The sequence below is a fragment of the Rousettus aegyptiacus genome, unplaced genomic scaffold, assembly GCF_014176215.1.
Source record: "Rousettus aegyptiacus isolate mRouAeg1 unplaced genomic scaffold, mRouAeg1.p scaffold_m13_p_1, whole genome shotgun sequence".
NCBI classification, from domain to species: Eukaryota; Metazoa; Chordata; class Mammalia; order Chiroptera; family Pteropodidae; genus Rousettus; species Rousettus aegyptiacus.
In genome coordinates, this window is record NW_023416284.1 from 127,669,381 (window position 1) to 127,813,559 (window position 144,179).

General features: G+C 36.9%; 1 protein-coding gene and 1 long non-coding RNA gene across 2 annotated transcripts; one reads left to right on the forward strand and one right to left on the reverse strand.

Annotated features, from left to right (window-relative positions):
- Positions 1-13,391: 13,391 nt before the first annotated feature.
- TBX18 (T-box transcription factor 18) lies at positions 13,392-42,068 on the reverse strand. Its single transcript, XM_016158110.2, has 8 exons — positions 40,943-42,068; positions 39,589-39,793; positions 37,345-37,446; positions 34,217-34,388; positions 27,155-27,322; positions 23,756-23,820; positions 17,911-18,005; positions 13,392-16,360 (listed from the first exon to the last, which is right to left on the reverse strand). The coding sequence occupies exons 1-8, from the start codon at positions 41,238-41,240 to the stop codon at positions 15,636-15,638; spliced, it is 1,830 nt and encodes a 609-aa protein (XP_016013596.1). The 5' UTR covers positions 41,241-42,068; the 3' UTR covers positions 13,392-15,635.
- A 9,667-nt stretch (positions 42,069-51,735) lies between these two features.
- On the forward strand, positions 51,736-112,845 carry LOC107517409. Its single transcript, XR_001598502.2, has 3 exons — positions 51,736-52,034; positions 90,847-90,927; positions 112,551-112,845. It is a non-coding gene; the product is annotated as an uncharacterized LOC107517409 (long non-coding RNA).
- The last annotated feature ends 31,334 nt before the right edge of the window (positions 112,846-144,179 follow it).

Here is a 144,179-nt window from a genome sequence, read left to right on the forward strand (position 1 = left end):
ACTGTGTGACCTTAGGCACATTATTTAATCTCTCTTTGATACTCAGCGTCCACATCTATAAGATGAGAGTGCTACTAATAGTGATAATAGTAACCTATTGCAGAGCTCTGTTGTTAGGAGCAAATAGGTTAATACATATGATGCATTTAAAATTTTACTTGGCACGTGGAAAGTATTATGTAAATATCTGATCCTTTAAACACACACGTGCATGCACACACTACTTGCTCCGCCCCCCCCACACACACACATAAATGAAAGGCATGATTTTAGAACTGAAGCTGTCAAATGTGAAAACTCCTCTCTCATTTCTGCACCCTTTTCTTTTGAGCCTTTGCTTAGCCAAACTCTGTCCCATGCTTCCTGATTCTCTTGTTTTTCCAGCGTTTTTTGTGTATCTTTTAATCGATGTGAGCTTCCTTTCCCAACTTTTTATGCATTACAAAGTTTGGAAGCTTTCCACTCTCAAAACACATGCAAGAGAAGAACCTAAGGGGCATGTCGTACATGTAAATTAGAACAAGAAAAGGAAGCAGGGAGCCTGGAGAGAAGCACTAGGTAGGGGAAGGTGCTGGGTCCAAGAAACCTCGAGTTTAAGACTCTGACTTACCAATGCCTCCTAATAGTTTACAAGCCTTGATAAAGTAGGCTGTGGACAAATAAGAACGAGTCCTGGCTTGGACATTCAGGAGCTGTGTGACTTTGGTAAATTATTTAATCTTGCTGAGTCTTAATTTCTTCATCTATAAAATGGGGATAATAATATTACCTCCATCCTAGCACAGTTACGTGAATTGTATTATATAAAGAAGGTATCAAGTTTAATAGAGTATCTGAAAAATAATAAGTACATAATAAAGAGCAGTTGTGATTATTACATTCATTGTTCCATTTCCAAGCAGAACCCTCATCCCTAAAGTGTTCTCTCTCCCTCCCTATCTCTTCCTCCCTCCCTCTTTATCTCTCTCTCTCTTTCTCTCTCTCCGCCCTACCCCCATAGTCCCCCAAACCCACAGTAGCCCAGGTGTGAGAGCCCTTAGTCAACTCAACTCACAACCTCAGATCAATTTTAGGGAAAAGTTTTGGGAAAGGAATGTACTGCACAGGGAAGAAGGAAGAGATTGGGAAACCTCCCAGCTCTCTGCCTTTCTTCATCTCAATCCACAGATGCTTAACAGTGCCTGAAAAAGTGGACTCCTCATTGCTTGATAGAAAGGAAGTAAGCTAAGTAGAAACCCCATGCTATTTGCTCAGAGAAAAAGAGACTCACCTATAATAGAAGCAATATGAAGACCAAATTTCAAAGGATTTAGGGAAAAAAGTATTGTTTTTCAAAAGGTCAATGGCCACAGTTCTTTGTGACTGGAAAAAACCCAAAAACAAAAAAACAAAAAACAAAAAACAAAAACAAACAAACAAAAAAATCAAGATAAACCAACAGAGCAGGAGAAATTAAAGAATATCTTTAACAGGCTTAATATTTCATAAAGATTAAAGTCCTTCATAATCTTCATGAGCCATCACATTTGTTCATCTCTAAAAGTGACATTCATCCCAAAACAGTTCAGGCTCATATGCCTGAAGAACTTCAGAATAATCTGAATGTGGAAGCCCATAAATGAGTCACTTTGGGAAGAGTACATTTTTCTTTTCTTCTTATAAATTCAATAACATCAGAAAGAAAGCATAGTCCCTAGAAATCACAGTGATAATCCTCCTTATCCAATGTACTTTCGCTTCAGAAGGAAAAATGGTGTCAGAGCCCAGAAGGTTTTTCTTGAAGTTTATGATGGGTCAGCTAAACAAACAAGAAGTCCAGCTTCCTCTTTGATAGCTCCCTTTTCCCCCTTATCCAATGCCAACTCAAGTTTACTTTTTATTGGATTTCCATTCTCTCAACATTCTTTGTGGAGTCTCAGTTCCCGTAAGTGCTACAGCTGATGGTAGTTTAGTACTTTGAAAGTCACTAATTAACTCGCCGTATCACGCAGGCAGGCACATTTCCATCAAAAGTTGCTATCTTGTCCTCCAGCCTAAAAACCTTGGCGTGGTTCCCTCTTGGAAAGCCTGGATTGTATCTAAAATCATGTGGCAGAGGTAGAAGCCAAAGATGGGCCATCCTGGGATGACTCAGACTGGGAACAACATTCTACTGTCGGAGCGATAGAGGACCAGCCATACAGAACAGCTCTGCTAGCCGGCCCATATGTTTCCACATTTCTCGAAGCAATTTCACTTGTTTCTATACCACATGGCCCCACCCTGACCCCTTTGCTTCTATTATAGTGACCAAGAAATCCAAAAGCCAATTTCAACTGTCTTCTTTCCAAAATACATACAACTCTAGCATGTCAGGTATACCTAATGTTTATCACAAACCAATAACCATTTTCATGGAGCATGAAAGAAATTCCTTTTTGGAATAGTAGCCCGTGGCTACTGAGCCTTTTAAATGTGGCTAATATAACTGCAGAACTGGATTTTTAATTTTACCCAATCTTAATTAAAGTTTAAATTTCAAAACAAGCAATGTAAAATATATTTTCATTAAATACCACTTTACTATTTTGGAAGGGGTGCATTGAATTTTGAAAAATCTGGCATCCAAATCAAGATGTGCTATTAGTGTAAAATAGACATTAGAGTTCAAATATTTAGTCCTCCCAAATCCATAAAACCTCTCGCTAATAATTTTTATATTAATTACATGTTGAAATGATAATATTTAAGACATATTGGGTTTAAATAGAATATTTTATCAAAATCAATTCCACCTGTTTCTTTTTTGAATGTGACCACTAGAAAATTAACACTACATATGTGGCTCCTTTCGTATTTCTATTGGGTAGCAATACTCTGGAAAATAATTATAGAGAGAGTAGAAAGAGCAGTTTCTACATTGAAATGGAGAGGGAGAAGGATTGAGGGAGGAGAATGAGAAAATACTAGTTTAGCCCATCTCACTATATGAAAGAAAACAAGTTCATCTGAGACTCAGTTACTGACTCATAATTGCTTGTAGGGTTTATTTTCCATTCCATGTTCCTAATCAAAACCTTGCACTGGCCACTTCTGGGTGATGACATTGCTCTGTGTGACAGCTGACTTACTCAATGCCTGGACATGACACGCCCCCTCTTCTTATCAAAGTGCTTAAAATGGTGTAAAAAACACGCAGCTTACAGTAATGGCATTAAATGATCCCCTACATGGTATCTGTGTGGCGCTTAAATTAGATGGAAGGATTACAGGCAAAGTTTGTGTCATAACGATTCTTTAAAGTGAAACCATAGATCAAAGTTCATCACTACCAAATATACAACTTGAGAACAAACTCAAGTGCTGCTATTAATCATGGTTTCTGGGGATTTGATGACACAGATTAAACTGCTGTAAAGAATACTGCTGTGCATCACATTCTTGCAACTGTCATCAACGCTTCTGCCGTGTTCACTGAGCAGGAAAAAAAGCTGTTCAGCATTTGCTGTAGGTGCCTCTCTCGCTGAGCATAGTCAAAAATCTGGGCAACAGGTTTATGTTCATGCAGCCTCTCAAAGGTACCTGCAAATCCTCAGCTTTCTTAGAAAGAAAGAAAAGTCATGGAGAGATTGAGAAGCAAAGTGGAGGTAGAGCATGAAGGGACAAGTAAATTGAGAACAGTTATCACATTTAATTAAATTTCTATTTAACTTTCAATCAGATATGACTTTCTATGAATATCGTATAAAATATTTTAATTAATTTATAATATACCGTGTTGCAAAGATTTGAGGCTCTGTGATTTTTTTGTTACATTTTTAACATCTTCTAAACAGAAATACATCTTAAAGTTGATGACATCTTACACTTGCTGCAGGCCAGGCGTTGCTGCATGCATGCTGTGTGACAATTCAGTCGTGTTGGTTCTATTTTAATCACTTTCTTTGAGTTTTTAGCACTGTTAGTACAATAGGGGCTGAGTTTAACCACAAAATAAGATATATTTAAGGAGATTACATCAGCATACAGCATGGAAACAAAAGGCTATTGTGCACATATATAGGCTTAGAGAGAAAGATGGAGCATAAATCCAACATTATTAAAGTCATCATTTTGATTTTAATTTGCATTTCCCTAATAACTGGTGATGTCGAACATCTTTTCATACAGCTATGGGCCACATGTATCTTTTCTGGAGAAATGTCTAGTCATGATCTTTGTCCATTTTTTAATAGGGTTGTTTTTTATGTGTTGTTTCTGCTGAGTTGTGTGAATTCATTATATATTCTAGATATTAATCATCATCAGATAAATAATTTGCAAATATTTTCTCCCAGTCTATGTGTTGCCTTTTCACTCTGTCCATACTGTCTTTTGATGCAGAGCAGTTTTTAATTTTGATGAAGTCCATTTTATTTTTTCTTTTGTTGCCTACCATTAGTTTTATAACACAGCAATTATTGTAAAAGCAATTCTGGGATCAGAGGGACTTGAGTTCAAATCCCAATTTTGCTCCTTTGCAACTGGGTGGTCCTGGGTAGGTCAGTCCTTCTGTTTCAGTTTGCTTATTTATAAAATTGTACTAAATAACACTTGTTTGTATTTTGGAAATTAAAACATATAAAGGACCTTTGAGATCACAATTCATGTTAAAAGAATACTAGGCAATGACATCAATAATGATTAGGTTTAAATTTCAAGCTGGTAGGATTTTCCTCAAGCCAATACAGCTACAAGATTAGCGAACTTTGGCATCGGGTAAACTTTTCCTCCAAAAAATAAGTTTATATCATTCTTCTCCTCTTGATCTTTACTATCTCTACCCCCTTTTTATATACCTTTTTTAAGAGGTATAGAAAAAACAATTCTCCCAAATGAGGACCTGACTATTAGAAATAATTTCCCATAGCATTTTAACACTTCATACACATATTTCCAAGAGAATTATAAAAGGGAAAGTTGGAAGTTTCATTTTTCCTCTTTCTAATCTCTAACAGTAAACTCTGTTGGATCAATTAAACAAGAAGACCATTAGAAAAATGAGCTCTAATGCCATGCTGGCCTACATATGCAAACTAAAACTTATGCCTGTAAATGTTTCAAGGTCACAAAATCAAAACGCTAGGGACAACCAATCACAAACAGCCCGCTAGGCTTTAAGCTATAGCCAGTCAGTAATTTCCTTACTTTGCTTCTGCTTTTTCTCTGGAAAAGCCTGTCCCCAGTCTCTTGTTCATGGAGTGCTCCTAACCACTACCAGTTTGGCACTACTTGACTAAAATAGATTTTGCTGAAATAAACAAAATATTTGATATGCCTCAGTTCATCTTGTAACAACTCAATATCACCCAGACTTTCCTACCTGCTTCACCACATCTCTGAATCCCTCAGTTACCCACTCATGAAAGTAAGTTGTTCAAGAAGCAAGTGACAAGAGGGGAAGTTGTGTTGAAGGTCACATTTTGGTGACTGGTCCTGTCAAACAATTGCTTTCCCTGACAGAGCTTTGTGTTTTAGTTGTACAAAATCAACAAGAAAAACCTTCTTCCTCCTTTTCTCTTCTTTCCCTTCTCTTCTCTCTCCCTCCCCTCCCAGTCAGGATTTCCACTCCCGTAATTACTGTTGTGTTTCCTTCCTTTCATGCTATTGGACACCATTTAGGCCTCAGAAAACTTAGGCTGAGCCCCAACTTGTCCTCCGATGTCTGGATGATTGTGCATAAGTCCTTAACTTTCATGAGGACAAAAGCATCTCACAGGATTGTGGTAAAGACAATGAAACAATGCATCTAAATATGCAGTGTGTACCATAAAATGCTGCACAAACTCTAGCTGTTACACACACACACAGACACACACACACACACACACACACACACACCTCATATGAGGAAAATTCTACATTAATTTTTCTCCATCTTTCACCAATAAGGATTATGTAAGCTTATTCTAGTTTGACAAAGAAAGAAGAAGAAGTGACACCAGACAACCTTTTATCCTACAGTAAGTACTCTTCATGGAGAGAGTGGGGAGTGAGGTGAGGAGAAGGGGGACAGGCTGTCAGAGTCACCTCAGCAAGGAAGGTAGCCACTGATACTGTAAACAGTCTTCTTTGCTTCAGAATTAATAACTATTCTTCCCACAACAAACTTCGACAAAGGGAATTACAATGCATAAACTCTCTCCCCCAAAAAACTCTCTTGATAAAAAAGAAACGACCTGAGGCACAGGTCATTGCTAGATGATTGTGTGACAAGATTAATTGTGTAGGGGAGAGAAGAATTGAATAGGTGTTCAGTTAACTTACGTGTCACAAATGAGTTACCTGGGAGAGTCACACAGCATTAGTCAGTTTTCAGGATCATAGAGTTACCACCCACTCATAACAACCCTCCAGAAGCATCATTCACACCATGGGTGAACTATGTATTGAAAAAGCTATTCTCTCCTATGTCTATAATTCTTGATTCTCTAAGGTCACAGATTACTTTCTGCGTTGCAGAGTTTTTTAGATCTTCACTCTTCAACACAGTACAAGTGGCTTTTAAATTTAAACTAGAAATAATTAATATTAAATAAAATAAAAAATTCAGTACCTCAATCACACTAGCCTCATTCAAAGCGCTCAATAGCTACATGTGGCTACTGTATTAGTGTGACAGAGAATATGTACATTGTTGAAGAAAGTTTTATTAGACTATTGGAGAATTCTGTTCTAGAATACTCATCCTCAACTTTCACCAGCCGTCCCTGGCTTTTATCAAATAGAGGCTCGTCTCCGCAGCTTTTCTTGATCCCTTTTTTCTCCCCATATAACCTTAGCCACATTCTCCAATTTCTCACAGTTCTTGGTACTACCTCTATTTTAAAATTTACAATAGTATCGTGACTATGTGTTTGGACATGTGACTCTCTGATGAGGCCCTGAGCATCCCTCGCCCCCAAAGAAAAACTTTTTCTTGATCATCACCACATCTCCATCAACATGCGCCATATGGCAAGTGCTCAACAAATGCTAAACTCAGGGATGTATGTAAATAAGCTAATGCATGTGTTAGGAGCTCAGGGTATTATTTACACACTTCTCCTTGGGGTTCTGACAGATGCATCACACACACATGGAAAACAGAAAAAAATACAGAAACAAAATACCATTTTACCAGTCTGAGCAGATATCTGGTACCCCCAAAGCAGAGCTATGGTAAAAGATAAACTCTATGAACTCAGCGGGCCTCCTACTTTATATATACTCTCTTCCCCCAGTCTATGTCTATTTCACTCCCAACCTCTTAGGTGGACCTTACTCCAGAATCTGAAGAAAAACCAAGCCGAAGTACTCTCCTGTATTCCAGATAAAAAGGGAATGAAGAGAAGCAAGTAGGAGCATATGTGCCCCGATATACAGTGCCTCACTCCAAAGATGGCACCAGCTACTGGGATAACAGCCATCCCTATGGTTTCTTCTCATAGCAGAGATTTTTTTCTAAAGTGCCTTGGGTCTCCACCAAGGGAGAAAACATTTTTTTTTCTAATGGAGTACCCCTAATTCAGGGGAGTTGGAGAGGTCTCTAGGTCCTCTCATATAAGTTTTTCTTATAAAATAATGTTTTCTAGATGAAATATTAATTACAATATCAATTCTCTTACAGATATGTACAATTAATAACCTAGAAGTAATTATGTTAATAACCTAATACAGCAATCCTTTTAGAGCCATAACTCCTGGGATACAATATACCTATCTCTTATGAGGCCTGAGCTTCTCCATCACCCTATCTCACTGAACTCAACACCTGTGGCTACCTGTATTTTTTAGGATGTAGGAAGTCTCATGTTCTTCCTGTTATTTCTAGATTAGACTCTAGAGGGTTCCTGCAATAGAAATAGTCAGTTTCTGAAACTACCGCTTAGCCTGCAGAACCTCTCTAGACTGAATGATCTCCAAGTTGCATGTAATACATTCTTCCCTTAGGAGTATTTCCCTTTGAATTCTCGTGATAATAGCTTTTGAAGATATTTGTGATAAAATACCTAGGTTTAGGAAAAAAACATCTCATTCAGATACCTATTACAAATTTCTGTTTCTAAGACTCAACTCAAGAGGGAGAAGGGAGAAAGAGAGAGAGAGAGAGAGAGAGAGAGAGAGAGAGAGAGAGAGAGAGAGAATTTTCTTTCTTGTCTTTTTGTGAGGAAGCTACGGTCCTTTGTGTCTCTACTGATAATGGCAAATTAGCAACTACCCAAGCAAAATCTTCAAGTGTCAATCTAGATCTAAAAAATTCATTCATTTTTTTTAAATTTATTTATTCACAAATTTATTCATGTATCCACTCCTCCTTCATTACTTCTTATCTTTACCATAAGCCATGACAACTAGTTGTAGCTACCTCCCTTGTGAATCTCCTATTGTAGCTGGGCTGGTCGACCTACATGAAAAACATAATATTGAGGTATATTCTTTAAGAGAAGTATGCACACATTGCTGTGACAACACTTTAGAAGAGTTTATTTCCCTTAGGGATAAGAAGATGGAAGGAATGAAAATTGGGAAAGGCTTCAATGAGGAAAAATTTGAGGAAGTCCTTGAAAAACTGAGAATGTGAGTTTGACAGACATTAAAGACTGAGAGGAAAGCAGAAGACAAGAAGACAAGGATGCTTAAAAATGTTTGATGTAATTGGTGAAGACTGTCACTGAATTTGTTGAACATCTTTCTGAAGCTTGTAGATGGATCAAAATTTCTACCTCTGCAAGTCATTTGCTTCTCCACACGCAAAACTCCCCTACTTGATCTCTCTCAGGATCTTCTCACTCTAAATCTTTATATTTCTGACACTCCATCTTCCAGTATCCTCAATGCAAAACTGAGTAGACAGAAGACACTTAAACATATATAATTTCTAGTTCTTCTCTTCTCTACACACCAAGGTCATCAAATTCAGAAAAACAAAATGAGCAGAAGCTACAAGGGGCTGCCTTGATGTTCATTCATTCTGAGCCAAGCTTCCCTGAGGCAAGGGACTACTGGAATTTTGTAACATGCTTTGAGAGAAGTGCCTGTCTTTATTGTTGCTAAGTGAGAGCTGCTATTTTGTTTGAAAAACATATGGTTCGACTAATTTTTCCTTGAAATGCATTTAGGCAAATTAAGAAAAGGGAATCTGCAAATCTCTGCAATCCATTTCACCAAATACCTTTTAAGAAAAATGTGCATGAGTTTTCCAAAACCCTAAACAAGCAAGGTTTTCCCTTCCTGCTATTAATAGAGAAATATCTTATTACAGTTCTGTAAACAGAGCCAAATTGAAAAAATTGCATTTAAATGATGTTAAGGTTTCCAAAGAAAACCACAAAACAAACTCAGAGCTAAGGCGATAATGCATCTCTGTTGTACCTTGGCACAGGAGCAAGCATTTTGCAGTGACCATCTGGGATGTGTAACATCATAATAAGGGCAAAGGCACCAACTCACAGAGAAGCCAAGAGGTAACACTTTTTTTCCTGCCAACTGTGATATATTACAGTATGAAGGTTTTTTCCAGGAAACCAGCATTTCAACTTTTACAAGGCATTTGAAGACACCAAAAGTTTTTTCACTACTATACCCCAAATGTCCAAAATAATGTCAAGCAAATAATAGATGTTCAATAAATATTTATTGATTAAATACATATTGAAAGTGCCAACTTTTTTCTACAGTAATAAACATTTCATGCTTTGGGATCCTTTTACCTTCCTTTTAATACACTGAAAAATACACAATTATTGACCCAAGAACATGATTTCAGGTGTGTTGGGAGGAGGCCTAATTCATCAAGTACTATTAAACTTATACAACCTAAAATCTCTTTTAAAATGCACTTCTGTTACTACTATTTCTAAGAAAAATGTGAACAGGCAAATTCACAAAGTCCATCAAAATGTCTTGGCTCTTGTGTCAAAAGCACAAGCAGTAAAAGAAATAAATTGGATCTCTTCAAAATTATAAACGTTTGCTTTTAGTTTTATATTCCACATATGAGTGAAATCATATGGCTCTCAACTTTTTCTGACTGGTTTCACAACAAACAAGACAAACAAACAAAACTCAAAGACACAGACAATGGTTTAGTGGTTACCAGAGGGAAAGGGGGTAGGAGGTAGATAAGGGTAAAAGGAGTCAAATATGTGATGACAGATGATTTAACTTTGGGTGGTAAACATATAATGCAATATACAGGTAATGTAATATTGAATTATATGCTTAAAACCCATATAATTTTATTAACCAATGTCATCCCAGTAAATTTAATTTTTAAAAGGATTTTAAAAACAAACAACTACAAAAAGAAAATTGTGATGCAAAGGTCATTGCCAATAAATTAAAAGACAGCCTACCAAATGGGAGAAGATATTTGAAAATCATTTATCTGATGAGACTTGCATCTAGAGTACATAAAGAACTCATATACCTCAATAATTAAAAAACAACCCACTTAAAAATGGGTGAAGGAAAAAAATGATTGAAGGATCTGAATAAATATTTCTTTAAAGGAGATAAACAAATGACCAAAGGAAAAGATGCTCCACGTCATCAGGAAATTAATATCATCATGGAAATGTAAATCAAAACCACAATGAAATAGCACTTCACACCCACTGAGATGGCTATAATCAAATAGACTAATCATATAACAGCTGTTAGTAAGGATATGGAAAAATGAGAACCCTCACACATGGCTGGTAAGGATGTAGAATGGTGCAACCACTTTAGAAAATAGTCTGGAATTTCCACATAAATTTTACAACAGGACCCAGAAATTTCATTCCTAGGCATACCCGAGAGAAATGAAAACATATGTCCACACAAAAACTTATACACCAATGTTTTTAGCAGCATTATTTATAACAGCCAAAAAATGGAAACAACTCAAATGTCCATTAACTGATGGATAAATAAAATGTTTTATATATCTGCAATGGAATATTGTTCAGCACTAAAACAATTAAATACTGATACATGCTACAATGTAAATGAACCTTAAATACATTACGCAAAGTGAAAGAAGTCATTCACAAAGAACCGCATATTGTATGATTCCATTTACATGAGATGTCCAGAACAGGCAAATCTATAGACAGAAAGTAAATTAGTGATTGTCTATGACTTTGGAGTAAAAAAGGGGTAGAGGGAAAATGTGGGGTGACTTAATGGGCATGGAATTTTTTGCAAGGTGATTAAATGTTTTAGAATTGATTATGGTAGTGGTTGTACAACTTTGAATATACGAAAAACCATTGAGCTATTCACTACTTAATAGGTGAATTATATGATTTCTGAACTATATATCAATAAAGCTGTTATTCAGAAAAATTTCTTGACCTTATTATTAAGTTATTCTATCGACTCGATTAATAGAATTTAAAACATAGACATAGGATGTGTATGTTGATTCAGCTTTGTATGAACTCAATGAATTGCATAGTAATCAACTGTTTCATATTATTGCAATCTAAGTCTCACCACAAATAAAACCCTTCAAAATGACAAATTCAAGTATTTTCTTGGTGAAGATTTAAATGTATTTCGAATGGACTTGGAAAAATCTCTAGATAATTTATCAGATGCCATACTTATTCCAAAGTAAAATAATTTTATGCCATGCAATTAAGAGCATCATGAAAAGGAAATTTTATTAACAATTTTTTCACTATAAAGTAGCAAATACATTATTAAGTTCAGCTTCCTATAAATACGAAAGTACTAAAGTATGTCCTACATATTATAACTAAATAAAGCACACTTCCATTTAAAATATAAATTCTAAGTAGTCCAATAAATTTAAAATAATATTGGTGGTGTTATATTTTTGTCAAGATACATATATATTTTCCAAAAGATATATTTTTATAAAACTATTTTCCTACTCTTAAACTGAATATTATTTTTACATTAAGGTCATGTGAATTTGAAATTGAAAGGAATAGTAGATTCTCATCCCAGCCACTCCTTTCATGCATTTAAAAAAAAAAAAAATCCTGAGGCCTGAAATGGCTAAGTTTTGGTCCAAAATCATGATTGGGAAATCCATAGATTGAAACCAATTTCTTTAATTCCCAAGGAAATGATGTTCTCACCATACAAAATTCTTCCCCCAAAAGAAATTTTATTATTTGAAAACCTAACAGCATGTAGAAGAATACTAAGTTTATATGTCTTTTGGATGTTTGCATACTTGAATATATACTATTTGTTCATTTCCACCACTAATAATGTTTTCGAGCTTTGATCTCCTAGAAGGCTACAGCCATGTATGTCTATTTAACTGTTCACATATTCAACCTCAGTCTCAACTTATCAGAGAACCTCTTGTAAATGATGATCAATGAGATTGAAACACAATGAGGTAATAATTTAATACAATTATTTAATTTCCAATGGAAGGCTTAAGAAAATCTCCATGTAGGTGTCAGTATATTCCCCATGAAGAAATGTAGCATGGTTACACTTAGAAATGAGGGATTCTTTATAAACCTGTCTAATTAGAGACAGTATTGGTGAAGCATCAACCAACTCTACCATGACTCCTGAAAGCTCATGAAATGGTTATTTTTAATGGCTTTACACTAGGTTTGGTTAGAGATTCCTCTTCTTGCACCTTCTTCCCCAACCCCATCCAAATCTTCCCAGAATTGCCCTATTCCAAAAATTACTCTCTTCTCCTAATAAGAACTTCAGCTATTTCCAAAGCTTCTCCTTATCTAATTCATACTAAGGTGTGAGTTGCTGAAAGGTTTAAATCTGACAAGTGACATCTTAAGAGGAATTCACATTTTACCCTCAAAATTTCACTAATCAATGTAAAGGGTGAGTGTGATCCTTTACTATATCAGCAACACTGGGAGCCACCGAAGTCTCCTGACCCCCTACATTCCAGAAATAGGAGTCAACAACTGGGTGCCCTGCTTGTGAAGAGCTGCTGACCTCTGGGAGGGAGCTTGTATAGAAGCAAGTGTTAATTTTCAAAATGTGACTGGTTGTGATAGCAGCAGCCTCACCTCATCACAATGTCCCTTGGAATGTTTTCTCGTCAAGGGGTCTAGCAGTGATCTGTCATCACTGGTCAGTAGTACAAGCAGCTCATTCTTGTATCCTTGCCCTTCTCCCCTGGACCTGAAACAAAACATACCATTCTACCCTCCCTTTCTCACAGCTGAAGTTTCATGTGTTGAACATTTGTCAGGGCTTCACCTTCAATGACATGGTCAAGGCACCAAGAAATTATACTTAATACATGAAAAATGAATACCAGGCCCATTTCTCCATGCTTTGTAATCAAAAGCTACAAAATTTATGTTTAGGGTATTCATCTGTGTACTTATTCTTGGAACAACATTTATAGACACTTTAAATAATTACCCTCCAAAGTCATAAAAGGGTTTAGTAACACACTTTAATATATAATTTCTTAAGTACTTTTTTAATAAAATACAGATATGTAATTATAATTATCAATGCATGTATGTCATTTAATATAATGATAAAAGCCTAGTCTTCGAAGTGACATGGTGATTAATATTTACAGTATAACCTAAAGGAAACAGCATTTGTACAATATTGCTAAATTAAAAAAAAAAAGGTTAATAAAAAAATTCAACTATTATTGTAGTGTCATCTCAAAGCACCAATAGCAAAAAGGAAAATACTGTTCTTAATACGTACAGGTATAGATCTTTACTTCCATGTTTCCTGAAGACTGAAAACTCCTTGGCTGCCCTTGAATTATACCAAGCAATAAGGCTGGGATGTACTCATGAGAACTTTCCCCAGATCTTTGTCCAGCTATTAATACCATACACAAATACCTTATACAGATCTACCTATTGGAAATATTTCATGTCCCTTCATAGTAATCTTAAATTTAAAAATCAAAGCAAATTTGATAAACCGTGAGAATGCTTGAAGAAACTTACCAACATCTATAAACGGAATCACCTTCTGTGCAAATACTGTTCAAATAGTAAACCCCCAAATAGCTTAAGAGCCTGCTGTTTTAAAGTAAAGAAGCAAATTGGGAACCACACTCTTTCCCCATCTAAAGTATTATGAGTTAAAGCAACTCTGTTTAGCACTGAAAGGCAATCATGCTGCTTTAGCTAGGCAAATATATAATGTAATGAGTCAATGGACAAACACATTGTTTTAGTTTTTCAACAGGCATATGGTAATGTTCCTCACCATGCATTCTTAGCCTTTCTTATTCATCTCATAATGTGTTTTTAAATCTTAAACCACATATTCATTATTTTAGGGATTTTTTAAAAACTTAATGCTGTTTTTATTTTTCCAGTTTCGAGGTTAAAAATGCTGTTGAGGTTAAAAGTTTTATAGCTCCTTTATCATAATTAGTATCTTCCTCCTTAGTCCTTGAGGGCCCTTATAGTAACAGGCTTTGGCCTTTGCACTACAACCCCTGAAAGACAGATTGCTGGAGATAACCCCCTGAAATTCCTTACAGTGTTATTTAACACCTAAAGGCCCAGACTCTTATCTGTTTGGGGAAAGACTCAGACAGAGGGACAAGGTTAAGGAGAGCAGAGGTTTCAATTTGTAGGCGTTAGGAGACATAAATAAGTAGCATAAATACCTTCTTCCTTACTTATAAACCATGAGTCAGGAATCTCAAAGCAAGATGGAAAAAATAGCCTGAATGAAAGAGCACACTATAAAAACCTAAGGGATAACCTAAGGAACAATATTATTCCTCTTGATTTAGAAAGAGATATTTCTCTTGGAATCAAAGAATTTGAGGTGGATTTATTTTCTTTTTGCCATTCCACTCATATCATGTTTTCTTTCCCTAGTGAAAATTAGAATTTAAAAATGTTTATGGAACATTCCTTAATGGTCTATGTAATGAACTAAATAAAATGAGCAAAACATCCAAAATACTAGAAATTTATTCTCTGCAGATGAATAAATACTTTTTATATGCCCAATGAAAAGTAAAAAAAAAAAATAAAAAATAAAAAAATAATTATTATGGGTTATAGATTTTTGCAAAAGCAAGGTCATCTAATATCTGTGATAAAGAAAAGCAAAGAGGAACACAAAAATTAATCCTTCATGATTATAATACCTCAAAACTAATACTAAGACTTCAACTGGCTTATGTGTTTTAGGTTCTCACACTGTGCTCAAGAACAACAGAAATCATAAGACTTTGTACTGGTTACTGCTGGTTATCCACACTCAAGTATGAAACTGTATAGAGCATTTTTCTGATAAATCGTTATAAGACTTAGTCTACTTAGTATCATTGCCAAGTTTGCTCTTTGGTTTTTAAAAGAGTCCGAGAACTTTGGTTAAACACACTACATTTATGCCAATACTCTGTGCAACTGGATGAACCAGGGGAAAAAGCAGAGGGAGGATTTGGCTTTTAGGCTTCAAAACTCCACATGCTATATACAGTATACATATATAGAATACATAATTACAATCTCACCATGAGAAAGTCAAAAAACTCAATGAGCCTTAGTTTTCTATTATATGTACATTTTACAAGCTACTGATAGTTTCTTTTCATACTGCTTTCAAAAAAAGAAAAAGAAAAAGAGAACAAAGAAAGAAAATACATTAGATCGATTCAAATGTAGGTTAACTTAAAGACTTCATCAAACCATATGTGCAGACACTTGAGATGATGACAGAGTTAAGCTTCCTAGGGTCCTGGAGTCAAAGAAACTCTGCTGACCCCCACTGCTAAGCAGGTGCACTCCTTCCACAGGGGGCAACATCTGCCGATCGGTCATGGTCCCACTCGGTGAGGACCCCAAGAAACTTCCTTGGGAAGAAACAATTTTCTCAGGACTGGCAGCCAGTTTGGGGGATGTGGAGAAGTTATATCCATACAAGGCACAGGGGCTGTGTAACCTGAAAGTGTTATAGGAACCCTGATGGGTCTGGTTAGCAGCAAAGGCATTGCTGGAGGGTGAAGGCATGATGTACTGGAGCTGCGGGGACATCCCCGAGATCTGCATGGACAGGCTGGTCTGCGGGCAGCTGAAGGTGTCCCCATCAGCACCACCCATGGACATGTTCACGGAGGCAGTGCTACTCACGCCCACATAGGAGGGAGTCCTGGGCGGGGCAAAGGTCTCGCTGGTCTGGTTGGTGAGCCTGTTGTAGGTCTCCGCCAAGGATGTGCTGTATCGGTTGAGGGTGAGGCCCGACCGGGCGCAGGCAGAGTAGTCAGCCGGGGCCAGACTACACAGCTGGCTGGTGTTGGGCCCCAGGTGAAAGGCAGGAGAGGAGCAAGGGGAGCCAGACAAAAGATGAGGGTGGGTGGCAGGAACGCCATTCCCAGAACCTTGGAGTAAGGTGGAGGAACTTGTATTTCCTACAAAAGAAGGCGAAATGTAAAGAGCAATGACTCCACAACCATCTTTTCCATTCGGTTTTGTAAACAGGAGCCGGACACTCCTTGTTGTTACAAGGGGTGCTACAAAGATGAAAAGGAGATGGTGTCAGCTCTAAAAGAATTACTTAAATGAATTCAGATAGAATATTTTAAACACAGATTCTCTCAATATTTTCAAAGCAAATTCTCCCTCCCAGAGAATCGTGTATTTTTTAAATTGCAGATATATTAGGACATTAACCACACAGAATGTTCACATTTTCTTTCTCAATTAGCTTTCTCAAAGTTTTCTCATGTACTATAATAAATATAATAAATACTGACTTTCCTAGTAACTTTATAAAATAAAAATTTCATCTTACTCTGTATCTAGTTTGCCTATTTCCTTCTGCTTTTACCTTTTGTTTCAGCAGAGTTTGCTCTGGATCAGTATATTTACTGGCAAGAAAAAAGAAGGAACTCCAAGGAAAGAGCCGAACTGGTCAAAAGCATATCCTACCTTCAACATGCCTGCAGTTGCCCACTGAAAGCTTGTGTATTTCAGTTGCTATATTACACAGGGCGTGGCTATTGCGATAGACAATAGTCTAGAACTTTAGAAATTCAATTTCCAACCAGAAAACAGGTTGGTGTACTAACAGAAGAGCAGAGCTCTAGGCAACAAATAGTCCTGTGAAACAGGGAAGATGGTTAACCCTGCGTCCAACCAATGACTGTGATGGTGGCTGACTCCCCTCTCTGGATTTGCTAACGGATTAATGTTTGCAAACTTGACAGAACTTAGGGGGAGAGGAGAATTCCAATGGGCTGGATAGGTTGTAAAACCTTCATTGCTCTAGCGACAGTGTTGTATATAGCTTCCCAGAATAATCTAAAAGCCCAATCTCGCCAATGATAATTATCTAAAACCCAGCACACTAAATTCTCACTGGGGAGCTGGGCAGGATCAGCTGCAAACAGTCTGAGTGCAGGAGTGGGCTGAGTCCTACCTACATCAAGCAGAGAAGGAAGTGTCATCCCTTTCCGTGCAGCTCCCTCTGACAAAACACCAGCCCTGGGCTTCGGGCAGATACTCAGAGGTGAGCCCGGGGAAGTCTGCCTAAGTGGGCCTGACCCTCTCATCAAAAATACAACAGGAGAATCCTGACTAGAGGCAAGTTTGCTGAAAGAAGAGAAGAAAGAAGCTGGCAAGAAAAGGTGAACTGCAACAGGCATTGGCAGTTTCTCTTAAAGTGTAGCTAGCACCAGAACCCACTAGTCCACCTCTAATTTAATAAGAGATTTAAGGGTGAGGTAATGGCCATGAAATATATAAACAGTCTAAAACATTGAAGACTTCATCTAAGACCACAACAGCTATTTTTTCTGGCCCATCCCCATATCACATAGAAAAATGAGGGGTCTCGTAATCAGAGGATACTGGTGACGAGGTCGCCGCTGTAGAGGTAAATAATGACTTGCGCACTTTTCAGTACCTGAGCTTGTAGGCTGGAACTGGCTGTTTACATGACCTGGAGACTGTGATTTACCTTGTTTGGGAATTCCAGGAATATCTTCAAAGGTGAGAGTCCGTAGTGAAGGTCTCCAGAATGCATACGATTCCACAAGCGCTTCCAGACCCATTCTAAATGGAAGGATCGGGATGAGGGGGTGGATAAAAGAAGCCTGGTTAGGAGCACTGGGGCTTTCCTGAGTAATAAGTGGCTCAGAAAAACACCTGTAATGTTGACAGTGTCCCCCCTGCCCCAACATTGGCAGGTTAGGAACTTGGCACTGGCAGAAAGAAATGCTTCAGAGATGAGCTATCATTCTGTCACCAGGAGCACAAGAGGATGAAAAACACCCAAGAAGTCCTCTTAACATTCTCAGGAAATTAAGCCAATCTTGGAGGATAAAAAACTGCCCCTTCGGGCTAAGACACTTAGATGAAGAGCTGGCCATCTCAGTTGACATGAGTCCAAGACTCTGCTGTGATCCGAGACCCACTCTCTCTACACGTTATGTTCCTTCTCCCTCTGGTAAGGAAGCCTCTGTCACAAAAGCGTGCCCTGTAAAGCCAGCTCTTTTCTAAGAAGCATTTCTGTCCATCATTTGGTGCCTTGGCAGCCAGCTGAGAAGAGGATTCATCCAAAGAAAACTGATTTCTCTCTTGGGGGCACAATCTCCAGGGTGGCCAAGGTGGGCTCTCCCTCCAGCAACAGGGGGTCTGAGGGCTGGCACTGTGTGCAGGAAGACCGCAGGAAGGCACACTCACCGGGTGGAAGGTGTACGGAGCTGGCATTACCATCAAACATTATTTTCAAGTCCCTAAATACACTTAATGGATATGTATTTAAAGAGACAAGATAAACTGGTTATGGACTATTTTCATGAAATATGCATATTTTAAAACAAGGGCTACTCCTCTAAATACATACATAAATAAATGTATCTCCTACCATAAGTGATTCTGAGTTTTCCACTCCTTACATCAGATAACTAAGTTTTCTAGGTTCTGGAAACGAGGCCCGCCACACAACTAGCCCATTCATAAGTTCTCATCACCCTTCCTTTCAACCACCTCAGCCCTAAACAATTTGTTAACCTAGATAACATTGTGTTTCTCATGAAACATATAGCTAGCTCCATTATAGGAGATGGCTGCTTCCTGAGTGACAAACAATACTCAGACATCTCTTGTGATTGTTAGATATAGTTTTATTTAATACAGATAATCCGTATTTAACGCAGACATTGAAGATAGTTTACACTCAATGTGCTACCTCTGGATTCCCTGCATCCCTAAGTCATGAACTACGAACTAAGACTGAAGGACATCCCCTGAGTCACACCACCTACACAACATGATGAAAGCTCTCTAGATACCAGTGGTAAGTGATGTGTGCATCAAACCATCTCACACCACCTGTCGTTCTGTTCTAAGGTTTTACACACTGAGTATCCTTCTTCAGTGTTCAGAATACAGACTCCGTTAATCCGTCAATTTCTATCATGACTCCATAAGGAGCATGACAACCCCATCCTAGTGATAAGAGACAGCTGTGTGTGTGCAGATGGGTAGTGTGGGACATGCACAGGCTTGTATACATGAACCATCCTCATGTGTCCGCACATGGACCTGGCTCATTTCTGAAGTCACAGGTTCAGAGAAGTGCCGCCCTGGGAGCACGTCAAAGAGCCGTCACCAGCCCCACACAGATGTTTCTGAGGCTGCCAAAGGGGAGAGCAGGGCACAAAGTGGACCTGTATGTGCTTTACCTGGGCTGCACTGAGAGTGAAGGGCAGAACCTGGCTTCAGGTGGAATCAGCGTGCCACAGAAGGAGGACTTTTTAGTGGTAAGGACACAGATTGAGGGTCAGGAGAACTGAATTGTGAGCACAACTCACCAAAACCCACTTTGTGACCTTAAGTAAATGCTTTAACCAACTTGGACTTCAGTTTCCCGCAAAGTGAGAATTAGAATACAAAAGCTCTATCTAAATCCTCCCCTAGCTCTAAAGTTGTTTGCCGTTAAGTGATTTTTCCCAAACCAGACATCATATCTGTGGCTGACCACAAGCCAAATTCAAGATCACTCTACTCAGTAATATTTTATGCACATTAAAGTATTAATTGAGGAGGAGTCTGACCGCCCAGTCAGTCCCCAAACCCCATGTAGCCTGCAGATTGCATTTAATATTCAACTAATGAATGCTAGGTGCTGTTTAGCTGATTACTCTGTATTTAGCTTGTACTAATACTAAATTTGTATGACTTTCTAGAAACAAGCTTTTTTAAATGCTAAAGAATGTCAGGACACAGTTTTCTATAAAACTGCTTATTATCACACAGATAAGTTTTAGTAATATTAGTTTTAAATATTAAAGATATTTAAAGTGGTCAGGAGTAGTCGCAAGGGAAATTTACTGAGAGATAATTAATGAGCAGCCGCTGGACTTAGAAATTTATTAACTAAAGAGATGAGCATTATTTCATTACTTGCTTTAGCAGTGTAAACTTTATTATGCTTCGACTACAAATAAAGAGACTAAATTCTTGGGGAGAAGTTACTGATCATCCCAAACACAGAACATTAAGCTTTAAAGAGATGCTCTGAAGGTCATATAGCTACAAGTGATCTGATTTGGAGCTATTGATATTTTTCTTGAGGCTGCTGTTTCACACTGCAAGTTCCAAAAAGGATTTCAGATATTTTGCAGGAAACAGTTATAAAATATTTATTAGCTGAATCTGGACTTTTTTTTAAAGCCTTCATTTTCTCCAGTAATGGAGACTTTTCCCGTCTAGTTAAAAAAAAAAAAAAAAAAAAAAAAAAGATAAAAGGCACCTCCTGCAGGAGTGTAGCCAAGGCGATAATTTATACAAGATGCCTTTGAACAATTTCCACATTTTATCACCACCCTAATTTATGCTATCAAATGGCCAAGTTTATTTAGTAAAATGGTTATGTTTTTCCTGAAGTATTTAAAGAGAAGAAATTTTTGTACCTTCCTGAGTAAAAAATTTTATAGGGTCAAACCTAAGGCCTAACTGAAGAATGAAACTATTCTCAGCACATAAATTCTCTTTCACGTAGCAAATGTCTTGCAGGAGAGCTTTTAAGGGCTGAAGCTACTGATTTCTATAAAATAGGCAATAGAACCATAAATAGCCAGGAAGGGATAATTTTTAATTAAAGCAAATTGTTTTATAAAAGTTTAAAAAAATCACAAGTCCATGTTTATTTCTTGTCCTGCCTAATTTGTTTATTTCATGTGTGGGAAAAAATAAAAACAGAATTTGTATTAAAAAGCAATAACAACAGCACAACAGAACCAGAGGTATTAAAGAAGTATATTAAACTTTTGCTCATGGGCTTTTCTCCTCAACTAATATATCAAAAATATCACCTCTCCCCCCAAGCTCTTAACACCAATGCACCATTCCAAGTCTTTCATATGAATTAGGCACCCCCTTTTTAAATGTAAAACAATACATAAATTAGAAATCTTTCATCTTAAAGTTGATCAGTCTCTCTTCACCAGATAAGTGTCTTTCGCATTTATCAATGAAAAATGTTAATATCAGATATTTTTAAGTGGGGATTATTAATTTACAGATCTTTGGGATTCCAAAATGAGCACTGAAAAGCTTATGTATGAGAAGCAAAAGAAATAATTGCATTGAGAAGACAAATAAAACTATTCATTTCACTAACAAGAAAGTTACATATAGGCTCAACATGTTTTTCCTATACACAGATATTTAAATATTTAAAGCAAAATTAAAATTTTAAGTTTTAGAAAAATTTAAAAAGTGGTAAAACATAATTCATTATTTTCTATATAGTCATTAGAAACTCTAAAAATTCTAGAGTCAGAAAAGAAATAGAAGTAAGTACCAGGCAAAAGGAAGGAAAATATTCATATCAAACCCAGCATTTAGACCTTATGAGACTTAGTAGTTTACTTTCACCACAGCTATTGATTTTTTTCACTAACCAAATTTAAAAAACCAAATGCCTTTTCATTGTGCTGATATATCTTGAATTCTCCCTGAAAACTTGTCATATGCATCTTATCATCTCACTTCTACTTGTAGGTTTATTCTCTATTATTATCTATCCAAAACATGCCTTTAAAATTATTTTTAATTTTAAATTTATTGCTTCAGAAATGAACTGACAGTGTACAAGCAGTATGATACCCCAGTGTCAACAGCAGTGATGTCTTTGCCAGGGCAATCCTAAGGGAGAGTTTGGACATAGTTCCCAGCTGTATACTCGCCAAGCCTCAAGTGCTGCCTTCCTGGAGTTTCGGCAAGTTTTAATAAATGTAGTCTCGGCTTAAAAAAAAATGACAAACTGAAATTAACGAAAGACTCTTACATGGATAAATACTATTCCACTATAATCAAAACCACAAGAAGCTTCCAAATATTTGTCTAGGTAGAAAAGGAGAAGTCTTCCCAGAGGCTCATTCTGTAGCCTGTGACCATCGCAGTTACTAAATTATTTGACTTTCTGAAACTCTTTCGAAAAGCAAAGTTAACCAGGAGCTAATGTAACATAACAAAAGCCAAGCAAGGTTTTTTCTCCACATTGAAACAGACGTCTAAAAAGACAGAGTAATTTCAATGCAACAGACAATGTAAAGTAGGAATGTATGTAAATCTTTCCACGGAGTGAAGAATTTCAGAGGGAAGTCTCGTTTTTAGTCTTATCAACCTACTTACACCAAGTTAAAGCTTACTCGCAAAGTTTTTTAGTTGCATTTTAGTCCTCACATTGAATGGTGTTTAAACAACACCATTGCATAGGAAAATGAAATCAAGTCTCTGCAAGCACTTGAGTGTATTCTAAGGAAAGGTTTCCATCTACCCCTACCTTGCTCAATTAATTAGCTGAAAAAAACTAAAAATCTCGACTACTACCTGATTGTTTTCTTTCTACAATTTTAAATGAAATTGTCCCTAAAATAAAATAATTGGGGATATTTACTTCATGTAGACGCAGTCTATCAATACTAAATTTTCAAGGAGTATTAAAATAATTTCTGGAGTAAAGTAATAAAAAATTCTCAAATGCTTCTTTTTAAAAACAAAATGCTTTCAAAAACATTTAAGTCAAAGCCTTACCCTGAAACGGCATCTGGAGAACGTTAGTCTGTTATTACTCTCTACTACTATCAACAGTTATTTTAGAAAATGTTGCACCGAACTGTATTGGAATAGAATCATATCAATAAATTCAAAAACTCTTGGCACACAGACTAGGGTGATCTGCTTTTTGATAAAAGTAATAAAGTGGAATTCATTATTGTAGCTCTCCCACTTAGTACAAACACCATAAAACACGACACAGAAAAAATAAACAAGTGTGTGGCTGTCAGCAGAGCCAAGACAAATTTGGAAACTAAAGAACATCAGCTCTCTTGGCAATGGGGAGTAGTTTCACATTCTAGTTAGAAATCTGAGGGAACGAGAGACCCCGTCATATCCGAAGACAGAATCAGTAGATAGTTGGACACATCAAATTCTAAACCCAGAGCAGATGCAGAGAGGATACTGACTTAGGATATTGAAACCCCTGGGCCTGTAAAGGCAGGCTTCCTCAAGGTTCCTTCAGAGGTGGCATGCACTGTACACCCTAAGAACGTCCATTCACCCCAGCATCACTCATCAGAGTTCACCTTAAGAATAAGCAGGCCACAAGGTTACATCCAAAGATAAATTACAACCCAGGTTTGATGTTATTAACAAATTTAAATCTTCGTCAGAGATTATTTCAAAACCATGTCAGGAAATTTAACTGTTTATTTTGTAATAAAAAACTCACAATAAAAAAATCAAATATGTTATCACAGCCAGAATGTTCTTCATTAAGACTTACTTACCTGTTACGCCCAGAGTCTCGGAAGCCTTTGGCAAATGGGTTCCTATCTATTTTCAGGCGAGTAATCTGCAGAGTAGAAAAAGAAAATCACATCAAATCTTATTATAAATGCCAAGTAAGGTTATTAAAAACGGAAATGATGCAAAAACTATAAGTAATTCCAAAATTAAGTTTCAGAGGGTTCTATTGTGTTCCTCTCTCATTTCCCAGGTTATTTTATTATTTTAGCAACAAAGCTAGAAGAAAAATACAAAAATCATCTAGGCATTCACCTGCTATGAAAAAGATATTCCCCCACAGCTACTCAAGCTCTGTAAATAAATAAAGTGCCTTTTGCTTTTAATATCCCTAAAGAGATTCTGAATGGTCTGTTGATAACTTGCCCCTTGTTTGACAATCTCTCTGAACTCAGTATCTTCCCTTTAACTCAGTGACATGGTTTAATCCTGTTTCTCTTTTAATAGTTGTGATGGGAAATAGCTAAAGTGCCATTTCTATTTAACAGCTATTTACATCTTTGAATGTTGTTAAGCTCCGACCTGTTCTTTTCTTTTTCAGAATTAGATAACATACACTCCTTTAAATGTTCTGCCTTTATATTTTTCTTTGTTTCTGAACTATCTTTATGGCTCTCATCTGAAAAATTTACTCTTTCTTCTTTTATCTGTGGAGTCTAACCAGAGGTAAACACTACTAGAAGCCTGTAATAAGATTAAATCTTACACATGTATTAGAAATAAATAATGTTTTCATTTTCACTACAGTTCTAATTTGTTGATTTATAACCAGAGCTTTTTGCCCCCAGGGAACTTCAATATTTGCAGGAAAATTTTTTCCTTGTCTCCATTAAAAAGAATTGTTTTTAGTTTTATCATATTGAAATTAACATTAATAAATAATAATCCTATTTATTTCTTACCAGATCTCTACTTTTCCCTGAAGAATTTACAGTCTGTCTTCTTTCTTTTTTTTTTAATAAGTTTATTCGGGTGACATTGGTTAAGAAGATTATAGAAGTTTCAAGTGTACAATTCTATAATACATCATCTGTAGACTGCAGTGTGTGCTCACCACCCAAAGCCAAGTCTCCTTCCATTGCCATATATTTGACCCCCTTTACCCTTATCTATCTCTCCATCTCTCTCCTTTCCCTCTGGTAGCCACCATACTATTGTCTGTGTCTATGAGGGGTTTTGTTGTTTGTTCTTTCGTTTGTTGCTTTTTGTTTTATATCCCACATATGAGCGAAATCATATGGACCTACAGCCTATTTTCTAAGAAGCACATCATGCTTTGTTTCCTACGTCCCTTGGTTTAGGGGAATCTACAAAGTTAATGAACATGCTTCTGATTGTACCATTTTGGCTGAGGACAAACACTGTTAGATAAGACTGAGGCAAAGAAAGGCATCTTTGCAAAGTCTCCTGCAATCCCACTAAATTGTCCTATGCATGCTCTCAGCCTCCTCCAATTAGCCATTTAAAACCTGAAATACATGTGTTCCATATGATACGTGGATAAAATTACATTATAAATGATATAATGTGAGGGTCTGCTAATTGATTTACAATGTCTGTCACTCATTGAAGAAATTCTTTATAATTCATTATAGTTCAACTCTCTATTCCCTTAATCTTTAAACGAGGTTAAATAATTTAAATATTCATTTAAAATAGCATTTTAAAAAAGAGTACAGATTAATATAATAGTTATTTGCCTAAACGGAGATACGGCACAATTACTGTTATCAGTATTTTTTATTGCTAACATCACATATATTGAGTACATACCATATATGCTATACTGAGAGTTTTATGCATATTGCATTTAATTCTCATAGGAACTTATACATAGTTATTATCCCAACTTTATGTTTTCTTTTAAACTGAGACTTAAGTTTCCTGTGGCCATAAAGTTACTTGGTGGTAGAACTGGGCTGGGACCGCATGCTGTTAACCACCAAGCTAGGCTGCTTACCAATTTTCCATAAGTACTTCAAAATAGTAGCTGGGAAGTTAAAAAATGAACATAATTGTATTTTATCATTACCGATTTCCCTTCTTCTAATTTTTCCACCCTCTTAATCAATTTATCAACATTTGTTAATTGGTATTAGTCACTAATGTATACCAAAAACCCACTGCATCTCATTTATTATGTATCAGAGAGGCTGGGAGAAAATACATATTTACATAGTTCATTTTTGTGTGTTTGAGAGACTGAGAAAGAGACAGAGACGGAGAAAGAAGGTGAATCAGGGTTGTTTAAAAGGTACTAAATGACTCTGCTCTTTTCTCTTCATGCATTATACTTTTTCTAAAAAGAAAAATATTTTCTGCACCTAATACATTTTAAGAATATCTTCTTAATTATCTCCAGCCCTCCTAAAGATAATTTCCTGTTATTTCTTAAAAGCTTTTATAAAAGTGCGACAATGTGAGTGTGAGTACAGGACAGCTTCAGCTGTGGGACAGGTGTCTCCTCATAAATGAAAGTGGATGAGCTTCTCTGCCCTAAAGGAGGACACACAGATGAGACTCACCTCTCCTAAGATTTAAAACAACAGAAACCACAACAGAGAGATTATAAAGCCTTAAAATTGTAACCAAGATGTATATAAATTTTAAGAGAAATGGAGACCTAATATAATTCTGCTGATCACTTAATTTTTTTTTAAATGTACCACAGACCACATTGCCTCAACACATCCTTATTTCCTGTGAAAACTGGCCAGAATTGCATGGTTTAAATAATTGCCTCAATTTGATTCTCCACCTACTTGACACAAAACTTAAAGAAATATATATGCTTACCAATTTAGAAAAGAAATATTTCACTTAATAAATTATTTCTAATTTAATAAAAGAATTATTCCACAATTACTAATCTCTCAAACTATAAGCATATGCATCACTCTCTATCACAATTAAAGCATATATTAAAAGAAATAGCCCTTTTTGTATATATCTCCAAATGGCTATAAAAGGATAAATGCTTCTGAAATATTTCTCATAGCACATGAATTATAGTTTTAAAATACAGTAAATTACCAAAGCCAATGCTCTCTGATACAATTAACTTTCCATATTCTACATGTCTATTTCATAGGCAATACAGATGCTTTCTAATTTTAATTATGATTCAGTATCTCAAAATGGAAAGTAAACCTACACTGTCGGTCATGAGACACATTCTTGTCCAAAGAATGCTACTCACTAGAGTAGCCTAATTTGGGGAATCATGGATAAAGGATTGTTATTACAATATGTATACCCTGGACATTATATGGCAAATGATTTATGACAATTAATAACATTTAGATATAGTGAAAAGGATAGCTGGTTTTCTATTCACGTCTGAAATTATAGGTCTAGAAAGATAACAATTCTGAGAACAATACCTGCTGATTCTGATAGGCAGTGACAGTCGTGAAGACAGTTTCTGGAAAGGAGAATGCCTTCACTCCCTCCCCAGATGGCACAGGCTTGATGGGAGAAAGATCATCTCCACAATCTTTACGGATGACATGAACGCGTGGTTGGTATTTGTGCATAGAATGAAGGATGATCTATGTCAAAGAAAGAAAAACCAAATTTACCAGGAATTTCTTCCCAATATCAACACCATGACTAAATATTTAATATGTAAAATAAATCCTAGTTGGAAATGAAAATTTCTAAGAATGGAGAATGCCAATTTAATAAATATATCAAAATTGGAGAGGGAGGGCTAGGAAGGTATTTGTGAAGGTAACAATATAAAAGAGAAAAGAAAATCATTATTTTGGTGGAACCCTATATGCAGCCATGTGAACTTAACATCAAATTTTGTTTCTGAAATCACAAAATTAAATTCTTAAGTATTTTATTTATAATGAGCCAAACGGAACACAGAGCCCAAACCAATAAAACTGAAAGTTAGATTGAACTGGTCATTTAAATTCCAGCACATTCGTCCCCTAAAAAATAAGTACTTGTGCACCAAGATTTTCTTCAGAGAATATTCTTCCTCTATTAATGACAGCAACATGTCTATTCAAGGGTGAAGGGAATTATAAGGGTATCCTAGAGTCTACCTTGTGGGTGGCTCATGAAGTCTCTGGTTTGTCTGAAAAGAACAGTGTCTGTGACTCCATCATAGGAAAGCTTCCAAAACCCAGATGACCAGGGATGGAAAAGCTGGCACTCTCAAACTCTGCTAGGGGAATCTGACAATATGGCTCGACTACCTTCTACCCAATGATTCTACTTCTGAGAATGTATTCAAAAGAAACATTACAAATCCAGAAAAGCATTCCATGTTCAAAGATGTGCAGTGCACCATTTATAACTGGAAAAACTATAAACTTACATGAGTAGATTGGTTAAGTAAATGAAAATCCACACAATGGGATACAGTATTATTCAGCCATTACTAATGCTGTTTGGAACATTTGTAACTACATAATGAAATCTTAAATGATAAAAAAAGGATCCAAGTTGTTTATAAACTTATAATAATGACATAAAAATAGTAAAAAGGGCCCACACAAAGATTTGAAAGGTGAATATCTCTGGATGATGGGATTGTGGGTGAACTTTTTCTTCTTCTTTGTATGTTTCATGCTTTCAAGGTTAAGGAGGTGGGATAAAGAAATAGCCTCATCCAATGGGATTTTCTATGTGCTGCTGGGGGGGCGGGTCTATATTCAGGTATTGATCGATGAGTTTAATTAATAAGCCTCAGTCTTTCCTCAACTATACTATTTGAATTCAGGTTTTGGGGTGTTAAGAGTTTGGAGGGAAAATTATTAAACAAAAGTCTTGGGAAAACACAGTGGTTGTCCTGCCGCATGTTTTTCAGGATGCAAGCAGTTTAATAAGCCAAATTCAGAATCTGGTCAGTCCAAATACAAATAGCCCTCTATCTGGACAACATATTGCTGCCACAAGAGGAGGTCTTTATCCTCTGGTAGTAACCAGCACAGTGGTTAGTTTTGCTTTTTTTTGTATTTTTACCCTAAAATTTCCTTTCTATCAATGGATGAAATGACTGGATAGCAGATCTAATGATCTAAGCAGACATGCTTGAAGAGGAGGTAGCATAAATATGAGGATAGGAGAAGAGGGAACAAGAGCCTTCATCATTACTTGGGGACACACACACAAATCTGCAACCTCTAGAAAAGTCTCTCCAGGTCTAAAAAATGACAATTTCAGTAACCCATCAGGGGCTCACAAAATTAATTTAAAGAGTTGTTACCAGAAAATTTTTACATAAATAAATTATAAAATAAAGTAGAAAATAGAGTGCTTGTAGTAAGGATCAGTATTGTTTTGCAAAATGTTGTTTTTATGTGTGGGTGCGCGCACGTGCATGCATGCACACTAGATCATAACATAAAATGTATCACCTGGCTGAGAGTCAGGTAAAAAGTCTGAAAAACACAAAAGAATAATTTTAATGACTCTAATGATTAGCAAATTCCTGAGTAGAAGAAACACTGGAGAAGGCTATGTCCCATTAAACAAACAGTAAGTGCATAGTTAATTGCCAAACACTAGAACGAACTGACTTGGAATGAAGGAAACAAAAACCTACTTGCATTTCTGCATGCTAGTCAATGAAAAGGAGGTTCTTGTTTTATGGAGTCTTTTTTTTCTCGAGCAGATTTCTCTCAATCTATCTCTCTCCCTCCCTCTCTCTCTGTATATATACATACATATATATACATGTATACACACACATACATACACGCACACACACACACACACACACACACACACACATATATATATATTTTTTTTACTAATTTGTATATACCCTTACTAAATTTCCAAAATGACTTAAGGTGAGGTATATTGGGATAGGATACAGAAATAGCCAATGTATGCCTATGCTTGCACATTAAAGGACAATTGCCAATAGCAATCCAAAGATGATGTATTTTCAATATTATCTATAGGAATTTAGTATAGCCCTGGAAATTTTCAGGGAATGCTAAACAAGCCTCAGTTCTTCTTTATAACATAGCCTTATTCGTTTTTTAATGAACTATCTAACTTACAATGACAACTGGTCACTAATATTTTGCTTATTTAAATAATAAAACAAGTAAAACAAGTTGAACCACTGGGCTTATAAACAACAAGACTACCATAATAATGCCCATCACAGAAACTCAAATAATTTTATCTGATCTGCATACTTCATGCTCTCCGTTCTGTTTAGATAGAGGATTTTTTTTTCTTTTTGATATTACCTGGTAGCATAGATATTACATGGGCTTATGTCCATAAATACAGAGTGTGGGTTTCCAGGTTAATACACATTTTTTTCCACTTTATAGACACTAGGCTCAAGTCAAAGCATGATATTACTTATTTCTGATCTGATGGGCCTAAAAATGCCTGTAGTTTGACAGACACACCAGCTGTGCCTTATGAAACATCTCAATAGGGAAACACTACCTGCTGACTCTGGAAATTTTCTAGATGACCTAAATGTCAGTGTTGGAACAAATGAAGCCAAGAACCCAGGAAGAGCAGATAACAAAATCCTGGCTCCCTGCATTTTTGCTGATACCAGGTACTGACCCACTTTCAATGGTAGGGGTCAAGGCAGTAATATTAGGTCCCAAGCTCCATAGCAAGGCAGCCTTGGTTTTGTTTCAGGCATGATGCTGTATATAAAGCACTCCTTACAAATACGTACTTTCAAGTTCATCAATTCATTTAATTCATTCAGAATTCTCTGGTCCCAATACAAACCACGAGAAAACCAAGCCTCAGAGAGAAAAAGTGACTTGCCCATGAACATGAAAATGTTGGAACTCTAACCCATTGGAAGTCTTTCCATTAGGGAGATTAAGGAACTATCCCCTGTAATATCTTGCTTCCCCACAAGATTCTCAAGCAGAAATGAGAAAAGGGTAAGGACGAATTTAGTGCTAGTGTGCTTCCACGTCACTGAATCCTCAGCAGCTGGGAAAACAAACCTTTTCCCTGACCGTGGCTGCTTGGCCATGCTTCCTTCCAAAGCACCCCAGCACTCTGTGTACAAGTCCCACCAAAGTTGAAGATGCATCTGATAAATGTCTTTGAATTCCTCAGGGAAATGTTCACCTAAATATTTCCCTCCAGACAGCAGATTCTAGATGCACAGGGAAACATTCACGTGATGAGAAGGAAATACCACCCCTTCAAGCATACTAACCATCTGTACATGGGTAGCCCAAGAACCAGTCTTGGGTTGTGCACAATCCAAAAATGAGCTTCCCCAAGGAGCAAGTAGGGATTATAAAGTCTTCACAACATTCAAAGATTAGCTGTGGAGTGGTGGGACATTTTCACTATAGATTCTCACCAATATTCCTCTCTAAACAATCCCTGGTATACGGAACAACGAAAAGTCACTTTGGGGGAAACCACAATTACACTTAATCTCATATCACATGCAGTCCAAGATCCAGTCACAGCCCTGTGGAAATTTGAGTCCTGCAATCATTTTGTGTTCAGAAAAAGTCCCAGGTCTACATGAAGTTCTCAGGTCATTGTATTGAACACTTATACATCTTTAGCAAAGTAAAACTGGGAACTGAGGGGGCAATAAAAGTAAGAAAGTAAATTATAAAACCACTTCTCATTTGAATCTACAACTTGATTAGCTAGAGATTAGCATCACTTCCTTATAACTGGGTTAGGGATACTAGGTTTATAAGGGCAGAGGGGTGAGTCCCTGAGAGGTGTCTGCATGAGCAAAGAGACTACTCAACGAGCGAGCACCACCGTAATGGTGCTACTGTCTTCCTTGACCCTGAATCACATAAGCAATAGAATAAAACATGAATTCCTGCTCTAATCGAATCTCATATGGGATCATCAAAGTGAGTAAATAAATACAACAGACACTTTCTTCGTGAAACCTTCCCAATCATGGAATAATGTGGCATCTGCTTTTCTCTGAGCTGACAGTGTGATCCTCTATGTACGTGTCTTCTCTCCCCATCTAGGCTACGAGATCACTGAAAGTAGAGGCTATGGCTTTTTATTTTACTATATTTTACAAAGTCTTCGAAAATGTTTTTTAAGTAAATAACAGAAAAGAGTATTTTCCCTCCTACATTCTCCTCTAATACCAACTGACACATCCATTTTTATCATTGGCAAAGGCAATTTCCTTGCTTCTGAAATGCAGATATCCTTCTCTAAATGTTTCGCTCCAGACAGGAAATTTCTCTGTTCCCCATGCACATTAATTACCTCCCTTGATTAAAGTATTACATCCTGCCACAATCTTAAAATAAAAATTTCAATGATAGATGACACACTTCTCCAGATGTTGCCTGTTTTCTGCTATGTTTTTGTTTTTCCTAATAGTAAAATACAATAATTATTTAGTTTTAAACAACTGAGTTTCAATTTGTAATGTATTCTTTTGTGTTTAAAACAAATGTTGTGTGATAATTAATTTTATGTGTCAACTTGGATAGGCCATGGTACCTATCTATTTGGTCAAACACCAGTATGGATGTTGCTGTGAAGGTATTTTTTTAGATAAAATTAACATTTTAGTCGGTAGACTTTGAGTAAAGCAGAAGACTCTCCATAATGTGGGTGGGCCTTATCCAATTAGTTGAAAGCCTTAGGAGAAAAAGACTGAGGTCTCCTGAAGAAGAGGGAATTCTGCCTCCAGACTGTATTTAGATTCAAGCTAAACATCAATTCTTTAATTGGTGTCCAGCCAATGAAACCTACCCTTCAGATTTTGAATCTACTAGCCCTCAAAATTGTATAAGCCATTTCCTTGAAATAATCAAGCCCTCCCCACAACCACGCCCCCCTGTGTGTGTGTGTGTGTGTGTGTGTGTGTGTGTTGTGTGTGTATATACCCTACTGGTTCTGTTTCTCTAGAGAATATCATTTTAAATAAAGTCTAATTAAATTACAAAGTTAAAATCACTTAAGTAGATAAATTATTAGATTTATATCTGCCACTATAAATGTTATATATTAGATATAAAGCCAGTAATTTGACTGAAAGTATTGGAATTATAAAATGACAATATTAATTTAAATTATTAAAAGAAGTTTATACATTATATATGACAACATATAGATTTTAGACCCAATTATTGCTCTAGAAGATATATTAAACTGTAGAATTCAGAAAAGTAGAGTATATTTAAACTTTTTAAAACAAGTAACACTTGATGGCATTTATTTTTAAATTTTCTATTCCAAAAAAATAAAAGGTCCCTCAGTGGACATGCTAGCAACATTTCACAGTCTAGCTCCCTCAGTGAGACAGAAGTAAATACCTAGTGTTCTTTAACTGAAATCAAGTGAAAAATAATTAGTACAACTTGACTGTGCAGATAAAAAAAAGTGAAATAAAATGATGCACTAAAATATAAGGCATGAAGTTGAATTCAGAAATGAAGTCTACTAGCTACCTTTGATTCTGTTTCAAATCGTAAAAGGCAACAAATAAACAAAAGCACTGACAGAGTGAGATTAATGCATCTTAAAAATCTAGATACTGTATTTGTAGCACAATGAAATTTGTACTTGAATATTTTCATTAAGGTCAATTGCTTAAGTTATTGTCTAGTAACCTGAAAATCATATCCTGTCATCACAGTATTACTAGTTTATGACAGTTGGCATTTTTGTTTTAAAAGTTTTGCTCATAAATATGCTATCTTTATGGCACCCCTTTGAGAAATGAACTAGTTGGTATTCATTTTATGAATGATATACTAGTCAAAAGGCATTTTGCATCAATCAAAACTCTCTCAAGTAACAGAAAATTAATTGAAATCCTAGCTTCAAATGAAAATCATCATGTATCCAGAGTAACTTATTTATTAAATAATAACAAAGCTGACCTAGGAACAATACTGTATAAAAATCAATAAGGTGTTAAAAATGACTATATCATCAAAATGGCTGACTTTCACTTATTTATCATGTTTCAGCAGTTTTAAAACTATAAGAAATTATTATTGTAATATATTTTGACACATTGGATGTCATTACAAAACAATTGAGAATATGCAGATGGAATATTATTGAGAAACAATGAGCCTCAGCTGAGAAAAGAGCTGGATGCAGGCAGGACACAATAAATCATTATTCCAGTTAGCTCAAATCCTAAGTATTCATATTCAGAGTATAATAATTAGCACCTCATGGAATTACAAACAAATGTTTTGGCTAAAAAAAATCTGCCTGGGGTTCTTTCATTCCAATACAAATGCAGTATCTACCTTTAATCTATGAAATGCTTCATAGGATACTCCTATCACAGACATAGTCTCTGATGCAAATATTACCTTGATTTTGCACAGCTTATGCACATGCTATTCAACTAAGAGAGAAATATGATGACCTTAGAAAGTTATTTTCTTCAGTCAGTGTGGCACAATAGAGATATGGGTACACCATCCAACGGTGGGCAAATTGGGAGGCCATCTACTTACATGGCCTTGGTCATCCAGTTCATTGTTGGTGAGCTTTAGCTTGTCGAAGCTGATCACTTGTCTCATCCAAGTCTCCCCTGAGGCAGGTGAGTCAGGATGAATGTATACACGGGGTGGCACAGGGGAGTCAGCATTTCCTGCCACCATCCATTTAGAGCTGTGGTAAACATACCTAAAAGGCAATGACAAGGCTCAGTATATCTTGGAATGCCCAACTCAGTAGAATCAGACAAAATGTACACCCTTTTTTAAAAAATCTAAAATACAACGATTTGCTCCTTACATCCAATGCATATAAAATAAGATTTTGACAACTTTTTAAAAACTCTCTGAGGCAGCAGTGGCCTACCGACCACTCAAAGTAAGTGATATGTTAAGGCTTAAGTGCAAAATATGCATGTTATAGAAGCACCATAAATGCAAGCATCTTACTTTTTATGAATCATACTTATTCACATTAGACATTCTGTCTATATTCTGATATTTTCCATTTTGCATCTGGATAGTAAATTGATTTGAAGAAATTATTAAATTGTCAAGTTCACCTTTAAGTAAATCTCAAAAATATTTGAGAGGTCTATCTTAAAGTGTCCCATGTCCTTTACCACTTGCCATTTTAGGCTTATATACAGGCTGATGGGATAGATGGCAGAAAAGCAAGGGGAAATTGTCAGAAGTTTTAGTAACTTTTATTTTCAAAGGAAAAGAGTTTTATCTATTATCATTCAGAATTATTTTTTCTAATTCAATTACACTATAAATTTAAAATAGAGGATTCAGTTTAATTTTAAAAGTTGGTATAATCATAAAATATAGACTTTTATCTTCTATATTTCTCTTTTTTGACTTTTGTAAGGAAATTCCATAAATAGTTTTTAAATACTAATTAAAATATACATCAAACTTTGAAAATTATGGTATAGCTAATTAATATTACTCTTCTAATTAAGAGACAAACCATCTTACTCTGTTTGTTTATATGTGTCAAATATGTTAACTCTATACAAATAATACATTTAAATAACAATGTTTTAAGTAATAAAATCATAATATTTAATTCTACATTCAGATTGTTATTCATTAGTTTACTTAAAATACACTAATTAAAAAACTAGAAACTAGTATGTCAATGACTGATGTAAAAAATGTAGAAAATAAAATTACTGTATATATTTAGGTGTTTTTCTTTCATTTGTATTTTAAAATGGCATATAATATAAAGCAACAATTTACAAATAGGCTCAGAGAATCCTGTGTAGTATGTAGAATTCTTTTTAAAATGGCATGAAACATTTTCATAACATCTCTAGTGAGACCCTTGGTTTGAACTATGGAACTATGGTTACATATTTCACTATTTCGAGCTCAATATGACTTCTATTCTTTAATTTCTTTTCTTGGAAAAAAATACATAATCACAAAATTAAAAATAATTTTTAAAAACTTTCTTTAATTGGTATAGTGTAATTTCAATAAGTTCCTATGTGCATAGGCTTTTGTGAATATTAATTTTAAATTTTAATAAATCACAATCATTTTTAACTTGACTAAATACCACTCTTTAATAGAGAATAAGCCAAAAAATTTTCTACTGCTGCTAAAAAAGTTGGAAAATCAAATGCAAATCTTACAAATGCAAGAAAAAACTGCACTATGAATATAGTTATCACCAAAATAAATACTAATACGCTCTATCAAAACGTTGAAAAAGCAGGCATATCAAATAGTTCAACAATCCACTGCCACTAAGGGAATAAATGCTACATGTCATTTTTCTTTGTGAAACAATATAAATGCTAAAAGCAAATTTCTTGGAAGGCAATATAAGTGAAAGCAAATTTATTTTACAATTCGATCATTTAAAATTTGGCTTCTTAATACTAATACTTGAAATTGTTCTTGTGAAAATAATAAGAATCAGTTAAGTAAAACAAACCATTCAAAATATATTGAAGGGATTAAGAGAAGATATAGGAGACAAATTAGAAGATAAAGGTATAATTTCTAAGATCATTAAGAATTGCATTATCTTCCTCGGCATGCAGTGGATAATTTTAGCAAAACTCTCTTAAAAATTATTGAATTAAAATAATACAACTATACGCAAAACATAAAACTGACCTTTTTTAGTATTCCATATGTGCCTATACTAATTAAATCTGCATGCTTTGACAGCATAAGCCTGTTTCCAAAAAAGCAACTCCCTAAATTTTAAAATAATAAAAATCTAATCTGATTTTATTCAAAAACTTACTAAATGCTCTTTTTTCATTAAAAAAAAAAAAGAAACAAAGAAGAGTAAAATGTAGAGCAGCATTTTCTGGCCTTCCACTCAAAAACTCCTTTTTTAAATGTTACAATATTTTTAACTCTGGAAAATAAATAGCTTTGCCATTAAAAAATTGTTGATTCGTTTATTTGCAGAAGAAAAAGAGCAACGGTTGGTTTGATACTGAAAAATGTATACCTTTTCCAACATTATTTGATGTCTACACAAATATATTCTCTTTCAAAAGCTAAATATTACAAAGTTTTTTTAAAAAATTACTGTTAACTATCAAGCAAAAAACAACAGTGAGATAACAAATTCGTTACCATTCTAAAGATGTCTTAATATCAATGAATTATGAGATTTTATTTTTAAATTGTAAAAATATCTTCAATATTTTTCTCAAAGTAAAGGGTAATAGCCTGCAAACAGTTACAATTTTGGATGTAACCAGAATAAGGAAATTTATTTAAAGATAAAACAATCACAAAGAAAATAAAACATTTCATTAAATATTATGTATATGTACAAATTTTACTTAACATTTCCTCTCAAAATTATAATCAAAATGTGAATCAATAGAAAAGACACTTAGTTTAGCAACACTAACCTGGCCTCTGTTAAAAGTTCTCAGTACTTAAAAAAATTTCTGTACCTCTAAGCAAAACAAAAATTAAGTTTCCATATTTATTGTAAGAGAAGGCATCCTCAGGGCCACTGGATCTGACTGGTGCTGGATTATGGATCTGGGGATACTACAGGCTATTGGAAACAAACCACACAGTCGTCACAGATCAAACTGACAGCCTGTAAAATCCTAATGCATTCTTATCCTCCCGTAGCCATCTGATCGCTGTACCTGTATCTTTTGTTGTCCACTGGCACAATATCCATGGCAATGTAATATTGCTGGTGAGGATCTAATCCTGAGATCTTCACTCTCATTGCTGGAAACATGCGCCTATGTATAAGAGGGCAGGAAAGAAGGTTTGGGTTTTGTTTTTGTATGTGATTACAGATGAAAAATAAATAAGCAAAGGAACCTCTGGAATTTGTATTTTTCACTTGGACAAATTTATAGCATTTACCTTGGTAATTTATTTCAAAGTATCAGAACACAGGATAAATCAAAACTGAGACTTTTAAAGGTAATTTGCCGTACCCTGTACTTGTGTTCTATATTTACTGAATTGTCAACGTAGCTAAGAGCAAAAGAATTTTGTAAACTGAAGTAATAAAAGCGCTAAAGAAAGTATTTTTTAAACAAAAACTGAATAAATATAATTACTTTAATAATACAAATAATAAAATGTTCCAAATGGTAGAAATAGAAAATTCGAATTTCTAAAAGTGATAAAATATAATGTGAAATTTTAAAAGGGTTATAAAAAACCACAAGGAGCCAATGTGCCATGCTATAACCAAACAATATGTTCTTTATTGAGACAGGACTTCCTGTCTGCAGCATGGTAAAGGTGAAGTGCAAAAGTTGCTCTAAATTTGAAAGGTATAGTAAAACTTCTTTATTGAAAGCAGAAACTAAACACAATGTATATTTACCAAATCATTCCTTCTCTCACCATAACCTGAAAATACTTTCTTATTTAACCACATTTACTCAAAACATTGCTAATTAAAACAAACGAAAATCCGCATTTCTCTTGGCTTCCCATAGATGCATTTAAAAGGACATGTTAAACTAAATGCACCTATCTTTTAAAAAGGGCACAGTAGCAAGGAACACAACAGCAAATTATTGTATCTAAAAAACAAATAGAGCGATTCTTTTTCTTTTTTAAAAAAACTTTCATGTAATGATTTATGTCTAAGACCCTTCCAGTTAATCTAATTTTTGCTAATTTAACCTTATAACACAAATTTTAGTGCTGTTATTTACCATCTTTTTCTATAACAATAATGCCATTAAAGAACACTTGCACACACACAAAAAAGAAAGTCCATTATTTCTAACTAGGCATGAGAACAGTTTAATATGCTGGCTGTTTTAGTGTTATTTCAGTGCACCTGTAAGATAAAGAGTAAAGGTCTTTAACTACATCCTTTATAAGACAACTGTTGCTTTGTGTTGTTGAAGACTGAATTTGGATCATTAATAATAGCTCTGTGAAAATGTAGAAGGCAGCATATGGATTTAATAAAATATGTTTTTGTAATTTCTAATAAGTTTGGATACTTTTATGCTATCCAGGTTTTTGCCATGTGTACTCCCTGAAAGAGTTGTGTGTGCTTTTTAAGTTCCTTTTAAAGAAGATGTTATTCATAGATTTCACTGCACTAAATGAACTGAAAACTTTAAAATGCAAATATTTGTGTCTCCCTCAAATTAATATGATTTAGACAAAAATCCATTAACTAACTGATGGATGTGCAAATTTTACACTTTCAAAAAACGGATATAAGTTCTTACCAATTTTTAAAATTAATTAATAATTTTATTTGTTTATTTATTTATTTATTTTTAGTATTCTTCGGCAAATTTAAGCTAATGTGTTGGATTTCATGTAGGAAAAAAAAGTTAGCAATCGTTAACTGAGGCTCTACAAACAATGGTTTTTAAAAATCAAGGTTATCATTTTTGCAAGGATTAACCATGTATTACCAGAAATTCCAATAAATTTCCATCCTAGTAGAATATCAAAATAGCACAACACACCACGTTCTCACATTGCAAGGAAATCTTTTGATAAAGAACAGCCTTAAAGTTTCAAATCTGAAAAGGCAAATCATAACTTGCTTAAGAGAAAACTGCGTTTTTTCTTTAAAGGGGGAAATAATAACTAAAGCTTAAATAAAAGCCCGAACAGACGTAAATATGACCACAAATCGGTAACCACCACGCACGCAATCACAAAGGCTACCGCACTGGCGGTGACAGAGATTTTCTTCCAAGCATCCAACAGGAGGGCGGCCAGGCTGTGCCCCTCGCCGACTGCATTCCGGGGTTGGAAGGCAAAGCCAGTTTCAAAAGTGAACCACTTTACCCGGGGCCTTGACCCGTCTGTACGAAAATGCTAACCAGGGACCCCACTGCGCTGCTGGCCGTTCTCTTTCTGGAGACTATTCGCGCCAGCTCGCTCTTTACCTGCCCGCCTTGGTGATGATCATCTCGGTGCCGATCTCGTGAAAGCGCTTCCAGAGTTCAGCTCCCTGCAGATCCACCCGCGGGGCCTGCGGCGAGGGCAGCGGAGTCCCAGGCCTGGCCAGGGCGGGCGCCGGGGAGCCCTTCGGGGAGTCTCCCGGGGACGCCAGTGGGGAAGCGCCCTGCAGGAAACCGTCTTCACAGCCTCCTGGGCAGCAAAGGGTACAGAGGGGTAACCGGTAAGGGCTCAGGAAGGGAATCTAGCTGGACCCTGGGAGGGTGGCTAGCGAGAGGAAAAGGACCAGGAGAAAAGGGGAAGCTTTCCAGTCATCGGGTCTTTATAATAGGTCCGCACGGCGGTGGAAAGGAAGCTCGACCCTCAAGTCCGGAGTCCCGGAGAGGTGCGCTCGCAGTGTCCCCCCCACCCTTCCCGCGTCCACCCGGTCGAGGCCCTAAAATAAGTTTCGCGCGGCCGCAGGGGTCTGGGATGCCAGAGATGAATTCCCTGAGATGGGTTCCCGAGTCCAGATCCCCAGTGCAGAGCCCGACACAGCCCGCGCCCCCGAGCACGCTCAGCCAAAGCGCTTAGTGCCGGGCCCCTGGCCACTAGCGCCAGGGCCTCCCACCGCAAAAGGCGTTCGAAGCGCCTGGCTTTGGGTTGGGCCGGAGGCATCCTCTAGAAAGCTTTTAGACCCCGGTCCCGTTTAACTTCCAGGCCGCCCAGAGCTTCTTCGCCAAGCAGCGAAGGGCCGAGAGGAGCACGAAAAGAAAGTCCACCGTCGCCGTCGGCCTTGATAGCGGGAATCGAGAGGGGAAGGGAAGGGAATGGTTCAGCTACCCCTCGGGAAACCACGTTTGTAAATACGCCGCCCTCTTCCTGGTTTGCCCAAACGGTTTAGGGCATTCATTCCGGTTTCGGGCGGGGAGGAGGGTGGGGGAATGCCGTTGCTCCCTCCACCTCCATGCTTTTAAGAGAGAGAAACGAAAGAGCACCCATCGGCTGGAACCCCAAGGGAGGCAGATGCGGAAAGCACAGATCCGAACGGCCGAGCGCTGCAAACAGCCGCAGCTGAGGCAACTGGGCGGCGGAAGCCTGAGGAGTGAGGCTGGAAGCGGCGTTTTAACCGTCGGAGGGTGACATGAGTGCGCGGCAAAAGCGGCCGGGGAGGCGGCGAGTTTTGCGCCCTGACACCCACTGCCAATTCGCTAGTGGCTGGGTTGCCTCGAGCGCTTCGGGACATCTCGCTCGCGCACGCTCACAACTCGAAGAAGTTTAGGTTCTCCGCCGCTGTGCGGGCCAGGGGGACCTGGGAGGGGACGCGCTGCGAGCAAGTGGGGCGGGAAGGGGCCGACTCACCCGCAGCTCCGCGGGAGCCGCAACTCAGCTCCAGGTCTGCGCAGCTCCGGGCGGGCCCGGATGCCGTCCCAGCCGGCAGCTGGAGCGCAGCGCCTTCGTCTCCCTCAGGGGCACCCTTTTCGCCGCCTCGGCTGCAGCCTCCGTCATCTACAGCCCCCGCCGCCTCTTCCGCGCCCAGCTTCCGCCGCTTCTTTTGAAGCTGTTGCTGCTTCTCGGCTCCGATCAGCGCCTCCACCGAGAAGGCGTGCGCCTTAAGGCTTAGCATGCTGCACGGCGAGCCCCTCCGCTTCTCGGCCATCCCCGCCGCCCAGCTCCCGCCCGCCCCTCGCTCATATACACTCACGCAGGCACACACGCACACTCGCTCTCCTTCCGCCACCAAAATTTGCACAACTCTTGAGGCCTCCCGCAGGCCGAGATCTGCCCGGTTCCCCGCCGCGGGCAAAAACAAATTTGGTGTTTCCTCTTTCTTGCTTGTGTTGGGATCCAAGGAACCAGCGACGCGCCCGCCAAGTTTCCTTTCCTCGGTCTCTCGCGCGCGCTCTCTCACTGATGCACTCCTTCGCTCCCACCCCTTCCACTTCTTCTTGCTGTTCCAAGATCTGCCTCAACTGATGCGCCAGAGAGGACTAACATGGGTAAAAAAACACTCTGCGGACACAAATTAGGGATTGTAATTGAAATTTGTTGCCTTGATCTGTCAGCACTTCCAGTCAGGAGAGCGGTGGGAAGAACTTGCTCATTAGTGTCAATAAAGCAGCGAGGGTGGAGTCCGGGGTCTTGTCAATCACCGAAAAGGCTGGCCAATCAGGAGGCGGCGACTCCGCGCAGCCCGCGCCCACTTCCTTACAAGGTCGCAAAAAACCTAGAGTGAAAAGCGCCGCCGTCTGGCTTGGACGTGCCAACCCGCGGCGCTGAACTCAGTCGTGTCTTCTTGCCTCCTACAGCCCAGTTCAGACCATTCTCCAGCCTTTCTCTCTAGGACCTGGAACCACTGAGGCTCCTGGCTTTAAAACAAGATGATCACCAGTAGAATATCAAGTATCTTTTAAGAAACTTTAAATTTCCGTCCCACTCTCTTATCACGTAACATTGCTACAACTCAGAACATTTTGAGGAGTGGAAAGAATTCACATCCACTAGGCCGACCTTTTCTCATTTAAACATTCCTGAGTCCGCTCTGCTTCCGGAATGGCATTAGGCTTGCTTATTTATTTGTTTGTTTTACTCGGTAGGTTTTTCTTGGGGAAGGAGTGGGAATTCAAGATATATTTAAATCCTTTATATTTAGGAGAACGGAATTAGCTCAGTCCCTCATATGAACAATTCACTAAAAGTACGTATGCCCTTTCTTGCAGCCTCCCTTTTCTTTAGAAGTATTAAGTTCACTAAAAACGTAGCTCATGGGATTTTAGTTCTGCATGTCTTTAATTATAAGGACAGTTTTTAAAACCCCGAAACACTTCTCAAAGTGAAATAAATTTTAAGATGCAATAAAATTTCTCACCATAATGTTTTAAAATATTTCTGTGATTTAACCTAACTTCATGTTTGTCCTGCTTTCGACAACTTGCCACTTCTTTTCCCTCAGGCTTTTAAGGAGCCAACTTATTTCTTTAAAATAAAATTTTAAGTAAGAATAACATTTTTAAAAAAACAAATAATGCTGAACATATCTTTACAGTTGTTTTGTAATTTCAACTCGACTTTTGGTCAATATTAACAATAAAATAGGTTTGGTGTAAATAGAACAACTCTCTTGTGGAATAAAATTCATGATGCATATTACTGCTCCACAACTGTTGGCTGCCCTATTTTCTCTGACTTCTTTCTAAGCTTTCAATAGAACGATTCAGGGAGTAGCTTCGCCATTGCGATTTTTTTTTTTTTTTTTTTTTTTTTTTTACCGAAGCTCAGTAACGCGTGGTACCTTCAAGGCAACCTGAAGAGCGGGGAACTTGAGCAGGCGGTGCCCAGAGGCATCACTTACTCGCCGCCAGGGGAAGTAAGACAGCCTCAAGATCATAAACAACTTCGGTACACCCTTGTAGAAGAGGCCTTTTAAATGCTTGAAAAACGGATTCAGCTGGGAGGAGTTGTTTTGCTGTTTTGTTTTGCTTTGCTTTGCTTTAAAGGCTTTGCAAACTGTTTGGAGCTGTCCGGTCCCCGAAGTTTCTCCAAGCTCCGCGGCGCCCCAGGCGGGTTGTATAGCCTTAAAAAGTAACCATAAACGGGAGTCTGAAGCCTGGCCAAGAGCAGGCAGGGGCCGAGGAGAGCAAAGAGGCCGACTGGGCGTCTTGGGCTGGGAGCCGGAATAGGATGAGGCGGATGGGGGGAGAAGCAGACCATGCAGGAGGCTGCGCCCGGAGCACTGCGCGGCTAGGACGTCTGAAGCCCGCACCAGCAGCCTACGAGGACGCAGGGCCCCGCTCTTGGCCCAGGCTCTCGGCGACACAAACAGGAGCTTCTTGTGGCTCCTCGGAGCCGCCCTTGAGGCCTCGGAGACTTTGGAGGCGCTGAGGCCCAGGGGTGGAGTCGCCGAGGCCTTGGGCCTACTTGGGTCCTGCGGCAGAAAAAGGAAGAGCTGCTCATCCGCAGAAACCGGAGTCAGCCAGGGACTAAACGCCGTTTCCAGAGACGAAGCATGCTTTGTGGACTGGTTCTTATCCAATTGTACTCTCCGCGGCTCAACTGATTTAGAGTGGAATACACGGGCCTCAGGGTCGCCGTCCCAAGGCCTCCTCTATGGCTGCACCACTTCTTTCTCCTATGCTTAGGGCAGCGAGGGGGGCAGACCCTGGAATGAGCATGCGCCCAAGACTTGTGTCCGCATAGACGAAAAGCTGGAAAACTGGGCCTTACAGACATCCACGACGTCAGACAGAACATGTCCCTTAGAAATAGTCCAGGCGTACCCTGGGCACTTGGGGCAGGACGAAGACACTATTCTCCTTAGTCAACGTCCACGCTGGACTTTAAGAACCCGATCGGTGGAGCCTCGGTGGAGCCGCACCATCGCTCGCTCCCTCATGGTAGTGTTGAATGCGGCTCAGGCTCCAGGACGCAGCAGGACCAGCTACTCTCGACCTCGCGCAGCAGTGGGTCTCAGACATCACCGCGCTGCGACCTTTTCTCGCGAAGAGCGGGCGCCGAACCTCTTCTGGGCACCGGAGGGAAGGAAGGCTGGAGCTGGCAGGCGGGTGGAGGCTCTGCCTTTGGAGTGATGGCACAGCCATCGCCCCAGCAAGAAGTTTTTTCAAAAGCGTGGCACATGCATGCCGGGGCCCAGCTAGGGTCTCGTACTTTGCGAATCAAGAGAGCAAAGAGAGCAGGGACAGGGCGAATTGGCAGGAGAAAAGCTCGGCGCGTGTGCACGTGTCTGTGCATGTGCATGTGGATGCGCGTGTGTGCACCTGCGTTCGTGTAAACGTGGGTGGGGGCCCGAGAGCGTGTGCCTCTCGTCACTTTAAGAAAGATGTCTTTCCCCAGTATCATTTAAGGAAATGATTAAAACGGAATTAAACTGTCAGGCCTCTGGCAAGACTAACCCGGCTCCACTTCAAATAAGTCACCTAGGGAAGAACATTATTAGAATGGGTCTGTCTCAGGGACTTGAGTGGGAGGGGAAGGTTAGAAGAGCCTCGCATGTCCAGGTCTGGGAGAATGGTAGCAAGTGTAATCCGCGTCCAGCCAGATAGCAAAACTAACGAGCGGATTGGGGAAGGGGACGAGTTTTTATAAAGCATATCTAGGTTTTCTCTCTTATTTTTCTTGCAGTTTAAAACTGGACAGTTCGGAAAGATTCCTTTTAAAAGTGCATTCTTTTGTCGGCTCCCGCCGTGCTTTCTCAGCCTAGAGCCTGTTTACACTATACATACATATGTTTTAGAGAGAGCTTGTTATTTCTTCTTACCTGACATAAGCTACTTGTATTTTATTTTTGAACAATCGTTTATTTCTAAATTTAAAAATCAAATGCATCAGGATTTCATTCTCTAGATGAACTTTTTCTTTTTTCTTTTACACTTGACAATTGCTGTTAAGTTTCTAACCCTCACGTTTGATTTCACATACTGAAGACCTGACACAGAAGGTAAGCCCTACTATACAGGAGAGTCTGTTCTTCGCCCTTGAACTCCAGGAGCCTCAGCTTGTCCCAGAATTTCCACACAGGCAAGGTGGAGACTTCCTTCCCACGCATATAAAAAGACATTTATTATTAGCTAAAAGATTAACACGGTGAGAAATACAGAAATAAACGGGAGAATAGGGGGGTGAACAAGCACCCAATCTTATTCAGCAGCGTACTTTGTTATTTAATCTGGAAAGGAGCCCTATCCTACCTAACTCCTGGTAGTGGACATCCGAGCCCACCCTGAGTTACAGGGCAGCGCTACACATACACACTGGGGGTCCCTCTCACCTTCCCACCTTCCCCTACCCTTTCTTATTCTCTTCCTTCTCTTTGCATATACTCTTCTGACCTCTCCTCTGATCTGAGTTAATAAAAAATAGTAAGTTATAACCTGTATGAAATACAAAGGCTACAGGAGTAAACTGGGCTGCCAGGGTTTGGATGGCTGCTCTCTCGCGGGCCTCCTGCCTGCTGGGTTTTGTTTGGGCTGCAGCTGCAAACCCAGGCCCCTTGGAGAAAGCGATTCAGAGCTGCAGTTCCTCGCTGTTCGCTTCTGTTGCTGTTCACTTCCGTTGCAGATCTGTACGCACAGACAGCACCTCTCCATGTGTTGGTGACTGTTTACTATCCTCCTCTAACAACGACCAGTCTCTTCCTATCAGCTACAAAGTCTCGCTACGAAAGAACTCTAGCTGCCAATCAATGAGCCCTCCAAAACTCCCAAGCGCCCAAACTCAGTTTCAGTCCAGGTAGATTCTTTTAGTGTTGGTTTTTCAACCATTTTTTAAAAATTATTTCTCACTGGAGCTTAGGGGAGGTGCGAGATTTGGGGAGGGCCAAAGGGCAGTGTATTCTTAGGGTAATCTTGTCTTCATACCTCTCTCCCTACCACCTTCGAGTTCTCCAGTTTAGGGAAGAGAAAGAAAAGGAGAGAAGGGACCTCTAACTGTTCTAGTCGAACGGCGGTGAGGAAGTAATGAACACGTGATGTGTCCAGAAGAAAATTCATTTGACTAAGTGAATGAGCTTCCTCACTCGTTTAATTTCCAGCAGTAAGTATCTGCTCTGCCTTCAAATAATACTGCAATGATTTTTCACCCTATGTGTGAAAACCCTCCACCTTCAAGTCCTTATTCACTGACCCACACTCCTCCCATAACCCTACAGTTAGGGATTAGGAATAGAAATGGCCAAGAAGGCTACACTTGTCTCTATCACTAATACCTGATCTAACTATAAGATGTCTTGAAGAAAGTAATGAAATTAACACTCAATGTTAATTTCATGCCCAAAGATGGGCATGTGGACCTTGCTGTTACCAATATTGCAACAGATAGATTTGGATGTAAATTAGAGACGATAAATTGGGAAAATTAAATAATAATCTCCAAAGAGTTAATGATCATTTTAATAGTTCGTACCACATAATATAATATGTTTTGATTGATATTTAAAATATGCAACTTCATAGTCTAATGCATTTTTCCCCTATAAACAAAGATTACTTTGAGTCTGCTGGTTTAATAAAATGAATTGAAAATGGAACTAAGTACCCCTATTTAGGCTCCGTTTAAGAATCACTAGGTATGGTGTTTAGCTTTTTATAAAAATCATTATACCCTCTAATTGGCTGTAAATTGGGCCCTGTTCTCGTGTTTCACATCTGTAGATACCAACAGTTCTTAAACAGTGGAAATTCTGTGCACATTTATATAATCTGCTGAAAGTATAAACAATGAAGAATGTGGCTGGAATTTATTCATATTTTTGTACTGACAGATGAGGCATTTCAATTTCAGCTGAATGAAAGGACTTTTAACAGATTAATTTAAAGCTCGCACTGGAACTGCACAAAAAGACATGTGCTATTAAAAAACAGTATTAGCATTGGGAATGGATACTGAATTTAAACCTGTGGGGGGCGGGGAATTGACAACAAACTATGACTTTTCTACATGACTTTTGTTTTCGTTTGTTTTCACTTTTAATTTTGAAAACACTCCCATTCTTTAAGAAGTGTATCATAAACAGTTGAGATAGATGAAAAGTGGAAGAACTCAGTGGTTTTCCCTTTTTTCCATATAAAAATATTAACCTTTGTCTCAAAAAAAATCTTGCTAGAATATACTTCCAATCTGAGTTTTCCTAAAGAGCCAAATGAGCATCGTTAAGCAAAAGGTTAAAGAACAGTAAAACAAGAGGAATTCTATCAAAACGTTTAGATATTTTGTTTGGTAAGAATCATCAGTATATACAATACTACATTTCTGAATTACTGAATTTCCTAATTCAGTCTTGTGAAGAAAGGAGAGAAAAAGCTATCTCAGTCTATACATAATTGGTGATGTAAATTTAGAATAACTAGCATTTCTAGAAAGACTTGTGCATTTTTATGTTAACCTTTAGTCTTTAGCGGGTTCCTTCTCAAAGTACATAAAATGTGCTTTAAGAAGCACTCACTACCTGCTACAGATGTCCAAGAAAAACTGAATTATGGAAGTCGGAAACATATGGCAGTTGCCTATTGCACAAGGAAGGTACATATGAAAGTTATAAATTTCTTTCTTTAAGTCAGCATTGTAAACGCATTTTATAGGGTTCACAGTATGTATTACATCTGTAGATTTAACTTTTGAAATATACTTTTTTTGAGATATTTGTGGTTAGAGATTCTAAGAGGGAAAAAAACTCATCTTAATGTGTTAGAAATAAAGAAAAACAACAAGAAACAAAAATAAAATGTGAGGAGACATTTTTCTTTTAAGTTCCCAGCTGGTTATACTGAAAAGGACATCAAACCATCTATTGGCAAAAGAGTACTCACAAGAGTTGCCCATCAGCAGGGAGTGCTGCATTTATTGAGTTCCCGCTCCAAAGAAGCAGAGATGTCAACTTGAGCAAAGCCAGCGTGAGGCTGATATAAAAACCACTAAACTAAGAAATGGACCACATAAATGTCAAAACCTCATCAATTGAATTTGCTCTTGAGAAAAATGTCCCACTACTTTCTGATCTTTTCCCCATCAAAATATTAGATTTAATTTGATTTCATTTAATGCCCTTGAAACCACATGCTTTGATTGCGATCATAATTTAATATTATATATTCAGCATTATTAATGAATACCAAGTACTATCAAATACCAGGGTATCTTCTCTTAAACCTTCAAAGTTATTTGAAAATAATCCCTCCATTTTTCTACCTGAAGCCCCCTGTGGTATCTTTAAATTTAATTTTAATTTGTAGATTTTAAGAGTCACAGCTCTCTTGTTCCAGTTTATTTGGAGAAATATTAGAAGCAAGTTATGTGAGTGGTCTTGGTCAAAAAGGAGTTTAAACAAATATATACTTGTTTAAATACTCTAAGAGTGAGGCAGGTGCCTACAGATAAGGTCGCTGTGGGTTTATGTTGAGAAAACCATCCTCAGATTTCCCTTGTGGAAGTTAGGGAAGTGCAAGAAACTGATCTCAGCTTTGTTGTGCTAGAATAAAATTTACTTTGGTGGGGAGGGTAGTACAAAACAATGGATAGGTGCTCTTTCCAGGCAAAAGTTTTATGTGGTTGTTTCGAGTTCTATTTTGTGATCAATTGTTGAGTGGTCACCTGTATGGATTTTCTCTTCTCCAGTTCCTATCTTACAAAGGCTAGTCCTGAGGAAGCTTTTGACCACTGGAGGTCTATGTGGGGCTGTAAGAAATTGAGGTTCCATTATTGGGGGCTTCCAGATAGGTGGTAAAGAGGAATCTCTGTGGCGCAGAAAAGACAATCAGATTATTTTTTATTCTCAGAAAATTGGGAACAAGGGAAGTGCCAGAGAAATTTCTGATTTCCTTCTTTTCTATGTTTGGGGTTATTTCATAGCTCCCCCCCTGACCTGTGCATGCCATTCTGCAACCCCACGCCTTCGTTAAATTATAATTAGAGCTTTTCAAGGAGGATTCCCCATATAGCATTTATTATTCATTATTATTTAATAACAAAACAGCAATAACAGTAAAAAGAAATAAATCAGTAGTTTCCAGAGGCACCCTAGAATCCTTGGGTGGGGGGGGGGCGCAGATCCGGCTGGTAAAACATTTAGGAATTCTCATTCTCTGTAGAGTTCCATGCCTAAAATTAAAATCCAGTCTGGGGTTCTGAAGCTCATTTTGCTTTGGTCAGTATCTGCATTTTCTTTCATTTTGTTTTCCTTCTCTTCTGGGTTTTGGTGACTTTTCTTTTTTTTTTTTTTCGTTGCCGAAGACAATCTGATTTACAATTGGGCTGAGAGTTGCATTTCTGTTTAGAAGGTGAAACGTCCAAGTCAGTTAGCCAAATTATTCCCCGACGGCTCCAATATTGCGCCAGAGTCGGTTATTTTTATGTCTGACTGTATTTCAAATGTGCAGTGTGATAAATAAAACCTGCCTCAAGTTGCAAACTATCTCAGTGTGATGAAGAACAATTGACAAAAATTAACCTAGCCAAAGCGTTGGGGTTCTCGTGAGCGGCTGGAACATAAATTAGCTTTGCGGCGGCTTCGGGAAGCAGCGCGCTCTGAGCCGCGCGCCCGCTGTAGCGGCGACTTCAGCAGCCGCTGGGCTCGCCTGGCTGGAGCGAGTGGGGCTCTGCGCGGGGATCCGAGAGGTTATCCGACAAGGTCTCGGCTTCAGACTCATTCAAGGAAGGGTCCTCTTGACGGAGAAAGGCATGGCCACGCCTAAGCGACCCCCTAATTCATCATCGAGAATTCCCCAGTGGGGTGTGTGAGTGAAGCCAAAGAGGACTAGGGAGACAAACTTGGGGAGAGGAGGTTGAGCAAAGACTAGCAACCCCCGACTTTCTCTGTATACCACAGGAGTCTCTTGGATTGGAAAGTCACTTGAAAGGGAGATTCATCTCAGCTATTAACAATGAAACCTATTTCACGGGAAATCAAGGAAGGCGCCTTGGGAGGCTCTCCGCGGCGGCGCTGTTGTTTCTCGGACTCCGAAGCCCGCCTGCGTATTCACTTCCCAGTGCACACTCCCCATATCGCAACCTGGCTACAACCGAGCCCGCACACCATTTTCCAGAGCGAGTGGCGGGCGCGGCGAACCAGACGAGTGGGTCAGGCGGGGGGCGGAGTTAGAGGTGTGTCCAGACTGGTCGCCTCTGGCGGTTGTCACTTGTCGGAATGACAAAGCCAAAGAACCCGCGCCTCCGGCGGCAGCGGCGATCCTGCGCGAGAGCGGGCGATCGGACTCGCTCTCAGCAGCCACTGGAACACAGGCGCTGCAAAGCTGCGGGGTTTTTGTTGATAAGTGCAAAAAAACAGCCCTCTCGGTGTTAAGTGCACAGTAAGTGCGAAGAATAAATACATCACCTCCCAGAGCGTCTGTCTTGAAAAGGCCTCTCAGCCCCCTGCCGTTCAAAGCCCACTGAGGGTTATTGATTAGTGTGGGCGCCCGCTCCGCGCCTGCGCCTCCCCTCTCGGGCTGACAAGGGCGTGCAGCCCCGGCCGCCGCGCGCCACTCGCACAGCGCGGCGCCTGGCTCCTGCGAAGGGAACTAATAATAATTATCAAACTCCTCAGAAACATCCCATACCCATAAGACCTCACCACCTCGCAAACTATGTCCCAGGCCTCGCCCTACTCTGCCAGGGCAGCCCTGGGGGCAACCGCGACCTCAGTTACAGCGTGAGCGACGTGTGTGCCGGTGGGCGTGCGCGTGCGCGTGCGTGTGCGTGTGCGTAGTTGTGTGGATGCGCCTCAGGCTGTCAATCTAAGTTGCTGCCTGAGAGCTGGGCGTGGTGTCCGGGAAGAAGGCTATTATTGTCTTCTATAAATTTGACTTAAGAATTTCTTTTTAAAATAGGTTAAAGAGCAAAATGATGAAAAGCTAAGGCTCCAGGCGGGGAGCTCTTGTTTCTAGGGAGCGTGGGCGCCGTTTTCCTGCGGGCAGCTGAGGGGAGTTGGGCGTCAGCTGCTGAAGTCCGGAGGCCGCGCGTCCCAGGAGCTTGTGCCCTGTTGCGGCTCACACCCCATGTCGCGCTGGCTCTGCGGTCCCTGGCCCTAGTTGACCTCCTCAGCCGCGACGCCCACCGTTTCCTTCCCCAAGGGCGTAAACCCTAATCCACCCTGGCTTCCGGCCTCGGCTTGCGCCCTGGCCTGCGGCCCGCCACGCTCTAGAGGATTCAGGGGCAGGAGCAGACGGACAGAGCTCGCTGACAACGCGATTCCACACGAATTTGTTACGTGACCTTGACCACATCCTTGCCTTAGCTTCCTCGGCATTAGGACGGGGATAATAATCCTTGCCGGGCTTCCCCGCCTAATGGTGGTGGCATAATATATTCCGGTGGGGGAAGGAGGGGATTGGCGAAGAAATGTAACTATCCCGCTGTGTGGCTCGCAGTTCACTAACCGTCCAGATTTGAGGGTGGAAGTTGGGGGGGGGGGGGTAATTCCGGCCTCGGCCTGCGACCTCCCGATGAAGGAGGCTCGGGGCGTTTAGGTTCCACCGTGCGGTGCCATGCTTCGGACGGGTGGGAACGGCTGGCCGGGGCGCTGGGTTCGGACACATGACGCCCTTGGGGATCGTTGGCGGCACTGCCCCATCCAGAACTGCCTCCCAGGGCTCCGCCCGCCGGCTCCGCCGGGCCGCGCGCTCCGTGCTTGGCTCCGCGCCAATCTCTCTACCTCGCGGCAGGCAGCAATTGTGGGAGACTTCAGAACCCCGGACCAAAGCAGGAGCCGAGCGCGGACGGAACCCAGGCTCAAAGGGAAGCCCCTGTAGATTGTCCAGATCTGCAAACGCGAATGACGTAAACCTGAGTTGCTCAGGAGAACCAGCCAGAGAAGACATTGGTCTCTGTGTCAAGCGTCCGCAGATTGTCTCTAAAGGAAGAAGTCTCCCAACCCTTTCTGAAAATATAAAACCATCTGGAAAAGGAAACATCAACCTGGACGGAGGGAGACAACTGAAAATAAACAGTAATTAAAAAAACAGTAATATACGTTTTCTTTACACTCGAGTGCAGATTAACCTCAGAGTTATAATGGTATAAACCAACTAACCCTCAAACAAAAAACACTTAAATTTCTCCAAGCCCTAGGCCAATTCGTGGCTATTTCTCAATCAAGTTCCCACGACCTGCTACCATTATCATTACCCCTGATAGTGGGTGAGGAATGAGCTTCATCTCCATTGCTCCATTTGAAATCAGTGGACACTCTACCTAATAACTTTCTTGACTTCTCTCATTAGTGAATCTCTTTTTTGTTCCATTGTTGTTTAGAAAGGCAAAGAAGTGCCTTTCACAAGTGCTTTTCACATAAACTTTCACAAGTTTATAACTAGGCCAACCATTTCAATCTACCCCCATCTTGAATCAGAGTAGACTCCCCTCCCCCCAAAAAGCAAAAAAACCTGTATATGGGGTAGTGTTCAAGATGGTTATGGGCTCTCAGTTGCATAGTTATTTCTAAGAAGACTTTATTTTAAAAAATGAAAAACATTTTGAGGCAGTTACAGTTACATTAGTACATGTTGTGGAAATAAGCTTGCAGTTAGAGAAAAATTATTAGAAACAGCTGCGATGTTAATATTTCAAAATCCGAAGTATTCAGTATGCTCAATATCTACTTTTCATCATAATTTTTTTCTTGTGCATCCACATAATGCACTACTCCCTGTGTGTAATACAAGACACTTGTTTAATAAAGCAAATGATTGTCTGTGTCAGGGAGATTTGGTCCTCTCTCCCTCTCCTAGTCCACGTGCAGCAGATCAAAGACCTGAATTACCTCTGTCTTTCCAAAGGCAGCCAGATGGTGTCTTGATTTTTCTTTAGATTTTTAGCAATAGAATTCAAAGGGCTAAAGAATCTGTGGGATGCTACAGATGAAAGCTCTACCTAGGTAAGTTATTTTTAAATTAATGTTATGCATACCTTATCTTATTCCACTGAAGTTTGGAGGAGTCTCATGAGAATACGTATAAATAAATATGAAAATAGTGAGTAAAAGATTAGAATGAGGTAAAAAAGAAATCACAATCCAGGGTCAAGATGGGAAGAAAAACAGAACTCTGATATGTGTATGGAGTATTTGATAATTTTTTACAGAGGAATTTTAAATTTATCTCTGAGCTTCCTGACAGCAAGAGTAAAAAGTGAAACATGCTCCTCATTGAGCCCAAGGAGAAATCACATTAGTTCCTTATAGTAAGCAATGCATCCCTAAGGTGGTGATGATGATGATGATGGTGGTAGTAGTGGTGGTGGTGATAATGAAGACATCATCAGCAGCAGTGGTATGTTTTATGTGCTACTCTATTTTAGAGACAACCTGCCCCTCACCCCACCAAGCCCCAACACACTCAAATATTCTTCTTGAGATATTTTACTTTGTTAAAGAAGCAGCTTAAACTAAAGCTGCTTCTTTCATAGAAGCAATTTCGTGTTCAAAAAGAACTTTGGAATCGGGGAGACCTGAATTCGCTGCTAGCTTCTACACTTAGGGTTACACTGTAACCTTTGGCAAGGCACTTAATCTCTCTCTCTGAGACCCAATGTTCTTTATAAAGTGGCGACAACCTATCCCATAGGCTTATAGAGAGGCTATTCCAGAGCCTGACATTAAGAAACTTTTTCTAAATGCTAGGCTATTGTTGTCATTTTTATTGTTATTAGCAACACAAATGTTGGTTTTCTTTCTTCTTTTCCACACCTACACAACATTCAAGGGCACTTGTACTGTTGGGCTTCGGAGCAAATCAGAATGCCAAAGTTTGAACTTGAAGACCTGTCAGTACAGTTAGATGAGCAAAGTCCCTAAGCTCACTTATCCTCCTTACTTGATTAAATTTCTGGAAACAGAAGAGGATGTTGGTTAGATGGGATTTACTGTGAAACTGGAGCAGTGCTGAAGACTGCAGCAGCCCCACCCCTAGTTATTAGTGGGGGTGGGAGCTTTCTGGACCACCTTGATATTAAGATGGGTCAAGGGATGAATGAGTTCCAAGAGGAGATATGCATGCATGTATGTATGAATGTGTGTGTGTATGTGTATACACATATATACATATATCCAAGTTTTATTTTGGAAAGGGTCAGGAGTACTACAGTTTTGCAGGTCACTGTTAGAAAGTCAGTATTCTCAGTTTGAGGCAGGAGCTAAATACAAGGTGACACCTCATCCTGCCTTATCGTGTAGAGCTTTTTGAACTGAGTACTTGCTAAGAACCCAGCAGTGGTTCCAGATTTTATGAAGACAAGTTCTCTATCCTGGTTTCACCACCTAAGACTATCCAGGCAATTGGCCTCCTAGAAATCTTCTTTTTGTCCCTCTTCCTTCCTCCTTCTTTCACCTACTCAGTTCCTACTAAACTCTTAGCCTTCTTTTCCTGCTAAATCCTGTAGGTTGATAATGGGTTAAATATCAATGTAGTGTATCTAAGTCTCTATATTATATTTTCCAAGGTTAGTTGTATCTTATAAAGGTATGGGGATGTATGTGTGCATGTTTGACTTGCTCTACTATATTATAAGCTTCCCAAGGTCATAAACTTCATGATGTTTATGCATTGACAGGATTTAGGACAGCAGATCATTTGTTTCAGTTCGAGGCAGTCCCATGACTAAGCTGCCAAGAAGCAGCATGACATAATAGAGTAGACAAAGACTTGGAGTCAGAAGGGGCACAAGGCTTTGTTGACTTTGTGGCTGACTTACTGATCTTGTGTAATTGCCTGCTATCGTTAGCTTCTACCTGAAATATTTAGATGAGATGATTCCAATGGTGCCATGTAGCACCAGCAGTTTATATTCTTATCCTAAATCTGTTTTCTGGCTGAGAGTAATCTCATCCTCCTCTGAATTACGCCCTCATGGCATTTTATTTCTCCTTCTTTTAAGTATATAACACATCCTACCTTTCATTAAAATTACTGGAAACTTTTCTATTAGGTCATAAGCCTGATGAGTATAGAAGCACTGTCTATATCAGTGTTACCAAAAGACCTAGCCTAGTGTTTTGCACCATTTTACTCAATAAATATTTTTGAATAAATAAAAAAAATTTGATCCTGTGTTCATAAAGTCTATTAATTTGGTGTAAAAAGAGGACTGCCTAACACTCTGCCATTACGTGGCAGATGCCGCTAGAGTTTTTGGGGTCTAGTACATGTAGACAAGTCCTGCTGTCTTGTCTCTATGTCATCCAGGGTACACGCAGTCATGTTTGTGCTTGTTGCTTGTAGGGTACAAGCCAGGACAAATATCCAGTTATTTTCCTTAGCAAATGCACAGAATACAGCAGAAGGGAAGCAGGCTTTATGATGACTTTCTGTGATGGAATTTTTGCCACCTAATGAGGCTAGATAGTGGGTATTGAACAGTATGGTATGCAGCCAGCAATGGGATCCACCTGGTCCTGGGAAGGGGGTTCAGAAAGGCCTGCCAAGTCCTGTGACATGGTTTTCTTGGACATGTTTGCAAACTCCCTGAAGCTCTCCCAGAGAAAAGGGAGTGGAAAGGAGTGAGAAGACAGCTATATACCGTATTAAAGTGTATGCATCTGAATTCCTCTTCTGGCTTTAATGGATTTCAGAATAAGGCTGCAGGCAAAAGCAGTAGGCTATTTTCTAGAAAAGTCCTGGTTGGAGAAGGATATAGTAAATTCTCGCCAAAAGGCATTTCCTTGCTTCCTCTACCAGTTGAGTCATTGGACTGCAGCCCTACCCTGCCCTCAATTCTCTGTGCTCACCTTAAACTGGAGCTCCTCTAAGTATCCCTTTATGCCGTGGGCCACCCAGAGGCTCAGCCTGGACCAGCTGGCCTAACAATCCTGCACTTCCTACCTGATGACTGGTGCTTCTGGAGGTTCTGCGGCTATGGCTGTCTGCCATCATCACATTGCTTGACTTGCCTCTCTCCTTAGTTACTGATACTATCTCTACAGTTACTTTAACTTCCCATTACTGGGCCTGTATACAGGCTTGGGTCTTCCATGTTAGAGGACTTCTTCCAAGTTTGCTGTGGAAAGGGAAAAGGATGTATGGGGAGAGCACACTTGTTCTTAATTACCTCAGGCTGGAAGTGACACATGTGACTTTTGTTCACATTTTGTTGACCAGAAATCAATCCCAAAGCCCCACGTAACTGCAGATGAGTAGTATTTCTTTTTTTGCCCCAGGAAAAGTTTAGAAGGGAAACTCCTCTCTTTTCTGTGCAAAGGAACTTCCAAAGCTAGTATGCCCCAGACTCAAAGGACAGAGAAAATAGAATCAACTGTTTAATCAGGCATGAAAACTAAGTGAGTACTATAGGCCGATATTTGGTTTTTGCTCTTATGGAACTGGATCAAGGACAAAGTTCTCTTTGAGGATGGGGAGAATTGCATTCCACAGAATTGAAACAAGTTGTCTGGAGGAAGATGAGGATGTGAAGAGCCAAAGGATATCCAATTATTATGGAAATAGCTACACCAATGTTAAAAGCCCTAAATCTATTTATTACAGATTTCCATAGTGTTTTTATCACCAAAGTCACTTCCAGTGACTTGGAACTTGGGCAGGTGTAGCCAGGAAACTATAGTGACATTCTGAAATTCAGGAGTTAATCGTGTCTTCTCCGGCCTTTGACTTTTAGTCTACATTCATGCTATCAGCACTCTCCCTTCTTTCTCCATCTTTGCTAGCATTTTATTTGTACCTTTAATGATTTAGCAGATGTCAAACTTCATTATGGGTTTGACAGAGGCTGATGTTGCTTGAACATCTTTGCCCAGGGCTGGTTTATTTATGAGGGGATAACAGACCACTGATATCATTTTCATGTGCTTCGATGGAAGTTTTAGTGTCTCAACTCCCCTGTGAAGGAGTTTTACACTTCTAAAGTGGTTGCAGCCTCCTTGTTAAGTTTTTTTTTCCCCAACATGCTCTTGAATTTTACCTTCTCACTAAACAGTATATTGTAATACCATTTAGAATAGTCATTTAAACACCAGTAGACTCAAATTTTCCAGATGAGAAGTATAGTTAAAAGGAGAAAACTCAAAATCTTAAGTTTCTAGGAAAAGTGATGGACATTGCTTGTTGATGTGTATTTCTAGTCTTCAGAGAGACTAGAAAAACCTTTGTGTTGTCTGTTCTTAGAACAGTTATATTTATTGTTTAGAGTCACCTAACATAATCTCATTCCTGAACTCGTATGTGAGTAGTTCTTAGAAATCCTGACAGAGTATTAGAAACTGCATGATTGGTTAATGTTCACTGGCTATATTTAAAGCACCCAAGGAAGATTCTAGCCAGAGAGAGGAACTAAAAGGGGGTCCGTTAAAGACGGGAGACATATGTTGTGAACTATACTGACTACAGAAAAGACCTAGCCTTCACCTTCAAGAGTTTATTGCTGAATGAACAGTGTGAAAAATCAAAAATAAAAAAAGGTGTGGTCAGAGGCAAATCAACAATAATATCTAAAGGAAACTTAGGTAAAAATATTTGGCCAATATTTTTTTTAGGCAGAAGTATTTTTTTAAAAAAATCCATGTAGGAGTCGGGGCCAAGTGAAGGAGTAAGAGTTGAGAGTTTGTGCACTTATTGTCTGTGTGACTTTGAGGGAAGTTCTTTACTTTTACGAGCCTCCATTTCCTCAACTGAAAAATAGAATAATGTGGACCCTGGCAAATACATTAACTGATTATATGGATCAGATGAGACTGTATATTTGAAAGTGCTTTAAAATGGGCAAATGATACATAAAGGTAAAGGCAAAGAGAGGCCTTAATTTTTCACTCTTTCCTCTGTACCCTCTGCTTTATCTGCTTCCCACCCAGACGTCTACACAGACACTGCTGTGACTCTTCATTACAGCACAAGGGAAGAATCCAACAGGAAACAACACTTTTGGGTGGAGGTGGTGTGGATTTTTTTTTTTTTTTGTATATATACTATTTGGTACATAAGTACTTGTAAAAATGGTCATTTGGATGGAGACAGTTTCCCTATCCCCCCAAAGAAAAGTTTGTTTCCAGCTGCTAAAATTGTTTACTACATGAATGCAAATGTAATGTAACTACAGTAGGATGTAGCACTTCATGGTAGCTCTAGATTTGTTCTGTGAAAATCAATTTGCAAAATTACCAGTTGCAGCAAACCACCAGGCATATAGCTTTTACAAGGTAAAGGAAAGTTTGTAAAGAATCTTTTCACCAGTGGAAATAGATAGAGGGAACACACTTGCAGAAATAGAAAACGCTGCAATGTGTGTTTAAAGGAAAGCTCATCCACTGACATCTTCAATGTTGAGTCCTGGATAATTTTTCAGCACCTGAAATGTGAATCACATGGGAAATTGATAACTGAGCTGCCCTCTCAGGTCATCTGAAAATTATTGGTCTGAACAATCACCAAAACTAAACTTTAGAAAAAAGTTCAAAATTTCAACAACTTGGTCAGACCAGTAAAGGGTGACCTTTAATACAAAAGTGGGTGGGTCTAAACTGCTTTCCCCCTCCCTCTCTCCCCCGCCCCCTCCCCCGTGTGTGTGTGTGTGTGTGTGTGTGTGTGTGTGTGTGTGTGTGTTGAGGAAGGAGAAACTGCAGTGGTACCATTTAGACAATGGAGATTTTTAAAGCTAGGCGAGAGTTAGGGTTGTAGTTTTTTATAGTTTAGGCGGTTTGGAGCAGGATCCAGAGTGATGTTGCAGATAACATAGGAATAGAGGCAAATACTAGGGGTGAGATGGCCCTCAGAATCCAGGTGTACAGGGTGGGCCCCATGAACATTGGAGTCTAGGCACAGAAAAGCCAATCAAGTTTCAGAAGTACTCACAGTGGATTTAGAGTTCTGGTTAGGAATGATTCTGGAGCCCCCTCAAGTGGTCAGAGATGTGGTTTGATGGCATCGATGCCAGCATCTGAGAGTAGTGAAGGAACCCCAAGTTCTGGTCTCAGTGCTTACCTTAAATTGATGTAGACTAGTGCTTCTCAAACTCTCTATAAAGGACTATTCTTAAGGTTTTCCAATTCATTTTGGACTGACACATGGTCCTGATATTGTACCACATGTGATTTACCAAGTAAATTAGATGGTAGTCGAGGTGGTCTACACTCAGTTCAGTGAGATAACTAGATTGATCATGGGCTAAAATGTTGCATGAATGTCAAATTGCTGTAAGCATTTAAATATTTATTCTGAATTATTGATCTTATCTCTTTATGGACTTATAATAAGCTTCTTACAACTGTCACTGGAACAGATGTTCTCAAAAGTTGTTTTCTTTGAGAACTTTGACACTTTATAAATGTTGATGTAGGAGGGGCACTAATTTTTGAAATATGGTGATATCTCCTTTATGGGTTATTGTTGGAGAATGAGATTGTGAAACTACATATTGTTTCAGAAAGAAGAAGCTTAAAATACTGGTTAAGAAGACACTAGTTGTCTTGCAACTTTCATTTCTCCTTCTTTTCAATATTAGAACCCATAATCTTTAGCTGGACTCATGATCTCTGGAATAGAAACTACATTTCCCAACTTCCTTGCAACTAGATGTGATCATTTCTTAAGTTCTGGACAATAAAATAAAAGTAGAGACGGTGTGACAACTTCTGAGAAGTCTTAAAGGGAAAGAACTGGAATGTGGACACAATTGCTGGGGTTCCAAAACTGATAAGCTTCACTGCCGTGGAATGGAGGCCCTGAAGAGCACAGCAACAGGACAGATGGAGCCTAGGTCCCTTTCACTGTGGACTCGCTGTGCCACTCCAGGATGCAATATCAGAACGGGTATGTGGGAAAGAAATGAGATTTCATATTTTTAAAATCAAAGTTATTTTGGTATTTTTATTTATTTTCCGAACTCAATCCTAAGCAATATAAGTGCAATTTAAAAATCCTAGCATTTTAATGAAAATTACTTAATTTGCTTAACAAAACATAGCTTATTTTTCTGATCCTTAAACAGAGAATTTAAAATGTGATTTAATCTTTTTATGATTAACAAGTATCATCACAAAGAGCTATGTTTATACGTGCTGTCATCCAGGAGACCACAACTAGCTGGTTATGAGGATTGTGCTTGTAAGATTGTTTTCTTTGTCAGCTCCACATCTTCCTACTTCCAGTGTGCTGGTGTCTAGAAGGTAGAAAAATCTTCTTTTCAATTGTTTTCTGCTTCCAGATGACTGCAATATAGAAACCAAACATATTAAAACTGGTTAGATCAATTTTACTCTATTTATTAAACATCTACTTAATGTGCCAAGCACTGAGCTAGATGCCAGGTATACACAGATGAAAAAATATAATCTTTACTCTCAAGTTGTTTAAAATGCATTATTAGGGACATCGACAAAATACTTTAGGAGTCTGAAGGAGGGAGCTGTTTTTTGTCTGGTTTGAGGGCAGGTTTGCTAACAGGGCAGGTGGGAGAGGCTTCACAGAAAAGATGCCATTGGAGCTAAATCCTGATGTGGGATATCACCAGAGGAAGAAATGTTGACAAAGTCTCTCCACATAGGGACATAGCTCAGGAGGGCCATAGTGGAGTGAGAATGCATGGCATATTGAGGAAGTAGCTCTGGGAGATTAGGACACATGGCTAGAAAGGGAAGTTGAATCCACATTTAGAAGTACCTTAAATATTTCATTTAAGAATTTGGTCTTTGTGGTCAATTAAGAGACACTGAAGTGTGTCATTTGTTTATTGTATATTTCTAAGCCGAATAAAGATATGACAAGATCTCTAATCTTGGAGAAATAAATCAGATAACACAAGATATGATTGAATAGGACAAAGAATAGGAAAAAAAGGTAGGTATCTACTGCAGAATAGTATATACTACAATCAGCTCCAGTACAGATGAGAATAGGACCTGAGATATAGGCCAGCAGGGAGGGAGATGTTTGTGAGATATGTTTTTAAAGAATCAGGAAGACTTGGCAGGATTGGTTGTATATCTGAGATGAAGGAAAGGGAGGAGTCAGATAGTTTCAATGTGAATAATAATTTTAACTAATATCAGACTCAAAAGGAAAATTAATGTTAGGCAGAAAGATGATTTTAGTAAATCAGGCTGTAATGAGATAATGCCTATAGAACATCAAGATTTAATGTTCTATAGGCATTATACTTTTCGATTATCTGCCCCTGAGAGTAGGGACCATGTTTAATTTTGTTTCCTGTTGTATTCCCAACAAATGGTTCTCAGTGGTGCCTGCTGCACAGTAACAAGTACCTGATGAGTTAATGACTAATTCAACTAATAGAAAGGTCTAGGAAGGAGATAGGATTTGGAAGCCAATGATATTTGTGTGATCCTTAAGGCTGTGGGGTAGATGAACAATCAAAAGCATGAACAAAGGTGAAAAGAGAATTTAGGAACCATAGGAAATCTTTACTTAAGAATAAAGAGGAGAGATAGTGAGGATATTTCAGAAGGGGTGATCAGATAAAAAATGTATTCTAGAAAACATAAGACAGTTTTAAAATTGAGATAGCGGTGAATTCTATTAAATGCCATCAAGGAGGGAAGTTTCACAAGGACTACGGTCAGTGGATTTGGAAGAATGACAGTGATCATTTAGAGAGCAATTTCTACAGAGGGGTGATTTCCAAACTTCACTGTGCAACAGAATCATCTGGGAGGTGAGGGGCTTGTTTAACACAGAATTCTGGCCCACACCCCGCTCAGCCTCCAATTCTGAACCAATAGGTCTGGGATATTTGCATTTTACAAGTTCCCAAGTAATTCTGTTGTCGCTGGTCCAGGACCCTACTTGGAGAACCAATGCTATAGAGTGCCAGAGAGAGAAGATTGGATTATTTGAGGGTGACAGAAAGATAGTTTACTAAATGAAGATTTGCTGGAAAGACATACAAGCACACACTCCTCTGTACTCACTAATTAAGACTTCATCACCTCCTGGTGGAGAAGCAACAGAATAGATTTTTCTTAAATATTTGAAACTGAAGAATTTTTGCCAAGACATGTAACTTTGAATGTCTGTTTCCTGTTTTGTATTAATAGCAGTAATAATAAAGAACACTGTGCATTGTTCTTAGGAGTAAACGAAATAATATACCAGTAATGTGGTAGCATTTACCTTAGTATTTTGTGCTCAGATAACTACTTGTTGAATCAGACCATATTCATTATTTATTCAAAGGCCAAATAGTCTATACATATATTAATGTACCGGCAATAATAAAAACTGCCTATGCAAACTTCCAGCAGCCTTCCAAAATATGTTTTTATAATTGCCACTCTGGTGCCATCTATAAATTATAAATTGAGCAAATATAAAAGGCTTGATAACTAAAAACTAGGGTCAGTGGAATTTAATCATATCACAAAGCTTTTTCCTTCTTTCTCTTTGACTATGTGCTGTTCCAAAATTTTCATTTCCTGAGATATTGTCCTCTAGACACTTTTTAAAATAAACATTTTATTTAATCATTTAACATTTATTTCATTAATGTGATGAGTGAATATAAATCACTAAAATGTATTTGAGGAAAGACTAAGAAAATCTATTCAAATAAAAAATGTGAATGTTTGCTAAAGAATTTAATAGGAAGCCAAAGCAAACACTGTCAATATTCTTTATTAAACAAATGAAGTGTCCTTTAAGTCATACTATGTTTAAATAATGAATCCATAAGATTAAATAAACAAACTAGGATTTTGAAAAATAAAATTTAAATGTCTTACAAATATTCTAATCCAGTAATTATATTTAAGTAGGCAACAGTTATTGAATGTTTTTATGGTCATATTACAATAATATTTAAAAATTTTGTCTGCACATTAAGGAAAATATTATCTGATAATATTGACTTCATATAATTGTTCTGAAGATTAAATTAAATAATATACATAAAATATTTATGTTACTCGGAGCAAAGTAAACATGATAATAACAATAGTAAACATAATAGCTATTACTATTTTTACCTGAAATTATGATCAAGTCATTATTTCTTAAATTAAACTAGTTTAATCACTGTTATATCACCATGTAGTAGATATTATCATCAGCCTCATTTTGTAGGTGAGGGAAATTAGGCCGTAATGAGATGAAGTAAAATCCTAAGTAACAAAACTAGTCAGTAGTGGAGCCTGTATTAGAATCCAGGCTCTCTAGCTCCAGAACTCACCCTGTCCCCTTCACATAACCACTACAGTAGAACACCTCCATGTGCTGGTGTGTACAGTATGTACAAACCTAACTGAAATGTTAATGAGGGAAAGCATAGCATCGAACATGTATCCAGTGCATTCAATTTGAAGGATCTAATTACGAAGCATGATTGAAGTTAACCTGAATACAGAAAATGTGTTTGATAGGAGACTGTGATCATATAGATGGTTACCAAAACATGCCAAATAGAATGCTACACAAACTTTGCAAATCATGTATCTGATAATTGGTTTGTATCTATAATAAATAAAGGTCTCTTACAACTCAGTAATAAAAAGAGAACCCAGTTGAAAACTGGTCAGAGAATCTGAATAGATATTTCTTCAAAGAAGATATGTAAATAGCCAATAAGCACAGGAAAAGATTTTTGATATCATTGGCCATCAAGGAAATGCAAATCAAAAGCACAGTGGGATACCATTTCACATCCACTAAGATTGCTAAAATCAAAAAGTCAGATAATAACAAGTTATGGAGAGGATGTGAAAATATTGGAACTCTCACACATTACTGATGGGAGTATAAAATAATGTTCAGTCACTTTGTAAAACAGTCTAGCAGTCTCTCAAATGATTATACATAGAGTTTCTATATGACCGAGCAATTCCACTCCTAGATATATACCCAGGAGAAATGAAAACATAGTCCACAGAGGAATTTGTATATGAACGTTTATAGCAGCATTATTCATATTAGCTAAAAGGTAGAAACAACCCAAATATCTATCAAGTGGTGAATGAATAAAAAGTGTGTATTCATACAGTGGAATATTATTTGGCCACAAAAAGTAATGACATTCTGATACATGCTACATCATAGATGAAACTTGAAAACAGTGTGCTAAGTGAAAGAAACCACACTAACAATGAACTATTTGAAGAAGAAATAAAGAAAATAAATCCATTTACAGTAGCATTAAAAACAAAATACTTAGAAATAAATTTAACCAAGGAGGCGAAAGATCTTTATGCTGAAAATTATAAGATGCTGATGAAATAAATCTAAGAAGACCCAAACAAATGCAAAGATATCTCATGTTCATGAATAAGAAGAATTAATATTGCTAAAATATCCATATTACCCAAGGTGATCTATAAATTCAATGCAATCTCTATCAAAATTCCAAAGACATTTTTCATAGAAATAGAAAAAACAATCCTAAAATTTATATGGAATCATAAAAGACCCTGAAGAGCTAAAGCAATCTTGAGAAATAAGAACAAAGATGGAGGGATCACACTTACTGATTTCAAACTATATTACAAAACCGTAGTAATAAAAGCAGTGTGGTAGTGGCATAAAAAAGACATATAGACCAATGGAATATAATCAAGAGCTCGGGAATAAATTAATGCACATATGGTCAACTAATATTTGACAAGAGAATCAGGAATATTTAGTGGGGAAAGCATAGTCTCTTCAACAAATAGCACTGGTAAAACTGGATATCCACATGCAGAAGAATAAAATTGGACCCCTGTCTTACATTACTCATAAAAATTAACCAAAAATGGAATTGAAATTGGTCTTGGCAATGGTTTCTTGGCTATAACACCACAAAACACAACAACAAAAGCAAAAATTAATAAGTGGGATCACATCAAACTAAAAAGTTTCTACACAGCAAAAGAAGCAATCAAAAAAAATGAAAAGGCAACCTACAAAATGTGAGAAAATATTTTCAGATATTTTCAAATATTTGATAAGAGGTTAATATCCAAATTATAGAAGGAACTAATTTAACTCGATAGAAGAAAACAAATAATCTGACTTAATAATAAATGGGCAAAGGACCTAAATAGGCATTTTTCTAAAGAAGGCATACAAATAGCCAACATATACATAAAAAGGTGCTCAACATCACTAATCATCATGGAAACGCAAATAAAAACCACAATGATGTATCATCTCACACCTGTTAGAATGTCTATTATTAAAAAGACAAGAGGTAAGTGTTAGTGAGGTTGTGGAGAAAAGGAAACCCTTGTGCACTGTTGGTAGAAATATAAATTGATATAGATATATGGAAAACAGTATAGAGTTCTCTTTAAAAATTAAAAGTAGAATTACCATATGATCCAGCAATTCCACTTCCGAGTGTATACCCAAAGAAAATGAAATCTTAAAGAGATATTTGCACTCTCATGTTCATTGTAGCATTATTCACAATAGCTGAGATATGGAAATAGCCTAAATGCCTATCAACAGATGTGTGGATAAAGAAATGTGTGTGTGTGTGTGTGTGTGTGTGTGTGTGTGTGTGTGTGTGTGTTGCCTAGGGTTAGAGGAGGTTGGGAGGTGAATGGTGGGTAGGTAAGGATATGATGCTAAAGGATATAAGTTTTCTTTTGGGGGTGATTAAAATGTTCTAAATTGACTGTGATGGTGTTTGCATAGATCAGTGAATATACTAAAAATCATTGAATTGTACACTTTATGTGGGCGAATCGTATGGCATGTGAACTATATCTCAGTAAAGCTGTTAAAAAATGAGACCCCTTTTGGTGCAGGTGTATGTGTATGTGTGTGTATTTAAAAAGATGATTAAGGAAGGTGGACAGGTCCAGTGTCAAAGGTTTAATCACAACATAATTAAAACACTGAATACTGACAATAATATAATTTTTTTTAGAATAATAGGATAGAGCAGAAATCCAGAAACCAATATGTTTATATATTAAACAATATATAGTGACAATCTTACAAAATAGGGGAAAGAAGTGATGTTTCATAAAGTTAATATTACATTATGTAAGATTTAAAAGAAGAATTTAGAGCCACACTTAAAATAAATTCCAGGTTGAAGACAATGCTACATACAGAAAAATAAGCAGCAAATAGCACTGAATATTTATGGAACTTCTAGAAAAATAACTTACTAAAGTGAAAACAATAGAATACATTTAAAAGATAAAGGTCAATAAATTGATCCTATAAAATGAAAAACTTCCTTAAAATAAACAAAATTCCCTAAAAAAGAAGAGTAAAGCAACCAACAGAACAATAATTTTTAAATATGACAAAAGATTATTATTTAAATTATATAAAATACATAACATTTTAAGATAAACCTTAAGACCTGCCTCAGTGAATGGATGTGCACAAGGAAATGCCATTAGCAAATAAAAAGAATTTGGCTCAATAGTAATAAAACACAAATTTAATAATGATTTAACTGTTTATAGCTGCTAAATGCATTAACATGGAGAATGCTGATGAAGTTTCAGTAAAGCCAATTCTTTAATACTTTGTTTGCAATGTTGTTCATTATTATATTTTTGTTAAGAATTTGGCATTCACATAAAAACCATACTCATGTTTATATTTTTTACTAATATTACTTTAATAACTCAAAAATATGTCAATATTTATTACTGAACTTTCTGGAAAAAATCTAAATATTCAACAATAGCGAACATTTAATTAAACTAAGGTACATGAACTTCATGGAATAGTATGCAGTCACTAAATGAGAAATAGGATGATTATTTAGCAACATGAACAGATGATCGTGATGGTATAGTAAACAAAACGAATAAGCAAAGCTTCAAAATCAAAACCCCCACAAGAATACAAACTATTATTATTATATTAAGTATATAATAATATATAAAATTATTATATGCAAGAGTTAGGTGGAGAAAGAAAAATAAAAATAGGTACTGTAAGTAAATATTTGAAATTTTCTTTCAATTTTCATTAATATTATGGACATGAAATAAGAGATATATAATGCAGCTGGGATGAAGGGCTGTTAGTTACATCTACCAAAGCTAATTACTATAACAAATGGTGGAGTAAAATAGTTGAGAAGATAGGAGGTAAATTGTTAGAGATGTCAGATACAGTTTATTAAAATATTAAATTAAAAATTTTGCAAAAAAATGGGAAGGCCTTTTAGGAAGGTTTTACCTTAATGTTCAACTCCTTACCTCAATTTTGGGAAAGGAACTGCTGTAGGAAATGCCATCTTACCAGTGGTGGATCCATAAGAACTGAGTGCTGAAATTAAGAGTTTCCGTGTGAAACCAGAAGGAGATGGTACCTCAAAACAGAAAAAGTAGACAAATCCATGCATGAGTGCTGCCCCATCACACTAGGAGATGGAACCAGAGGGTTGTAAAACCAAAGGTGCCAAAGTTGAATGTAGAGCCAGAAATATGAACAAGTGCAAAAAAGCCAGAATCAGACATTCTGCTTTATAATTATCTGCGATGATTTTTAAAATCATCATGCTACTTAGTAGGTAAACACACTGGAAAGGTTGCTCTCAACCTTACAACAACAAACACAAAAAGCCAGATAATTTGAAAAATCACTTTTTTTTTTCATGGAACCATCAGAAATCTGAGATCTCTGGGCGACAAAAATCTAAGGAAACACAGGTACCTTCGGGGAGAGATAAGACAGGAGAAAGTAGGGCTTACCTGGGTCTGATGTTACCAGATACTACACGAGCTGGTAAAAAGTCTGCTAAAAACTTCAACAATCACTTAAGGTCACTGTGGGCTAGCACGAGAATATAGAATGCCTGAAACCAGCAGACAAAAAGGGAAATAGCTCCATATTCAGTATGCTCCACTGATCTCAAGAAATGCTCACCAAAAACAGTGAGGACAGGGTGAGAATCCTTAGAAAGCTATCCTAGAATCTGGGAAAGGAGAAAATCAGCCACAGTACGAAGGTCACAAAGACCTGCCTGAGTTTCTCTCCTTTTTTTTTTTTTTTCCTAAAGAACAAAAGCCTTAAGCTGCTGGGGAAGGGCAGCTTCCCCTGTTGTGCTTAGAGTATTGGTGAAGACCCACTGATGCTGATAGAAGGGAACAGAGAAATCTTCTCTACCTCTGAAGGAGGAGCAAGAACCCTCAGCAAACTAGCCACTACCCTAAATACAAAGTGATTCATACTATGGGGATTCGAAATTCATGGTGCACTGAGAGTGACCTTGAGAACAACACTCCCCATACTCATTTAAAATTTGACTAAATTGACTACCCCTACCCCCGCCGTACTAAAGGCCTAGCAGAAGAAAAGTTATACTCATTTGCATGCATAAAATCTATTTATCTTGATCTATACTGTACTGTACAAGATGCCTAGCTTTCAACAATAACAAAATGCAAGACATACAAAGAAGCAAGAATAAAATACAACACAATTTTAAGAGACAAAGAAATCAACAGACTAGACTCAGATATAACACAGATGTTAGAACCATCGAACAGGGAATTGAAAATAATTAATATGAAACAGAATCTAGTGGAAAAGGTGGACAATATGCATGATTAGATGGCTAATATCAGGAGAGGGATGCAAAGTATAAGAAAGAATCAAATAAAATTGCTAGGAAAAATCATTTTAAGAGAGATGAAGAGTCCTCTAATGCCTATTACAGTCATCAGTAGAATCGATATGACTAAATGAAGAACTAGTGTACTTGAAGACAGACCGATAAAAATCACCCAAACTGAAAAAAGAGGAGAAAGAAAAGGGGAGAGAGGAACAAAACAGAGCATTCAAGATCTCTGGGACAATATCAAAAGTCTAACATACGTGTAATTAGAATCTCAGAAGAGAAGAGAGTGAATGGGGCAGAAGAAATATTTGAATAAATAATGGCCTAGAATTTTCTAAAATTAATCAAAGATTCCAGTCAACAGATCCAAGAAATTCAGAGGATATGAAGCAGCACAAAAACAAACACACAAAATATCCAAAAATAAAGTCATTATATTCAACTACTAGAAGCAAAGGGAAGATGACTTTTCCAGATAACAAAAAATTTAAAAACTTATTGCCAGAATATCTCTGCTGCAATAAATCCTAAGGAATTTTGTTCAGGCAGAAATTTGGATGTAAATAAAGAGTGTTAGAAATGAAATAAATGAAGAAAAATATAGTTCATTTTCCTCTAAAAGATAAATGATGATATAAAGTAGGAGCACTGGCAATGTACTGTGTAAAATGTATTATATCAAAGTAAGTATATTATATAAAGTAAAAGGTATGAGAAAAAGAACACGAAGTGTGGGAGTATATGTAAATCTTAATATTACTTGAGAATGGACTCTTATTAAGTACATATCTAAATTTTAAACCCTATGGAAACCATTAAAGCATTTTAAAAAGGTATATATAATAAGTCAATAGTGGAGACAAAAGGGAATTATAAAAATGCTTGACATAAAGGAATAGAGAAAAAGAGGAAATAAAAAAACCAAATGGAACAAATAAATAGCTAATAAGATTTGAACTGGACCATATCAAAGATACTGTTAAATATGTCATGTAGTCATACCAATTAAAAGATAGGGATTCTCAGATCAGATAAAAACCGAGACTAATTCTATGCAGTCTATAAGAAATCTAGCTTAAATAGAAAACATAGGTGCAAAATGAAAGAATAAAAAAATAACGCACCACACAAACTCTAATCAAAGGAAAGCTGGAGTAGCTATATTAATATCAAAGTAGATTTAAGAACAAAAATATTGCCAGTGATAAAGAGAAACAATTCTTAAAGGAGTCAGTTCATTAAAAGGACATAATAATGATAAATGTTAATGTACTTTATAACAGCTTCAAAATCCATAAAACGAAAACTTATAAGGCTGAAAGAAGAAATCAACAGATTTATAATTATAGTGGAAGATTTAACACTTCTTTTTTGGTAATTAATATAACAAGTAGACAGAAAATGAGGAAGGATAGAGAAGATTTGAACAACACTGAAAATTAACTTGACCTAATTGACTTTTATAAAACACTCCCTTGACATCAGCAAAATACAGAGTCAGGTACAAAGAGAATATTCACTAAGATGTAATATATTCTAGACCATAAATCAAACCTCAAACAAATTTAACAAAATTGAAATTAGACAAAGTATGTTCTCAACCACACAGAATTAAACAAAAATCAATAGCAGAGATTTTTTAAAATAATATTAAACTCTAACTTCTCCTTTGATTGTTCGAATTTTGTCATCTGTCCTCCTTACTACTTCTTTTATATTTTAAAAACTATTGGTTGACGAAGGTAGAGTCAACCCTTTATAATGAGGAGGTCAATGACATTTGTTGGAGGAATTCCTGGTGAGGATGGAACGATTAAAATGAGTCAAGGACCAGCAATTATGTTTGGTCAGACAGGGCAGCAGTTCAGATATTCAGGAGGAAAGGATTAGCAAATATTCAGCAACAATGGTTCAGAATAAGGAGGTTAGAACTCAGAATGCTAAGAACAAAGCCCTAGGCTTTTCAAGTTTGAAAAGCCAGGTAAATCATCAGGTCAAAACAGGGCTTAGAAATTGGATTCTGAGGCAAAGATTTACTATGTCTTCTAACTTTTCTTTGGAGCTTGGTTTGGTTGTCATGAAACAGCTAATACCATTGGAAGGCACACAGTTGTGCTTTTATTATAAACAAGGAGAGATTAGCACCTTCTGGAGGTCCTGAAGTTATGACAAATTAGCAATGTACCTTCTGATATTTGCTTTCATTTGTTCTGTTTCCTTTTCCCCTTTTTGTTATTTCACTGGGATTGTACCCTCTAAAAAAGTAGCAGCATATTATCTTTGCTTCAGAATCTGTTTTAGTCCAGAGCAGTAAAGCTCCTCACATGTTAATATTCATAAAAATTACCTGGGGAATTCAATAAATGCAGATTCTGATTCAATATTCTTTGTCTAGAGCCTCAGAATCTGCATTTCTAACAAGATCCAAAGTGATGCCAATGCTGCTGGTCTGTGGACCAGTTTTTGAGTCACAAAGTTGTAGAAAGCACAGGATAAAACAATTGGTATGAGAAGTGTTGTGGTACCACAACCCCTGGTATGCTATGGTATTACAATTATTAAAGCTTTCACCTCTTGGTTAATTGAGCTCAGGTGCAGGTGGATGACATAGCATTAGAATATTGTGCCTCCTGTATTTTAACATTATGGGAACGATGATAATTATAAGGATTGTGGTCTTGAGTGACTGCTTTTGACATCATCAGAAGCCTTGCAAAAAAATTATAGGCTAAAGACAACTTTTAACCTATGTCAGGCTGTGAGAGCCAGAGGACCTTACAGCAGCTTTAGAGAAACTATCTCCTGCAGCTGCAGGACTGACTAGGCTAAAATGTAGGCTTTTGATCTTAGTATAAGGTCGCAAGTCTGCAAAGAAAACTAAATGTGCAGCCTCGATAGTTCTTATATGTCTAAATCAGAGCTTTGTTAAAGAGTTGAGATCCTGGGAACTGGGATGAAAACATTTGTGTGAATGAGCCTGAGAACAATTAACCTCCAATTTCTCTGAATCCCCTGAACAGCAGAAGCAAGTTCTCACTCCTTGCCAGAGGCCAGGAGCCTCCCCTTACCTGAAGAATATGCAATTATGCAATGACCTCACATTAAGGAGGTACCTCAGAAGATGATGCTTGTTATCAAGGCCTGCTCCCCACTATATTTTATTACCTTCAGGCAATAACCTGGGTCAGGTCTCAGCACAGCCTGAGTAGGGAAATACAAGGCTGCTTCAGGAAGAAGCAGTTACACGCACGAAAAAATTATAGAACCAGGATATACACATGTACCAGCAGGAATATGGGAGTACATTAAGATACTGAGGGGCCTCTCATATGACTTGGGATTTAGTGTTCTGATAAGTACATCTGTAGCTGGTCTTAATAATTCATGGAGATGGTTCCTTAAAGTTCGAGCATGACAATGGTTTATATTAAATGAGGTATTGACTCTGGAACTTTCTTGGCAGAGGATTGAAGAACTGGTCAGAAGTCTCAGTGTGGTGGAAGTTTTAGGATATGGATTTACTATGTGGGAGTCTGGACTATGTTCCCTGAGAAGCAACAGAGAAAACTTTCTTCTCTAGAGCAATAAGGAATGCACTGTTGAAGGGGACCTCTAGTAGTTTGAGAAATTTGGCTATGGCATTCCTCTGAAGGCTATAGTTGACAATAAGAGATTCTGCCATGGAACTTGGATCCCCCAAATCAGGATGGTAGGATTTCATAATAAGAGGCTGGTGATAGCATTTTTCATCACAAGTAAAGGTACATAATTATTGTAATGGACAACAAGACAAGAGTGGCAACCAGTGAGCCTTGACTCAGGAACTTACTGTGATGACTAATAAATTATAGATTTCTTAGAGCTAAGATAGAGGGGAAGTTGACTTGGGTGTTGCTTGATTTGATACTCAGCAAGCAGAAGGCCTATTAATTGCAACAATAGAAAAATCATGGTATCTAATCCCGTTTCCAGAGATAGGATAGTTTACAAAACTAGTTTATTGGGAAAAAAGGCCAGTTCTCTTGAAAAAGAACCTGAAATGCCACTTCAAGTACATATGATAAATATACACAGATTCTTCTCTTAATGACCTGTGTTCAAAATAATTGTACTCCGTGGAATACCCCAACTTTTTGAGTAATATAAGATATCAGTGCTGAGCTGATAGTGATACTAGATCTGAAATATTATTCTGGTTCTCAAGTTAAAGTGGGGATTTATGGAAGTCGGATAATAAATGGACTTTTAGCCTAAGGTGTTTTTTTTTTTTTAACCATGTGTCCAATAGGTTCACAGATCCAACCTGTAATTGTACTCACATATACTAGTAGCTGATAGAATTCTCATACATAAAAGCCAGTTGAAAGCCCCTATGACTAATTCCCCATTCTCCATATTAAGCATATCAGAAACAATGCAATATCCTAAGAGAAATAGAAGAAATTAGGACCTCTATCAAACACTTGCTAGATGCAATGTGGTCTCCATCATGTCTCCATTCAATTTACCCACCAGACCTCTGCAAAAAACAGATGGATCACAGTTGGTGACTGTGGTCTACTGTAAATTTAAGGTGCACGTGTGATGGTGGTGGAGGTCATTGGTAGTTTCACTTTCAGCTTTCATGGCATCAGTATGACTTGACACTTGGTATCCAGCTATTAATTTAGGGAATGCTTTCCTTTGATCTTCAGCAGTAGGAAGACTCAAAAGCAATTTTCATTTACATACCAAGGATAGCATTATGCCTTTCCTATCTTCTTTCATAGATATCAGACCTATGTTTCACTATCTCAATGCCTATTCCTGTTCTTTTTCCCTCTAGCTATCACAGGCATTTTCCTCAATAAATAGCTTGTAGAAATAATCCCCTTTTAGAGGGGCATATTTCTTGGATGCTCTAAACTAACATAAGGTGGAAGTAAGGTTGATCTTATTTGCCATCACTCTCAGTCATCCATTTATGAAATTTCTAGTTACCCTTCCTGCAAACTTAGGCTTTTTTGAGTTAGAGTTCCTTGGTCATAGATAGTGGAGTACTTCCTTCAGGAGACAAAGTAAGATCCATGGAATTGGAAGCTGTGATTACCACTTGGCCATTTTGTATTAAGCATAACAGTGAACCAACAAAGGTGGGGATAATTAATCCCACTTACCATGTGGAGCTAGGGCTGAGACTACAAAATTGAGGGTGTAGAATAATTACGTCTGATACCCAAGAAGTCACTGGATTATTTATGCGTGCTTCTGTGGTCAATGATAAGTATGAGTGGACAATTCTATGAAACATGGCAAGACAATTTAGAGGATGATATCTGCTTAATTCTCAATGCTGGTGTCTAGAATGAGGTAGAGGAGAGAGATGATAACTATTAACTATGGCCCCAAAAGCAACTGCATCAGTGATTATAGTTTATATTGATTATCTTCTTAAAATCCTTTTAGATTTCAACTGGCCATTTTTTTTTTCAAGAATGAAACTTGCACTTATTCTCTCAGAAAAGAAGTGAGGAATTCTTATTCTTGTACGAAATCTGGTTATGATAAAAGGGTCAGAGCAGATCTGAGAGGTACAAGGGGTGGACTATACTAGACCAGTTCATGCACCAGTCCCTATTTGCTCAACACTTTCTGTCCCCCTGGGTCTCAGGTGTTACCTTGCTTCCCAGCCTGAGTAGCCATGGTAACAGCTCACACTAATTCTTCAGTTATAAAGCCCTGACTGCTGCCGCTTCACTTCATAGTCTAATAATACTGATGTCTCAGCTTTCTCTGAGGTGTGAGGACTGATCCAAGAGGCAGTTGTTCCAAACATCCTCTGCAGACAGCCCACATGACTGACAACCAGCTATGTTTTCTTTAAAAACTGTAATCCACTAGTACTTCATATTTGCTTCCTTTTTTTCCCTGCCTTTGCTTTTCTTTTCTCTCTTGTTTACCTGCGGTTGGACTTGCTAATAAAGTATTAGAACATAATACTTTTGTTTTGTTTTCTTAGGAACCAGGCTAAGTAGCAATGTATAATAGGAAGTCTTTTAAATTGTTTTCCTGTCACTCTTCCATTTTAGATCGATATTCCCAAGAGCAAAGATCATGTCTTAAATCAGGGTTCAGCAAACTTATTCTATGAAAGAATGAGATGATAAATATTTTTTTGGCTCTGCAAGCCATGTGAACATGATCTCTATTGCAATTACTCAACTCTTCTGCTGTAGTGAGAAAGCAATCACAGACAATACATAAATGAACATGGTTGTCTTCCAATAAAACTTTATTTACAAAATCAGACTAAAGGCTGGATTTTAAACACAGTTGTTAGTTTTGCAGACCCCTTGATTAAATTGAAAACAAAATGATGTGATGAAAAGAATTAGTTTTGCATAAAAATAGATATGGATTTGAAGTGTAGTTCTACTACTTACTACTGTGTAATTGTGCAGGTTATTTTATTTTTCTGAGCCTCAATGTTCTCATTTGTTAAAATGGGCCTTGTAACCTTTCATATTTTTATAATAATTAAATGAGATTATTTTTTGCAAAATATTTGACATAGAATAAATGCTCCAAAAATTGAAGTAATCATTTTATTTTATTTTATTTCTGAACAAGACCTGCCATATAACCCAGAACATTTTAGGTATTTAATATATGCTGATTAAAAAATAGAAGATATAAAATCAGCAACTTGTTTTCTGCTCATGTAGGGATGCTCTAAGCAGGTTTTCCTAACATCTTTCTTGTCCTTCATATAAATTCACGGGTCACCTGTGCGTAAGGTATATACTGTACTTTGGTAGTAAATCATTAAATTGGGATTTTTTTTGATAAATCAGCCTCACGACTTTCAGTCATGTGAGTTTTCCAAAAGTCTGATCACTATAGAAGTCTGATCACTGATGTTCCCACAGATCAAATGTATTTGAAAATAAAGGCTACCTGAAGATATTTCTTCTCCTCTAGGTCTTCTTTAAGTTTGAGAGAACCTGGGCTATTTTTAAATCTTGCAGTATATTAAATAATAAAGAAATGCGAAAAGAAGTTAAAATAATGTAGTATATTTTAAATGTTTACATGGAATAAAATAAAGCTTGTAATGCTCAAGATGAAATGTATTATATTTCCTTTTTACTACAGACTGTCAGAGGTCTGAACATGAGGCCCTTTATGACTGAGGGATTGGGGCAAATGGACCTCAGGTTCCACTCCTCTGAGCTTATTCCTGCTCAACTCATAAGAGTTCTAACTTGTTGGCACTTAAAGAGCATTTTTCAACAACTGTTTTATGCTTCTGAGAAATAGTTCTACACTTCCATAAAATGCACCTGGAAATACTGGTGTATTTTGGATAACAGCTTTCATATTTTAACATTAGATCTGATAACTTACTCTATAGTGAAATGAGAAAAACAGAAACTTAGCCAGAAGAAATACTATAAAATGCAGCTCAGGTTGATATACCTAAAACTATACCTAGGTAATGAGCAGTGTCATCCTACTTAGGGAAATATATTTTAGAAATAAATGTTATTTCTTTTATTAATTTTAAAGAAGTTATATATACATAGGCAGCATTAAAAGTATATAGTAGTGGGAGCTTTTCAATATGGATTGGTATAAATTATCCTTGAGTCCTCTAGAACTAAAATGCTTTGGAATAATCTTTAATCCTTATAAGTGTGTCTATGCCTACAAAATTGAGTAATAAAGACAGTGAAGACCATAGTAACAAAATCTTGTTGTAGACAAGAGGTTCACAAGATGGCAAGGGATTGTGTCTTCCTTGTGATTACATACAGGTGAACATCCTCTGGTTATCAGAATTCCAATTATATCAACTACTATTTATAGAGCAGTATATATTGTGGCAGTTACTCTGCTATGAATGCTCACTTAAGACTCCTAAAGAATAGTTACTGTTTCTTATTTACCACTGCAATCATAGTGCTGAAGAGACAAATAAGAACTTGATAATTATTCATGGGGTGTTTTTGAATGACTATGCTATCACATTTGATTTTCACACTGACCCCATGAGATATGTTTTATAATCCCAATTTTATAGATGAGAAGCTGAGGTCAAGTAGCAAGTAAGTAGTAGAGTTAAGACTCAGTTGGGATCAACTATGCTTAGATGTCTGGGAGGCAGAATATTGTGATACAGACATGTAATTGGCTTGACTGACTTTATTTGCATATAAAAAAGCACATTACAAGGAGGAGACCTCCTCATATGAACACTTATCTGAGGCCAGAAGGGTGACTAAATGAGTAGCTTTGTTCCAATTAAATGAAAATGGTCACGATATTATTAGTCCATAGCGTCTATTCTGTACTAGACATTGGATAGGTGTTTGTTCCTAATTCTTATACCTTTGATGTTTTCCTGAAAACCTGGGCCAGTACTTCCATGAACAACTGGAACATGTTAATATTTTAATTATTTGTCTTTATATATTTTTTTCTCTTTTAAGATCCATATTTTCAAGGACAAAGATCAAATCTTATAACATGATGCAGAATGATATGGTGGAAGAAAGTGAAATTTTGCAGTTAAACAGATTGTCCCATTTTACAGGCAATGAAACTGAGGATTAATAAAATGAAAGTCACACTGCTGTTAGGCAGAGGAGTATGGATGAGAATCCAGGTTAGTATTCAAAAGCTCACAATATTCCCATGTCCCTCATACCCTTGAATAATGATAAAGGTTTGAACTATATGATGGTGATGATTTTTGGTCCTAATGTGTAGTTGGATCCTTTCTGCACTGATTAAGCACACATCTGGATTTATTGATGTCTTGTAGTTTTGTAGTTTGAACATGGGAAAAATAAATCAGACAGTGGAAGCAGGTATAAAAGAGTAATCATGATATTAGTTGCAGAGTACAGATGTTAAAGGTTCAATTACCTATGTTAATTGTGCTGTAGTGCTTGGCTTTCTGTAAGTGGTGAACTCAGATCCTGGCTGTAGCTTTGATTATAGCAACTCCTTCTTCCTTCTTCCAGATGATGAAATTAGGACTGTGTGGCTTGAGAGGTAATGCACGATCTGACTTAAAATAGTTTCTAGTCAGGTTGGGCTGTGACTGAACATACTACTATGTTAGAGCCTTCTTCTCCCTAGCACATGACAGACATATTTCTGTAGAACCTGATAAAGTGATGTGTAAGCTGGGAGTGAAGACCTATATCACCTAAAGGGAACTCTGAGAGACTAGGCAGCTCTGTGACAAGTGAGCCAAGCATTGGGCTCCAACAGTACCACAAGTCCTCAGGGAACATTCTATGTCCTACAAGTTGGCCAAAAATTCTGCTGTTGATAACTTTTCTGACCTTCTGTGGAGATGATGTGTGCCAAGAATTCTATTTAGAAAAGACTAGAGGGGCATGTTTAATTCTGGTTGCGAAGAAGTGACCGCAGAGACTGGTCCTTGTTGGGGGGCCTGGAGCAGGGTATTATTCCAGTTCAAAAGAATAAATTGGAAATTGGCCTATATACATAGTCATGAAATAGTCTAATGTGTTTTGGAAGAAATCATTTATGAAGTACTGCATTTTTAGGATCTGGTACATAATCCAAACATCAACACAGAATATTTAAATTTATTTAATCATTTATTCTTTCATTCAACAAGTATTTATAGGCAGCCAGCCATTAGGCCAGGCCCTATTCTAAACCACTGAGGCTTAAAGATGAATGAGATACAGTCCTTGCCTTCAAAGAGCTCACAGTCTAATGGAGAGACAGATGTATTATTGGGCAAATATAAAACAAGGTGGAATATTATTAGCAAGTGTAAAACTGCAGGGAATATTATTGGAGTACCAAGAAAGGACCTCTAAAGCAGTCTGGTGTGTGATTGGAATTTCAGGGAGACTTTCTGAAAAAGGTGGCTCTTGTGTTGGGGCTCAAAATAGAGGCTATAGTATACCTGGAAAAATATAGGAAGAATAATAGTCCATGTAGAGGAGTAGTACAGCACCAAGCAGCAATATGCCTGGTTTTTTTTTTTTTTTTTTTTTTTTTAGAATGTCGTGGGGTTTATTGTTGATGGGGAACAGTTAGGGTGATTATCATATGTCCACAGGCAATCTTCTTTGTCTAAAATCATAGCCATATTGCTCTCTCTTAAATTCTTATTTGATGTGATCTACAGATATCCATAACTTGAGTGCCCAATAATCATTACAACAAAATAACTTGTGCTCTGTTTCTGGATAAAGATGCCTAAGGCTTGGTAAGATTTGTTGCTTTCCACAGGGGCCAGACTACTAAATTAAACAGAAATATAACTGGGGCTACCATTCCTGCATCTTTTAGGTTTTAATGGTGGCATTAATCTTCACCATCCTCCTTGATATATGATACTGTCTTTGACTTATTATCTTGATCTATGTAACAAGAGCAGTTTCAAAGATTTCCATTTGGTTTTCCCCACTATGATAGTCCTGACTCCATAAGCTGAGAATCCAATGTGGGGGTTACTTTAACTGCCTAACGTGTCAATACTAATTATAAGGTCCGTAACTGAGGAATTGACCACTGGCTGGATCCCTTGAACTTGTAAGTTAGACTTCAGCTATAGCTAAATAAACTGCACTTATTACCTGGTGTCTGTAAGCCTCCACTCCATAATGGTCCTTCGGGTCTCTGGGATTTGATGTTAATTCAGACCCTGAATCAGTAGCCTTGATATGTCTGGATATTCCCCCTTCCCCATTGTACTCAGTTACCCAAGTTTATGGCCACAGATTCCATTAGGGAATAACTGGAGAAATTATTACATGAATTTATTGCAGTATTGTAATGCTCTTTCTTTTAGGGATAATTTCAATCAAGTCAAGGGATCCTGGAACTGAAAACTGAGTAAGGGATCGCAACTTTTTTTCTGACTGTAGAAGTTAAGCATCATCATTATTGGCTACTACTGGTCTATTTTGCTCCTATAGATGTCACATTATATTAACCATCTTTATAACACCCTGTGGGTCCAGACCTCTTTCTTGGCTACTTCTCTGTTCTTACATGTCATTATGGTAATTGCAGCACCTTCTCTTCTGGCAGTTAAGTACCCCCACATCCCCTCTAGTACTTCGGAGCCCCTTCATCTCCCATAACTACTAATGAGCTTAGTACTGTGATTGCCTCTTCTACAGTCAGCCCCAGCTTATAAAGGAGAGCCACTATAAATTTCTGTGATACTCTTGTCCCTCCCACTACTGCATTTTAGTGGACTTAGTGAATGATATGTTCTCTAGGCTTTACCATAGAACATAATCTGGCCTTTTAATATATTCATTCCAGTATGCTCACTTCCCTTAGTCTCTTTATTTCTTCCTCACAAACTATCAACAGGGGCAACGCAAGCATTTCTGTTTCTCTCAGCATTGGCCATAGTTTGAGTGAGCATTCAAACATCTCTGGAGCTTTACGTCAACTATTAGATCTTCAGTGCTATTCACTATGTCGGCTCTTCCACTTCAGGAGATGAGAGACTCTTTGTTAGCTACCAAAGATAGGCTCTAGCTCTCACATATAGCTTTTAATGGACTGTTAGTGACAATTTCTCATCATTCCTCTGTAGGGCAGCAGAACAATTTAGAAGTTATGGTTATTCTTGTAGTTATTGTTATCTCACATCTTTCAAATGCCTAGATTGCTTCATCTGCAAGGATGTTTACTCCCACTCAGACATTTTCCCAAGTAATCACTAGTGACATCTCTAGCATTTGAGTTACTAACTTGTGCCAGGGACTATCTATTCCCCACTTACCATTTTGGATGGCATTCTGTTCGTCTTTGGATGATGAGTAAGCCAGTCTCATGTTCTTATGTTACCATCCATTTTCTCAGACCACCCTTAGTATCACTTGCTTTAGGTCATGCCTACTAAGAAGCAGATGTCAAGATGGAATTAGGATTTCTTGGGAAAAGGAGCTGGAGAAAGTGGGGATGACCTTCAGACTACATACAGGACTAATATCTACAGAATGTGAGAGAACAAAAAAGTAGATTGGGAGGGGGAAGTCTTACACTGCAGCGCGATTGCAAGAAAAGTTCACCCAGGCTAATGAGGAGTCCTCAAGCAACATCGCCTATTGTAAGATCCCTACATCTTGCCAGATTAGGCCTGCCTGAGTGCCCTGCCAAGCTCAGCCAATGTTAGGGAGTAGCCTACCAGAAGTGTGATCTAGGTGTGAAAACAGTCCAGAGAGGCAGCATTTGGAGGAGGGGCATTAGCCAATTATTTTCTCAATTGTCAGGCAGAAGTAATGTGAACAGTGCATTTTCATTTCTGTCTCAAGAGTCTCACCACAAGCATACTTTCCAGTGTTCATCAGGGGACAGCTGGTAGATTAGGGCACTGGGCTTGAGGAGGCAGTGGTTGTTTCAGTTTGTAATAGCTTAAGTGGGAGGCATAATAGAGAAGAGGCTGAGACTTGACAGGGTCACAGGACTGATAATGTCCTCATTTACCCTAGCAGAACCAGAGCCAGGTCATGAGCTGCAGGAAAGGTGGGCATGAGAGACTAGTATCATCCAGATCTGGGCCTCATCAACTGCATTGTTACTTTTAAAGAGCGATAGAATCAGGGTTAGAAAGTCAGTATGGGGTAACTGGTTTAAAGTTTGGTATTTGGAATCAGCTATACCTGGGTCTACATCTCAGTTTATTTAAATTAAACTGTAAAATTAAAATAATAGTGTTGATCCCAAAGAAATGTGGTGATGAGGATCAAGTAAGATAATCTACAAAAAGCTTTAGCATAGAACACAACACATTGCACTCATTAGACTTGTATTGTAAAAAATGTCCAACAGTTAATCAAAGACTAGAACCATTTCACAACTATGAAAGTGAAAGAAACAAGGCAGTGGAAACAAGGAAGATATGCAGTGTAGTCAGAATATTTAATTGATCACATTCTCTTGCTAGGAAGTTTCTTTTTGAAGATGGGCAGGTCAGGATCTCTTTATCTGCAAGATTATTCTTGGAATCTAGTAACTGAATTTAGAGCAGTGAACGAACTGGTTTAAAAGCTCTGGGCTAGTAGAACTTACATTCTAGTGGGGGAAGTCTGTGTGCATGCTCTCTTCTGCAGAAACCCTTTCAATCTGCATCAGAGAAGCTCTTGGCAAATATTAGTTCAGTTGGGAGCAGGCAGGCTATATGTGGATTTCAAGAAGGGTAGGTGAGAGAAAAATCCTCCCTTGCAATGCTCATGGGTTTTATCAGAATTTTTTTCCTTCTCAGTACATAATATAGTAGTTAAATGTGTGAGCTCTGCCCAGATTTGCATTTTGCATTTTGCAGTCATTATGTCCTGGGCAAGTTACTTTGCTGCATGGATCACATTTACTCTTCCAAATCTGTTCTCCACTCTTCTCCACCTTGTTCTGTAACCTGGTGGCTGGCTTCTGGGGACTGCGTCACCAACTTCTCTTGCCCTATTTTTCCTCTGGGTCTGCCAATAGGAGTTGCTTCAGGAGACCAGAGAGAGGGAGGAGAGAGATTTCAGGATATTGATTCTCCTAGCCAACTGCCTGCCAGGCCGCAGTTGGACAGTAGCAGTGTCCTATCAAAAGCTGTTGGCTGGTCTTGCAGTGTCCTACCCTAAGATACTTAAGGGCATCCTGGTGGGATTAACCCCTCGCTGTTAGATTTCCCCTAACCTCACCCACAGCTTTGTAAACAGTCCCTCCATGAAACTCTCCTTACTTATCCCTTTTAAGGGTGCCATCCTTTCCCCACTGGGATGGCTCTCCACTAGTACAATTGCTTTTCACCTCTAAATAAGTTTCCTCATTTATAAAACAGGGATAATAATAGCACCTATAACATAGAATTCTTTTAATGATTAAATGAGGTAATGTAGGTAAAATTTTTAGCATAGCGCCTAAAACATAGTAAGTATTCAATGAATGTTAGGTGTCATTATTGTTGTTGTTATTATGATTATCATTTTTGGGGACCTAGACATTGGGACTGAAATAAGAATACTGAGAGCTGGGCTTCTGACCAAAATCTCCACTCAAGTCAAGATACTTGGCAGCATGTAAGTGAAATCAAAGTTCGAGTCCCACTAGGCCCATTACACGATACATCCACCTTTGCTGATACTCTTGTGACTGACATGACTCACAGCAGGATAGTTCTGATCATCATAATTTCTGAGTGCATTTATAAAGACAAAGGTTAGTGCTATGTATCCCTCGATGCCAATTAAAGTAATTTAGAGAAGGAATTCTTAATCAGTAGCATGAGGTAAAGAAAAAACATAAGAAGGCATTACTACAATTTAGAGAAGCAAGGCCTATTTCATCCTAAATGCTATATAATTCCTGAATATATAATTTATTACAGTGAAAAAAAAGCAATACCTAAAATAGATACTGCAATTCATCCACATTATCTGCGTAATCATTCTCATGGCCTCACCATGGGTCGGATCAGTTAGTTTATTTGGTCATTTAGGAGATAATATGAGGCAGGGTTGTAGATTTTATCTCCCACTGAGAAATATTCTATTCCATGATTGAAAATTGTATTCATAGCCTGATATTCTAGTTCCAAATTCCTGAGGATGATTCAAGAGGAATGGAAAGAAAGTGGAGGGGTTGGGGGCATTTGGTATTTATCAATTTGAACAAGAGGAAGAAAACTTCAAGCACATTTTTTTCTGGAAGTGGGTGAATAATATTTTATTCTGTAAAAGGTTAACATTTTTTATATGTGAATGCAATAAATTGTCATGTAAGGAAAGAACAATGTAACAAGCATACAAGTTTTAGTAATGCATGGTTGGTGTCTGTATTAGTTTACTAAGGCTGCCATACCAAATTACCTCAAACTGGGTAGCTTAAAACAACAGAAATTTATTCTGTCACGGATTTGGAAACTAGTTGCTCAAAATGAAGTTATCAACAGAGCAATGCTCTCCCTGAAGGCTCTAGGGGAAGATCCTGTCTTGCCTCTTTCCAGCTTTTGGTGGTTGCTGGCAATCCTTGGCTTTCCTTGGCTTGTATCAGCATTGACTCTGATTTCTGCCTCCGTCTTGACGTGGCTGTCTTCTTTCTGTGCCTGTGTCCTACTTTACATACGCGTACCAATCATGTTGGACATAGGCCCGCCTTAATCCAGTATGACCTCATCTTAACTTGATTATATTTGGAAAGACTCTACTTCCAAATAAGGTCGCATTCACAGATACTGAGTAGACATGAATTTGGGGGGAACACTAGTCAGCCCGTTATATTGTCTGCTACCCTGACTACTCAAGTGTTAGTTCATCTCTTCGTGGCTCTTTTAATCTTTTTTTTTCTTTTTTGATGCTTGATTCCTGTCTTTTTAGCCAGTTTTTTTTCTTTTCTGTTTGTCTGCTTGTCTGTCCATCTTTTCCTTCCTTCCTTCCTTCCTTCCTTCCTTCCTTCCTTCCTTCCTTCCTTCCTTCCTTCGTCTCTCTCTCATTCTCTCTCTCTCTCTCTTTCTTTTTTTTAAATTTGATTTCCTCATTTGGAGATTATCCAGCAGACAGGCTCTTTTTGTGGGGGAAGTGTTTTGTCTCATCCCCTTCACCCTGGTTCATGGAATGTAGATTCATATTTTCACTATCGCTTTACTACATAGAGGATATGGGTTGGCAGGGAAAGGAGGAGATTTCAGTGAATGATGAGCCGATGGCAGCCTTCTTCACATGGTGTTTTACAGTTCAGACCTCAGTGAGATACCCTACCAGGTAATTCCCAGTTCTCTGTTTCCCACCCACCACTTCTTCCTTCTCTGTGTTCTCTTCCCTGAAGCGACTCCCCAGAGGACACCCTTGGCAAACAGAAGTCTATTCGACCCCACTTAATATGTCACTTTAAAAATTCCCATAATTCCTTCCCATTGCTCCAGCATACATAGGTTTAAAATAATTAAACATGTAGAACTGATGGATTGTTAGGCAGAGAGGAAATACATCAGCACAGAGAGAGAATCTTCTACTTTTTCAACCTCTCTCTGCTCAGCTTCTTCCTTACCCTTCCTTAAGTAAGGGAGAGTTGCCAAACTGTTCAGAGTCTGGGATAACTGATTGGTGATCTGATGATCAGGGTTACTGTGTCCATGCTCACACACTCTGTGCTCCTCCATTGTGCGGCCGGTGCAGTGAGAAGATCAGATGCTGTCTGGTTGTTCCCCTCAAAGCATACCTGCTCTTATCGGTCATCGCTTTGATTTCTATACCATATGACTGGCCAGAAGATGGTAAGAGCCTCATCTGTGTTAGAGGTTAGGGATAAGAAGAGGCTCTGGTTAGTTGTTTAGACTATGCTGCATATGCAGTCCAACCTAGTTTTACTTTCATTTTGCACTGGAGGTGATTGGGCAGGGCTAAGTAAATCAAAAAAAAAAAAAAAAAGCAAAACCCCCAGCACTTTGTACTTTCCTTTTATGTATGTGTATGTGTGTGTGTGTGTTTAGGGGGGGTGCCCTCTGAGGAACCTCTGAGGAGGGGTGATTGTCAGAGCAGAGTATACATATTTTGAATCCTTTAGCTAAATGTCATCAACACCACAGCATCACTTCTAATGAGTATGTTATAGCAATGTCTAAAATAAGAGAGCTGAGTTTATTTGTTGACTTAACTTATTCATTAGTTCAAACAATTGGGAATTGTCCACATTGTAGTAGTGCATGGTGTGTTCTAGTCAGGTCATTTCAAAGGTGATACTACATTACACTGTTACAAGAAATATGAGGCATGTACTTCCAAAGCAGCTTTGTACTTATTCATTGCACTTTTGGGCAACAAAAGAGAGTATCATTTCACAGTGGCTTTGACTAATGTGTTACTAGCAAGTCATTAGAGTCTATTGCATGTATCTCTGTATACTACTTCATTTTTACAGGACACAACACTGTCTTAATAGTGATGTTAATGCAACATTTCTTATTAAACTATTCAGTAACTAGCTTTGAGGCTGAGGCGATATCTTAGATCCTAAGTTATTAACTGAAGGTATTTTGGACTCTAGTTCTTTGTTTTACCAAAGAGAAAGGTTTGTATAATTATGAGAATCTAATTTATGAAAGGTCTATCACAAGATTATTAGTTAAAACATAATTTGAAAATGTGGTTTATTTCAAGTTAAACAAAAGTATATATTAAATTTCAGATATCTTTCAAATTGGTAGGACTCTTAACCACCCTTAATGCATTGGCTAAAAAAAGCTAATTTAAGAATCCTGATGTATACAATTTTGACATAATAAAGTAATTGCTTGCTTTATTTCATAATAAGAGTATAAGATTTTTAAGGAATTATAATCCTACTTAAATCCAATTTAGTAATTTGGTTACTCATTTAACATTTTTATTGTTCCAAAAGAACACAGGCTGATATAAAGATTATTAAAATATATATAATTATATATATAAAAATATTACAAATATTTTGTTACAGGTCTGATACAATTAATACTGGTAAATTAATATAATCGTGGCTGACAGATTATATATGTATAAATTTTCAATAAATTGAGAAAAAAAGAGAGAAAGATGTTTTTGTGAGACCTTTGTTCCAGAACTTGAGTGGTCTCTGATGCGACAGACTCCTTCTTGTTTTTTCCACAAGAACACGTAGAATTAGTAATTGCTTATCTCTAAGGCTATCTTTGCTGAAACTGATAGTAAAATTCTTATGTGACTTTTATTTCCAAGTATATATGTACGTCTGATAATATGTCGAAGGCAGCATTTCTTAATTATATTCTACCTCTCTATGTCTTTGTCAGGAAATGGAAGAGTAGCTTTATTTTGAATCTAAGGAAGCAATGCTTATAATCGGAGTCCAGGTGAACTTGCCAGAGCGGCAGGGTTAGGGCAGGGGAACTAAAGCCCACAAAAATTAAATACTTATCCATGGTGACCCAAAAAATCATTAGGCCTAAATCCTTTGTTCCTGAGATAAGCCCTCCTTTTGCTTTCATTTATGATGTTATATGCCTCCCTGTGGTACTTTCTGAACGTACCTCTCAGTTCATACTTTGGCATGGCTAAATTTATTGAGGCTGTTAACTGGATCTTGAAATGCACGTTCCACTTTGTGGTGTTAGGCAGATTCAGATGTAAAATCTGAACTGGGTCCTTATGGCCACGCACTGACTTTAATTCTTTTGGACAACTTCGACTTGATATCACTGGAAATTCTTTTCACGGATCATGAGCAGCATGTGATCCCCAAACTCTTCTCAGCTCATTACAAACTTTCATCTCTCCTAGGGCATCTGAACTTGGTAATTTTTTCCCATTTATGCTTAAGCATTGAAAAAAACACTTAACTGTATGAAAACAAGGTTACAAAGGAAATAGAAAAATATATTCACAAAGTGCTTGTACTGCTTTTTCTTGGCTTACTTGCACAAGGTGAGTTAACTGCAAAGTTACCAACTCACTGCTAATGAGATTGTCTGAAATCTGCCAGCCCACCCCATTCTTGCTTCAGAGGGGTCCTGTGCTACCAAAGTTTTTCTCATGGCACAAGCATTGTTCTTCCTTATATCCATGGCTATGTCTGTTAAGACCTTTTATACAATAGCCTCAGAACTCTGGTTGCAATTAGAGTTTTGATTAGCTGTCAGTGATGTCATAGCCATGGCTATTTTAAATCCACTGTGCTAAGTGTTTTCCTTTTCTTAATGTACTGTAGAAATTCCATTTCTTGACAGCAATAAGACACTTCAGGCAGTGTGTTTCAGGGCCAATATTGCACTTCTCATGGAGTTAAGACACTTGGCCTTCAGCCTCATGACTTACAACACAATCTGAGTTATGCTATAATCACCCAGATCTATACATGGCCTGTTGTGTTTTATTGCTTAAATGGAACCTGTTCCAGTGCCTCATCAACTGACAAGGTGGGAATATAGCCCCAAATGACTGTTCAGATTCCCACTGGGAGTTGCATTTGGTCAGATCTTCAGCATTTCAGGGGTTGCACTGAAATTCTGAAGGCCTTTGGTACACTTACCACACAGCAGAAATCAACCCTCCAGCATCTCAGGTCTCGCTGCCAGACTGCCCAGCTTAGGTTGCCAAATATCTCCCCTCAACACATTTATTGAACTTTAAAACAGCAGAACAGCATTGAATGAAGTCCAGTAATTTTTATAGGATATATTTAGTCACTAGACTTTGAAGACTCTTCCAACATTAATTATAAAGTTTCTGTGTCTGGATAACATATTGTTAACAGTTATTTTGCAAGTGCTAATGGCAAGATGGAAGATTTCCAATAATTTTATTGAGGAAGTAGCAATTAAAATGAGCACTATAGGGTACATACAAAATAAAAATAATCTTGCAAACATGTCACTGTACTTTATGACAAAAATGGGGATATACTTACTCCTTATTTTCAAATACATATGATTTTTGCATTTCCACCTCTTTTTGTTAGAGAATCAAGTGATCTCTTTTGTTTGTTTGTTTGTTTGTTTGTTTGTAATATTTAAAGACAATGTAAAATGCCAGTGCTGCAGGCTGGTTTGATATTATTTACCACAACATCATGAAATTACTTAAAGACAAGTTGTTATCCATATTTCTTTCAATAACAAATATCACTAAAATGAGATCATTGGCTTCGTGTGACAATTTATGACTCTGGAAATGCATGAGCTGTTATTTCTAAAGACTTTCAAAGACCTTATCAAGTATAGTTTTCTCTCCAGAGTTCTCTTGTATGACCACCCATCTTCCAAACTCACCCTACCACAGTCAGGCAGCAGCTTTGGGTTGTTAACCTGTCAGAACACCGAGAGCAGGATGATTGACAGTGGGAAGCAACAGGCGAGATGGAGAGTCCTCCAGTAGATATGGTATCAGAGGCAAGACAGAGAGTGCTAAAGGGACTTTCTCAAGGTCATACAGAGGGGGAGTAGTAGATGGTGCATGTGGACTCTGGGTCCGGGAGTGTAACATCTTCATTATATTATTTCTAGTCATTTTAAAGTTAAAGCACAAATTATTGGTTGCAGAATCAATTCCTCTAGAATCAAAATGAACTAATTTTCTGTCAGTTTGCTGCTATTATATTTTGGAAGGGATTTTAAACCACGAGTTACAGCTGCTTTCCAGCTTTACTTGATCACTACTTCTTTATTTAGGCATTTCCTGACTGCTGTATAACCTATGCCTGGGTTTCTCTCATTAATTTGGAGAAATTATTATTTTCTTTTTACCTGAAGTACAATCTATATTTTCCATATTGGTTTAAATCTGTAATTTGAATGCTTATCAACATTGGCTAATGATATCAAAATTATGCTGTAATATAAGTACTTGAGATTTTTTACTAAAATATTTTCCTTTCGGTTCTGCTTTTCTGGAATTGATGTATACTTTCCTTGGTCTTCCTTCGTGGACCATTTTTTTTTTTTAAACATCCTTTTCTCTGAAGGATCAGAAAAGAGCAGTGAGATCAGGAAGTAGTTCTTCTCACTCAGAAATAATAAACATACAGAAAATGAAGTTATTCAGTTTTTCATCCACTTTTGCTAAATCAAAGTATTTTATAAAAAACATTTTAAAGGGTCAATTCAGAAAGGATTTTCTATTTTCTTTTTTTTAACTTAGGTAGGTATTTTTAGAATTAATTCTTAATTTTCATATTACTTTATTTACTCATTCTTATGAATCTTAAATATTAAACCAGATTATTAGATTAATTTTTAGCTTTTTAAGCTCTTTTGTCTAGTAATACATTAATGGCATAGAAATTTCAGTTAAATAATTCATTTCTAGAGATTCCTGCTCTAACCAAAAAGCAAATACTCTTTTAGGCTGCTGTCCTTTGGGAGGATTTGGTACTTATTGATTTATTACTTCTTATGAGAGGATTTATTTTTGATATTTGTTGCTTAGTAGATATTCTCGCTTCATATTGTTGAATATATTACTTCTTCGTAGAGGACAAAGCATATCCTTTTTGTTTTATGCTTAGTGTTTTATATTATATTTTTATCTAACGATGCTTCCCTCTCCCAAATTGCTTACAAACTGGTGGAAATTTGAAGTTATGTATTGAATTCATGACATATATTTTTTTTTATTTAAGAAAAGTAATCCCAGTTCTTGATTCACAGAAGCCCTGCGTTTAGAATTATTGGTTATATGTAAATTACATTGAAAAAAATTTTTCTGATCTTCCCAGCAATCATTAAGAGTGAGCATGAAAGAGGGACAAGCTTCAATATATGAACCAATATCAGGGAGTAGATGGTAAACTTTCAGTGAATTTAAGCATAAAATATCACTTTTCAATTTGGCTAACATAACTCAAAGAATAGTATAAAATTAATTTTTAAACATAAGATTTTAAAACTGGAAGTAAAACTTGTATAGAAAGAATTTAATTGCTGAGATGACTTTGGAAAATAAAATAGTTTTCCTGTTGGTGGTTGGGCCCCTTAGGAGCCAATTAGTGAATTCTTAATCAAAATTATGCATCAGGTCCTGAAACAGTTAACCTCCAAGAGGTACAAATTATCCCCAGAATGGATGTAAGTACTCTGTAACTGAATGAGTGTCGTTAAAAAGAGTGTAGAATAATTGTTACTTATACAGGAGTCACTGGAAAAAACAGGATTTATCTGTTACTGACACTGAAAGTTTTTATGAACACTCCAGAAATCTTGATTCTTTCCTTTTTATTTAATTCCATGTCCTCATGACTCTGTAGCTGTCCTATCAGATATTAAGAACCAAGGTTTGGACGAGACCCAGTATAATCAATGAGAGGCAAAGTCCTCTAGAGTTTGATGCTTTTGGCTTAAAAGACTGACAGATCTGAGTTTGATTACTGCCTCTGCCTTCCTTTCTATGCAAATTTGGAAAATCAGGTGTATATGATTTCCTTTTACTATATTGCTTCTAGATGGAATGGTAAGACAGTTACAGGGACCAAAAGGTCGGACCACATTTTCAGGATATATTAAAAATATGAAATATCTTATTTTTGTTTTTTATGGAAGGAACTCTTTATAACAATAACCTACCTGTTTCATGATCTTGTCAAATTATCTATGCAGAAAATTTTTGAAAATGCTCTTATTGAAAGTGTGCTAGCTATGGCAAAAAACTTCTAGATGATCGACAAAAGCTTTTCTTCTTCTTCCAAGGCATACAGCCAGATGACATTCCCGAGATTGTCTTACACTTACACTTAGTGATGTGTAACATTTCTGAGCCTGGTGCATAAAAACCATGATAGATTCTCTATGCTCTTTTTCTTCACATGACTTGATGCAGTATGGTAACCTTGGAAGATGTATGTTAAGCTTGTGGAGTCACAAGATGGAAGGATCCCAGGACTCTGAATCAGTGCCCAAGGTAAGCCCCAGTTAATCAGAACACTCATTTTGACTGTACATGAATGAGAAATAAGTGTGTGAACCATTATAAGCTTTGTTTTGTTTTGTTTTGTTTTTACAGCAGCAAGTATTACAAATATTACAAATATTACAAGTATTACAAATATTCTGCCTAATTAGAATCTGGGTTAGAATTTATTTTCTTTTACAATTTATTGTTTATAAAAATTAGAAGTGCTGTTTGTCAGCTTTCAATGATGTCATTGCAAATGAGCGAGTTTATATTGAATAAGTTTATCTGTCTGACCATATTGTCACTACACTTATTTTTACTGTTTTCTGCCAACCCTGAATTTTCTAAAATACACAAACAAACTAGTCTAATTTCAATTGTCTTTCACCAAGGCTACATATTCCCCTGTACCTACCCTGCCACTGGAATTCTTCCTAAAATGAAACAGCAACAGAATAGAGGTCAAGAACTTAGAAGGATTCATATGGGGAAAATCAGGTACAGCTTGATTTAATATCAATATTTCATGTGTTCGGAGAGTGGAGTTTCAGGCTACAAGATAACAGCCCATCATTTTTATGCCCTTCCATCTGTGAAAAGCTGTTCCTCAAAGCATAGTATATGAACAACATAGCAGCTTTTCATTTTAGGCACCACATTTTGAAAAAAGAGAGATCTTTTGATGCATAACCAGACTCTGAGGATAATTGAAATCTATGGAGTTTTAGGACCAGGCTCATAAAGAATGCAGCTTTCTCCCTGAGATATATTGCTGGGGAAAGGTACAGAACACAAATCTTCAACATAATGAAAACTTTGCCTTCTGCAAAGGTTATACCATCTACTATCTGCCAGTGGAAAAACACGTTTGCACATTTAAAAGACAGTAGAATAGGAGGAGCTATAGGGATAGTATAACAGCCTAAAAGGAGAGGCCTGGTGAGGGAAGGTCATGAATGGGTGGGACACTCTATAGTAGTGAAAATACTTTGAATGAGACTACAATGATGAATACATGTCACTGTACATTTTTCTAAACCCATAGAATGCACAATACCAAGAATGCTTCCTATTGTAAGCTGTGAACTTTAGGTGATTATGATGTGTCAATGTAAGCTCATCAGTTGTAATGTACCATTCTAGTAGGGGATGTTGATAATGTAGGAAGCTTTGAATGTGTGTGGGGCAGGGAGTAAATGGAAAAATCTCTGTACCTTCATCTTAATTTTGTTGTGAACTTAAAAGAAATAGTTTTTACAAATTTTTAAACAAAATCAAAGATGTAATGCATTTAAATTTACAGGGTGAAGTTTTATTTAAAAAGTATAAATAATAATAATGGAATAATAATGGAAACATGACATACTAGAACTTATGGGATATAGCAGAAGCAGTTCTAATAGGAAAGTTTATAGTAATAAAATGACTACATTAATAAGCAAGAAAGATCTCAAATAAGCGACATAATTCTATGCCTTAAGGAACTAGAAAAAAAAAACTGAGGCCAAAGTTAGCAGAACATTAATTGAATGAATGAAAATAATTATATGATCATATCAGTAAACATAGAAAAAGCATTTGACAAAATTCAACATTCACTCATGATAAAAAGTCTTAAGAAATTAGTCATAGGAAGAACATATCTCGACATAACAAAGAACATATATGACAAGCTCACAGCTAACATCAAAGTCAATGGTGAATGGTTGAAAGCTTTTCCTTTAAGATCAGGAATAAGACAAGGACACCCTTTCTCTCTACTCCTATTTAACATAATACTGGAAATTCTAAGTAGAGCAATCAGACAAGAAAAGGAAATAAAAGGTATCAAAATTAGAAAGGAAGAAGTAAAATGGTTTCTATTTGCAAATGACATGATTTTATATAGAGAAAATCCTAAAGACTCAACCCAAAAACTGTTAGATCTAATCAATGAATTTAGTAAAGTTGCAGGAAACAAAAGTAACAGAAAAATCAGTAGCATTTCTATATGCTAACAATGAATTTTTTTTAAATAGACATAAAGATACCAATACCATTTATAACATCAAAAACAACAAAATAATTAGAAATAAATTTAACTAAGAAGGTGAAATATCTCTACTCTGAAAACTACAAGATGAAAGAAATCAAAGAAGACACAAATAAATGAAAAGGTATCCCATGTTCAGGGATTGGAAAATTAATACTGATAAAATGTAAGCCACTTATAGATGCAATACAATTCCTATCAAGATTCCAATGGCATTTTTTACAGAAGTAGAAAAAACGCTCCTAAAATTAATACAGAACCAGAAAAGACCCCATAAGCCAAAGAAATTCTGAGAAAGAAGAACAAAGGAAGCATCACATATCCTGATTTCAAGCTGTACTATGAATCTATAGTCATCAAAACATCATGTTTCTGGCATAAAAACAGACAAATGGAACAATGGAACAGAATTGAGAACCCAGAAATAAATGCAAGCATACTCAGTCAACTAATACTTTTCAAAGGAGCTAAGAATACTCAATGAATAAATGACAGTCTCTTCAATAAGTTGTGCTGGGATAATTGGATATTCACATGTAAAGGAATGAAACCGGATCCATATCTTACATCACCCACATGAATTAACTCAAATTGGATTAAGGATTTAAATATAAGACCTGAAACCATAAAACTCTCAGTAATAAAATTCCTTGACATGAGTCTTTGATTTTTTGCATATGATACCTGAAACACAAGCAACAAAATAAAAATAAAGTGAGGCTATCAAACTAAAAAGCTTCTGCACAGCAAAAGAAACTATCAATGAAGTGAAAAGACAACCTATAGACTGGGAAAAATATTCGCAAGCTATATATCTGATAAGATGTTGATGTCCAAAATATATAAAGAACTCATACAACTCAATAACAAAATAAAAATAAAAATAATCCAATTAAAAAATGGGCAAAGGACCTGAATAGACATTTTTCCAAAGAAGATATATAAATAGTCAACAGGTGCATGAAAAGGTGCTCAACATCATTAGGGAAATGTAAATTAAAACCGCAATGAGCTAGCACCTCACTCCTGCTAGACCATCATCAAAAAGACAAAGGATAACAAATGTTAGCATTGTATGTGGAGAAAAGGGGACTATTGTGAACTTATGGTAGAATTTTAAAGTGATACAGCCTTTGTGGAAAATAGTATGAGAGTTCCTCATGAAATTATAAATAGAACTACTATATGATCCAGAAATTCCTCTTCTAAAAATATATCCAAAGGAAATTCAAACACTAACCCAAAAAAGTATCTGCACTCCCATGTTCATAGAGGCATATTTACAGTAGCCAAAAAACATGGAAACAACCTGAGTATCTCAATGGGTAAATGGGCAAAGAAGTTGTAGTAGGTAGGTAGATAGATAGATGATGATAGATAAATAGATAGGTGATGATAGATAGATAGATAGATAGATAGATAGATAGATAGATAGATAGATATAGATATAGATAGATCATTATTCAGCCATAAAAAAAAATGAGAAAATCCTACCATTTACAACCACATGTATAATAAACCTGTAAGGCAGTATGCTAAATGCAATAAGTCAGAGAAAGACAAGAACTATATGATCTCATTTATATGTGGAATATAAGAAAAAATAAAATCGAATTCTTAGAAAAGATCAGACATATGGTTACTAGAAGCAGAGGGTGGGGCATAGGGGAATTGAAGGTCAAAAGGTACAAACTTCCAATTTTAAATAGTAGGGATGTAATGTACAACATGATGGCTACAGCCAACACTGATGTGTGATATGTAGGAAAGTTGTAATGAGAGTAAATGCTAAGAATTCTCATCACTGAAAACTCTCTTCTTTTCTTTCTTTTTATTATATCTATATAAGAGAATGGATGTTAGCTGAACTTATTGTGATCATTATTTTATAATATATGCAAATGAAACTATATTTTAAACTTAGACAGTGATGTATGTCAATTATTTTTCAATAAAACTGAAAAAAAAATTAAAAGGAAGTCAAAAATATAATACATTTAAATTTACAGGATGAGCCTAACATTTCTCTTTCAATTATTGGTAAGTCAAGCAGCAAAAAAAAAAAAAAAAAATCAATAAATATATATAGATAATTTAATTAATAACCTCAATCTAAAAGACATATGTAAAACCCTGAATGCAACCATTTGAGAATATGGAAGAGTTACAAAAATTAATCAAATACTAGGTCATAAAGCACATATCAACAAATTTCAAAAAATATTACACTCATCACATGCTTTGAATACAATATAATTAAGAAGTCAATAACAAAAAGATAGAGTGTTTTCATATGTTGGAATTTTAAAAACATTTCTAAATAATTCGTGGTTCAAAAGATAAAGTATAATGGAAATACAGAAATAACTTGGAACAATAATTAAAAAAACACATAGAACTAAAACTAAAAATATAAATTTACAAGGTGAGGTTTTGTTTGAAAAGTATTAGTAATAATAATAATACTGATAAATACCATTAAATCAAGTACCACTGTAAAACAGCAAAGCATAAAATAGGAATGGATCCATATTTTCTTATTTCTAGCAGAATTCTTAGAATAATGAAAATCACTAGAAGAATCAGAGGTCTTTATCTCTGTCTAGCTTCCTATCACTTCTGTGGCATTGTAGGAAGTATCAAGGCAAAACTTGTACCAAGGTTCTCAGGTACCATCCCCATCAGAGACTCATTAGGCAGGTATCTAGCTTCCTATTAAGGCACTCAAAAGTACTCATAGCAACAAAAAAACCAATCAGTCTGAGATGGCTCTTGCAGCTCCAAGCTTGTGGATAGAACAGTTGCTTCCTTTAGTATACTTTTGCAATCACGTTTTACCATGGGAAGGCCTCTCTCTGTGATGTCCATGTGAATAATTCATTTACTTCATAATTCATATAGGAGCATCTTTTCAGAAAAGTAGCACATTTGTTGAGTCATACCTAAATCATAGCAACATAAAAATTTCAACAAGAATACATTTTTAAATGAATCACCTTTCTCCCAAAGATAATTTCATCGCATCTCTCTATTATGAATTATAAGCTACTTCAAAATGTTATTCAGGGGAATCATAGAATATCCTTTTTAAAAAGCTTCTTAAGTATGAAGAGGTAGATTTCTGAAATGTTTTTTTTTTTTTTTGAGTCACCATTTATCCATTCATTTATTCAACTTTAACTGAACCCCTAGTATATTCTAGGACCCGGCTACTATAAACCTTCAAGGAATAAATAAATAATAAACAAACAAGTAAATAAATAAACCAAAATAGCTGACTATTGTTGGATATCATGAAATGGTATGAAGTGCTGAATATCCATGGTTTTGTTTAATCCTCACAATAATGGTATAAAGCCAGTAATAGTAGGGTCCTTGTTTTCCAGATAAGCAAACTGAGGCATAAAGTTAAGTTACTTACCTAAGCTAGTAATATCTCCAATGGTCTCCTCTGGGATATTACTATATACTCTGTTGGAAGGGAAAATTGGGCCAAGCAAGTAATTTGAAGGTATCAAGAGTGCATAAGGCGGAGCATAGCAGAGGGAGAGAACAACTGTGCCCTGCATAAGTGGAAAAAAGAGGTGCTGTCATACAAGGGTTGCTGGATGGATGTTCAGAGACAGACATTGCAAGCAGAGGGGAATTGTTTTCAAACCCAAAAAGGTATGAGATGATGCACCAGTGATGAGATTCTCAGCATGGAGATTAGGCTGAGAAGTAGGTAAAAGCCAATGGTTAAGAATGCTAAATGTGTAACACATTGAAAAGGTCCTTAAGCAGAGATGCTGGGTAGATTTTGCCTACTCTCTGCAACCCCAACGAAACTGTTTGTATTACAGAGAACAGACAGAAGGGGGGCAGCGTTGATGCATGGGCAGAATGACGATCTTTGTACTTTCATTTTTTGTTTTGCTTCTGAGGGTATTATTTCAGAAGAAAGAATGAGATTTATGTCTTCTGGAAGAAGCCATAAATAAAGCATAATGACATCTTCTGTGTATTAAAGGCCTACTATGAGCTAGTCGCTATATTTGAGATTTTGCATATATTATTTTACTTAGTCCTCAGAACTATTTTTGCAGTTGTGCTACATTTGTATTCTACTAGTAGATATCTATAGGGAAAAATATTCCCATTTAATTGATGAGGAAATTGTGGCTCTAAGTGTTTAAAATACTTACCCAAGATAATACAACTCCAAGTAGTCAAAGAATGAGCTCCAATTATGTTCTCAACAAGGAAAGTAGAGTTAGGTGTTTTTTGTAACTTTCCAAATGGCTTCATTGTATAAGATATATAAGTTCTGGCATGTCTGGTTTTTAGAAAGTCTCAATATTTTTGTAATTACACTTAATATTTGGCAAACATTGGTCAGGATGGATTTTTACTCTTCCCCTTTTCGAAAATAATTTTGCAATTGCAGTATATTCATATTGCACCAAACTCTAAGGGAAAATACCAGTGACACAGAACAACTCTTTTAGATTAATAGAACCCCACATGGCAAATCTAAAGAGATTGTGTAGTGCTATCACACAAACACATTTTTTATATTCAGTTCTGGAATTACACACTGACTGCTTGCCATTCTCTGCAGTGGGAGTTCAGGCAGCATCCAGCCAAGCTAAAATAGATTTTGTAAAATCAAATTGATTTTTTTTTTTGTATTTGCCCTCAATGTAGCACCATTTCTCATATACTTGAAGCTGACCTAAGTTTGGGAAATTTGCCAATCAATTGTTCAGGCTTCTTTATTTTATAACCCATAGAATACTACTGACCAACACAGGAAAACATCTGTTATAAAGAAAGCCAAAAGCTACTAAGAATTTAATAATAGATGGTCACCTTATCCTTTTTTATAGGCACTCCAAAGTTGAATATTAAATTCAATCAACTCAGTTATCTTTAATTAATTACACTCTTCTATGGGTTGATGCCTCACTTTGTCCAAATTTTTATAAGGTAAAGAGAATAATTTGCCTAACGATTTCAGCATTTGGAGTAGAGCTGGGGAGAGGGGGTTAGCAGATACAGCACCACTCTTTTTCACTCCTTAGCAGAGGGTTGAAGTTCAGCCAGAGGTCTTGTATAATAGGAGTTTTTAGAGGATATTTAGTGAGGTCCCTATTGGAACGTTATCTATATTGCAAACAACCGTACATCATTTAGTAATCGTGGGCAAGTTTCAGCTTGGGAAAAACCTCATGCTGATTAGCTTTATGTAAAATGGAGAGATCCCAATTTTGAGGATGCCAACATACTTTTATTCTATCAAATCCCACATGTCAGGCAGGATTATCTAGTGGAGGAGTGGAGGTAGGGGAAAGGGAGAGAAGCTCTCAGCCGTCCCTGGATACCAGGAGGTTTTCACACTCCCTTCTTGGCTAGTGTATAAAATGAGGGGGTGGTCTCCATAGTCTCCAATGTCTTTCAAAGCTTTAACATGCTGTCTTCTTAAACCCTGTCACTTGTTCTCTCAACATGAAGGTGAGACTTGAGCTGTTCATCCTGAATGGCCAGGGAAAGTTTCCAACAGTTTACCTGCTGCTGTCGTCATGAGGACAGGGCTCAATCCTCCATGCTCCTTACATTTGGATGCAGCTAGTACCACTCCCATGCAGCCAATGGGTGCTTGCATATGCAGAAATGGCCTGCCTACCCAAACTGGGCTGCAGTCCTCCATTTTTATTATTTTAGTTTTATAACAAATTTGCTTTGGTCTGCTAATTTGGTGGCTTTTAATCTTTTGGAGACATAACCCATAGTAAAAAACAAAAATACATTTGATGCATAGCTATGCACAAACACAATTTATATGAAATTTTCACAAAACAACCCATAACATTATTCTATTTGATGCCCTTTGATATTTTTTCTATTTTATTTTCTTTTGAAAAAGTGCTGATTGTTACCCACTAAATTAATGTTTCACTATAGATAATGACCTACAGTTTGACAAGCATTGGTCAGACCATTTTAACTGAGTTAGACACTTATTTTTATTTCATTTTCTCTTCTCAGAGACAATGCAAAACCTTTAAGGACAAGGACACTGCATGAGAGTGTTCTTGTATTAAAAGCAAATTCAAAATGAAAACTAGAGACATTTCCTTGCAATCAGTATTACTGCAGTACTACAAAAAGCTAGCCTGCATCATCAGCAGGATTACTGCATGTCATCGAGGTCCTGGAATCATACCTGAAATTCACAGTTAGAGAACTTCCACTCAGAACTCAGGTTTTGTTTCTGGAAAATAAGCAGTGATGAAATTTCTCACCATTTCTGGTATTCTCACTCATTTCTGCTCAGTCGTGTTTATTGAACTTCAAGTTATAGCAAGAGAATTTTTCCAAGGCTAGGCACTTATTAGCATGTATGTCTTCTATTTTAAAAAATTTAATTTCTATGCATACTTTGTTACTGAATTGTATCATATCTTTTTCTTCATGCTTTTCACAATTAAAGATATGTTTTTAAGGAAACCAGAAAACATTCACATTTTTAATAATGATTATGGTTGTTGGTGTGCACTTCTTTGATCTGTTATAAAAATTCAGTGGTTGAAAAGCAATCTCAGAAAAATTTCCCAATATTTTTTCATAAATCTTAACTATGAGTTAAGGGTGTTTTATGAGTAGATGACTCGGGGATCAGCATGCTTAAATTCCTTGCACAATGTCAAGCTAGGTATAGAAGAACAACATCCAGGAATTCAGCTCCTAATAAAATTCTCTGTGTAAATAAACCTATTCTATATTAAGGCACTTGATAAGAATCTGAGTGTAATATATTTTTATTTAAGCTTTTTCAGTTTCTGAAAGTGTGACTGGTTATAACATGGTGCTGAAGAGAAAATACAGAGGATCCCTCCATAAACAGTTTCACTACCACAGGCTGTTTTTCTGTATCCTTAATTCACCCATCATTTGTTCATTCTTTCATCAGGTCATCCACAAACACATGTTAAGTGTCAACCATGTGGCAGGCACTACACTTGGCAAAAAAAAAAAGATGGTTGAAGGCATTTAAAGATATATATAAGACATGCTCTTGGTCCTTAAGGAACTTATGAGTCTACAAAGTCATAAATCACTATGATAACAACTGCCAGTTGTTGGCACAGTTGTTACCTGTACTATGTATGTCAGGAATTTAAATAACCAATTTAATAAAGTCAAATAATTAAAGAAAAGACTAAAAAGGTTCTGGGACTACTTTGAAAAAAAAAACAAGGAACCTTGGGATGGAAAATCCAACAAGCTTCCAAACAGAAATATTAGTTAATAGGAATTTAACTTTTCTATAAAAGGTGACTACTCAAGATGTCTACTAAACATTAATAGAAAGAATGTGGGAGGCTTCTGATGAGAATGGAGAGCTGGGGTGACTAATATATATATATATATACATATATATATACACATATGTATATATATATATAATAAAAGGACAGAAATCCTTTGTCTTGAAGTAGTTGTTAAACATTCATGAATTCTTATTTTAATAATAGTTAGGGAGAAATGCAGACAATAATCTTGCCACAATTTTACTGTAAATCTGTATGTCATTAGCAGAAGAATGAATTTTAAATATACATTGACAGATAGCTTTGACCAGTGAGAATGCATAAATATTAAAAAGAAAGGGATCTGATGAGAGGAACATTGGGGAACTCATGAGAAAACTGGATCCCAGTTCAACTCAAAGATTCTAACAACATCAACTGTGGAGAAGCAAGTGCTGAGAAACAATACCTTTCTGAAGGATTCAACCATTAAAAGCAAATTTCATTCCACTGATTGCTCTTCAAGCATAGAAAGCAGAGGACAGATAAAGGCCTCCTGGAATTTCATGCAAGGTTAGCTGACCTTTTTGGTGTATAACAATGAGAAGAGAGAAACAGAAAACACTCACACAGACACTGCTGGAAGGATGCTGACCCAACTAGAAGACTTTGATTCACTGGGAACTCAAATAGTTGACCTAAGATAGTATGCTAAAACAAGTCTCACATGGGGAAATGGAATCTAGCTATCTGATGCATTTACAGTGCACAATTATGTCTCTTTTTGTTGGAAGAAACTCTTATAAATCTCCATTACAAGGCTCAGAAACAGTGATTTACTTTTAGCTTAATTCTTAAATAATATCGGTAACACGTTGAGTTATTAAAGAATCTTCACCTTCCAAAGAAAATAAATGGGTATCTCAAAAAATAAATTCAAAAGCCTAAACAATATGAAAAAATTCTAATTTTGTAGTAACAAAAAAATTAATTTCTGATAACAAGAGGCTTTTCTTTAGCTTAATAAAGTAATATGATGATGATGGCGATGATGATGATGATGATGATGATGATGATGATGATGATGATGAATGGCCAGTATGAATGGAGATTCAGGGACATGAGTACTCATATTTATCTTGCTTATTTCTAGATAAATTAATGGCTTGTATCTAAATAAAAATATGCATTTCTTTTCTTCTAAAGTTCTGCTTCTAAGCATTTGCTTAATCCAAGAATATAACCATAGCTATGCTCAAATGTTGATTTATACGAATGTTTCTTACAGCATGACTTCTAATAGAAAATGTACAAAAGGAAACAGAACAAATGTCACCTATTAAAGGGCTGATTTGGCCTATTCTGGCACCTTTACATGCAGGATACCAGCCTTCATCTTAGGCCATCATCATGTCTTACCTGAACTACTGCAATAGACCCTAAGTCAGATAACTTGAGGCTTCCACACTTGTTCTCCTCTAATACATTCTTCAATAGCAGCAGCACTGATCTTCAATTATAAATCAGATCATCTCATTCCACTGTTTAAAACTGTCTAAGGGCTTTCCATTGTGCTTAAAATAAAATCTGAATTTGTACCACTATTTCAAAGTCCCTGCATGAAATGGCCCCAGCTACTCTTGCTTGTGTGTGTGTGTGCATTTTGTTGTTTATTTTCATTTTATATTGAAGTATAATTTACACATAGTGAAATGCACAGATATAAGTATATAATTTGATGAGTTTTGATAAATATATTCACCCATGTGACAAACATCCTTATTGCGTGCGATAAACATTTCTATCACCCCAGGAAAATACCCTTCTTAGTTAATCCTCACCCTGCTCCCTAACTAAGAGACTATTGTTATGATTTCTATCACATAGATGAATTTTCCCTGTTAATCCCCTGCTTTTGACCACATTTTATGATACTCTTCAGCACTCACTAAACTTCAGTTATGTTGATCTTTGTTTCCTTGAACAAGCTTCTTTTGAATCTTCAGGGTCTTTGCATCTTTCCCTCTGCAGGGAATGTTCTTTCCCTGTGCTTCACATGGTTCTTTTCTTCTCATCATAAAGGGTCACAGCTAAAATACCATCTCCCCAGAGAGACCTTCTCTTCCAGGTAATATAAAGCACTTCTGCATAAGTTTTCTCTATTAATTCCTTTCTTTTTATGGCATTGATCGCAATTTGCAATTGTATTTATTTTCCTGATACTAAAACTCAACCAATTATCATCCTGGTTTCTTGAGGCCGTGCATGTTTGATTTCTCTTAATTAACACCAAGTATTTCGAATTAGGTGTATTGGCATTGTGTTACTTGTATTTTTCAAAAATAAGTTTAAGAGAAACTATACTTTCAACACTTTCCATTTAAATAACAAAGAATGTAACTAAGCTGAATTTGACTTTCGTTTCAAATAATACTGTTGAATATATCTGTAAACTGCTCAATAGTGTGCAAGAAAACCATTGTATTTTATCATTTATAAAATGAAATGAATAATTCTTGCATATGTGTGTGTTTGTGTGTTTGTATTTTTCCAGTTATGTTTTCTTAGAAGGGATTATCTTTTACTCTGAGATGCTTTCTACTTTGAAGGTTAAAATAATCTTTCTTTTATAAAATTACAACAACAAGGATAATAAAATGTGCTTGGTCTGCATGCAGCAGTTAATTTATCTGTAATTCTCATGAGAATCCTACAGCTTTGGTCTCCATTGTAAAGAGACTAAAGCTGAAGCACAGTATGGTTAAGCCTCTATCTCAAGGTCCCACAGCTATTAAATGGCAGAGTTGGGATACAACCTAGATAGTTTGACCCTGAAGCCAAAACCTTATTGTTTTCTGATAGTAAATTGCAGTTGCTTCTTGTTAATATTCTTAGTTGGGAAAACTTTACTTGTCTTGAAATCCCAAAATCTTGGAACCCACTAGACCCTCCTCTCCGTTCGCCACACCTGCTAACCCATTGTACCTAAGCCTAATGGAAGGGAATAACATGGGCGGGTTTGAGGATCCCTGTCTGGACCACTGCATTTCCTGAGGGTCAGCACAGTGAAGGACTACCAAGACAGGTGAGATTTGGATATGACCACAGAGGCTTCCACAAAGTCACTGACCACAGGAACAAAAAGGCCAAGGGGAGGTTTTGTAACTCTGATGACATCACAGTGGGGTGTTATTACCTTGGTGCTATTGCCACCCCCCATCACAGAGAACACCACCCATCCCATAAGCATGCAAACCTTCCTGAAGTAGCACATGCTGAGAAAATATGGTCATAGTCCAGGAAGCTGTTTCTAGAAACCACACCCAGTCGAGAGCCCTCGCTCCAGCTGGAAAGTCTGGTTATTGTTTGGATCAGCTCATAAGGTTCCTGTGGGACTCCTCTGCTCTGTCTGATGGTAGCAATAGAATACAGACTCTGGGAGGCTGCTTATCTCATGTTGCCACATACCTCACCTAATTTCAGGGCAATGTATTCTTGCCGGTTGTAATGGTGTGAGTATGAAAGGTTAAGATGTCTCTATTAGTCTGTGTACACTCCAGAAATTAACTCTAATAGGGTAAAGGTATTCTAGGTGAAGCTTTTCCTAGATATGGGCTGTGAGGAAAACTTGGAAGCTACTTGCTCTATCCTTCCGGTATATTGTCATTTAGTACATCTATACTAAATGACAAATAGGTGAACTAAAAAACAGGCAGAATATTAGTTCTCTGGTTGCAAGAACTGATTCATTTACAACATGATGTTGGAAGAGAGTTCTACAGAGATCCTTGACCACTAGAAAGATGAACAAATCTATCCCAGAGCAAATTAAGCCTGAACCATGGCTGTAGGCAAAAATAACAAAACTGAAGCCATCTTACTTCTGGCACATCATGAGAAGGAAAGGTTCTTTGGAAAAGACAATAATGCGGGGGAAAATAGAAGATACCAAGAAAAGAGGAAGACCAAATAAGGGATAGACTGACTCCATAAAAGAAGCCATAGATATGAGTCTACAGGAGCCAAGCAGGGCTGTTGAGGACAAGACATTGTGGACATCGGTCATTCAAAGGGGCGCCAAGAGTCGAGGCTGACTCACATAACAATCACTTACATAGAAACATGAATCATCAACCCAAACTGTTTATATATAGTTAGAGAATTTTTCTATTCAATCATCATCCATGTGGGTCACAAAAAGGGCAAATGCATGTATGACCAAATGCCTATGTGCATGTATGTGAGGACAGGACTTTGGTTTCCAGCTCTGTGCTCTCACCTGGGGATCTGTCTTTTTATCCAAATCTAGCCATTCTGTTTTTATTGTCACACCAATTATGCACTGCTCAAAACTATTCTTTAGTGTTTGCTTTTATTCCTCACCAATAATGCATTGCTTGAAGTTGTTCTTCAATGTGTCTTTATTATTAATAAAGCTGCCATTGACTAAGCTCCTATTCTATGCCAGCCATCACTGCAAGGAATTACACGATCATATTTATTTATTATAAGAAGTCCATGAGGCAGGAACTATATTCCCAATTTTATAGATAAAGAAATAAAGTTGAGAATGGGTAATTTCTCCATCTCGAGTGGTATAGAGCAGAGAGGGGATTTAAATTAAGCAGGCCTTTCTGACTCCAAGGTCTATTCTCGTTCCACTACACCAAGGCTCTCTATTTTCAAGCAATTGTTCCCTATGTGTAATTATTGCACTTCTGTTTGCTACACAGCAGCTATAAAGATATCCTGCTACTTCCCTGCCCCACATGTCTTGTTCAGAATGAGGCATAGCCCATAAGACCAAGCTTGGAGTCTTGCTGCTCAGCAGATATTGGTAAAGGCACCAGACCCAAGGTTTTAGAGATATGGTTCTACCAGTTAATGATAAGTAGGTATTGGCAAAAACTATTCTTAAATTAAATTAAATTAAATTAAATTAAATTAAAGAAATGAGTTTTCTATTTTTGCAACTATAGCTAAAGTTAGTTGATAGAACTTTAGTTTGAGAGCACTATGTCACATGGAAATGATCTTGATTTTGATGCTTTAGTTTTCTCTCAGTTCCCTATTGGTCAGTCTACTCTTATGGTAGCAGAGTTGGACTTCCTGATCTGTAAAAACCAAAGGAAATTTGAATGTGTGGTGGGTTCACTGAGTCTGGTTGATCTCACTTTTCCACAGCACAAATTAATTTTTCTGAAATGATCATGCCATTAACCATAGAACAGATAACTTAAATAGACTTGAGAATTTTGGTGATGTTTACTTATATCATGCTTCAGTGGAAGATTTAAATATGAATTTGGAAATATGCTTTTTTGAAATTAATTTCAAAAAAATTTATTGAGCATGTATTATGTGTCAGACCTTTTCTAGGTGCTGGAGATAAAGCAGTGAACGAAACTGATAAAACTTCTTGTGTTTGTAGAGCTTATGTTCTGTTTCAGGAAGATAGACAATAAGCAAATAAGTAACACAAGTAGTAGTATAGAAGATGGTGTAAATACTATGGAAAAAAGAAAAGCAGGAAAATGTGAGAAGTAAAAGAGTGGGAGGAGTATTGCAGTTTTTTATAAAGTGATTGAGGAAGACCTCACTGAGAGAGTGACATGTGAACAGAGATGTGCAAAAGCTGAAGGAGGGAGCCATGTGGAGAGAAAGGTATTCTAGACGGAGGGGACAACACACACCAAGGCTTAGCAAGCGTGGCATGTTGGAGATCTGGCTGGATGACCAGAACAAAAAAAGCGATCAATGAGAGAGCAACAGATCAGGTGAGAAAATCAGTGGGTGCATATGGCCAAGTGAGCCATGGCATAAACTTAGCTTTTGCTCTGTGTTGAAGAAGCCATCGAAAGTTTTAAGTAGACAAAAGTACAGTTGACCCTTGAACAACATGGGAGTTAGGGACGCCAACCCCCTATGTAGTTAAAATCCACGTATAACTTTTGACTCCCCAAAAACTTAACTAATACTTACCTAAGTATTTAGATCCTGCCCTAAATCCCATCAAAGTTCTCTAGTTTATCCTGTCTGAGCCACAGTCTACATTGCTCCAATAATCCTTCCCTTGAAGTACCACTTCTAGCAGCCACATGTGCCCTAGTGTGCATTCCTAGGAAGCAGAGGTCAGAGTCCAGTGCTGGACTCTGGGACTTTTTACTGAGCCTGACAGTGGGCCTTCGTTCCTTGTGATAACCTTCTCTGTTTGGCCTTGAGTCAGAGCTCACCCTTCTTCAGGATTTCCTTCTCCTGATGACTCCCTGTGCCTGCATGCCTGGTCAGAGTCATGGTAGAATGCTCTCCTCCTGTAACTGGCATCTTCCTTGACCTCTTCTGGAAGTTTCTTTCTGGTTGTCTATACTATATTCCAAAGCTCCTCAAAACAGGGGTCATACCACTATCTCCCCCCTTTGTAATGGAGATCCTGCCCTAAATCCCATTTGGTGGTCCTGCCTGAACCTCAGAGGGCTGAGAGCTTTGTGGTTTTCCCAGTGCTGGCGCTGTGGCCTCTTGTTCTCTCTTAATCCAGCTCTGCCAGCCAGTTTAGAACTCTTTTTCACAAGTGTTTTTACATTAAGAATAAAACCGATTCATTGTTGATAAACAGCAAGAAATCACACAACTCAAATTGTCTCATAATGTCAATGTCCAAATTCAAGGTTTACTGAGATATTTTTGCAGAGTTGATAAACGAAACAAAGAGTCTTGTCTTGTTTTTCCCCCATGTGTGTCATCTGAATCCACCTTCATGCAAAATCACATCACTCTTCCATATTTTGGCCTCAATTCCATTGTAAATCTGAGGTTGCTTATTTGATTAGGTCATTCAATAGCTCAACACAAAGCTTTGGGCCAATATTGCCAGCAAAGGTGTGAAGTAACTGAAATACCTCTGTCCCTGCCTCAGTCAGGGCCAGAATTGTTATGAAGCCATCTGGCTTTTTGTTTTTTCTCTAGCCTCTTGCCTTTCCACATAAAACAGGTGGTGATTTTAGTGTCTCTGGAATTTTGTGGCATTTCTACAGTGTTCTCTTTGTATGAACAAAGAGAGTCATGATGTTCATGACTTTATTCATTTAGCACTTCTCCTGGTCAAGAAATTTCAGTTAGTCTGCCAGCAAGCCTGTCAAGTCACCTTGCACTCGTTCTCTCTTCTTCCATTGGTCTTCTCAAATTCTTCACACCTTTAATATTTCTTGGAAATATTTTTTTATTCACCTAGTCTGCAGACTTAATTGCTTCATGCCCACACACCTAGCCTAGAATTTCTTCATAGAGACTGTTCTATCTCACAAAATCTTCCCACAGTCCGTAGTTCCTTATCTTCTGTAGTCAAGAAAATCTCTCAGACCTCATCCCTTAATATTCCCCATCCCTCAATCAATTATCCCCAATCACCAACCAAATGATTATTTGATATTTCCCGTAAGCATACGAAGCTCCATAGATACACTGTGCCAAAACCACTACAAAGTCTGTGTCCTGAAGACTTCTCATTCTGATGTCACTCTTGTTATCAGTGCATTAGGACAACACCCCCACGCTGGTGCCACAGTAGAGTACAGTCCAAGAGGGTAGCATTCCTTCCAGATTTATTTTTAGATGGGGCCATTTCAGTCATTTAGCTCATTTGAGTCAGAATTCAGATACTTCGATGAATGGTCTGCACTAAGCAGACCTGCTCTTTGACTCACTGCAGTTCTTCTTTAAGTCAACAAGAGACTCTGGTTTCTGTGAGTCATCCTTCCCTGGTTATTGAGGCCGAGATAGCATTTTGATAAAAAAACAGTCTAAGTTGTTATAGCTAGTATACTTAACCCTTTGTCTGAAAGTCTATCATCCCAGAGTTTTCTAGTTCCTGCCATAAATACTTCCTGGCAAAGCATATAGAAGTCCTGTTGGATGTGTAACTAGGAATTCAAATAATACTGAGGATAAAAAGAAAATTTTATTATTGGTTCTTCAAGTAGCTTGGAGGAAAGAGTAAAATAAAGCATATGGACTTTCTAGTCAGTCAGACTGACATTTGAATCACAGCTTACCATGAGAAAGTTTTATTTTCACTGAACCTCAGTTTCCATGTCTGTAAAATGGGGATAATCCACCACATATGGTCCTTAATAGGATTAAGTAAAGAAACACATTCTGTAGGGTCCAGGCACCTCACGAGCCTTTCCTGCTTGTGAAGTGGTCGATGATACTTCTACCGTCAGAGCCCATCTGCTAGGCTGCTTACATGAGCACTTTGCATTTAGGAACAACTAATACCCTTGTCTCAGTGGCCTTGCCCCTGCTAGCAATGTAGATTCAGAATTTGTCCTGCTGTCCACTGCTTTACCCAGTTTGGGCTAACGGAGGTACAATAAAGCAATAATACTTTAGGTCAGTTTTAATTATGGTCATAAAATATGGGAACATCCAGGAACTAGAAGATTCTTAAATTTGCTGGAGACTAATACAAAGACACCAAAGAGATTTCAAAAAAATAAGATGTATAGAGTAGCTTAGAAGCCACCAGTATGATCAAACCTGACTCATTATTCACCTTCTTTGTGAGAGAAGAAACTTACAGGAGGGTAGGCAGGGCTTCAGAGCTGTATACTTCAGATTTTCTGGACTGTGCCAGTCTTCTCCGTTTCTCCCTCTATATCTTCATGTGTTGAAAGTCTGAGTCTGTAGGTGTCAGGAAGGAGTCTGTTTGTGTGTATTATGCTGGCCGTTTATTTCATTTGTGAAAGAGTAGGATTTAAGAGTAGTTTAATCTTTCATTGCTTTGTATCCTATTCAGTGCTTCAGCACTCCATGTTTTCTGCACTATTGTGCTTTGTCATGTCATCTTGAAATTGCAATCTAGAGAACTTGATCTGTGTCCTATATGCAATATCTTTAGGTCACCAAGTATTGTACAACTCTGAGCAGTTTGGGAAATCACAGCTATTTGGTGTTGATTTTTTTTAAACCAAGGAGTCATGAGCAATTTAAAAAATATATCAGAACTGTATCTGGGTCTCACTTTGGTATACAAGCATTTTTTTAACAGGTTATTTAAGGGCTGTAACAACTGGGTGGTCTTTTTATTGTATTTTCTTTCCCAAAGTTAATTGGCTATAAATTTACTTTTAAATCTGCTATATATCTAGCCTTAGCAAAGGGAAAAGAAAAAAAATACCAACCTGTTATCTGACATTGTATATTCATTATTAAGATTCATTAGTAGTCAAATTCTACTCATTTCTTAAACTAATAAATTTTATTGTCACATCTAAACAGCTGCATATGGATGTACAAGATTAGAAATTTGCTATTAAAAAGAGAGAGCTTTAAATTGATCCTCTGTCTTATTGTTAAACATCTAAATGATATGTGAAATTTCCATGAAATTTGTCAGTTTCAGAAATTAATAATCTAACATTTTGGACCATTCTAACTGCAGATTACATACGTGTGTGTGTGTGTGTGTATACATATATGTATATATAGTCAACAAGAGAAATATTACTATTTCTGTTTTAAAGTATGTGTGTCATTAGAATTGATAGTTTTATTTACCTTTTGAATTACAGATGACACTTAATTTTGATTACAGTAAATGTGGATCCAAATGACAACCAAGAGCAGGCAGGTTATCAGTCTGTCCCTCATCCAAAGTAGTTTTTCTGCCTATGATGATCCTCGAAAATCTAATGCAAGCCTGGTTTCCTGGTGTTAGAGGGTCAAAAATGTTAAAATTGAGGGGGAAAAAAACTGCCGGGTAAAGAAACATCACTAAGAATCTCAAACCTAGAACCCATGATTTAGGAAGGGAGGATTGAGATTTTTAAAATAATAGAATATTCTTTAAATGATTTTTGGAATAAAAACTTAGAGCAGATGTGTGGCTATTCTAAGTTTAGCCTAAAAATGTATAGTTAAAGGAATAAGAATAAGAGAATCACAGAAAGAAGCCATAAGAAATTGATCTCGAATTCATCTCTAGGATCACACCAGGTCCAAGGCCATGGATATCTTCCTTAGCCAAATCCTCCTGGAGAGCAAGTCACAAAAACTCCCTCAGCTGCTCCCTGAAATACGAGCAACTGTTAACTGTCAGAAAGTTCCTCCCTACGTCTAACCTCATGTTTCACGATGCATGTTAGAAACCATTTTCTCTTGCGTAGTTTTCACTGGAAATAAAATCAGTTAGATTCCAACCTCTACAGGATTAGGAGAAAATACTGAAGAAAAAACAAAGTTTAAATGATGTTGAGAGTACTTTTCCATAAGTGGTGAACTTATTCAAAATGTTTGCAGTAGTGTCCTTGGTAGTGGATTTAGACCAGAGATCATGGATTTAGACCATAAGATTTAGTCTTATGTCTCAAGACATAGGTGGGTCTTTGACAATCACTTTGTGTTTAAGTCAGCAACTTCAAAGGCTGTGCATTAAGTGATACCTTCATAGTATACATTCAATCAATGCATACTTTTATATATTTAATACCAATAACAAAATGAGAATTTCCCTCTGAAAACACAATTACTCTCATGCTCAGCCTCTAATATAAAAGAAATATTGAGTGAGCACGCATGTGCTAATAGGGTTTGGCATTCATAAAAGTCCTGAAGTTTCTTTCACTATGAGACATATCATAAATCAAGGGGGAAAAAAAGAAAATACCTAAGTGTAGCATTGAGGTCCTGTGTTCTGAGATGGCCTTGTCTATGTGCTAACATTACACGTGGACGAATGGTTCCATCTGCTACTACCTCACTGGCATTTTCAGAAGAGGACCGGTAAAGTGTTTCAGTTCCCTTAAAAAACACCACATAAATATATGGTAATGTATTATTATCATTATGTAGAGCAGAGGCCAAAAATCTCTTGCCAAAGTGATCCTCTGAAATTTTACACCTATTTCATGCATTAAAAATAAATGTGTAGCATATGCTTTTACTTATTTTACAATTAACTCATCAAATTTGTGGTCTGGGGGGACAGAAAGCCAAAACCCTAGGTCTCTCATGACCCTTCCTCAGCCCTATGCCTGCCTCCTCTTCCAGCATTGTTTTTTAAAAGATCTGGTTTCACAGGTCCTCAAAAGTAAAAGTAAATTAAAATTCTATAGTGATAACTTGTATTTGTGTTGAATTTTAAAGTTTACAAAGTGTTTTCACATAATCTCATTTGAGTCTCACAACTACTTTGTAATATTTCCATTTTACAATTGTGGAAACTGAGATTGAGAGAAGAAAGTCTTCATGGCTTGCTTAAAATCATCCAGTTATTAACTAACAGAGCTGTGTCTGGAACCCAAGTCATTCGGCTCAGTTTAGTAACGTTTTCTCCACTCTGTCCAGCCTGCTGTGGTAGACAGAACTCTCACATGATCCCTAATGATCCACCTTTATATAATCCTCTCTCCTACAAAGTCCATGGAATCTGTAAATAGGAGATATCATTTCCGTGATTATGTTACTTTAGAGGCAAAAGGAATTTTGCAGTTGTAATTAAGGTCCCAAATAAATTGACCTTAATTTAAGATTATCTGGGTGGGCCTGACCTAATCAGAAAAGCCCTTAAAATATGGGTCTGGAGGTCAGAGATGGAGGAAGTCAGGGAGATTCAAAGCATAAGAAGGATTTGATGTGTGAGAGAGTCTCCATTGCTGGTTTTGAAGGCAAAGAGTTCCCTGTAGCAAGGAATCCTGGCGGCCTCTCAGAGCTGAGAGCAGACCATGCTGACAGCTGGCGAGAAAATGGGAACCTCAGTCTTACAACTGCAAGGAACCAAATTTGGCCAATAGCCTAAAGGAGCTTGGAAACAAATTCTTCCCCAGAGCCGCTAGATGAGAACTCAGGCTAGCCAACTTTATAATTTTATCTTTGTGATGCAGTGAGCAGAGAACTTCATCATACCATGTTGAACTTCCAAACAACAGAACTGTGACATAATAAATGGGTGTTGTTTTAAGCTGCTAAATTTGTGGTCATTTGCTAGCAGCTGTAGAAAACTAATGAACTGCCATTCATAAATACTTATTGAATAGTTATTATGTGCAAGACAGTAATTTTTATTTCAGATGATTTTGTGCCTGTGTCTAGGAGAGTTAGTTTAAAAAAGCAAAAACAGAAAAAATCCCCAGGCCCCCTATAATATTACTATTTCTCCTTACTTGTGGGAGTATAGAGAATTATAATCCCTGTTGTCTCGAAGATAGTGTGACTATGTTTCTTATTCTGACTAATAAAATGGAGGAGTACTAGAATATATCTTTCAGAACAACAGCTTTGATTATCCGTGTTCTCTTATTCTGTTGCAGCAAACCCTAACGCTCTGGCTGAGAAGAGAGAGTCCATGATGGGGAGAACCTGTCAACCTGGGACTGAGGGACAGAACCTGGCACCAATCTGGTCTGGACATATAGTATGAATAAGATATAAATCCTTTGTTGTTTTCAGCCTCTGAACTTATTGGGTTGTTTGTTTCCACAACACAATCTGGACTATCCTGATGGACACAGTTGCCTTGAATGTCCTGGGGTGCCATATGATACTGAGCTTCATAAGCACTGACCACCACTCTGCTACAATGGCAGCAAAAGCCAGATTATCTGTTTCCAGACCTTTTGTTGAATAATTTTTGGGTAAGACAAAAACAGTGTTTTATATATTGCCACTTTTTCCTCAAAGTAGGTGAGGAGTAGGGAAAGGGATGGAAGAAGTGGGATAAGACTGAGAAAATAAGGAAAACAAGAAATTGCATATTGTTTGCTGACTGAGAAACAGTTACTGAGTGGTTATAACCAGACTCGGTGGCAGTCCCCAAAAATCAGTAAAGGCAGGCTCACTTTTCATAAAATGTTGACAATCAAAGTCATTAGTGTACCAATGAGGTGAAATGAAGAAATAGTGTATCATACATATTTTAAGGTGATTCTGTTCTCTAGGTTTGCTCGAACACACTATCCTGATTTGGGAGAAGGAAAGCAAGACTGTAAGCAAACATGTGGGTTTTCACATGTTTCTGTGTTTTATTTCTGTACAAGACCTAGAGAAAGGTCTATTTGATAGCTAGTTAAAAAGCAATTTTCATATTTATACCACAATATAGTCACCGACAAATGTAACAGCAAGTCTTGTTTTGTTTGCAACTATCCTTATAATAATTCATCAGCTATCCTTTTTTTTAAAGCAGCAACATTAGATAAATTATTTCTTTTCTGTTAAGTAACCAAAGTTTAGAATTTTAATGAGCAAAATTTAAAAATTTGGCCTCTTTAACCATACGCAACAAACTTATTTTGAAAATAAACCTTTTTTTAGGTTAAATTCCTTATAACTGCTAACAAGTGGAGGTCAAGGTGAGCATCTGTCAAAAACGCTATTTTAAGAAGTTTTGATATAAAGCAGGAATATGTTATATAATGTCTAAACTTTTGGTTTCCAGGCTCATTTCATCATCACCATTTTCCCATTTATTCACTAATCGGATTAATCAACTCTGTAAAGAGTTTCTTTCCATCTATTTGTGAGGTTTTTTAAGTAGATTATTTCAAACTAAACTAAATTTAGAGGATTACTTTAGAAACTTCAGCAGATTTCTGAAAATCCAAAACAAAATGGACCATTTTTTAAGTTTCCTTTTGTTAAAGAAGAAAGAAGATAATTTCAAATGTGTGGTTTGATTTTTCTCTTTCTTTTGCAAATCAATTTTTTATATTTCCATTTAATTCTGAAAGAATTAAAAGGTAAATATTCTTCAAATTCTTTCTCTCCTCTCTCTCTCTCTCTCTCTCTCTCTCTCTCTCTCTCTCTCTCTCTCTCATCTATCTATCATCTACCTACCTACCTACCCACCTACCTACCTATCTAATAAAATCAGCATTTTGAATAGAAGGTTTGACTTCCATGGTTTATAAAATTGGTATAGATCGTGAATTCTAACTCCTAACTTTAACTGCAGTGAACATTTGGAGTTAGGAATAAGCTTTATGAAAACCAGTGTCTTGGCCTAGGTTGGGGTAAGCGTTCATTGGGATAAAGGAAGGCTAGACTACATAAAACTAGAACCTGATACGTCATGGAATTTTCCATTCTTCCCCCACTGCCATATTTAAGTTTTTCATCAGCATATTAATTTTAAACTAATAGATGATTTGTCTTTAAATGAGCAAATTTTCTCTTCAGAAAATACATATAACAATTAATTTCAATCTGGCCACAAAACAAGAGTGCCAATGATGGCGCAAAAGGACCAGGTTTTTAAGTGTGAGTTTTTTCCTTTCCTCCACAAAAGAACATACATTTCTTTTATTTAAAGACATGCCCGCCCACAAACATCTGAGAAACATCTGTAGACAAAATGCCAAAATGCATAGTCGAATTTTGACTCACACCTCACCACCCACCAAGACCCCTGTCAACTCACAATAAACACCTTTCTAGCATCTGCCCTAGAGAAAGAAATGCCACGTTACCCAAAGGTCAGAGCAAACAGATGTCACTTACTGCAGACCCCAGTCACACCCACACCTAACCTTAGGAGGTCCACAGAGAAAGCTGACTTCTGGGGCAGGACTTTCTCCAGTTAGAAACGCTTGTCGTGGTGTCCCCTTCTCTCTCAGTGGGGCAAGCAGGCCTTACTTAGGAGCTACTGGCTCTAGGGCTGTCCTTGCGACCTGCCGAGAGACCAGAAATACTCTTTCAAGAGCAACTCCTGCATCAGCCTTACTGACTTTCTGTGGAAGATTTAGAACTGCTCTTCTCTGTTCTCATAGCCTTTTGTACACATCCCTGTATTTTATTTTATAGTCCTTGTCATTTGTCATATAGAGTAGCATCACTTTACGTCTCTAGCCCCCATGAGACTGAGTTTTAGTTGGAGGAAGGAGGGGAGGAAGGAAGGAAGGAAGGAAGGAAGGAAGGAAGGAAGGAAGGAAGGAAGGAAAGAAAAGAGGAAAGAAGGAAACAGAAGGGATATGGGATTTATAGGAAGAGGTTTAATAAATAGACAATGTTGGCAGTGCAATTTAGTGAGGTTTTTTTGTTTTGTTTTGTTTCATAAACTGATAGAGTATAATGCTCAATTCAATAATGATACATTCAGTATTTATAAGAGATATTTAAAAAGATAAATGTGTGGATATTTTCTATTTACTTCCACCGACCCCCCCCTTTACGTTCTCTCTCCCATCACCCGATCTTAGTTCTGGGGGGCTGGCACTTTGCCCTATGGCTTCTAGTTGGATTTGGCCAATGGGAGACAATAATGGGAAGTCAGAGGTTAGAGGGCAGGAGACAATGAGGTTCAGGTATTTATTTCTTGTTGTTGCTTATGAACCTCTACTAAAGGACATAGTCCCTGTCAGATGAGCCCAGCTCTCTTTTTCCTTGCAGCCCTAGGGATGGTGCCTGCTTACCAATGTTGCTAGTCCCGGAATATTGCACTGTCCCTTGCTCAACCTTTGTAAATAGTCCCTTCATTTTATTTGTCTCAATTATCCTGTTGGAGGGTGCCATTTTTTTTTTCCTGATGGGACCCTGATTCAGACAGTAAGACCCATTCTCTACCCCTAAGGAGCTCTGTGAGTTGATAAATGAAGTTAAATATACAAGTAAAGATCATTCGAGGAGAAATACAATGAGGGTCACAAATAATTTAAACATTGGAAGATGTAAGTTCTAATCCTCTTGTCCACTCTACCCTGGGAAAATGCCTCACCAACCCAGGGCCCTGACCTGTGCAATAAGGATTGTTTCTTGCAAAATTTTGTTGAATGTAAATATAGTAAAGGTGGTAGGAACTGGAGGAGTCCCAAGTTCCCCTTAGCAAGAACTAGGTAGGGCCCTCTAAAAGATATAGAGGTTCAAATTTCATGATATAAACCTATCTGTTTGAAGAATTCTTTCTCTCAAATGAGTTTAGAAAGGATTTATAGTTAAATATGATATAAAAAAAATTGAGGAATAGAGCTCATTTTTCATAGCAATTTTCAGTTCCTGCCTGCCTCAGAATCCCAGAGAGGCAGATATTATGATCCCGTGGCCTGAGGGCTCAGCTTTACTCAGTTCTTGAGACGATCTTGATAATGTATGCCCTTATATTAGGAACTCTATTCGGCCAGTGACTGACGTCTGAAAGCAGTTTTGCTGTCATATATTTAGTACCTAGTGATCCTGGATTGGCTCCACATGCTCCCTGAAATCTTTCCATCTTCATGATAGAGCATCTGTTTTCTATGTGTTTGTGAACCAACTTTTCTCCTGCTTGAACTAAAACCTTATTCTGACTCTTAGGCCATAGATTGGAGCCCTCTTGTCAACTTCTTTACCTTGAGGACTATGCTCCAATAATGACAAAAACCACTTTTATTTATTATCTATTTCTGCTAGGGGCTTTTTTTATATTATCGGTAATTCTCACTGAAACTGTTCAAGGTAGATAGCATTGTCCCCTTCAGCTGATAAACAACAACTCAGAATTAAAGATATCTAAAGTCTTAACCAAAGCTAAACAATGAAAAAGTATCTCTCATTCCAGAATTTATGACCTTCTTGTCTCACTGCCACCTCTCTGGAACTTTGACATATTCACCTACTATCTTTAAGGATCTCCTCTTCCAGAGATGCCACAGCATGGGATCCTCAAATATCAATGCCAGACCAGACTGGACCTGGACTTAGACAACTGGAGGAAAGGAAGACTTTGCTCCACCGTCCCAGCTCTACCCAGAGCGGCCTTATTTTCCTTGCAGTCATTAAGACTTGGTTTTCGTTATATATTTTTATAACAATCCTACAAAGCTTTAGCACCACCCCAAAGGCTTCTTTAGATATATATTTTTATCATATGAGAAAAGACAGATGCACAAAATGTAGGAATTTCTAGGGATTTTTTTTTTTTTCCATACGAACATAACTATCCTGAAACCTTATCACATAATATTGATTTTTAAAGGAATCTAATTTCATTCCTGGTCACTAGAATTTATAGAAGTGATGTTTAATATCACTAAGAATTTGAAAATTTTACATAATTGCAAGGCATTGTTTGACTCTTGTTGCTCTGAATTGAATTATCTTATCAAGGAACACTGACTCTTCTTGCTTTTCTTTCCCTCTGCCTTCTAAGTTTTTCAAATAAAACCCATCAAATAGATACAGCTACTGTGGAAAACAGTTTGGAGGCTCCTCAAAAAATTAAAAATAGACCTACCTATGACCCAGCAATTGCACTTCTGGGCATTCATCCAAAGAAAACCAAAACACTAATTTGAAAAGATATATGCATCCCTATAGTCACTGCAGCGCTATTTACAATATAACCAAGATATAGAAGCACCCTAAGAGCCCATCAATAGACGATTGGATAAAGAAGTCGTGGTACATATCTACAACGAAATATTATTCAGCCATAAAAAATGATATCTTGCCATTTTCAACAACATGGATGGACCTGGAGGCTATTAGTACCAAGTGAAATAAGTCAGCTAGACAAAGACAAATATCCTATGATTTCACATGTGTGGAATTTAAGGAACAAAATAAACGAACAAACAAAATGAAAACAAATTAATAGATACGAAGAACAAATTGGTGGTTGCCAGATGGGAGGGGAATTGCGGGTCTGGGTGAAAAAGGGGAAGAGATTAAATACAAATTGGTAGTTACAAAATAGTCATGGAGATATAAAGTACAGCATAGGGAATATAGTCGATGATACTGTAATAACTATGTATAGTGCCAGGTGGGTACTAGACTAGTAGGAGGGATCACTGTATCAATTATATAAATGTTTAACCACTATGCTGTACACCTGAAACTGATATAAAATAATATTGATTGCCAACTCTAATTGAAAAATAAAAAAATTTAAAATCTGCTGAATGAAAAACATTATTGAATGTCTTTGTGTACACAGTACTGGTCTATGCACAGTATATCAATTTTACTAATATACATTAGTGGATTTTATCTTTTATGACTCTAAACCAAGTTCTTAAGATATTTGTTGATAACGTAGAAAAAGATGGCCTTTCTGAACGATGAGTTTCTTTAAAAGAGTTGAAATGTCTCTTTGTTCAAATCTCGCATCTCCAGATCCCTATTTAAAAATTATTTACCAGCTTGTCAGTATGTACAGCTATTCCTCTCTTTTGTGGACTTTTCTAGGTCTCTTCAGTATAAAAAAAATACTTGTTTTATAATATACAGAAAAAGCAATGCTTAACTGCTGTGACAAAGCTCCAAATGTATAATGGTTCAAATATGATAGTTTATTTCTCATTCACATTAATTCTAAAATAGAATCTGATTTGCAGATGGTACTTTTCTCAAGGAGCAATACGAGGACTCAGGATCTTCCTTCCTATGCCTCTGTCATATTCAACCTATTGAAGGTGTCTACATATATTTACCTCAAACCAATGGAAGGGGAAATAACATTTAAAAAAACATTCTGCTTGGAAGATTTTATGGACCAGTCTTGACATGTAAATATTGCTTCTATTCACATCCCAGTGCATGGAACTTGGTCCTATGGCCATATTTATCTACAAGGGAGACTGGAAATATAGTCTAGCTGTGGGTCCAGGAAGAAGAGGAAATGGATTTAAAGCCAGACACACCAAATTCTAGCTCTGTGAAAAATTCTCAGGTAAGTCTCCATGGCTTGATTTCCTTACCTTTTAAGGGGTAACAAAATCTGTTTCAGCAATTGTTGTTAAGCTTAAAAATAATAATAAATATATAGTAATTAACACATAATATTGTTAGTTAAATCTGAAAGGCCAAGGTAATATCTTGTTTTATGGTTATACAGATTTGTATGGCTGTGGATTTTGCCTGGTCCTCAGCAAGCTTTGTGATATCAAAACGTCCTCTTTGATATTTTGAATTTTCATCAATATTTTACAGTGCATCCATGTTACCTAGCAACCTAATTAAGCATTAAATAAATATCATAAATTAGTAACATATCTTCTAGTGATTACCCATGTTTTAAGCTGCCCCTACCAAAATTTTACAGATTACATTAAATTTTTTTTTCAATTTCACCACATTTGGTTTGGTGAATTGGGATAATTTGGGGAGAAATAGAAATAATGGCTACAATTTAGTTCAACCATAATGATGGTTTTCAAATCTTGTGATAATGAGATAAACTCTTAAAATTCTCTTCAAAGGTCAAAAAGTTGCCAGTCTTAAATGTTAAACTTTCATACATAACCCAGGTTCAGAAAAGCATTTTGCCATTTCAAAATCAGAAGTCACCCAATAAAAAATTTTTGCATAAATGAAAAGATTGATCAGAATTATTTTTGATAAATTGTGCAAATTATATGTATTAACCTCCTTTTAGTTCCCCTAGATAAATTTTATTCTTTTTTTTTTTTGTACCAGCAGCAATAGGATTTCTGCCAGAACTGAACTCAGCTACTTCCCTGGGAATGTTGTCCAGTTGCTAATTTCACTACCGGAACTGTGTTCCCTCTTGTTCTGGCCTATTTCCATGCATGCCTCCACTGGAATAAAGAGTCTGACAGTTCTGTGGGTAATAGTAAACATATGTAACCAATGCTGTGCAATTCTTTTAGAGGCTGAAAGCATTAGTAGGTATTTCAGTTGCTGGAAACAAAAAATCAGTGTAAGATACTTCATCAAACACCAGAACCCAGAGAAAACTACACATCGATGCCTTTAATGCACAGCAAGTTTCTTCTTTCATTCTTTCTTTTTTAAATCATAGACTAATTAAAAATGAAAGTCAGACTATTATGACAACCTAATTCCAAACTTTAGAACTGCAGTCAAAAAAGCTGAGTTGAAGGAGAAAGAGATCATTACAACTTGTTTATTTTGGATACTACTCCCAGTTCAAGTTAGGCTTTTTGATTCTTTAAGTGTACAAGAGAACTTTGACTTTCCTGAGTACACAAGGGAAAAATTACATATTGTGATGTCATTGCCTTGAGGATTTCTCATACCACCAAGTACATTAGTCACACTGTCAATGTCAGGGAGATATAAAAAAAAAAATGGGGAAAAAGCATATTTTTTTCATATGAGAATCAGTCATATTTCTTTTGGATGCGTTTCTCCAAAATTGTTTCCTAAATTCCAGTGAATTTAAGAGGGCTATTTGAAAACATATGATGACATCTCCATCAGGTCAACTTATGGCACTATATTACCAGGCTCGTAAAAATATTACCATGTAATAGTAAATAAGAACACAATAAAGAATACTTTGAGTCTTATTGACTGTATAATTTTGACTCATTTAATTATTTATTATCCTATGTTATATATTAATAACTGCAGAAAGACATTTTTATCCAAACATGCCGAAACATGGTAATCCTCCAGGATTCTTGCCTATGGTGTTAAAATGATATAGGTGTCTTCAGCCTCCTGTCAATTTGCTATTGCCAATTCGGTTTGGCAGCTGCCTCATCATTTGCCTGGAAAATCATCTGATTTCTCTAACCCTCTGCTTTTTTTCGTTTTCTGACTAATTAGAATTTTTTCCTATACATGGAGGACCTGTCTGATTAAATGTCTTTAAGATGGAGTAGAATGGTTTAATCCTAAGTAGGAGCTTTTCTCTCTGAACTCAGAACAAATCACCCAGAACCAGACTGAAAGATGAGGAACAAATTGTAGAGACTCAATGTAGAGAAAATGAAAGCTATTTATTAGACTGAGAAGAACTCTACTTGACTGCAATTGAATCCAATATCAAAATATTCAGTTAGCTCAATTCTCCAGAGACTGTCTAATAGACTGTAAACAGAAAGACTGGCAGACACCTCTTCAAATCTCTTGATGTGATGGTGTAAATGAGCCAAAGCAAGTAGAACCATTTGAATTTCATTCAAATCAACCAGTTACTACAGATCCATAAGTGAGACGGAAGATAAGCTTCAGATCAATTGGAACATTTCACGATTGCTTGATATGGACTTAGATTGGGATTTCTCAGTTGTGGCACTATGCTGCTAAACATCCTGTGTAGTGTAGCATGCCTGGTCTCTACGTACTAGGTGATGGTAGCACCCCCACTCTAGTTCTGACAACCAAAAAATATCTCCAGACATCGTCGTATGTCCCTGGAAAAAGGAGAACAAAATTGGCCCTGGCTGAGAACCACTGAATTAGACAAATCTGTGGAATCTTTGAGATGAGTGGCCAGGCACTGGCTTTTCACTTTAATGAGTGTTTGAAGCTTTAGGAATGGTGGCCAGAATGCTGGACTGTTGGGAAAGCAGGGAGGGGTTATGAACTTTATAGGATAGGGCCACTCACAAAACAAACAAGCCAACAAATAATCCACAAACTGTGTCACTTTTTCTTTGTGACCTCCATGAAAATGGATGGTTTGCCTCAGAGTAGAAACATTCTGTTGATGATAATCCCATCAATTTAATTATTACACAGTACTCTCTGTAAAGTTATAGATATATAGATATGGGTATAGGTAGACAGATATGTTTCCAAAGCACTCTCCAATACATAATCTTAATCAGTTCTCTCAACTACCTGGATAAAATGGAAGTTGTCCTGGTTATTCTCATTTTATGGTTGAGGAAACTAAGTTTCAGAGAGTTTAGGTGTTTTCTTCTAAATTACACAAGAAGAATTTGTATCAAATTCAAGGTTCCTATTGCTATGTCTTCTTTTAAAAATGAAGGTTCAGTAGTGACAGGTAGCCTATTAAGTTATGTATTCCGTGAACAGAGAAAGACATGTGTCTCTTCTGAGATAGAGGAAGAAATTCCAGTACATGTTGGCTAGGATGACCCTTGGATTGTGAACTCTGTGAACTTCACATTGAATATTTATCAGTGGGGCTATGACAAAACGTTCTTACCAGCAATAAATAAAATAATGTTTAATTCTCTCTCCTTTAACATCCAGAATTTGGATCTAGTTCGAAGGAAAAAAAAATAATGTTCTCACTGTGACAATGCTTTCAACAGCTTCTTGAATTCATTTAGCTGCCACTGCCACTGATCCTATTGTTTTGTTTTTTACATCATCAGATTTTGATCAAAAAGTTCACAAAAATTAGAAATACAAAGAGCAGAGCATGCTGTGTGTCAGCTGCTGGTAGAGAACAGATTAAACAAACGCCAGAATTTATCACAGATCTGGGACTACCCAAGCCAGCAGTTTCAAATAGAGTAAACCCTTAAATAATTTCAAATCTTTTTGTTATTATCCTTGCATAATACACACTAGATACCTGCACTAGTGAATACATGTTAGATTAATAAGCACTCTCTGAGACATAGAACAACCAAGAGAAGAACACATATGCCAGGTGAAACACTGTTCTTAAAATTAAATGTATAATAAACATAAATGACAAAATGAGAAATTATTTTTCTGTGTGAATTCTGAAATAATTCTACTTGTGTCATGCCCTACAAATGATAAGCAGTGTCATTGTCACCTCCCTTGTGGAGGTTTATAAAACACAAAATTTTATACAACTAATACATGTTCTTTTTTTCCTTTCAAAAACAGATAATACAGAGAAGGAACTAGAAACCATTATTAATCTTCATGTCTAAGAATGGATGCTGCTAATTTGGGGGCTATTTTATTCTAGTGTTTTTACTCTGTATTATCATATATAGTTAATTTTGAAATCTTATGCTATTTCATATGTAGAAAAAACACATGAGCCATGAGGCATAATAATAAATGACACACCTGAATTTACAATTTGAACCAGGAACTAGGGAGTTATCTATAACTTACACCATCCCCTAGGTTCCTCCGTTGCTGTCTGCCTGCTCCAATCCCTGATTCTAAACCTAGAGGTAACCTCTACCCTAGAGGTTCTCATTTTGTGGTAATTTTATCTCCTATGGGACAGTCCACAGTGTCTGGACACATTTTTGATGGTCAGAGATGAAATTGGGGTTGCAACTGGCATTTAGTGCGTAGAAACCAGGGATGTTACTAAACATCTAAACATCCAATAACACATAAGACAGTCTCTCACAACGAAAAGTTATCTGCTACAAATGTCGATAGTGCTGAGGTTGAAAAACTTTTTTGTTAGATTTATCATGACTGTGCTTAAAACAATAGTTTTGTCATGCATGTAATATGTTACTTATTTTCACTGGTTTTGGAGTTTTATAAAAATATTATCATGCTGTATGTGTAGTATTCTGTGACTGCTTTTTTTTCTTCTCAACAATTTGTTTCTAGTATTCATTTATGATTTGCACACTTATTTTCACTGGTGTATACTATTTCATTCTGTGAATATGTCAAAATGTATTTTTATTCTATTGTCAATAAATCTATTGTTTAATGTTTTTTAATTTTTTGCTAATATAAACAATGATTCTAAGAACATTTTTGTACAAATGTTCAAAATGCTCCTAAAAATGCTTCTAAGAAATTCTTGCACATATGTAAAAATTCCTGTAAAGTGCATATCTGGGATTAAAATTGCTGGGTTGTGGGGGACGTAAACTTTAAGTTTAAAAAATGCTGCAAATTTTAATGTGACTAAGTTCCTCACTAGCAAGATACAAGATTTGCCTTGATCTACATATTTCCTCCAATATTCAGTATTGTTTGCTGAGTTTTGCTAATCTATAAGTAAGTATTAAAGATAAGTCAATGTGGCCTTAATTTACATGTCCTGAATTATTATAAAGATTGAGCATCATTTGATATATTTATTCACCATTCATTTTTCTTCTTTGAGGATCTTGCTTTTCTCTGAAGTTTCTTAGTGCTCTCAATTTTATTGTTTAGATGAAAAAGCCTTCCCCATTGGTTTGTGACATTTCCTCTATCATCTTCTGTACACTAGAGTCTGTTTTAAAGTTATCCATTTTGTTTCATTGATCTGTCAATTCTCTGCCAATACCATGTGGTTTTAATCACCTGAGTTCTGTATTACATTTTATTATATGATACTGCAAGTCTGACTTCAATATTTCCTTTGTTCAAAATTTCATAAGCATTCTCATATCTATTTTTATGACCTAGTTTAATGATAGAATTATTTTTGATAAGCTAAAAATTTATATAAATTTTGATTGGTAAATAAGTAATTTATCTTTAATATTCAGTCTCATTCAGAAATATGACATGTCCTTCTCTTCTTTCATATCTTTTGAATTACCTTTGTGGTTTACTTCATAAAAGTCACATATTTTGTTAGTTTTTATTTCTAGTTGTTTCAGGTTTTAAGTTACTATTGTGAATGGAATTTTCTACCTGGTTATTGCTCACATAAAGAAAAGTTATTTTGGATATTTATCTTGCACTTCATTACTATTCTGAATTGTCTTTAAGAATTTTTAGTTATGTCGCCTTAGTTCTAAGACTAAAAGAATTTCACATGCATATAATAATTTCTCTCTTATGTTTAAGCATGCTTTTTATTTCTTAGTATTGTTCAGTATTGTTAGCCAGAACCTTAAAACCAATTTCACCAATAGTAACAGTGAGTAGATTTTGTTTTTTCTTGTTCTTTGGATACATTGCCAGTATTTCACTGTTAAGTATGGTATTGGCTGTAAGTTTGTGGGGAGCCATGGTTACAGGTAATTCAGAGCCTTACAGACTGGCTCCGTTATTGCTTAACCTGTTTCTGCTCCTAAGGCATTGTCTTTGCCTGCACCTGGAGGGTGCTTACAAGTTGCTGAGGTATGTGGTGAGAACGGCCAGTTCCCGGACACAGAGGATTGATGGCTATTAGGGTAATTGATAGATTCTGTCATGGGACAATTACTTTTGGGAATTTCAGTGATTTTGTAGTTTCTATGTACAAGTTAAAGATTTACTTTCACTAAGGTAACGCATATTTTTCATTGTTAAACTGCACGTACTCAAACTGCATATATTGGTGATGGGAAATAAACTCGGGGCTTCAGCATCACTGAAGACCAGCCGCATCAGCAGTCGTGTGAGTGTCTCTTTATTCATTCCCACTCCCCCCTTCAGGTACTGATCGACTTGTGGAGGCTGACCCATCATATAAGTTTAATTCAAATACTTTTTATCATGTTGATATCGCTAACCCATTTCTAGTTTTCTAATTAGGGTGCAGGACATGATCAATTACTTTTTCAAAATAAATGATACTGGTAAATTTCAGGGAATTAAATGTCCCAACAACTCTACAATGGGTCAAGTACAACAAAATAATTAAGATACCATGTGACGAAAACAGATATGTGTATTTTCGACCCATTAAAAGATACTTGAATTTCTCTGGAAACTACCTGTAGTGCTTGTATGCTCTATTTTCCCAGCTTAGCTTTTAAAATGTCCTCATGACCTTAATATTGACCTTGACTAACCAACACTCACTCCCTCTTCTTCCAATCCTACATTTTGGTTCCTTAATTGTATTTGCTGTTGTCCAGAACTAATCTTGCATTCTCATAGCTTCAAAAATCTTCAGCCTGAAATAACATGATGCAACAGTCTAAAACAAATCAAAGAAAGATTAAAAACTGAGATTAAAAATTATTTCTGTAACATTGTTTCAATGTGAAGTGCTCAATTTGTCTGGTTCAATTATTCCACCGTTTGTTTCCATTTTTTAAAAAATGATAAAATATAAAGTCAGATTTTCCTGTTGTCTCATATGGCTTTAATATTATTTAATATAAAAAATAATATTTTCATATATAATATCATTATATATGATACTCTGCCTGTACTTCTTAGTTAAGTTTCATCCTATGAAATAATCTTCTTATATCTATCATAAATCGAATTACAGAAAAAATTGTTTTTATTAGATAAATCAGTAAGTTGCTAATACCTGTCTTGTGATAATTCTTCCTCATTTAAGAATTAGTATTTTTAGACAACAAAATATTTTCTTTGCAACATACTTTCTGCATTTATTTTCAATGGCTGTGGGTCACTAACTTTCTTCCCTAAACAAGAGAAGTTTCCAGCTTAGAAATTTGCTATATGAGATAATAACCTCATTCACCTTTCCAGTTTTGAAAACTCAGCCTATGTTTGTTCATTGATTTTCAATTGCTAACACCCTCAGACCATTAACTAGAAAGTCAAAAATTACATTTTCATTTTGTATTTTAGTGATATTTAAAAGAAAATTTATTCTTATTTACAATCTTCTACCCCTCCAACAAAAATTCTTACTATCCATCCTCATCTCTCTCTCTCTCTCTCTCTCTCTCTCTCTCTCTCACACACACACACACCCTTACATGTGCGCCAACTAAATATTTCTAAATCTTGATCAATTTTGACTGCAAGTTCTTTTAGATGGTAGTTAAGAGTATGGCACATGAGCAGTGTTAAGAAGGCTTTGGGATTAAGCTGTTTGATTTCATATCTTGGCTGCACTTATATTTCTGAAATATATTTTTCATTTTTGTAAAATATTTATAGTAGGGCATTGATTTTGTTAAGTATTTATAATAATAGTCCTTTCAAATAATTTTTGTAAAGATTAAGTAAGTTGAATTATGTAAAATATTCAAAACATTGATCAGTATGGCAAATGCTTAACAGGTATGGTTTATTTGTATTATAATTTTATGCTAAACAAATTGGCTTCGAAGAAAGGAGGGCAAGGATAACTTCATCCTTCAAATGTCTTTTAGACAAGTGCATAGGGCTGAACAATTATCAAGCATATATAGTAACTGTCCCAGAAATGAAGTGTTAACAGGAACAATCTTTTGCAACCATGATTGAGAATGGTTGCATTAATGCCTATGCCCAGGAACACCAGTAAGAGATATAGAAAGAGATGTCATGTATAGCCATACCTCTATTTCAAAAGAATATTTCCCGGTGATATATTTTATTGTTAGAGACTCTATAGGGAAAGAAGAAATAACAGTTTATTTAGAGATAAGTTATCTACCATCTATTAATGGTTCTTAACCAGCTATCTGGATGTAAGGTAAGTTAAGGATGGTATTCAGCTATATGTAATACAAACCCAAAATGTAGTAGCTTGGCAACTGAGTGGGTTATTTTTCTCACATTACAAGCAGTCTATTGATAAACATCCTAGGCTGGGCACAGGCTCCTAATGTCAGCACTGGCTTCCTTTTTTCTCCCGTCCTGAGCATATATCTTTCATTCTCATGGTTGTAATATGGTTGTTCAGCTCCAGCCTTACATTGAAGTTTCAGACAGGATGAAGAAGACTGGAGAGGTACAAATGTCAGGAGAGCCAAAACTTTCTCAAACACCCTGGCAGACTTGTGCTTAAATTTCTTTCCTTTCAAGTCAGAGCTGTGTCACATGACATCCTTTATTGTGAAGGCATCTGAGAAGGTATTTAGCAAGGCGTATTGCCTCTCTAAACAAAATAGGACATCTGTTGTGAGGGGAGAGGAGAGAGAAAATATTGAACAAATAACTACATTTATCTGCTTCACATGTCTTACCTCATTTAAAACTAACAACTGCCCAAGATAGATGTTATAATCCTGAGATCGTAGGTGGGAAAACTGATGGTAATTTTATTCCCATAACACATAAAGACAGTGTTCTCACACACATACATACATATGATAGTGATGTAGATAACTACTAAATATCTTAAAATAAGAAAAGTACTCACACATTTGCTAATGAACTTATATTTATTTATTTAGTGTTTTAAACTAAACGTAGGTAGCTATAGCAAACATCACATTCTTATTATTGTATGTTTGAGTATTGCTGGAGATGGTATTTTAGCAAGATAAGATATAATGTGGCATGGTATAAGGTCAGCTGCAAGGTGAGAGGGATATGGGTGGTCGGAGAGGAACTGGGCAGTATTATCCTCGAGGTCAGGTAGAGGAACTTCAAGGTCAATAACCATGTGTCATTAGGTGAGCAGCCAGATCTGAGCAGGAAATATGCAAGAATTGTCAAGCTGAAATTAAAGCCTAAAAGATTAAAAAGGAGAGGGAAACTGGGAAACATATGGGAGCAGCAAGAACAAAGTTGAGTTCAGCGCTGTTCAGATGTATTCTGAATTTCAATGGCTTGGTTCCACAATTGTGCTTCTGAAAAGAGTAGCATGGCACCTGGTAGCAGGAATCCGATATAAGCAATATTGTCACATGTGGCAGAGGAGAGTCTAGGCCACTGCCTTTATTGGGTTTTCTGCTAGAAAAACAAGGCAAGGGAAGGTAAATGGTTTAAGACCTGCTAGTTTGAATAATTTTGTCAGGCAAAGTTACAGGGCACCAACCCTGGGATCATTAAGGCAGAGGAATATGGCCATCAGGGGTTCATGGGCCAGATAAAGCAGGTATGGCTCTGAACTGATTACTTTGCATGTGAAAGGCATGCCCTCAGGTGGGCTTCTTGCTAGTTCTAAGAATTGGGTAGCTGCTAGAGGAGCAGTCTCTTCCCAGCCAGAAGATTTTCAGACGTCAAAACATTGTGATATACAAAAAAAAAAAAAAAATTAAACATAAAATATAAACAATACACATATTAACTTGAGTTTATATAAGATTGTTCCCTTATAAGAGAATTACATGAATAAATATTGTAATTGTTGTCCTCAATCATAACAATTAATTTCTGTTCTATTGAGAGTTAGGGCATCTATATAATTATAAAAGGCACAGCTGGTTACAAACTTGCTTATATATCACCTCATTTTATCACTGTTTACTCATGTGTAAAATGAACTGATGACCATAAAATGTTATAAGATTACTTTCTTGGGAAATTTGATCATTACCATTTTTGTAAGCTTCAAGCTGGTATTTCCTGCCTCGCCTCTCTAGAGATTATGGGGTTCCATCTTTTCCTAGAAAAAAAAAATGAAAATCAAAATACTGCAGTCTTATTAAATGTATTTCTTTCAATGGAAAATAAATTGGCTGAGAAACAAATTAGATCACTGATAAATAGGTTTTATTTCTATGAAGATTTGTAACCCAAAGCTATTTCTTGCATTCTACCTATGAGACTTGAATTTGATTTTTAGTAAAATTTTACCAAAACTAAAAAACCATGAACGTAATCTCTGGGGAGCAAGTGTGCATTTGGAGCCCAAGATGCAGATGATGAAGGAGTCTGTGACTGGGCTCCGTGGGAAGAGTCCGCAGCTAACCAAGTGCACTCAGCAAATGCCTGATGCGATTAAAGCAGAGCAGAGGTGATAGAACTCTGTTTGGATTGCATTGATACTTTTTTTTTTTTTTTTTTGGTTCTATCTCTTTTAGGAAAATATGCAAGAACCCTTTGGTCTTTGTGAAATGTCCCCTATTTTCCACATCTTATGACCATCCTCTGACCCTTTTCTTCTAACCCATTGTTTCAGGGGAGGTTGAAGAGGTGACATTAAAGTGATCGAACTCGTGGCATGTCTCAATACTCACCAAACTACCAAACTGCTTCTAGTGTGATCAGATGGGGAATCTCAGTTGTTCCACAATTCTTGCTCCAAGCTTCTAGCCCAACCGACTTACGTGGGAAGATGACTTACGTGGGAAGATGACATCACAGCTAGTACTGAGTATAATTGCATTTATTAACACAATATAAAAGTAATTACCACTTCTTCAGTGCCTGGAATTTCGTCTTTATTATTTCTCCCACTCTTAACATCCCTATTAAGTAAGTAAAGATAGTAGCAAGAATGTTAGTAACATTTATTTACTTTTTCAGCAGGCACTGTTCTCAAAGCTTTTGAGAAAATACATAATCCCAGTATTTTTTCATGAGCCTATGAATTATTATCTTCATTATAAATAATGTCGAAACAGAAGTTCGGAGAGGTTAAGTAAGTTTCCTGTGGTCACAGCTTGTAGTCTAACAGAGCCGGGACTCAAATCCAGATCTGTTGACTCAAGACCTCAGTTTTTTTCTAAAACACCATTCTGGGTCATCCGGATATGCCTTCCCATCGATGATAGAGCCACAGACCAGAGTTCCTAGTTAGACTCAAAACTTCTTAAGGGTCAGGACTCTCTTATTCAACTTTGTATGCTCCACTGAGCCCAGTACTTAAATTTATGAACAATAAGTTCTGAGAAAGCAGCAAGATATGGGTGAATGCATAAAAATCAAATCTGGGCACACTGACTTTGAATCTTGGCTCTGTTGCTTATGAGCTGTGTGCTCTTGGAGATAATGTCTCCAGAATTTTTATCATAAAGGGCTTGTGAGTAGGGAGAAAAGACATTTGGGAGTTTGTCCCATGTTGCATAGTAAGCACAGAGCAAGACTCAATAAAGACAGAGATGGGTAGCCATGATTAATGTTCCTCCAAGCCACCCCCTGGCACCTTCTTGGCTATGGGTATGTTCTACAGCCTCCCTGAGCCTCAGTTTGTCAGTTAAAGAAGCTGGATAATAACACCTACCTCACAGGCTCACTGTGAATGCTCAGCAACTAATGTGCACAAAGCACTTAGCACTACTGTTGGTACCCTTCTCTCTGGCCGTTCCTCATTTTGAATAGCATTTGAAGATTATAACATCTACCCCCCGGAATGGATATAAGGGATATAAAATAGTGGTTCTTGAACTTTGGTGACTGTCAGAATTTTCTAGAGAGCTTTTTCAAATATAGATTACTGAGCCCCATTTAATATACCGTCAGTCTGGGATGAGGCTTGAGAATCTACATTTCTAACAAGTTCCCAGGTGATGGTGATACTACTGGTCCAGAGACCATACTTTGAGAATTTCTGGTGTAGAAAATAGAAGAAAGGAGAGAAAAAGTACAAATCTAATGGATTTTTGCTGATCAGATATCCTTAGAGTGGGCACGGAAAAGTATTTTAAAAAGAAAGCATATGAAAGAAAGTCCAGGGAAAGCAGCTAGGACTGAGAGTAATGTGTAAGAGGGTCAAAGAAAATGAGATAAGACTGATTAGCTGACGTCCCAAGGCCTGACACAGGGTTGCTCTTCAGAATTCCCATTTATAAAATGAACAGGAAAAATGCATCCCATATGAAAGAGATGAAGCTATTAGGGTGATTACACACACACACACACACACACACACACACACACACACACACACACACACCCTGTGCCTGTGTGCTCTTAAACCTACTTCTGAAATAGAGGTCGTCACTGTAGAAGCCAGTGCTTCTGCTTTTTTTTTTTTTTACTATGAACATCCCTGCCAGCAACAACTGAAGTCAGTGCCATCTCTTCTCCAACAATGCTTCTCCTGTTCTTAGAAGGAAATTCAACTGGTTGGCTACAAAATCCTGAGTTGTTTCTGGAGCCTTGTGAAGGGCTTTGCATGTTAAAAGCAAAACTGGCTAACCTAGACTTTTTGACAGCTTCGTGAAGTGTGAAAAAAAATCATATTTCTCTGGCGCAGTTTTATGAGTTTTTGTCTTGAGCAAGAAAGAAGCTTTGCCTGTGAAAATGGAAAAAGGGTCATGCAAATGACCTCAGCAACGGCAACACGATTTGAGAGACAATGAATTCTGAAACTGAAAAATTCCACCAAAATTCTCAACTTTTCTGTGTAATTGCAGAAGAGGTTTTTTTGGTTTTTTTTTTTTTTTTTTTTTTTTTTTTTGGCTCCAAGGGCACCAATCCCTACTCTCTGCTCTATCACCTGCAGCTGACAGAGAGCTATATAAAATGCTGCTGAAAAAGATAACTGACCATGACTAATTACTACACGGGCCAAGGATTCTTCCAGAAGGTACCACATTTGTGCAAAAAGATTATTTGGCTAATAATCTGGTGGGAGCTAATGAGAAGGTTGGAAGACAGGAAATCTAATCATAGAGATATCCAGTTTCTTTCTATCATTTCTAACAGGCAATTAACCCTTGGGGAGAGGCCCGAGCCACATGATCACGTGATCAGGTGTGTTTTACCGTTTCAGCTCTACGATTTTTAAATTTGTTGTAATTTCTTATTTTCTAATATTTACTTTCTTACCTTAGTTGTTTTTCTTGAGAAGGAATCTCCAAAATTATATAAACCTCAGGCCTCTCAACACCTGAATCTTCTTCTTCTCTTTAGTGTACATTACTTACAGAGTTCACTGAATTAGAAAATGAGACTTAGAAAATAATATTTCCTGGACTAGATGACTATATTAGTTTGCTAGGGCTATCACGACAAAATATTATATAGTGAGTTGTTTAAACCCACCACATAATAAATTTATCACAGTTTTGGAGGCTAGAAGTCTAAGATCAAGTCCTAATATGGTCTTTCATCTGTGTGTACATATGTCTGCATTCTAATTTTCTCTTCATATAAGGACATCAGCCATTTTGGATTAGGGCTCACCCTAATGATGTCATTTTACCTTAATTACCTTTGTAAAGGCCCTATATCCAAGCATAGCCATATTCTGCATTTCTGGGGGTTAAGACTTCAACATGTGAAACTTTGGGGGAAAAAATTTACCCATAACACTCCACCCTCTAGTTCATCAAAAATCGTGTAGTTCTTATATGCAAACACATTCCCTGCATCTCAACAACCCAAAAGTCTTAACCCATTTCACCATCAACTCTAAGTCCAGTCCAAAAGCTCATTTGTATTATCTCTGTCACTTCAGTTTTGCCTTTTGAGATACTAAAACTCTGGGCAAAAGACTTCATTACTCCCAGCACCCAAACACCCAAACTTGGAGCTGCCATTAGCTGCTGGCATAACAGAAAGAGGTAAGCTCAAGAGCTGTTGGCGGTTAAAAGAATAGCTCAGTATTGAATAGTTCAACTCAACATTTGAAGTTTACACAATTATATTTTCCTCTAAGAATTTAATTGGCTGGGTTTATGACTCTATGCCAGCCCCAGAGGGCTGATTTCACAAGCTGGGTCATTACTTAACCCCCATCCCACATCAGCAGGAATCTTAGACATGCCAGTTCATTTTCCACCAGAGGGTCTCCACATGCCCTAGGACCCTGAGGGTCCTTCATGTTTATGCAGCTTAGCCTCTACCTCCAACATCGCTACTTTTAATGTCCAACACCCTAAACCCACAAACTACCCCCAAAAGATCAAGGGAACCAAAAGAGACTTATTGGTGAGGCAATTAAAATAGCAAATCTCACTTTGAGTTTGCTAGATGAGTCACCGAAAAGTGAGGCAAGACCTTTATGTTTCTATATTTCTATATTTTATCTCTCATTCTTATCACTTAACCTTAGAGGTAAAGTGTGTGTGTGTGTGTGTGTGTGTGTGTGTGTGTGTGTGTGTGTGTGTGTGTGTGTCTGGATTGTGATAAGAAAACAAAAAAGTTATGAAGGGGTAGAAAAGTAAGATCTAACTTTAGAATTTCTAGGTGACAGTGAAGGCTGTCTTGCCATATAGACCACACACCACACAAATATGGCAGTTACATACATTTATACACATGCACATACAGACACACACATTTGCTTCAAAGCAAAACAAGACAAAAAAAAAACCTTCTACTTTAAAATCATAGACCTACTATGACTCATAAATCCTAAAAAATATACCTGTACAAAACTGTAACCCACAGTCACTACTATTTTGTTCTTCATGTTTATTTACATAGTGGGCCTTATTAGTTTGTTCATTCATTTATTAAACATGTGTTGAGCAATATTTATGTGCCAAAGACCCTACTAAGTGCCTGGGATCCAAAGATGAATAATAATGTAAGGTGGCCATACAAGTAACATAGAGAAACAGACACGTTCATAGATCATTTCAGTACATTCAGGTCAGTGAGGCACAGGAAGGAAGAGAGTGCAGCCTGGCCTGGGGGAATCTGAAAAATAGGGTGGTGCTGAGGCTGGGTGCTGGAGAGGGCTTTAGAGGGCTTTGGAGAGAGCAGCTAAGGGAATCAAGTCATAAAAAGGAAGTTGAAGGAAAGACATGGGTGGAATTAAAAAATACGAAGGAAAAATGGATTCAAAATCTTTCTAGAAGTCGGGGTCATTTTTAGGTATAAGCTTTCCCTTCCATTTTTTCTATTTGACTGAAAAGCATTGGGGCTGACCTAAAAGTGGTTTATCCAAAAAATAAGTTTAGTAAGCACAAACCACTTGGAGACTATTTCTGACAGAAATGAATTTGAAAGGAAGTTTTCTAGAAATTCTATATTTTGGATATGGCTTATTTCACCCACTGGAGTTGAATAAACTTGAATACAAACATCCGTGTCTGTTGCGTTTGTGTGTGTGTGTGTGTGTTTATGCCTTACAAAATTTTTTACACTGATGACACCATCTACAGGCAATAGTCAGATGAAGGAAGAATATCTCTTATTCCATCTAATGTAACTTAGGTGACACATAGAATATATACATAGGAACTGTAGATTTCGGGGAGGCACAAGGCCCCAAAAGCAGAACACACCAGTGCACATTTTTTTATATTCCATATCTAGCACCACTTTAGTAGGAGAATTCTGGGAAGTCCTAGTATGGTGAGTATCTAGATTTTGGAGTATAGGCTGAAAAGATGTCCATAAGGTCATCCAAGACCTAGCACCTGGCATAGCAAGGACTTAATAAATGTGTTGAATGGATGAATTGACTCCAGATTCACATGTACGTCTTTACACATAAGATAAAGTGATTTCTCTAAAGCCTTTTTCTGGACATTAAGTTAAATTCAAGTGCTGATTTTATCCAAGAAGTTTTTTTTTTTTTAATTTACTTATTTAAATTAGCTTCAAGTATACAGTATATCAGTTAGACATTTATATAGTTCATAAAACAATACCCTTAATTTCTCCCTCCCTTCCCTGGCCCTCCACCTAGCCCATATATTAATGCTAACTACATTCCCTCTGCTCCTCATCCCTGTGACCATCTATCAACTACTAATTTGTACTTCTTTGACTTTTCACACCATTCTCCCAGTCCCCTAACCTCCCTCCCCTCTGTCCGTCACCAAATTGTCCACTATATTTGTGATTCTGTTTTTGATTAGTTTGTTCTTTTTGTTCCTTAGATTCTGCATATAAGTGAAATCATATGGTATTTATCTTTGTCTGACTTATTTCACTCAGCATAATAACCCCTAGGTCCATCCATGGCATTGCAAATGGTAGAATTTCATTTTTGTTAATGGCTGAGTAATATTCCATTGTATATATGAACTATAACTTCTTTATCCAATCATCTGTTGATAGGCATTTTAGGTTGCTTCCATATCTTAGTTATTGTAAATTGTGCTGCCATGAATATTGGAGTGTATAGATCTTTACAAATTATTGTTTTGGTTTTCTTTGAATAAATACCCAGAAGTGCAATTGCTGGGTCAAAAGGTATATCATTTCTAATTTTTTGAGAAACCTCCATACTGTTTTCCATAGTGGCTGTACCAATTTGTAGTCCTACCAACAATGTATGAGGGTTCCCTTTTCTCCACATCCTCGCCAACATGGGTTGTTTTTTTGATTTATTAATGATAGCCATTCTGACAGATGTGAGGTGTTATCTCATTGTGGTTTCAATTTACATTTCTCTGATGATTAGCAACCTTGAGCGTTTTTTCATATGTCTTTTAGCCATTCTGTATTTCTTCTTTGGAGAACTATCTGTTCAGGTCTTCTCCCCATTTTTAAATTGGATTGTTTATTTTTTTGTTGTTGTTGAGTTGTATAAGTTCTTTATATATTTTGGATATTAACCCCTTATCAGATGTGTCATTAGCAAACATCTTCTCCCAGTCAGTTGTCTTTTTGTTTTGTCAATGGTTTCCTTTTTTGTACAAAAACTTTTTAGTTTGATGTAATTCCATTTGTTTATTTTTTCTTTTGTTTCCCTTACCTGAGGAGATATATCTGAAAAGAAATTACTGTTAGTAATATCAGAGAGTTTACTACCTATCTTCTCTTCTAGAAGTTTTATGATTTCTGGTCTTACATTTAAGTTTTTAATCTATATTGAGTTTATTCTTGTATACAGTATAAGGTAGTCCAGCTTCTTTTTTTTGTTTGTTTTTTTTTGCATGTATCTGTTCAATTTTCCCAACACCATTTATTGAAGAGACTATCTTTACTCCATTGTACATTCTTACCTCTTCTGTCATATATTAAGTGAGTGTATAGGTGTAGATTTATTTCTGTTTTCTCTATTCTGTTCCATTGATCAATGTATCTGTTTCTATGCCAGCATGCTGTTTTGATTACTATAGCCTTGTGGTATAATTCGATATCAGGTAGTGTGATGCCTCTAACTTTGTTCTTCTTTCTCAAGATTGCTGTGGCTATTTAGGGTCTTTTATGGCTCCTTATAAATTTTAAGATTATTTATTCTAGGTCTCTGAAAATGTCATTGGTATTTTGATAGAGATTGCATTGAATCTATAGATCGCTTTGGGTAGTATGGCCATTTGAACGATGAAGAAATTTCTTCTTAACCTTATAACCTTATGGTTATAACCATAACCAAATGGTCCATTGATAGTGTTAGAGCTCAGAGATAGAACAGAATAATTCTTGAGGGCCCTTCTCACCATATTCTGTTCACTCTCCTTGCATTTAGAATTGGATTTTTATTTGGCCTCACCTAGCACACATGTTTCAGGCAGTCTCTTCTCTTCTTCAGCATAGAATATGTCAATTCTGTCTCCATGCCTTTGCTCAAGTGAGTCCCTCACCTGGGATGCTCTATCTGCCTGTTTCTTAGTATCTAAAGCTTAGCCATTCATTCTTGAAGGCCTGGATCAGTTTTGATCAGGCCTTGGTGCATCTGCCTCCCTGCCCACCAATGGCAACCAAATATACTTTCTCTTGCCTCTGACTTTTTTTTAAATTTAATTTTATTATTAGTGTCAAGTATACAGTAGATTGGTTAGCCTCTAATGTACTGTATACTTGACACTAATAATAAAATTAAATTAAATTAAATTTTTTTCCCCTTCTTTAATTCCCCTCCTCGCACTTCCGCCCCAACCTAAGGATGTTGCCATCTCCCCTCAAGAACCGGATCTCTTAAGGTGGGGTATCTCCTCCCACGTGCTCACAGTGCCCGGGACCTGGACCTGGCCCTGGCCCCAGCCCCGGCCCCCCTACCTGGGCCTGGGCCACCTAGGGCCTGGCCCACCCGGAGCCTGGCCGGTGGCTCCACCTGGGGCACAAACCCAGGATCTTCTGCATGTAAAGCAGACATGTAACCAATACACTATGGAGCCACCCCTAGCCTTTAACTTCTTAATGGCTATACCAATCTTCAAATTGGAGTATAAACACCCTTTAAGATGGACAAAAAGTTTCCAAAGTATATACATTTGAGGATAGCTTTCCGAAAATCAATTTCCAGATCCTCAGCTTCCATAGTTACTCCTCTGTGGTACTGATCTACGTGAGAACTCACCTAAGATAAAAGCACTCCCTTTAGCAATCAGCCTTCTCCCAGTTCACAAAAAAAGGGCACCCCTCACTTTTTAACTACATGTTAAAAAGTTGTAAAAACCTTCATAGTCCCAATCAGAGGAAAAATTCAAAATATTGATGTAAATGTTAAAAAAATATGATTGATTGTGGTGACTGACTTTTGTAAGTCAGAAGGTTTTCATTTTTTTGCTTTCAATAAAATTGAGAGGGGACCTAACTGACTTTAGATTATTAAAACACTTAATAATAGATCACTATAGGATGTATAACTCTGGAAGAATTTAAAAACCTGAGGCATATTATTTCTATAATTTCTTACATCTCTATCTCATGATTTATGAGAAAAAAATTTCTTGGTGCTTAAGTCTTTAAAAACAAAAAATCAGAATAAAATTGATATTGAATTTTGTCTTATTTTGGAAAGAAAACAACTAAATGGGAAAAAAACTGTTCCATCTATTTTATTAAATGATGCATCTGATAAATCTTAATTTTTATGTTTAAATATTTATTAAAATTTAGTGTATATTAATATTGCTTTTCAACAGTTATGTTATAATAATAATCCAATATAGTGTTTTAATATTTAGAGCTTTATGTTATAGAATATAAAAAATTTAAATTTAAATTTATATGTATAAATTTATATTTATACATATTTTTGTTGCAAAGAAGTATGGCATCATCAACAAAAAACTTTTAATCCTGAAAAATATACTCCAGTATGATGGAATTCTATGGGAGAAGCAGGATAGAAATACAGGTCAAAAGAAGAAAAAGAACAATGCAAACTTTCCAATTCGTTTGTATATTTTAATAGCGTTTTTGAGGTATAATTTAAAAATCATAAAATGCACCATCGTAACTATGAAATTCACATTTTATACAGTTATGCAACATCTCTATGCTCCCACTTTAGATCACTTCCATCATCACAGAAATACCCTTGAGCCCACTTACAGTCAATAGGTTTGCATATATTTTAAATTGATGATGATGGATATCAAATAAAATTGCTTTTACCGCATAAAAATACAAGATGGGTTTGTTTTATATCTCATTGACTTGCCTACTCTGTATTCTTAATAAAAAATAGAAAAATTCTACAATAAGATTTCATTGAATATGTTTAAAATAATAAAAATGTTAATATTTACAATGCATTGGAGATTACATCCTGCGTATCTATGTAAAACTATAACAAAATTTTTAGATATCAATCTAAGAATATGGGAGGGAGATTCATTGTTAATAAAAAAATTTTAGAGGTTACCCAAGCAAAAATGATTGAAAACCTATACCTTATCATTGATCCTTAATCATGTAATAGTCTACTCTGTTATGTTTTAATTTCAGTATATTTGATGACATAGATAAATTCTAGTTGATTTTGTACTTGTTCGATTGATTGAAGTAGTTATTACATTTCTGACTTTGACCAAAACCCAGGGCTTAAAGTGCATTTTCTTTCAAAAAGATGCATCACCCTAGTCTATATTACAGGGAGGAAGAATAATTAAATAGTTCTTCCACATTTAGAATAACACAGGATAGATTTTCCAAGTCAAAAGACAATGTCATTAAATTGTTGGGTAACCTTTAATGTCATGTTTATGCTCTAGAACTTCAGTAACATTTCTGTGGAGTTGGGTCTCCTGGGATTCTCTTGCATGTTCTTTGTTTCCCCTTTATTCTTTTGATCTGGTTATTTCTGGTGGTAACAAATTTTCACTGAATGAAATTCTTAGACTTTATTGCCACCAGATAAACAACATACATCTATATATTTTTTCTTTGATTTAAGGAATAAGACTCCAAAACACACTTTTAGATCAAGTTCCATATAAATGTACACACACACGCACACACACATATACTCACATGGATACACATGTGTGTCTAAAAATAGATTTTAAAGGATAATTTTGGACTCCATTCTCACATATAACCTTCTCTGAGAGCATAAAAGAATACAATATTTTTTAAAATCAGGAATAAAACTTGCTTTCACTGCATAAAAATAAAAGGTAGGTTTGTATTATATCTCATTGACTTGTCTACTCCTTAATCTTAATTTAAAAAAAAATTAAAATATCCTTCAATTAGTAAAGATTAAAGTGTAAGAGTCTACGTCAGCACGATAAAGGTTTCTGACTGTGATTAAGGTTCCAATCTCATGACATGTGGAATAACCTATGTAATTATATTCCCCTTAGTGCTACAGAAAAGTCCAAGTGACTGTAATACATGCTAACTTAATCTTAGCCACAGAAAATGTGTTTCTAATTTTCAAATTCGGCAATTTTTCAATAAAAGTTGTTGCACTTCATCTGATCTATTCTCAAAACACGGAAGTGCTTGAAGCCCGACCACCTGCAATAACAGATTACTGCTCTCTAAAATATTACCATACACCTACAATGTGGAGGCGCAAAGCTTTGCTAAAAAAGATCTTTGTTGTTTTTTCTAAAAGAAAGAAGTGATCCCAAACTAAAGCTGGTTTTCAGCAGCCTCTCTGCTCCCAAATGCGACTGGCATCAAAGTCTAATGAAAACCTGTTTGCGGACACTGGATCCAATCCAAGGTACACCATTGGCATATTCTAGACCCCTTGGGACATGACTCATATAAAAAACACAGGGCTGTCATCGGACGGCTGGTGGCTCAAATAAATCAAATTTACTTTGAAAACTGAGGCATACCAAAATTTTATTAGGTGAAACTTTGGCATTTCTTATAGCCAACTTGCACATATATATTTTTATTACTTACAGCAGTTAAAAGGTATGCTACCAATCATATGCAAAACAAGAAAAGATTGCAGAGTACATTTTTACTGGGTGGTAGTAGGAACTACCTTTTTTTAATAAAAAAAAAAAAAAAAGGAACTCCAAATAGTAAGTTAGTAATAGGTGGCGTCAAAGAACGCAGCCCAGTGTCTTGTGTAATTCACAAGCCTTGTGGTACAAATGTCTCCACAGCACCTTCATTTAGCAGACCCCATCACGGGTCTTAAAGAATGACTCTTACTCCAAAGTGATTTCTTGCTCACTAAAACTATCAACTGTACCACACTTCATGGGATGATGACAGATAGTGTTTATAATGTGCATTTATGAGAAACAGACATGAACATACTCAAGTCCTTGATGATCTAAAAAGGATTAAACTTTAAGCTTCAAAGGCCTACTACTGCTTATGCTCTAACTCATACGTTAAGTTAGTTTCAAATTCCAGAGTAGAAAAGTTTAGTTTTCTTTTCAGTTAAATCTTATAAAATTCTTTATTTTTAAGTTTAATATACATTTACCTTTAAATATGTTAATTGGTCATCAAAAGCATACTAGAAAATAGGCCCTTGCCCAATAAATAGCATATTTGCAAATTAATATTCAGTTTTAAGGCCACATCTGCCACACTTTAAAAGAGGTGGCAGCTTATTTTCTTTAAGTGGCAACTGCTATAAGAGCTTATGTGGTGAAGCATGTATTATTGTGTATATGTTTTAATACACACACACACACACACACACAAATTTTACCATATAGAACATATATTTCAATTAGCAAGCTTAGACTAGAATCTCTCAAAAGATTTAAGTGTACTCACAATGTTCACTTTTTAAAAACCTAGTTTTGTGTAGAATTCATAAAGATTATTTTAATTGAAATTATAAAACTGTGGTAGGTCGCTCCTAATTGTAAATAAAATCAAAAGACATATATGTAATCTATTAAGATTGTATGTATGATATGCATTTTTACAAGATCTTCTAGAAATATTTTTAGATATATTCTTACACAGCTGATTTGATCACATAATATCATTCTAGGAAAGAGCACCAGACCTTTTCTCCCACAGTGCAAGCACTGGCCGGCATCACAAGGAAATGCTACTTTCTGTGTGTTATAGTGTGTTTTTACTGACTGAAAACAGGCTAGGTCAACTCAAAAGCTCAAGTCAACTATTTTGACTGAATTTACCCATCGCTTACAGAAATCACTTCCTCTGAGTACAGGTTTGACCAGTAATTTGTCAGAACAGAAATCACTTCATTTAAAATGGTTTAGTGATTTTCACACGTAGATGTAGCCTCAATAAAATCTGTGAGAAAGGAAAAACAGTGTTTGGCCCTGGAACGCCAGGGAGGGAACACATCTGTAATCAATGAACAAGGAATTGTTCAAGGCTTATTACCTGCTGAGCATGGTGCTAGAACTGCGAAAGAATAGAAAGAAATATTTTTTTAAAGTGTTCCTGTCCTTAAATTGCTTACGATCTGGTTGTGAATTCACGAACAATTACAAGAATTGTCCCTGGAGAAATACAAGACAGTAAGTTGATTCATGCCAAATGGCGCAGTAACACCCACGTTTTATGGCAGTGGGCTCAGTTAGAAGTTTTGGAAGGCAAGACTGTGACGGGGAGAGAAGACACGAGTGGCTGAAAGTAACCATACAGGCACTGGCCGCACTCCTGGCTAATGTTTCTGTTCCTCCTTTCCACCTTGACTTGAACAATCTTTTTCCTATGAACAGATCACTAATTTTGACTTCATAATTTATTTTTAAATTTATTCAGAAAAAAACATAAATACAATTAAAGGCAAATTGTGAACTGGGAAAAAGATTTGCCACATCTTTGACGAAAAGCTAATAACTTAAGAGCAATTACCAATCAGTAAGTTCAGACAAACAAACCAATATTTTTTAAAAATGAGCAAAAAAGCCACAGTCGGCAACTGACAGAAGAGGTATGACTGGCCAGTTACCAAATGATAAAATATTTAACTTCATTTACAATTAAAGCTGTACAGATTAAATCCACAAAGAAATGCACTTTTCACCAACCTAATTGCCAAAGAGCAATTAAAAATTATAACACTTTAGGTTGTGAAAGATTGGGAGAAATGGGGACATTTGTCCACAGGTAATCAGAAGATAAATCAATGTAACAATTTTGGGAAAGGCTTTGGTAATAGGTATTAAAAGCTTTAAAATATGTAATAATCTTTTACCCAGAAATTTCATTTCTAGGATATTTTCTTAAGGGAGTAATTATGAATTAAGGGTTAAAGATAAGAAGGATTGCATCACTAATTAGATAACAAAAATTGGGAAATGACACAAAGACCCGATAACTGAGAATTAATTACAATAATTAGTTTAAAGTTAACTTGTAACATAATATTTACTGATATGAAAATATGTTCTAGATGCTAATGTACAAAGTGGATTACAAAACATTATATGGCATGCATTTCACATTTTAGAAAGAATATGTGGAAAGAGATACATTAATATATAACCGATATAATAGTAATAGGTGGGAATACAAGTACCTTTTTTGATATTTTAGTCTTTGTTAATTAAAAAAAAAACATATACTCTGTCACTTGAAGAAATTTCTTCACAAATAGTGACATGATGAAGAGTTTGAGGCTAAAGATACTTTGCATATTTAAGATGGTTTTCTTAGACTGTGCTACCAATGTATTGTTATGTATTGCTTAGAAACTCTTCCGGAATTTCTAAAAATATGTTAACTTACTTTTTAAAACCATCTGTTGGAATTTCTTATTTTAAATGCTGCATTTGTACTTGTTTCATCAAAGTAACACCTCGCAGTTTAAATTCTTAAATTACAGTTAATAGATATGAAAGTGAAATATTTAAAATATGTATAATTGTTCAAAGTCTTATCAGCAGTTACCAAAAAATTTAGGAGACCTTTTCCTAAAATGTTCTTGGATCTGGAGAAATGGGATCAGGGAGAGATTTGCTTAATGTTTTTTCTGTATGACTTATCTCATGAGAATTTAAAGGGTGACACAAGTCAAAAATTCCAAGCTCTAACCAAACTTTGCTTCATGGCTTTAAACAGCTCATTCTTGACTAAATTAGCAGGAGAAATAGTGGAGACGATTTCCTGCAATAAATAATCAAAAGCTTTCTATTATTGTCTTTGCAACACATGGTGTAATTTTTCAACAAATATGTCATATTACACTAAATATAATGGCCTTTGATTATTGAAAGTAGGATGAGTTTTGGGAGAGCATAGAAATATGTTGAATATCTGAGGGAAGTCATTTTAAATTTTATATTCTGAGGATAAACAAGATATATTATGAATGAAAAAAAGTACTATGTGTCATGTGCCAGTTTGGCTCTTAATTCTAACTTGAAACATAAGGATATAATTAACTTACAGAAATGATTTCTTCTGGAAGAGAGAAAGCTTATTCTTACCCATACTTATTCTGGAAATGGAAATGTTTTCCCAGACTGTTCCAGTGTGACAGTTTTTCTTTAAGTTGAATTGCACCTTTGGGCCAAAGTGTTTTATCAACTGGTCAACAGTAAAGCTTTTCTCAGTCATGAAAAATAATTTTTTTTCCTTTATAAGCATTCCTGAGAAAGAGAGACATTTTCTTCAGGTTTAATTTATAAGTTAGGGGAACATTTATTCCATGAATAAAGTGATTTTGTTTGTCTGTTTCCCACACATTAAAAAAAAAAAAAAAAAGACGGATAGTTTCTGAGGTTTTTGATGAAGGAATTGTGGAAGAATAACCTGAGTTGAGCTTTTGCAAGTAAACAGAGCCCAGCAGCATCAGAAATATGAGCCTTTGCTGAAGGAATTCTCTT

What these genes read in the sequence shown, in the direction of transcription:
- TBX18 (XM_016158110.2), bottom strand. Translation starts at nt 41,240, where the DNA reads ATGGCCGAGAAGCGGAGGGGCTCGCCGTGCAGCATGCTAAGCCTTAAG. An exon ending in ATCATCACCAAGGCGGGCAG is followed by an intron (nt 37,447 to 39,588) that starts GTAAAGAGCGAG and finishes TCTTATACATAG; the next exon opens with GCGCATGTTTCCAGCAATGA. An exon ending in TCCTGGAATTCCCAAACAAG is followed by an intron (nt 16,361 to 17,910) that starts GTAAATCACAGT and finishes CTTCTTTTGTAG; the next exon opens with GAAATACAAGTTCCTCCACC.